Source organism: Triturus cristatus, chromosome 11 (genome assembly GCF_964204655.1).
Source record: "Triturus cristatus chromosome 11, aTriCri1.1, whole genome shotgun sequence".
NCBI lineage: Eukaryota > Metazoa > Chordata > Amphibia > Caudata > Salamandridae > Triturus > Triturus cristatus.
The window spans coordinates 733,661,157-733,805,335 of NC_140594.1; the positions used below are offsets into that span (position 1 = coordinate 733,661,157).

The 144,179-nt window shown below is 43.2% G+C and overlaps 1 protein-coding gene across 1 annotated transcript; it reads right to left on the reverse strand.

Moving 5' to 3' along the window:
- Positions 1-14,340: 14,340 nt before the first annotated feature.
- Positions 14,341-68,429, reverse strand: TM4SF20 (transmembrane 4 L six family member 20). Its single transcript, XM_085634386.1, has 4 exons — positions 67,950-68,429; positions 36,906-36,971; positions 26,046-26,197; positions 14,341-17,873 (listed from the first exon to the last, which is right to left on the reverse strand). The coding sequence occupies exons 1-4, from the start codon at positions 68,130-68,132 to the stop codon at positions 17,564-17,566; spliced, it is 711 nt and encodes a 236-aa protein (XP_085490512.1). The 5' UTR covers positions 68,133-68,429; the 3' UTR covers positions 14,341-17,563.
- Between the last annotated feature and the right edge of the window lie 75,750 nt (positions 68,430-144,179).

Consider the following 144,179-nt stretch of genomic DNA (forward strand, 5'->3'; position numbering starts at 1 on the left):
TTTGGAAGCGTATTTTGCCTCAGAAAACAGATCAACGGAATGTAAGTATATTGGTGTTATAGGCCCCACCAATGAATGTATTTGAGTGAATTGGATGCCGAGGTAGTTGGTCTGTGCCAAAGGGGGAATTTGACGTTCAGCGCTGCAACACTAACCTCAATGGAGTGAAGATATCATACACCAACCACAAACATCCTGGTGAAATATTTTACCTTATGACTTGGTCCTTTAAGTCCCACTCCAACATGAAAGTACACTTCAAGGCCACTTTGAAACTTACAGGTGGTCAGGCAGAAGTCAACAGCAGGGTACAGTCCATTGGGGCACTTCCAAGAAAAGGTCTCTTGTAGCTTGTTGTATTCCAGTATCTTAAGACGGAGGTTCAACTCTGTGACCCTTAGAGTCCACTTCTTTATACTGGGTACAAGAGTAAGCAGGTCTACTTATTACGGGCTTCTTTCAGGTTACAGACAGCAGACCCAGTCCTTTTCTAATTTTGCGCAGGTCCAGGAAGTGTTCTGAGGGGGTACTGGGGATGCCTCATTTATGCCTGTACTAGCTTGTTGATGGGAGTGACACCTGCCGCCCTGCTAGCCAATGGGGTAAAAGTTCCTAGGAGTTACCCTACCCCCTTTTGCTACATTACAGTCTGCCCTACTGCAAACAATTCCACAGTGCCCCTCCTCTGTGGTTACTTCAAACCAGTTCTGGGGCAGTTCTGTCCCCTCTGAGATTGGAACCTGACAGACAGAAGGAACAAAGGAAGGGGTATGTCCTGGCGACATTCGACATCTGCATGTGACAGGGCAAGTACATTAAGTGCCTGGACACTGCTAAAATGGTCATCCAGCCAGAGAAACAGGCACACCTCCCCACAATCAGGCCTTTGTTTGCGACCTGGGAGCAGTTTTTACACCTCATTGAGGGCCTGACCACTTAGAGGGCTGCAGCTACATGCTAATACAAATGAGTCTCCAGACGCTTTAAGCAGGGAAAAGGTAACTTTCTAAAAGTAAAATGTCTGTGATATTTATTAAAAGTCGAACTTCACTTGTGAATTGATCTTTTAATAAATAGTAGAAAGAGTCCAAGAATTAAATTGCTAGGCATTTCCTAGCTGAAGATAGCATTATTAAATGTAATATTGCATTTGAGTGTTTCTCTATGGGACAGCCAGGCATGCTGCAGTGAAAATAGCTTTTAGGTGCTAGTCAGTGTAAGGACATGTTCAACATTAAGTTTCTAGGGGCCTCATGTAGGTAAATAAAATTTACCGATTCTTAAATACCGAACCGTACCGATTCGGTATTTAAGAATCGGTAAGTTATATGTAGGTAATAATTCGGTAATATTTACCGAATCGGTAACATTCGGTATTCAAGAATCGGAATTTACCGAATCGGTAAATACCGAGGTGGTATTTACCGATTCGGTAAATACCGAATCAGTATTTACCGAATCGGGAAAAGAAAATCACATGACTGGATGAAACAACCAATCCTGTGCAACCACACCCCACCCAACCAGGAAGTGGCCACACCCAGGCAGGTGCACATAATTAACAGACTCTGGAGAGGTTTGGAGTGAAGAGGAGAGGCAGGGAGCCAGTGCCTGTTTGTGCAGCTCAAAATCATCATGTCCAGCCAGAGGACACAGAGAGATGGAGGGGAAAGGAGGAGGAAGATGAAATTCAGCCCCAAGGAACTCCAGGTGCTAGTGGAGGAGGTGGTGAAGCAGCACCAGAAGCTGTTTGGGAGGCAGTCCCTGCAAGTGCCGGAGTCTGAGAAGCGCACTATATGGCTGGGTATCCAGGCGCAGGTCAATGCTGTGGGAGTGACCCACAGGGACATTGAGGTACTCAAAAAGCGCTGGTACGACCTGAGGATTGTGACAAAGAGGAAGATGGGGGAAATCCAGAAGGAGGCCAGCCAGACTGGAGGTGGAATCAACAGGGCACCTGCCCTCACCGAACTGGAGGAGCTGGTGGAGGCCACAATAGAGCACGAGAGCGTCGTGGGCCTTGGGGATGCCGACAGCTCTGCCAGAGCCGCCACCCAACAAGGTAAGACGAATGCACAGCAATGTAGCCCCTCCTACCCCTCTCCCGCATCCCCCATTGTGAAATGAGTATCCCACTCCAGTCCATGTGTTAGTGCAGACAGGCAATGCATTATGGGAGATGTAGTCAGGGAACCCCCAACCATGAAGTGAATAGCACAGGACAACAATGCATGGTACACACATTAGCCAAAAGCAGGCAGAGGACAATGTGAGAGTATTACATGAATTTATTGTGATGCTTGCAATGCAGCCCTTCAGGTACACTGAGCTGATGTTGCATTTCTGTCCACAGATGTAACATCGCGCAGGACTGCACATGGTACAGGAGAGAGGGCACACCGGCAAGATAGGTCAGCTCTGGCCAGCACGAGTACTGCACAGCCAGCATCACCACCACCACAGCCTGCATCACCACAACCACAGCCTGCATCACCACCACCACTGGCCGCATCACCACTCATGCATGAGTCACCGCCCACATCACCACTTGCAATTGTGATGCCGAGGAGGCGTGCTGCTGGCAGGTTGGCAGCGTTAGAGACCTCATCGGACGACAGCAGGGGCCCGGAGGCAAACACAATGCCCCAGGATGGGAGCTATGCCACTGTGCCCACCACCTCACAGGGAGCACACACGGGTGCAAGACGGCGCCGCAGGTCGTGGGTTCAGAGTCCACCAGCAGACGGTGATAGCCATGGGGTCTTTGCGGGACTCGAGGGCAACATGCTCAAGCAGCAGCGCCTACAAACAAAGGCAGTCATGTCAGTTCAGCGGCATGTGCGGGGACTGAGAACCACATTCAAAAACATGGACAGGAACATCAGCGCAATGGCGGCGGGGATTACTGACATGGCAGCGGGCCTGCGGGACGTGTCACAGTCCATGCAGCTGTTGTGCCGCAAGTTCGACACAGATAGAGCTGCAAGGCGCCGGGAACGCCAGAGGGGAGACAGGCACACCAGGGCACTCAACCGCCTGGCAACTGCAACTTCACTACTCTGCCGGCGCTCAGTGAACATGCAGGAGGGCCTGACACACTGCAGCAGCGATGTTACTAGGGGGATGGTGCAGGTCACCAGTGCCCTGGAGGTGCTATTGACCAGTCAGGCGGCCACAAGTGGTGCAGGGGATGCTGCAGAAAGCATCGACACCAGCAGCAGGAGCAGCATAACACCCCCGGTCCCAGAAACCCGCAGGAGCAGCAGGCGGCTTGGGGTTGGCAGTAGTGAGGAGGCTCAATCCGTGCCATCACACACTGTAGCGCGTGGACGCAAGCATTAATGCTGCACCGCATAGCCATATACTACTGGGTGACGTAACCCTGGACTTACTCCTTGTACATACGCAATGTTGCCAGAATGGCATATTTTTGGTGTTGTGGCGTAGTGCCGCATTAAAACTACGTCATGACATACAACAATTGGCTGTGTCCCCTTACTTACTCAGAAATAGTTGCATGTGATCTCTGCCCGTCTCTCTCTCCCATCTGTTGCTGTTGGCACTCCAGCAGCGTTGTCCTCTGGCTGACCTGAATCATCCTCATTGTCCTCAAAATCTGTTAGTTCCACCTCTGTACCTCTCTTTGTGGCAAGGTTGTGCAGCATTGCACAAGTGGCAATGATCTTGCAACAGATGATGGGTGTGTACTGGCGTGCGCCTCCGCTTTTGTGGAGGCAGCGGAACCTGCTTTTCAATAGTCCAAACGTGCGCTCCACCACGTTGCGTGTAGATTTGTGTGCCACATTATATCGTCTCTCACTCTGGGTTGATGGGTGTAGGTAGGGAGTGAGGATGAATGACCGCACGGCATATGCACTGTCGCCTAGGTGAGTGAAAGTGAACCATCAGTCACATGTCTCAATACACTATGATTTGCAAGTCTCATGGGGCGTCACTGTTACTTACCTAGCAGGTATCCGTCTCCAAATTCTCCAGAAAGCAGTCGTGTGTAGATCCCACTGTTCTGGAAGATGTAGGAGTTGTGGGTGCTCCCAGGAAACTTCGCTACAATATCAGTGATGATGTTCCCTGCATCGCAGATTACCTGCACATTGATGGAGTGGGTGGACTTTCTGTTCCTGTAGATGTGCTCAGTGGCAGCTGGTGGGCAGATTGGGATGTGTGTGCCATCAATACAGCCAATGACATGGGGGAACTGTGCCATGTGATAAAAGTCAGTTTTAGTTTTCTGCAGTTCAGCCTGTGTGTTTGGGAAGCTGATGTAGTGGTGCATTCTCTGCATCATGGCATCCAGGAACTTCCTGAAGAAACGGGACAGGCAACTCTGGGATACACCGCCCACCGCAGCTATCACCCCCTGGTAACTGCCAGATGCTAGTAGATGTAGGCTGCAGAGCACCTGCACATGTGGTGGTATGGCATGCGCCCTTCTTGTTGGCTGGTCCAGGAGTGGGTGCAGGTCCCTGATCAGGTCCATGATGGTTTGTGGGTGTAGCCTGTACCTTTCATGTATCTCTGCGTCAGTCTGTTGAAAGAGTGTGATGCGCTGTCTGTAGATGCGTTCCTCCTGTCTCCAAATCCCCAGACCTGCTGCTTGTAGACGTAGGCGCCTTGCAATGACATACAGAGCGGCCATGTTGTCCACGCTGTTGCATTTTGGGATTGCTTATATGCACTGTTGAAGCTTACCACCTGCTTTCAATCCGTGTTAATTACCGACTCTTAATTACCGAATTTCATGGATTTCTTAATTACCGAATTTACCTACATGTCTTTTTCAGTTTTACCACTTCATGTTTACCACTTCATATTTACCACTTCATATTTACCACTTCATATTTACCGATTCGGTAAATCTGTATTCGGTAAATAAGAATCGGTATTTACCGCTTCATATTTACCGAAAACTGGTTTTTGGCCTCCTACATCTCACTTGACTAAATACCGGTCGGTAACGGCATATTTACCGAATTTCGGCCGTTACCGACCGGTATTTAGCTACCTACATATGGCCCTATATGTCCTACTTTTAAATACCATGCACCGTGCCTTATTGGCTACAAGACCTTCTTAGGGGTGGCCTATTAATTGCTTAGACTGGTCAAGGGTTTGTTTTGACAGATCAAGTTGTAATTTAAATACGTCTATAGTCCGATTACAATGCTAGGCCTGAAGCCATGTTTACACTGCCACTGTTGTGGATAGCACATTAGCTGATGCAATCCACTAGTGATATTTAACTTACAGGCTTTGGCTGTACCTGATACCATATACTAGAGACTTATGGGTATTTTAAACATGCCAATTAGGGTTATACCAATTCAATCATGCCTACATTGGGAGGACTGGCACTTTACTACTGGTTAGCAGGGGTAAAGTGCACAGAATTCTACAGCCAAAAGAACAGGGATCAGCAAAAAGGTGAAAAATTCAGGGTGACCCTACTAGAAAGGCATATTTCCTACCCTATGTATGAGATTATTATGGTTTGGAGTTGTGAGAATGAGGCACCCCTAATTCATAATGAGGTAAGGGATTTTGGAGTAGCAGTCACCAACATTGTAGCAGGTCGCTTCGTCCCATTGTGAGGGATATACTGCCCCCAACTCTGTGTTTTCCTCTGATAGTCTCTGTGAAGCAGTATGGAGATTAATCGCTCCAAAACCCAGATCCACATAGGGCCATTCCTGTTTGGGGCCTCATCAGCTATGCTCAATCCGCACGAGCCTGGCTGGCCTTCGTACTGCATGAACTAGAGGTGAGGGAAGTGCTGTGGCACTCCCATTAAACCTAAATGTTTTTCTTCAAGCAGCATTTGCTGTGTTATCATAGACAGACTCCACATAACCCCTATGGCCTTAGTTAGGTGACGTTACTGTCCAGCATTTCCCCTCTAAAAATTTCTCCAGCACCACTGTTGACCTTCATTGCCCACCCCAGTCACCCTATCAAGTAGGAGAGTTTACTGCCCACCTTATCGTCTGTATGCCTTTTACTGAACTGACGATTCAGCAGAAGGTGAATTTTCAAATTCTGCAGCTCAAGTGAGGCCAGCTACACTTCGCCAAAGTTTCGTGTGTCACGCTGCTCTGCTTCCCCCTGTTTCAGCAGGGATCCTCACTCAGGGCAGAAATAAACTCTATGCAGTTCTTTATCATTCTTCCAGAGCTACAGCCCTAACTATCGGTTTCCATTATGTCAGTGCAGTCTCTACACTCCTGCTCCTCCCCCCTTGAGGTAGGCTCTGTTCATCCATCGTGGCATCAGCATCTCCTCATACTAGATTCAACATCTCATGTGCAGACATTCAGTCCCCCAAGAGCTAATTTTGCTTGATTTGAGGCCAGTTGTGGCAGAGCAGGACTGTGGTTTCACAGGTGTGTGTCCACCATTTTAGTTTGCTCTATCACACGCTTCCTATGCATGACTTTTTCAGGAAGTTGAAAAAATGAAACATTTTTATAATATTTGCTCACTCCTGGCTTGATGAAACCTTTTTGACGTCTGGCGTGATCTTTGGCACCATCCAATCGCGGACACTATCTTGCAATCAACCGTGTATTAGACCTACTCAATTGTAGGATTGAGGCACCCTGATAAATATCAGCACCAATTCTGAAGGGCGTGAGTATCAGAAGTGCTGCTGGTATTGGGCCAATGATTATCTTTTACTACCGAACAGTAGGTAAAGGATCATTTCCCTTGTTTGCACCAGGACCTATTGCAGCCTTACTCCGCCACTGTTTCTCCTGGTTTACGATTGGATTGTATATGGGCATCCATTTCCTGTGGGGACACTTTCACAAACAGACTCTGCGTCTGTTGAAGCACAACCATTTGGATTCTGTGTGGCCAGTTCTTTATTGCAAACACATTATTTTCCTACGGCCACATAACTCATGTTCTCCTTTAGAGAAATATTGCTTCTGGGTACTGTGACGGGCTTTGAGGTTTTGGAAGGTTTTGTTAGTTCCTGTTTGAAACGACCTGTGAGATGTATCACTTTTTATGCAATGTATTTGTGAAAATGTGCTGTCAGATGTAACATGTGGTTCTGTTGTTCCCCAATCATTTTCTTCGGAGGCTTGTGGTTGTTAATTTGGCGCAATTGCGGGCTGTTACTGCTTACTTTTGGTGGTGCTACTGTCGATTCCCGTTTTGTGCCAGTGACAAGAAAGGGATGTTCGAAAATCATGAGAATAAAATAATTATTCACTACCAAGCTGATACACAGTACGTTAAATCCATTACTTCCTTTAAAATATGTCTGTTTTTTATTGGAAAATAAATGTGTGTTTTCGCCACTTTTAGTTTCACAGCACTGCCCTATTGCAATATGTACATCTTGGAACCATTAATGCGAGTTTCTCTTCATTAGCCATATGAAGATATCTAGAAAGCAGTCATGCCAGGGATATGCATTCCGCCTTAATTCCTTGTCTACAAGGAAACTGCTAGCTGGAAGTCATTGGCATACTACTGGGAGTCAAGCTTTCAATCAATCCATCAAGGGGATTGTAGGTTTACTACTCACCCGTGAGGGTCTCAAGGCGCTGAAGGGGGGATGGGGGTGGGCTAGCAGCTCCAATCAGTCGAAGAGCCAGGTTGTGAGTGTCTTCTTGAAGATGTTCAGGGAGGGGGCATGTGTGATGGCGATCGGGAGCTCGTTCCAGGGCTTGGCTGCAATGTAGGAGAAGCCTCTTCCACCTGTTCTGGCTCTGTGGATGCGAGGGGTTTCGGCAAGGGCGAGGTCGGCAAAGCTTTTGCACCATGACCACCCCTGCCAGTGGTAGCATGTAGCCAAAGAATAAGTCTATATACAGCCAAGTGTAGTGGTACACATAGGGGTTTTCTCACGCATATTTTTAACATAATGTGGGAAATAATTGTGAATTTTTCCGCTTTTTGAAGGAATCGGCGTTCTCCGAATGAATATAAGAAAGGGAATTAGTGTTTTATGCATGATATATTGCAGGAGACATTGGAGAAAACTGTATAGAATATTAGATCTGCTCTAAGGACTTTTGTATAGCAAACTTTGGTTTAGTATGCATAATGCATATATGTGCTCTTGTGACACTTAGCTTAAAAGAACCATTTCTTTAAAAAAAAAAAGTATCTCCCTTTACAGAAAACTACAGTAGTACATGTGGATGCTAGGTAAAAATGACAAGTTGGTGTATGGAGATATAAAATATGTTTACAAAATTAAATAAATAAAGTCTGGCAATTTGGGACAAAAATAATAAAAGAAATCATTAAGAAGATGACAGGCTTTCTTTATGCGTTAGTTTGCTTATTTCTCCAAAATGCATAGTTGATATATATCATGGCCAAATGTCTATTTTTCGGAAATAGACAAGATGATGTTTTAGTTAAAATAGCTGCATTTCTCAAGCATGTTTCAAGCTGGTATTGAGTGCTAATTCATTGCGAGTTCGAAAGTCTTATTGCTGACTTTGGTTCCTTGGTACCAGAGGTCTCTTACTGCTAGGGCTGTTATTTTATGACTCGCATGAAGCCATTTCATCAACAATAGTGGCAAACACTTTTAGATTGATCACTGCTGCTGTTTGAGCCTTGATCATATAAGATTGGTGTAACCTGTTTGCTCCTGTGATCTCTAGGTTATATAGCAGTGACATTGACGTAAAATGCACCTGCTGGCCCTGTATCTTTCATTTTTTTGGGAGAATTAGTCCTTCACACCAAAGCCTCCTACACGAGGTTGGCCTTGTTCGCTCAGTTCAGTTTGGGGAATGTATGTCCCACCACTTTTAAGGATCGCCAGCAACAACTGGAAGTGGTGTTTCTTCCTACGTCATTTTCTCTATATCATGGGCGTCTTTGAAGGGTTAACATGCTGAAGCCAAGCCTTTACGGGTGCATTTGTAAGTCAAATCCACTTAAATAGAAACAACTGTTTTGCGGGGGAGACCATCACCTACTACCAGGCCTACCACCCACAGCAAAGCCCATGGCACGATCACACAATATTTTATTTTTGGTCATCACAATTACCAGTCTTCAGTGGTCTGCAGTGTGGTGTTTGGTGCTTTTACCCACAAGTCTATAGAGACAAACCTGTGGAGGAACAGGGTATGTGCATTATTAAGAAGACGGAAGGCAGTTTAGATACAACAAAACAACACCACAATGCAATACCATGACACAACAAAACCTAACACTAATGCAACGCACTGACACAACAATACGCCAAATAACACACCAACATTAAGTCAACCACACACTAAGGCAATTCACTTAAAGTCCACAGAAATAGTGTAATGTGAGCAGTATTTAAATTGTTGGTGGTGTTGGGCAAAACAATGGCGTCAGAGCTGTATTAATTAGTAAGCACTTTCGGTTTCATTGTAAGGGTCCGGCTGCGGTAACTAGTTGGAGTGCTTGAGGTTTCCCCCATATTTCAACATATGTATTTTTCATTGTTGCAGAAGTATGAGGAAATAACTGCAAAATAAACGAACATTCTATCAACATCTTGATCTTTACGGCTAAAATTTTCGAGTAACATTGGCTCGTATATATTTGGAAACCTCGGATATAATACTAACGATGCATTCAAATGTGTTCAGCACAACAGTAAACGTAGCAGTTTACGTGATACGTCACCTGCGTCAGCTCTGCTCTTATCTTTGCTGTACAAATTATATCCACTGCCCTAAAAAGGAATGAGCACAAATGTGTTTTGCAGCATCTAAAATTAATCTCTGGTATATAAAAAGAGATTCGAACAAACTTCTGTGTTGAAGCATCTAAATGTACCTGTAATATATAGTAAGGAATTTAAAATAGTTTGTTTTACGGCCTCTAAAATGAGAATAAATGCAAGATAACAGCGGTCAGAGAAAAACACAAAGGAGGAAAAGGCAAAATGTAAAAAGTGTCTTAGGCTTACCCTTTTAGCTTTTTAGCTTGAGATTAATGTTTCTTTCAAAGTCTTGAGGTTACGAGTTTCTGTTAATACGTGAAAATTAAATCAAATAGTTCTGCTAATTGCTATTTAATTAAATAGGGCCAGTGTCCTTAATAGATATTAAGTGATTGTTGTACATACCCTTTGGCTCACAATTTGGGTGGGAAGGGAGGAGGATTAGATGGAGGTTGGAGAAGAAATCGTGAATATATTAATCTACCACTATTACATTCTAATGGCCCACAGTGGGAGAATAGATTTAGTCCCCTCCAATCGTTGGATGAAAATGATTGACTGACTAATCCAGAGGCAGGTTTGGTAGGGACGGAAACAAGGACACCCACAAAAATAATTGAACTAACATCAGTGGGAAGGCACACATTGAACCCCAGAGAAATCTGCCCGCAAAGCCAGATTGGGGAAAGGCAAAACCCACCACTAGAGGGGAAAGAGGCACATGAATTGGATACCTATGGTCGAAGGCTGTCTGGGACACAGGGACCATGGGTGGTAATAACATCCTGGAATATTGCAGGCTTAGCGGGGAAAATAAGTAACATAGAGTGGAAGAACCAATTAAGGGACTCCCATATAATAGCCCTACAGGAGACATGGGCAGTTGATCCCGATAACTATCATCTAGAGGGGTTTAAGTCCTTCTTTGTACCAGCTCAGGAGAGCAGGGCTGGCAGAGCAAAGGGAGGCTTAATAATATATGCTGATGTAAATCTGAAGGGGAGATGGACTGTGCCATCTTGGACCTCCGATAACTTGCAAGCAGTAACCTTCCAGGGACAGGGGCTGAGGGTACAATTATTCAATTTTTATAACCCTGCCCCAGGAAGCGGCACTAATGCCGCACTTGAGGAATTAGACCTTAGACTAAAACAAGAATTTGATTTAAGAAAAGGCGGTGAAAATGTATTTGTACTTTTAATGGGGGACCTAAATTGTCATCTTTGCCCACGCTTGACACCGGTAACTACCCACTGGGATCTCTGCCCAATTAAAAAGGGCCCACATCTGGAGCATACAGCTGAGGGTATGCTAATAACAAAAATATTAGGGAGTCACTCACTAGCGCATACTATTGATTTGGTAACTCCTGAACCAGGGGGCACTCTGATACCAACTTTTAAAGGAAGGGGATGTTCGTCTATTATAGACTACATCTTTATATCCACCTTTGCTAAACATCGGATCAGGAAGGTAAACGCTAAATGGAGTGCCTTTAGCGATCATAACCCTTTGGTTATAGAAATACCATATAAGGATCTTCCCGAAATAAATAAGCAGCTGGATACCATTTTAAAACCCACCGATCAAGGAAGGCGTCTAAAATGGACAAAAATCAATGCCCCTGATTTTTATATTGCATTAGTACAAAAGGGGAGAAAGTGGTTTGAGGAGTGTTTAGATCTGCAAATTGAGGGAGTCGATTTAATTGCCGCCTTTAAGGAGCTAACTAAATGTGCTGGGCAACTATTAGTGGCAAAATGCCCTAGAAAACTAGTGACCCACCCAAGATGGTTTGATGTAGAATGTGCGCGAGCACTAAGAAATCTTAAGTCAAGTCTTAAGACAATCCCGAGAAACTCAGTGGAGGTGGCAAAAAATAGGAAAATCTACAGAACTAAGATTAAAGAAAGAAAAACCACCTTAAAAGTGGAATTATGGGCTGACCTAAGAGAGGCTGGTGAAAACAGGGATTTCACCGAATTCTGGAGGATTATAAATAGGCCCTCTCTCTATGATTGCAATACACCGGTCCTTAGTACAAATATCCTTCCACAGCATTGGGTAGCTCACTTTGAGAAGCTTTATAATCATACCGAGGCTTGCAAACAAGAAGGGGAATGGGTTGGTAATAGGAATAAGGCTCAGGACTTTACACTCACCGAGATTGTGCAAGCAATTAACGGTTTGACACCAAATAAAGCTCCTGGACCTGATGGCACTCCCCCAGATTTGTACAGAAGCAATGTTGACTTGTGGGCACCAATTTTAATGAGAGTGCTAAATGCAGCTATCAAAACAGGCCTCCCGAGGTCATGGTCCACTGCCTTAATAGTTCCTATTTTTAAAAAAGGAAATAAGGACAATCCCCAGTGCTATAGACCTATATCATTAATTGATGTTTCGGCTAAAATACTGGGGCGGGTGGTCCTAAATCGCTTAATGGCCTGGACTGAAGAGCAGCACACAATCGTTGACACTCAGTATGGCTTTAGAGCAGGAAAATCGACCAGTGATCAATGCCTAAACTTATATCTCCTGGTCGCTAAATACACTATTGCAAGTAATGGGACCATTTACATGGGATTCATGGACCTAGCAGCTGCTTTTGATAACGTAAATAGAAGTAAGCTTTGGGAAATGATGACCTCCCTGGGGATTGACCAAGGACTGATAAACATCTTGAGAGAGTTACACTGGAACACTACAGCGAGGGTCCGATATAGTATGGAGGGGGGGCAAACTGACTCTTTCCAATGTTCCAGTGGCGTAAGGCAGGGGTGCATTCTTGCCCCCTTCCTATTCTCATTATACATAAATGACCTGGAGTCAACCCTCATAGCTAAGGCAGCCGATTGTCCCAGGGTAGGAAAGCGCCAAATACCAGTCCTCCTTTATGCGGACGACGCGGTTCTCCTTGCCCGGACACCGCGTAGTCTCCAAATACTGATCAATGGATTTGTAGATTTTATGAAAAAATTAGATCTGTCAGTCAATCTGACTAAATCCTTTGCGCTGATCGCAGGCAAAAAGCCGATCAAAAAACCGACATTTAACATTGGGACCCATGCTATGGAAATAGTAACCACCTTCCCGTACTTAGGTCTACTGTTTGACTGCAAAATTCAGTTTGATAAGTTGTTGGAGGAACGCTGCACTAAATTAGCTTCGTCATGTGGTGCAATCATGAATTTTGCACAAAGATTAGGCTACTGGTCCCCTGAGCAAGTAATGACCTTATACAATTCAATTAGTATAGCCAAAGCGGCATATGGAGCAGAGGTCTGGGGCTTCAGGGATGTTAAACAGCTGCAATTGGAAGAAAATAAATTCATCCGTAGAATTCTGAAGATCCCACACGCGATACCAGCAGAAATTGCACACTCTGAACTCGGTATCCCATATATTGCCGATTTGGTTAAAACTAAGCCAGTTTTGGCGTGGCTCAGCATATGGGCTAACCCGGATGCTGAACTAAGCAAGGAAATTATTAATGATTGTTTACAAAGGGACAAAGGAATGTCAATCCCATGGCTGAAATATGTTAAAGCAACCTTAGAATCTGTAGGCCAACACGCACTTTTTAGTACCCCTACTTTAATTACAAGAAATAGTAAAATGCAAATTAAAAGATTGTTGCTGGACAAAATGGAATCCCATAGGGAAACTAAAGCTCTCATATCAAAACGCTCAGTGGTAGCCCACTGTTTAGCTAAAGAGACAGTGGGTATGGAACCCTATCTATTTCTGCTGCATAACCAACAAGAGAGATTTTTAATGTGTCGTTTTAGGCTCAATTTGTTGCATAATATTTTATCTTATCCATCGGGTTTTTCTGCGACTATTGAGCAGAAGGGGGCCTGCGGCTGCGACAATTTGTCTCCGCAGGACACCCTTCATTTTGTATTGTTGTGCCCATTTTATTGTCTCCCTAGACGCATGTTTTTAATTAATATTTTAAAATGTGGGAAATTCCGACATGCGAAGGTAGCTTTGTTGTTCCTTCAAAGAGCAAATGATATGTATACTCTATGCTCAGTAATAAGCTTCTTGAAAGCTGCCGTAAGACTAAGGAACACTAGAGATTAGCTTACTTTTCGTATTGTGATAAAGTGTAACAGTTCAGTTGATGGTCATTTTTTAATGAATTGTATGATTATATGTGTTGTTGTGTTTTTAACATGTACTTTTTATGATGATTTGTTAACCATCGAAATAAAGAATTTGAACTGAACTGAAAGTGATTGTTGTAAATCGCCTTTCTGGTGGAATGGGTGAAACACATGTTTGGTTCTCTGCTGCCCCCGTGAGGACTCAGACATTCAGCGCCTCTCAGTTCTCTGAAGAATTCCCTCTGCAAAATAGAAGACTGATAAACTCCAAGAGTTTGTCACCCACAGAGAAGTTGGGCATTTAGAGACTACTGAAAAGGAGGCACAAGCAAATGGGGCGGCGAATATTTCAAAAGAAGTGAAACAGAGACAAGGGACTCAAAAGGAGCCTTACACATTCAGACATACTGTAACATTTTCGAAATAAACGACGCCCTTTTTCTCATGATCGTGAGGTCTGTTTGGGGCCAGAGTGCATCAATTGCACAAGTGGAAATGTGTGCTGACATTTGCACCAAATATCAAGAGGACTTATTAGTTTCAAGTTTTATTTTAAATTTGATATAGACCTCAGCTGAGGTCAACAAACACATACATAGTTTAAAAAAATTATCATAACTTCCATAGCATCAGCTTTAAACATTTATAATGTTAAAACATTTTATCATCATCTTTTTAAGATAGCATTAAGATAAAACTCATTTGATATTTATACGACTAATAACAGATACATTCATCCGATGGTTTTTTCAGAGGTTAGATAGATCTTATGAAAAAGTGACGTTATATCTGAAGCTGATAGGTCATCATGTCAGCTTTAAATATTTATAATTTTAAAACATTTTCATCATGAACTTTAAAACAACTTATTATATAAACTGTCTTGCTTAGTGGAAACTTGCACCGGGATGCCATCAGGCACTATATTTTCATATTGTATGGATTTGCCATTTTGCTCCATTTCATTTTAAAGATGTTAGTGCTATTTCTATGTCAACAGAAACGTTTTTTTGGGCCTTTGACACAATATACTTACGGGGACCCTGTTATACCCCGATACTGGCCTCTAAGCGAAATGTTTGTTTGGCATAGAGTCCTATAACTTACATTTCCGAATTAAACTGTGCTGCGAACAACTTCTTGCCTTTTTAACTCACCCTCTGCAGCCCTTGTCTGCAAATTAACAGCAGTCCTTAAGAGGCCCCTAGGTGCAAGACCCTGGGGAAAATGTCCTAGCTGCACTTTCCTGTGTGTGTTTTTGTGTATGTATTTATATAACTAATTCCCACTTTTTTGTTAATAGCAATTCCTTGATCTGTATGTAAAACAGCCCAAGTTGAAAAACGTCAATGCAAAATTGAGCTGCCACTTGTCCAACCCAAGTAATACAGCCATTCCCTGGTCTACAAAATCATATTTTTTTAACATTGGAAATATGTTTCCATTTCATTGCATGCAGATATGCACAACTAATGACTTTGTCATTCTATTTTTTTTCTGTGCTGGACTATTACATCTGTTTAAATGTTGTGCATTCATTTTTAGATTAATTATGATAATGCAATCTATACTGTTTGTCTGGAGAAAAAGAGTAGCAAAGTCTGAACTTATGAATGTAGAATTTCAGAAAAACACCCTTTGCCTTGTGAAAAGGCAATGGTCAGGTCGAGGTTTCCATAATAAATACTTTTTTTAGGTTATTTTTGACTTATATGTTGAATCTCTACAAACTTTTCAAAAACACAATCTCATCCGATTTGGGTTTGGCATGGCAAGTTTCGTGCGGATCCATCAAGTGGGAAGGGTAAATAAGCATAAAAAACATCCCATTGAAACTAACATGTGAGACCTTGCTCTCCACTACAAAAAAAATACAGGTAAACAGCATTAAACCAATTTTATTTGTTACTGATTTTTTTATATTACATGATTTATTAGTTGATTTTAGTACTCTAGTAATAAGGGCCCCGTGCTCACTGTGCCATGGATTCAAGCTGGCCTGGCTGATATGGGGTGATGCCCCAAAATGGGTTCCGGGATGCTTGTTTCCGGTCCAGGGCAGACCTGGCTTGGCGGTTCGGGCTGGACTGTTCCCATGTGGCACAGGGTCAAGACTTGTTTGCATATGGCTGGGTCCAAACTGGAGTGGTGTGGTGAGCTAAAGAACGATGAATTAAATCCAGATCCTTGTGACTGGTGTGAATGTTTGCATTGTTCAGCATTCCGTCCATCAATTGTTCCTTTTGGATTTGTCGCCTTAAGTGGGAAGGGTATGCCCAGACGTGGGTCCCATGCTCCCTGCGCCACTGGATTCAATCTGGCCTGGCTGATGAGGGGTGATGCCCCGAAACCAGTCCCAGGATGCTTGTTTCCGGTCCAGGGAGGACCTGGCTTGGCAATTCGGGCTGGAATCTTCCCATGTGGCACAGGGTCAAGACTGATTTGCATATGGCTGATTCTAAACTGGGGTGGCATAGTGAGCAAAAGAAAAATGGATTAAACCCAGATCCTTTTGACTGGGGGTGAATGTTTGCATTGTTCAGCATTCTGTCTATTTATTGTTCCCTTTGCAAGGTTCTAAATTTTGACCACTGCAAAAACAGGAGATTACAAAAGGACAAATGATGTGATAATGATTTAACCCTTGCTGATTTTTTACATATTTAGCCAGGCAAAACCTGCTGAAATGTATTTGGCTAAAATGCCAGTAAAAGAAGCAAAATGTGGATTGTGGCTCAGTAATCATTCACATCTTGAACCTCAATCCAAGGCACTATGAGTAAGTACTAAGCTGTAATCACCTCACCACGTGAATATCTCAACCCTGGGTAAAAGTGAACACCTCCAGAACTCCTGGATCTTAATAATTTATGGAATTTCAGACAACCAGACCCTTATATTACACCAACTTACCTTCTGGAAGCCACAAACTAGATTCTACTTAGTCTCCACCTTTGATTTTGCCCTTACACTTTGTCACTCTAAGATCTTTCTCTTGTTTTATTCATATTTTCTCTGTGTCCACAACGTCTGTTGGAAGATGATTCCATGCATCTAACACCTTTTTAAAGGGAAATCTACTAACGTGACTTCTGGTCATAAACGGTCCTAGTCCTGTGTTGAAGGACCTTGTAATACATGTGAATGATGGCATTGTCAGGGTATCCAGAAGAGTGCTGTGTACAGGGAGAACAAGAGAATATGCACGGGGATATAGGTTATCAGGGGCTTGGGCTGCGAAAAGAGGCAAGAAACGTGGAGAAAGCAAGTGAGTGGAAATACACTTATTAAGTATCTACATTCTAAACCATCATGGAGTCCACAATATTATATGTTTAGATATTGTTATCAAATAACATCTCACTTTGAAAGTAAATGATGTTTTTTCCATGAATTATAAAGTTTCAATCAACTGGATGCCTAAACATGTTTCCACATAATATAAAAGCATACAAAGAGATGCAAAATAAACAACATGGACCTAGAATGGCATACTGGCGTTCATTGAGCATTTGAACCACCATGTCAGTAGAACCCCATAATGACATTTAAGGATTGTAAATAATATACAGGTAGTAGTTACATACGCTATATTTATTTCACAATACTTTTTCCTGAATGGAAGATGAATCAAATCAACATAGATGCACTGTATTTTACATATTACGTTATCACAATTATGTCTCTATTTTACATCTATAGTGGATTCCAGCTCCAAGTGCACTTTAATAGTTTTTGAGTATTTTTTCTCTCTCAATTACACAGAATGGTTTCGTTTTTTCTTGGAGGTTCCGCAGAGAAATCCCAAAAGTCCAGCAAACACTTGACTGATGCTAACTAAGATCTCAACAATGCCAACCACCGAAAGACCAACGTATACCGTGAGATGGAGGATCTTCTGAAGCTCTTCATTGATATCGATGCGGGGTATGTCGAAGGAGGGAATGTCGAACCCGGGGATTTGTATGTTTGCAAGCCTTGTCCCGTTACTGGCTGGTGGTTCCAATGCGGACAAACAAGTTCCATTCATGAACCAGTTCAGGTCGAAATTTAGCATGTGAAAGGAACTGAGAATGAAATTACAATGTTAGCTCAGTGGAGTGACTCATCACAGATCATAAAAACACAATTGGTAATTTTTTCAAATTAAGGAATTACTGAATATTCTTGTTTCAAGTTACTGGAGGTATTGGTCTCACAAAACGTATACCTACTAGGCTTTGTAAATTCTTATTTCAGACCACAGAAATCCTGTGTTTTTTAAACAAAACAGTTTCTAACTGTTCCCACATCCAGGAATTGATATGGTTCATTTGATGTCAAAATGAATGCCTGAAACAGTGTTACTGTTGGGGCATATACTTTGAGGTCTTTAAAGCATGGAGTAGTAACGGTGCCTTGTGACCTAACTTGAACAAAAAACTATATGTACCGTTGGGATTTATGCAATAAGTTCTGGACTTAATGCTAAATATTGTTGGTGTGTTATATATATGTTATTTATGTCACCCTTGTACAGCACTTTGTCACATATCACTACAAGTCACCAATTGTACCACTTAGCCATTGGTTAATTCGCTGTCTGTGTTTTATGTCACAGACAGCCTTTTCGTTGATTTGCATATATACAAATACAAAGTAAAGAAATTCGTTTTTTTTTGTTGCATAAATTAGTTGTTTTTTCTTGGTGTGTTACTTGGGTAAATGACTAAGACATATTTTCCTTTAATGTATCAAATACATGGTGCAAATCAGTTGATCTTCCCGACAGAACTATTGTTTCTCTTTAGCATACTTACTCATGTTCTGAGGGTTACACATTATCTCTAATTGTGACCTAATGGAAGCATGGGATACACTCACTATGGCCTCGTTGAAGTAACAAAACACATCCATAATTGTGTGCTGTGGACCACTGAGAACTCGCGGCCCTGGTGGCACCGCACCTGCTTGTGTGATTGATATCTACAATGCTGTCTGAGCAAGGGAGTCGACCAACCTTTCACCAGGTGCAATTGACTAATAAATTACCCATATAAGCACCTACCTTCGTAGTTTTTAATCTTATCCTTCCCCTGTAACACTTAACACACAACACACAAGAGAGTAGATAATTTAATTCTATTTCACTTCCTCATTCACAACTGTCGTGAACCAGACAGTCTCCCTCCTGGGGGAGGATAACGGAGCACCTGGAGAACTGGACACTCAGGTGCTAAGACCCAATGATGACGAAATCCACCTAACCACACCAGCAGAGAATCAAGATATACAATCATTGTGCTAGTGCGGTTGAGGGTCTCTATCTCAATTTTCTTTGAGACTCTAGAAAAACAACTTACGTGATTCATTCACTTTGATTATCAACACACAAACCTGGGAAGCCGAATGAATCTCTGCTTCTCTCTCCCTCTTGGATTTTTTGTGAACAAGGGAGTAGCCATAAGATTATAATGCCCCCACTTTGAGCCATACCACGAACGCCTTCAGGTGAAAAAATCAAGTAAGCCCTGCCCACTCTTGATGAGGTCGCTTCAGACCGCCTTCCACCCATCTATCTCCCCTCCTTTAAGCCTTTCATGCATCCATCCATCAATCTATACATCTTTTTATGCTTCCATCTAGCCATCCTTTCACCATTCCTTCCATCCACCCTTTCATTAGTGTAGCCCCCCATCCATCCATCTACTCATAATTCATCTATCCACCAATTTACTCTCTTTTTAACAATCCTGCAATCCATCCTTTCACCTTTTTCAGATGTCCATCCACCCATTCCTCCAGCCTTTTATCATTCCAGCCACTTTCTTTCACCCACCCATGCAAATGTTGTTTTATTCTTACACCCATTAGTCCTTTAACCCTTGCATCCACCTTCCTTCTTTTAGACCCTTCTTTCTTGTCACAGCTTCTTCCTCATTTGCATGTCCTTCCTTTCATTCTTCCTTCCAGCCCTCATCTGTTTCTCTCTCTTTTTCTCTTCATGTCTTTGCTGTGACTAACTTGTATCTCTAACCTTGTTATCATTTCTTTGCTGTGTTTAACTTTGCATCCCTGACCTCTGTATTGTTTTCCCTTACTTTGGTTTTTTAAGCACTTTTCTCAGACCGGACAGATTCATAAATAACTATGTATCAACACCCCTTCACCCTTAAGATGAGAAAGTGTGTGTGGGGGGGGGGTTCTCAACGTCACTGTCTCTGAAAACACACCAGGACAGACTTTAGCAGGTCTAGAGAGAGATTTGTTACCTCTCCACCTACTTCTGCTGCTCGCACCCCCTGCTGCATGAAAAAGAGGTCTGGTACTTCCGGGTCTGGAGTTTAATGGACCTGACCATTCGTCGAATTTCACCCCTAGTTTTTGCTCCGGGTGGACTTCCGCCACTTGTAATGAGGGAATTACTATTTTGGTGCATCTACAAATACGAGACCCTAAAAAATGTTCTTTATTAATGAGCAAATTTTTTTGTCTTTTTGAATATCATTTTCACGAATGATCATGTGTATGAACTGATTTTGTGTTTTTATGGGTTGTGCACTGATCTGAAATAAACTTCATATGGTAATGATGATGATGTGATGTGTGTAATATAAAAGAATGTGACTCTTGTTGATAATATATCTATATTGTGTTAGGTGTGTGTGAGAAGCGTTTTTTATATGATAATGTCCAGCATATTTAAGTGGTCCGGTGAAGGCCGCCTGTACAGCCAATCTGAGCAATGTTTGATATGTATGAGTTGTCAGGCGTTTTGTTGTTTGAGTATGAAATGTTTGGGGCAAGCGCTTTGATCAGCCTTGTAAAACGGGACCATATTACATATTTGGGCTCTGGTGGATGGATGCAAGATGTTCTGTCTTATGTGTAGTCTTAGTCTCCCTCACCACCACCATCCAACAGTGCCCCTCATAAAATGTAAATTTGATACTTGTATAGCGCACTACTCACCCGCAAGGGTCTCAAGGCGCTTGTACGAATACCGCTCTGGAACCCATCCTGGCTTTCCCTGTGAGGCGTCCACTCCTGGGCACCCCCAAGGTGGAGGCCAGGCATCCTTAGCGTTGTGGGGGCCGTTGTGGAGATTAAGCAAGCTATTGCCCAGAGTTGCAGAGTGGGACTCCATGATTGGAATAGGCACCGTGGCGAGAATTATCAGGTCCGTGGAATTTTTGAGCCCAAGACCCGCCGAGGCAGGGAATTGAACACTGGTCCCGGGCTAGACCTCTGCATCAGTGTCTGCCACTCTAATCATTGAGCCACACTTCTCCATATCCCCTCTCACATGCATTTCATTTGTTTTAAAGTGCTACTCATACCACTGTAGTCTCAGAGCACTTTATATCACACATATTATATAGACAATGAATGTTATGTGTGCAAATCAGTCTATATGAAGCATCACATAAAACGATGAGGATTGCAAGGTGTAGGAATCACATGTCACTGAAGCATGAACTCTGGATTTATAACGTACCACAGTTGTTGGCTAACTAATGAGAATGTTTTCATTCCTACCCAAACAAACCCCTTTTAGCAACATTAGGAGAATGAGGGGCTGGGGAAAAAACATAACGTGCACCCCTGTACCATGCAGTTGGCATGCAGCTCATTGATGACATTTCATAGGTCACTGGGCTATATTTAAATTGTAACTTATGGACTACAAGTAGCAAAAGTATCTCTTTCTCAAAAGCAGTAACCCACTAAGCTATACACAATAAAATACAATTCTGAGATCTGTAGGAGTCGCAGCAGGCATATTAACCCTCTGCGCTACTTAATGTGAGTCAAGACTGCTTCTAGACAAAACTAGATCGCTCGCCAGTAGGAACTTAAGCACAAGAGATATCTTGACACTTGACATGCTGCCTGAACACTGCTGGACACACAAGGAACTGTGCAGTAGGTACTTTTAAACCCATAAGTTATTTTTAAACACAGCGCCCCAAGCCCAGTGCCAGGTGCAGCTGCACCAGTCGCACTGCAGTAAAACCGTGCCTCTGTAGTCCAAGGGAGCAATGTCAACAAGGCGAATAATGCAAGCTGTATGTTTCACAGATTACTCTCACGCAGCCATGACAACACATTGGGTAAAGGAAGTTAATTGGCTACATAGCCTTTCAGATGTGGGAAGATCGGATGAGACAAGGAGCTGGCACTCTGTCCAGTGACCACTTGTACCAAAAACAGGAACCTGTCTCTGCACAGCTCTAGTTTTTTGATAAACTAGGAGTGTTTGGGCTGGTCAGTGCAGCCCTAGGCTGCAAAGGAGTGTGTGTGGATTCATGATGGTTCCTAAATGGGAAAATGAATGTCAGCAGGAGGGGCCAAACATGGACAGGGCATTTCAATAGAGTATCGAAAGTTAGCAGTGGAGGAATGCAAGCAAATTAGAGGGAGGGGGTAAATGATCACCAGGGCTATATGGAGGCTGCAGGGAAACGTTTAGTGGGGACAACCGATGGCTGGGGGGGGAGACAACGGGTGACTGTGAGTAGGGATCCGAGGTAGGGTTGCAATGGTTATAAACCGGGGTGAGAAGGGGCGATTCCGCTGGTAATCAACAGGAAGGGTCCGGCAGGAGACCCAGATGAGAACGCGTGGGATACGGCTGCTAGGGATCACTGAGAGGGGAGAGTTCACTCCTTCTTGGGCACACACCAAAATGTTTCTAGAAAGGCTGGATTTAAACTCCTGCAATTTTAGGACTGACTCCGTAGAAAATACACAGAATGTTCCCAACCTCAACAACCTTGTTCCCCATATGTGGGCATGCAGAGGCGAAATTTACCAAATGATAAGTACTTGCTCGTCCATCATTGACTAGTGGATAATAATACCCGCCACTATAGAGGGAGTAACAGGAAAAGAGGTAATCATCAAATCTGAGGTGTTTCCTAGGACTTCTTCCCAGGTCATAGAAAAGAAAGACAAGTATAAAGAGGTTAGGGTTGATACTTGCTGATAAAAGAGTCGCCATGGTCTGGAAATATGGAAAAGAGGATCTGAAGTATGGCTGAAACTGAAGTACATTCTGACACATGGGCATGAAGTGGGGTGAAAGAGAGGCTGCAATAACAGAGAGTGGGTTGATGTTTTAGGTGTTCATAGAACAATGCTGCAAGTATTAAAGTTGTGCCGGAGTGAACAGGCAGGTAGCAGAGATGCCAAAACCACCGACACACCCCATCGTACAAATTAACTGCATTTATAATACCATTGTACTGTAGACTAAAGAATGACAATTCATGCTGCATAATGTTGACTGAGGCCTCTAGACAACCACGAGGACAGACATCTAGCTATAGTGAAAGAAATCTAAAGAAACCCAGAAGCCTTTAGTCTACTTCTGGCCCATCACACGATTAGGACATAATCAATCTGTATGACAGGATGACCAACTGTCTACAGGTCTACTAAAGAGCCAACTTCTTATGGTTGTAAAAGATGTATTATTGTGTTCTCATTTCGTGGTTTTATGAGATGTTATTTTGATCTAATTTCATGCAGACTGACAGAGTAAAACATTTGTACATACCAAAGTGAATCAGTTACTGGAACGGACACCCTAAACACGGGCCTTTCAAATGCTGATTCGCAAACCCTAATTGCGATTTGGTAACAAATCGCAATTTGGCATTTGTACATCCCGAAATACGTTTTTGAGGCAGTAAATGGGCTAATTTTTACAAATTCGCCTGTTTGCAACCAGAACAAGGTTTTGCACATCTGGCCCAATGTTCTTTCCAAAAGACGCCCCTGTGCGACTCCTATAATGGCTTATTCAGCATGTTACTTTGCAACGGCTTACATAATTTTTAAGATGCCTGCACGAGACACGAGTGTTAGCAGCATGATATACCATTTTTAATTTATTACTTTGTTATTGCCTTTATGTTTTGAGGTTTAGAGTCAGATGTGATAGCAGGACTCTTTATACCAACACAGGCCACATTCCATGCTTTATCAGTCCCTCTCTCCTGCCAATTCTCTTGTAAATTCATTTTCGGAAAGTCCTTTATGTATCTGACTTTCTCAGATACACAAAGGACTTTCTAAGCTGAATTTCACAGCATAACAGATGTTGTCCAGTTGAAACTGTTCTTGAAGCCATACCGGACAATTCTTTAGAATACATTTACCTGGACTCAATTTCACCACTCTTTCTTTCATAAACTTTGACCAGGAAGAACATCAACCGTTATCGTGTTTAATTTGCAGTACTTGTAGTACTTTGTTATTCCTTCTTTCCTATCTTGTTTCTTTCCTTCTTTCCTTCTTCCTTTTTTTGTTTCGTTCCTTCTTTCTTGCTTTTGTCCTTCATTCTGTTCTTTGTTTCATTTATTCTTTCTTTCCTTTGTTTCATTCTTTCATTCATTCTTTCATTTTTTTCATTCTTAATTCCTTCTGCCTTTCTTTTTACTTTTTTTTTCTCTCTCTCTCTCTTTCTTTCTTTCTTTTTCCTTTCTTTCCTTCCTTCCATTCCCTTCTTTCTTGCTTTCTATTTTTATTTCAGTTTGTCATGTATTTTCCATTTTTACTTTCATTTCTTTTTTTTATTCTTTTTCATTTCCTTCTTTCATGCTTTAATTTTTTATTTCATTGTTTCATAACTACTTTCTTTTCCTTTTATTTTATCATTCCTTCTTCCCTTCTATCTTGTTTTGCTTTTTCTTCCTTTCTTTCATTCCTTCTTTCTTTCATTCCTTTTTTCTTATTTCTTGGTTTCCATTTTTCTTTCATTACTTTCATTACTTTCTTTTTTCCTTTCATTCCTTGTTTCCTTTATTCTTGCTTTCTCTCGCTCATGCCTTCATTCTTTTCCTCTTTCCTTCTTTTCTTTTTTCCCTCTTACTTGCTTTTATTCTTTTTTGCCTTCATTCGTTCTTGCCTTAATTTTTTTTCTAGCTTTCATTCCTTTTTTCTTGCTTTGTTTTCTTTCCTTCTTCCCTCTTTCTCCTTGTCTATTTCCGTATTTCTTTCTTTCCTTCTTTCCTACTCTCTTTCTCTGTTTTTCTTGTTCTTTCTTTTCCTTCCCTTTGTCTTTCTCTTTCTCTCCCTCTTTCTTTTTTATTCATCCTTTCTCTCTTTCTTTCCCTCTTTCTTTCATTATGTCATTGCTTCTCATGTGCTTTCACGCCTGGCCAGAGAGTGATACAATGTGTGGTAGTGTTTCCTGGAAGGGGGTGCACTTTGGATAAACTAGACCGCTACACCTATCCAGGGTATGCTATTTGGATTCTATGTTTTGCACTCCACAATCAGAGCATGACACCCCAGGAGCTCGCTACAATATTAATATATCTTCATAGATTCTTCAAACTAGGTTGTGCGTGGTTATTCTATTTTGACTGAAAACAATTTAGCCACTCATTGCAAGAGTAACAGCTGTTGAAGTTGGCTGCCCCTTTATCTCAGGGTTTACGCTTCGGTGGGTGGAAACAAAATTGGGATGTCAACTTTATATACCAATGAATGAAAATAAGTGACTCAAAGCCCCTTTATGTACCTATATGTGTGCATGAATATTTTTATACATGCGGCTGGTGGGACCCCTAATGGGCAAACATAAAAATACTGAAAAATTACATATTGAGTTTACAAAGATGAGAATGTTGACTAATAGAAATATTTTACGAGATATGAAGTGCCCTTTATTAAAAGCCAATTAAGGAGATCCCCTTTAACTATACTAGTGAAACAGTTTCAATGGTCTGTGCCTTAGATAACCCCGGTCTTAACAAACAAAAAACACAGATGGTTACCTACCTCTGAGGTCCTAGTAGCATGCTGGATCTATCTCAATAATTCATGTTTTGAAAACGGACCCATTTAAGAATTTGGTAGTGAAGTTAAGAAGTTGGTCCAGTACCTCAGAATGAAACATATTGAAAACTGGCAAAACCAGAAAAAATACACTCAAACACTCACTATTTCAATAGAGGTGGGAGGATGCTGCGGCTCTCGTGGTTTCTGAGGCTACCTGTGTTTACATTGGCTCGGTGCACTCAACTGAAATACACCTAAGTGGCTGTGGCACCGACTCCAATGTAGCCTCAAAGCACCTATTCTAAGGGGAGCATAGGTATGTATTGACGTTTTATATCTAAAAAAATTAATCACACTGTGCACATTATATTGGGGGTCACCAAAAATCATTGTAGCAAAATAAGGGACCACTTTATGCATCACAACATCTTGTTCGAGGCACATAAAAAACATCTCTTGGTGCTTACCTTAAGTTTCTTAACGAAAAATCACAGCTAGACACATCCTTATTCCCTTCGTTGCAAATAAGAGGACCCTCTGCTATGGCAAAGACAGATATTAAACAACAGTAAACTGCTCCCAGGATGCCCAGCAGGCTCAGGAAGGAAGACGTCAACATCTGTAAACACAAAACAATAACATATTCCCATTGCACTTTACAAACAACTGTCATTGGGAAATATTGTTGCAATAGCCTTTTCTTAACATTTACAATGCTTTAGCTTCTTAGATGGCTATATAATTTTCATTCAAGGCCATGGCCCATCCGTCTCCAGCACTTGCATATAACAGTTCTAGCATTAACTCATGTTTTTCTCCCTCACCCCATTACTTACTATATGAGTGTATGTTTCCATACACCAACTGTTCCTCATCCTTACAAAGCGTTCTATCTCTACTAAAAAGTTAGAGGAGCTACCCACAATTTACTCCAACCTCCCTTTGTACTTCCTGTTCTTTCCTGTTCCTTGTCGTCACCCAGACTAGGCTGCTGAAGGTTTGCCGTAGCACCTTCGTTTTCTCGGGTGCTAGGGCACACTGCGTTTTGTTTAGGGTAAGTGGACCCATCGTTCGGCTCTTTGTGAGCTTCCCCGAGTATGTTGATGAGGAAGTTGGTTTTGTAGGGGATCCATATGCTCCGACAGGGAAATACATTCAAACAGTGGACCATAAACCAATTCTCTCCTTTCCTTTATCCAACTTGCAACTGCCTACAGAGGAGAAGTAATCCTGCACTAGTTCTGAGTGTTTACAATAGTTTCAAAAGCTTTCCTTTCTAGACTGCCAGTTATTTTTGCCATCCTAAATGTCCTAGAAAGGGATTGGAAGGATCCGGACAGAGTGCCTGTTCCTAGATTATGGGTCGTTGCCACCCATTGGCTAATGGTGAAATGGAGTTGCCGCAATCCTTGATCATAGACCCGTTATTGGCAAATTTGGTAGGAAAACCCTCCCTTCTGCCCAAGGATTTTGTGTTGTTGATTCGGTAGTTAAGAGGGTGGAGGGAGCTCTCAAATGATCTCATACAGGTTTGAGTCTGGTTTTATGAGCTGGAATATACTCAGTTTATGCCTCACAATCCTTGGAGAATGATTTTCAATCCTTAGCTCTATGTAAACTTCCAACTGTCTCTGTTCGAAAACCTGTGGATGGGCCTTGTTTGTCGGATAACATTGCCATGCTAACCACTTTTAGTCCATTAACGGCAAATCAAACTCAGAAACTACTAGGCAAAATAAAATCTGGGTCCCCGATGGATCTCTGCTCTTCCAAAGTCATGCATTTAGTCCCACAAGAAGATGTTTAGTACAGGGTACTTAACCAAAGAATGCAAAAGAGCATCCATCCTTCTTGTCCTTAAGAAAGCCAACTTGGATGGTGGCGATCCCAACAACTATCAGACGATTTTGCGGCTACCTTTGCCTGCGAAAATTAATATACAATTGACATCCTTCATAAATAGGCTTTCCTGTTTTCAGTTTCTATTTTTGGGTAAATTATGGTGTTTTTTTCATTGTTTTCAAGTGATTTCAATATCTTTAAAAAACAGTGGGTATCAGTGGGTACACATTTGTGCGCCATTAAAAACTACAGAAACAGTGTTTTTCTGGTGGTTATGGAACATTTTGCTTTTATTATTGCTTGCTTTCTGCACTGATAGCACATGGTATATAGAAGGTGTAAGTATAGTGTATATGAGGTCCAAATAGATTTTTGCAAATTAAACTTATTGTAGTACACCATACAATATTTCTTCTGTGAGTCTTTGGTCATATGCACTTGCTCTTTCCTTCCCATGTAAACTTCTGTGAAAAGGCCCTCTCTTCATTGGCACTTGAGATGGGCAACGCGAAAACAGCCAGGACACAATTTGTTAACTCCGGCCACTGACATAACTTTCCATGCCAATACTGGTTCACTTGAAGATTGCGATTCTCAGGGCAGGTTCTGCAACAGTTGCGCTGATCTGGGTGCTTATGCCCTCAGAGTTATTGAAGCGGTCAAAAATGAAGCAGCACTTTTGAAACTAAGGAGGAAATTCCCCTGTACGGAAGGGATCTAGGACAGAGTGCCACAATGAGGTTTCATTGACTTCAAATGCCATTGGTAGTGAAGGGACATTTCTATGCATAATTGCAAGCCATTTCTCATACATTGTAAAATAAAAGTTCCTAAATTGCTCTTCACCATTGCTTTGCTTACCAAGTGGCAGGCACTCTAACATGGAACATGTTGCAGTGCCAAAGTCACTAAAGGTGTCACCCAACCTACTCTCAAGGAGATATTTCACATCTACACTAATTATGCTGAACACTTTCCAGACAAGGGTGTTTTCAGACTCTAGTTTTTTTGTTATGTCCACTACAGCAGCTATGTTTTCCTGTAAAAATCTAAGAATGCAGTAGAGTGTACTTTTTTTAAAATCACTATCAATATGTGACCAAAGATCCTCACATTTCTTGCCATTGGCATCATCACCCAGCAAAAATTCAGAAAACGGTTGCCACATGGATAATATAGCATTCATAGCCCCTTGGACTGAGAACCATCAGCTAAGGGACACAGTTGGGATGACTCTATCTTTGATGCCACACAAAGCACGAAAATATAAATATTTACGTTTTAATTCCTGTGCATAAGAAAACAGTGCACCAGAATGGACTAAAAAGTCAATAGCATTCCTAAATAACTCTGAAGATTGTAAAGATGCTTTCAGCATACCATCCAACAAGTGTCAAGGATCTCTTACAGGCAAGCACTTCAGCTCAGGAATTAATTTTGACAGGTCATCATACAACATTTTCATATACGTAGCTGAATCACTGCAAATACAAACAATATCATTCCGATCTTTGTTGAACTTGGAAAGAACCTATTTTGCAGAACATTCCAAGTGACACTGCGCTCCGTGTTTTCCAAAAGTCTGGTGTCATGTTTTAACCACTATCCCAGATGCTTGGTGATAGCGCTCTTTTCACATAAACTTGTCACTATACCGTGCATTGAATGTTTAAATCCTGAGGTGTTTGCAATTCGCCGACTATCAATACTGACTCACTAGAAACTGGGGGCTGATGTATTAAGGGTTTTTACCCATTCTCTGTGGATAAATGTATGACACATATTGGGAAAGATTCTTATGAAAGCAGCCATTTTACCTATCAGTGAAAGAATCAAAGGCAGCCAAAATATCAAATATGATTTTGATGTTTCCTGATTCTCTGCAGTTTATAAAATAATTAAAAAAGACCTAAAACATGATTCTAAACCCTGACAGAAGACCACAAAACTGAAAAAACAAAAGGAAGAAGAAACAATATTTTAGTGGCATCCCTAAACAACAAAACTCAAGCCCAGACTTTCTTACTGCTAGCTTGTATAAGTTACATTGTATTGGCCCCTTCAGGAAGAAAACAAACAACTCTTTCACTCTCTTTTTCCATTCTTTGAATGGTCTTTAGTTTGTGGTTGTGCAGGTGTTTTTTCAGTGTTTATATGTTTTCCCTGGTGAGGGCTATTTCTCTTTCAGTTGGGTTTTATCAGTTATTATGGGTTTAAACCTAAAACTGGACAACCTATTCATAAATGATAATCATCTTCTTGATCCTTACCAGTTTGGCTTTAGAAGTCAACATAGCATGGAACTGGCCTTAATAACAATTAGAAGAAATTAGGCAGACACTCGATGCTCACAGAAATGCCGCTCTGATTTTATTAGACTTCTCGGCGACATTCGATATGGCCAACCAGAATCTACTTATTGACCATCTTCTCTCCGTGTAAACTAGAGCAAGAGCTCTCTCCCTTCTGAAGTATTTTCTTACTGACCGCAAGCAATTCATGGCCTTGGAAGATTTTACATACCACTCTTTTTCATTACCATGTGGAGTGCTGCAAGGCTCTTCGCTAAGCCCGACTCTTATTAGCCTATTTGTTGCTTCATTGGCAATGTGATTAAATCGTTTGGGTTCTCCCTGGTATCTCAAGCCAACAATACCCAGATTGTGGTGTCAGTGACCAGCAGCCCGGAGTACACTGTGGCTAGATTTCAAATTTGCATGACTCAAATCGGGAAATGGAGGGGGGACCATTGCCTGAAATTTAACTCCACAAAAACTGAGGTACTACTATTTGGTAGAAACACCTCCTTCTGGTCCCTAGTTGGTGGCCCCAAGATTTGGAAACTGTTCCCACCCCGGTCGCGAAGGTGAAAAATCTAGTAGTGAAATTTGATAGTAAGCTATCGTTCGAGGGCCACATCAACACCATCACCTCCACCTCCTTTCTACTTAAGATCCTGAGGAAGGTTCTTCCTTTTATACTGTGGGATTTACACAAAATGGTGGTCTCTTTTCTGATCACATCCAAATTGGATTACTATAATGCTCTTTTTACAAACCTACAGAAAAGGTTTTTTTTTAAACTACAGATTTTACAGAATGCAGCAGCCCATCTGCTGCTAGAAATTCCAAGACACAAGTCTGGTTCTCGGACCCTGAGTAAGCTCCACTGGCACCCTGTAAAGAAACTCATAGACTTTAAACCCTTATGAATCACCTTTAAAGACTTGCAGAACTCTAGCCCGAGTATTTGACTCAGCGTTACATTCCATCTTGACCCCTCTGCTCTGACTTAAACCTCAATCTAGTGATTCCAAATTTAAAAGGTCGAAGTGAAGGGGGGTTGTGACTTACACATTCAAGCTGTGGAACTCCTTGCCACTTGATATTAAAGGGAACCTGACCATTTGGCTTTTAGAAAAGCCTTAAAAACCTGGCTGTTTAATCAGAAATACCTTAAGTGAGCTCTCTCTCCATCTGTTTTGCTTTCTTCAAGATTAGCGCCTAGACATCTATTGGTAGTAGAGTACTTTACATATAATCTATTTTCATTTCATTTCATGAATACAAGAAGGGGAGGATTTTTCACAATTTATCATCACGATTTATTTTGGACATCATGTGCGACAATTTCAAGGCTTCAACAATGGGTTCTAACTAGATCTATTCCTGCTAGAAGACTACTTCTTCTGAGAAACTGGAAGGCTGAAGGACTGCCTTGTAAGAATGCCGTTTGCAGGAGCTAAACTCTTTCCTGATTAGTTAGAAGAGGTTTTTTCACAAGTCCTTTAAAAGTCAAAAGCATGCACAACCTTTTTGCTATTTGCAAAGTTCTTCAGATGGCAGCATGAGGAAAAGCGAGCTTTCCCAAAGATGGAGATTAGACTCCTCCCATAACAAAACTTATTTTCAGCCAAAAGGACTATCTGGTGCCTCCTCTAACCAGTCAGGGGTAGGCAGTCTTCCAGACCTAATTTCTGACTATGCCAAGTAGCCCTAGGCACCTTTAAGAAGTAGGCCCCTTCTGTTTCATTGATTTAGGTTGTTTTCAGCGATTACTTTCTAAAGGTCTCTCAAGATTTTTCAGAACCCCATTTAGTTCGGACATCATGGCCAGGGAACAAAGTCCAACAGTATTCTCCTCAAGACAGCATAGCCATCTTAGAGATGAAGGCAACGATAATTCCTGTTCCTGTTCCTTGGGAACGAGGTTGAGGTGCTACTCTAGAGTCTTTCTGTTCAAAATTCCTTGGGCAAATAATGGTCGAAAGTACTGCACACCTTATGTTCGAGTGCCCAGCTTACAAAAACCCAAGAGACAAGTGGTTAAGTCCTGTCTGTAGACAGCTGGGCACATTGAACTATCGTGTAGCCCTTAGAATTCTACAATCAGACACCAGTGCTGTGTTGGTTTGTGGTGTGGCCAAATTCCTTTGGTGGTCGTGGATAATTAGGCTCTAGTCTCTCCGCTCTGACACAACTTTTTAGCTTTTTTACATTTTACTCTTTTTAGACTGTCTTTTTCAATCATAAGCACTGGGATTAATATTGAAATTTAATTCTTTTGTATCTGATTGTAAATATTATATCATATATAAAATGTATTTATTCATTTTTAAGTACTCTTTTCCCATACGATAAACTGTATCTTTTATGTATGTATGTTGATGCTTTTATGATACAAATTTGTATCGAAATAAAGCTTCGATTGATTGATTGAAAATAGATTTAACATTCCTCAACCGGTACAACCCAGATGTTCCTTTCAAGATGAACACTCTTCACTGAGTCAGACCTATCATTTCCAAGGGGAATTTCCTAATGAAGATAGACGTACAGAATGCTTATCTGCATGTGCCCACTGTCCTTGTCCATTAATAGTTCCTTAGATTTGTGACAGCTGACAAGCATTGGCAATTCTGGGTGCTACCCTTTGTGCTCAAGTTCTTATCCTGGGTATTCAACAAAATTCTCGCTCCTGTATTGGGACTTCTGCATTTTTGGGATGTGATATTCACCCTTAGTTGATGACTTTTTTACTCATTCCCTATCTCAGGCTCAGTCGATGGTGGATACAGACCAGAAAATAGAGACCTTACATGGATTAGGGTTCCTCGTCAATTGGCAGAAGTCACATCTCAATTTATGACTGGTCTGGAATACATTGGAGCCAGATTCCAAACAATACAGGAAGCAGTATTTTTGCCAGAGTGTTGGAAGACCAAGCATTTGAGTCTTTTACAGAAGTTTTTGTGCAAGGACAAGGCTCCAATGAGGGAATGGCTTGCTTACCGGTTCATACGGTAATTTCTAGTAAATGTTTTCTTCGTGTTGCCACTCTTCCTCAAGCTTGGCTGTCCTGCTTATAAGGAATCATGGAATAATTTATTTTCCATTTTTTCATTTTTCAGACCGAGACGCTGGATATCATTTCTTTGTCCAGATTCTATTTGGGGCAGTTGGTGACTCACATTTTGCAACATTGGATCCCTTTCGAGTAGAACTATGACCAGATGATTGTCCATTTGTTTGACAGGTGGATGATGGACTCCTCTGTAAACAGGGGAACTAATCCCAACCCAATCATTCTCACTACCAATATCAGTGTCATGGTGTGGGGACTTGGGAGCTGTTTTAGGGGCATAATCTGTTCAGGGTCTCTGCAATGAAGAGGAACGGCACATATTCTCCAATTGAAGGGGACTGATGGCCATTTGGAGGGGTGATCCAGCATTTTTACCAGCTTTTACAGTGGAGGACGGTGACGGTTCACACATACAACATGATTGCCATGTCATATCTGAACTGACAATTCTGTACCGGCTTCCCTTCCCTCAATCTTCTTGCTCAGCAGCTACTCTAGTGGGCAGAACTGATCCTCCTAGATTTCAGTTCCATTTATATCAAGGACTCATTGACTACTCAGGTGGACTCTCTAAGCAGAATATTTCCTCCTTCTTAGGACTTTGTTCTGAGCTCCGATATCTTTTGAAAGATATGTAGGAGATGGAGAATGGGGGTCCCCCTAGTGGACTTGTTTGCATTGGAGAGAAATTCTCACCTCCTTTTGTTCCTCTCCAGGTTTGGGGAGCCTACAGCAATGGACATGGATGCTTTCCCTCCCCATAGCCAGTGGGACTTCTATATGCTTTTCCTCCCATACCTTCAGTTCTGAAGTTACTGGACAAAATTTGGAGAGAGTTGCTCAAAATAGTCTGGGTTCTCCCATTTTGGACCAGGAAACTAATGTTCCCTCTTCTGAGACTTCCTCAGATGAAATCGGAATAGATCCTTCCTGAAGCATATACCCCTCTTCCTACAGACACGATAGCCCTGTTAAGGCTATCGATCTCGAAGTAAAGAGAGAGGGGTTCTTGTGAAGATGTTTGGCTCTCTAAGTTTATTTTTCCTTGCAGGTGTCCAGAAAGACTTCAACCAACAGGTCCTACTCCCATAATTCGGCCTCTGTTGATATTTGGTGTAGGGGTATAGGTTTTTGATTGGGGTTTGGTGGTTGCCACACTAAAGTTACAATGATCCTCAATAAAAGCTTCCAGATCTCCCTGGGAGGACCTATCCTCCACATAACCTTTAATTTCCAGAATATTTAAGGGGTTCATGTTTCTCATCCCTTTCCCTCTTGGGGTCTAACTTCAATTCAGTCTACTATTCAAGAAGACCCATTTGAATCTCTTCAGACTGTTTCTGAGAAGTTTTTAGCATTAAAAGTCTTTTCCCTTATTGCCATTACCAAGGCAAGATATTTGGGTGAATTAAGGGCTGTAGTCTGCAGACATCCTTATTTGAGGGTGTTTGTAGATCGTATTGTTCTCACTTTGGGCCTCAAATTCCTTCCAAAACTCAACTCCCTTTTTCATAGGAATCAGGAGATTATTCTCCCTACATTATCTCAAGAGATTGGGATGACCCTGATTTTTCACTTCACCTTTTGGATGTAGTCAATCAGTCAATCAATCAGGGGTTTGTAAAGCGCGGCTACTCATCGTGATGATCTCAAGGCGCTGTAATGAGAGCAGTCAATATCTAGTTGACGAGGTCAGCCAGGTTTTGGATTTCTGATGTCCTCTTTGTTAATTTTGGACTCGAGGAGAGGCAGAAAGTCTACTTCCTCCACCTTAGTGAGGTCGATAAAATCTGTTATATCCTTGGTATATCAGAAGGATCATGGAAATATCCCTAGAGGGAATCCAAGCTCACTACTAGAGTTATGGCAGCCTCTTGGGGAGAGTGGCCAGTTGTTTATATTGCTGATGTTTGCAGAGCATCCAACTGGTCTTCCCCTCCACATTTATACCTCAATTCAGGCTAATCATAGCTCAGGGTTTTGAGTTGTCTTTTAGAAGAGAAGTTGTTTTGAGTTTGATGTCCTCCTAGACGTTAGTGTTAAATGTTCCCAGTGTGATCATGATTCCTTTCTTTTTTCCATAGAGCAGTTTAGACATTATTTTAAATAAAGCGTTGGTTATTCCTCTGATGTCTCTTTGTCTTATTTTTATTTTGAAGGAACATTTGCTTTGGCAATCCTCATATAGTAAGTAACGGGACAAAGGAGAAGGAAATGCACTAATGCAAAGATTACTTACTGGTAAACTTTATCAAGTTGACATGAGTGCACCACCAAATCCCATTGCGTTGTGTAATCCACGCAAAAGGGACATGAAAGAGGAACAGTAAAAACACCACAAGGATTCCATGCAAATATAGATGTAGTAAAGTTCTTGTAATGCACATAAGCCAATGCCAACACTATCCTCACAGTGTGGAGATGGCTTGGCTGCTACAGCCATCTCAGCCTACAGAAGCCTATTTTGCCACATTGCTTATAGTAAAGTTTCTGAACTGCCAGTGTCTTCAGAGTGCACAGATGACTGCTCTGCAGTATTTATACAGCATTTCTACAGCCCAAATAGTGGAGTTGCAAGTGCTGCCATTCCTTTCACAGTATGCAGACATCAGTGCTGCTACTGTCTTCACAATGTGCAAATGCCATGGGTGCTACAGCCATTTCAGTGTACACAAGCCTAAGCTACCACAGCCCTTATAGTTAAGATGCATGAGCTGCCTTAGGGTGTGATGGTCACAGCCCACAGATGCATGGTGCTGCCTTTCTGATGCAGTGCATCTGCAGTCGCAGTGTGGATAAGCCTTTTTGTTTTTGCTGGGTTATATAGCACAAGCTTAGCACTAAAGGTGTTAGATCACTTTGCAACAGACAACATTCCACATTTATTTAAGCATGGAAATGTTAAGTGACCAGACCAAAACAATATGGGGACAGATCACAAAACAATTTTGACTGCTGCTCTTTAATGTCCTTAGTGGCAAGTTGAGGCAGGGCTTGCTCCAACATTATGAAAACAGCATTAAAGAAGTGGTGACATTTGATAACAACACTAATGCATGTTTTTTGGGGGATATTTAGTTTTGGCGGTCATGTGTTCAGTTTTTTCATCCTATTGTGTTTCTGTGCTTCATTGTCGCAATGCAATTTTGTTGTATTGTTTTGAAGTAGTTGTGTGAATATTTCTGTTTTGACTGTTTGTTTCTATATTGCCTTATGTGATTGTGTATGTTCTTGTTGTTTTTTTTAAGTATGGTAACAAATGCTGCTACATTTCCATTTAAAGGCAGCAACCATTTACCACTGTTTTAGATGGTAGATGAAGAGCTCCAGCTCTTCATCTACTTAAGACGCCAGTCACCCCAGAACTGTGGCCAAGACTGAGGCTAAACGTAGAGCTCACAGTGCTCGCTTTAGATAATATGGCCCAGGGTGTTGAGCCTAAGCCACGGCCCAAGACTTGGTCCCCAGCTCCAGAAGCATCAGGACCAGCCCCTAGCCCACATCTCTCCCTCAATTTCCCTCATGTGAACCTATACCATTACTCGTCTTCTGGGATCTTGAGAATATTCAGCTTTTATGGATGTCAGTCAAGCATATCACGCAAATCACAGGACATACATGAAACTCAACATTTCCTTCCATCTCATTCTTTTTTATGTACGTATTTGTTGTGATGTACCTGATTTCAATTCTGACATACAAAGAGACACAACCTCTCCTCAAAGATACACAACACAAACAAGGAGGATGGGGGTCATTTAACATAAAGCAGAGTAGAAAATATTTCTGATAACCTGGTTAGGAAACATATGTAAGGAATCACATTTTTTAAAATGATTAAGTAAGTTCTTTTATCATACCACTCCGCTGCATTACACGATGCCTGTTTATGGTCCAGGGAAAACCTGGCTTGGCAGTTCGGGCTGGGCTGATAGATTCAACCCAGATTTGTGACTGGGGGTGAGTGTCTGAAAAATGTCAGCGCTCCATTCATCATCTCCTTGTGTTTGCATTACACCATCACCAGAAACACCGTGAGAACTCATGGCAAATAGATGGATTCTCTTATCTTTAACACTGCCCAGCTAAATATGGCTGCACGGTCTCACTGTGGAACTTACCCCACACCTAGAGTTGCAGCTGCCTCTTTTCTTTGCCGCTAGGGTCATTGACACTGCTGGAAGGACCTGTAAGCCACAGGAGAACAAACATCAACATTTATGCCATATATACAACCAGGTTTAGTTTCAAGCGTCTGATGTTTTATAAGACAATAGAATATATATTCAAATTAAACTGTGATCATTTGTTATGATAGCAATTTATTGAGTGGAACTGACTCCAACAGGTTAATGATGAATATTAGATGACTGAAAACTTTAGGTCTAAGCTCATTAATTTCTGAAAGTTTGTTGAGATTTAGTAAAATTCTGATTTTTGATTTTGCATTTGTCAATGCCCAAACCAAGGCCTCTTAAGAAGTCATTATGGCATTTTTCAAACATGGTCATGTATAGATAGGGCATACATTTCATAAGGAACCATGTGTCGTTATGTAACAGTCTGTCTTGGGGAACAATACATGCTGGATCCTAGGTGGTGCAAGGATTTGTGACATCCAATTTAAAAAAATGAAAAGATTTTGCCTCCAGAATTTGCAAAGAAACTATAATTGATGTGTTCAATGTCAACCTGACATTCCCTTCCTGGTGACTTCTTAGATGGTTAACACGTTTCACCTTGTCATAGTAGTATTCAGATCTAAAAGTCCAATTTTATCCAGAACTCATGTTTTTTTGCAGATTTCAAATAGGATACTGATGTAACGAAAGAATAAAATTGGTGTTAGAGTTAAAAGAAATATCAAGAAAGAATTCCGTTTAGTATACAACACATTTATGAAAGAAAGAGTTGAATTGAACAAAAATGTGCATTGATTGAGTGTATTTTTCAGATGAAAAAATGCCTCATGAATTGAAATGAATCCCCTTCCTATGGGGCAGAATGATATACAAACAACAGCTGGACAGATTCAAGCAGTAACTGGCTCTGGTTAAAAGCAATGGATGAAGGAGGGGTGATCCAAATAGGTCAATGGTCAAGGGAGCTGCACCCCAAGCCCATGTTATGTTTATTATAAATGAAGGGTCTTTCAGGCGGCTGTGTTGTCAAGCAAGACCTCAAAATGGGACAATTGGTACATAAATACAGGGAACACAATCCAACCTTAGCTGTACATTTCCAGTACCTGCATGTTGTGACAGCAATTTCATCCTGCGTACTGGACGTGGTGAATTTGCTTTCAAAGTTTTTCCTCCCAAGAGGCACCTACCATGCTGGCAAAAACCACCTCTGGGGAAAATAACTGCCACCATGTTGTCAATGTTTAAATTGTCTGTTCTTCTTCCACCTATGTGGTAGTGGTGCTTCCTCTAACTCAAAGGCAGCTGGAGCGTCTAACCAACACCTTTAAATGAGATTCTTGATGCTATTTGCTATGGCTTTCCTCGATTGTGCAAGTTATGCAAAGCAGTGCTTCAGTTTACTTCTCATTATAAGAGCCCTGTGGCACAGATATAATTGTGCAGTGTTATGTAATCGCCTGCACAGCCATTCATACATATAGGCCCAAGTCTGTCACAAAGGGAATCTTAGTCAGAAAATAAGGACATAAAATACCTCTGCAGTATTCATCTTTTCCTTTCTCGCATATCCTTCACTCATTTCCACGAGCAAAGGGATCTCAACAAAAATTCAGCACTTGAATGATCTAATCCAGGTAAATTGTACTGAAAAGGGGCAAAGAACTTAACTACCAAAATAATTTTCATTGTTCTATCTAGTCTGTTTTCTAAAATTAGTCATTGTGCCCTGGTAGTCTCTTTTCTACGTTTGTAGATTTAAAAAAAATATATAGTCATGTCCATTGTAGCTGCCAATTTGTAATCTGACACCTAAGTATGTAACTTCCTGCCCAGTGTTTAATTATCTTATTGCGCCTACGCCTTTATCACCTCGTGAACTGTGTCTCGGAGATCATCCTATGTATCTCATTGAATAGGTGCTTTGCTTCCCACAGTCCTCCTCAGCAGAGGGGGCAACCTCTGGTGCCTAATAAGTGCTGCATTACTAATGGGATCCACCTTCTCAGGGGATGCATGAGAACCATAAATTGTATTGGTGGAACTCTTATTTATAAATAAATAAATAAAATAGAAGCACAGCACGCTTTGCCCTCTCCAACACAGTGGCAGCTGGCATCAATTCTGCAACCATGCTTGCCACACTCTTGCCTCTTCAGAGGACCTGGGCTTCATGATTAAAACAGACGGATGAAGAAAATGAGAACTTCTTCCCTCGCATAGTAACTTTTCTAGTGGAATGACTACACTGGTGAAGGGGAGAAACCCTGTATGTCATGACTGACATTTGCAGTAATCTAATGACTGATTAACCTGGGAGGATCAAAATCTGAATGATACTTACCAAACCAATGTCTAAGGGTGGGGGGCTGGCCTTTTGCACCCTTCTCTGTGCATGTTTAGTAAGCTCTTGTGGGATTAGTAAAAGCCATTACTAGCCATAATTAAGAAATGGATTTATGTATTGGCAAAGAGGATGTGGAGACAGAGTTATCTCTAATCCAATATAGGGTTCCACCTGCCAAATTTAATCGTGGATGGACCATAAGTTTGGCCATGTTGCCCAAACTTCTCTGATGACCCTGGGGACTAAGGGAGAAATGGCGTCATGTCTGCCCACCTTATTTAGATGGGCGGACATGCAGTCATGTTTTACTATTCCTTGCCGCCAGGTAGAACCTGGTGGCAAAGAACAGTAAAATCTCTATAATGTCCTCCCCGCCATGGGAGCAGACTCCCATTGCAAGGGAAGCATAATCTTTTTTGTTTTAAAAAAGAAAGTCCCACTGTGACGGCGGTACCTGCCAATGCCTTTACACATGACCGCCTGCTTGGCAGTCATTTATAGATTTGTCAGGCAGTCTGTCAGCATGGGGATGGAGTAACCAACTCTCCCCATGGGGGAACGGTGGGCTGTTCGCTGTTAAATGCATCAGGTCCTAAATAGCAAGTCTTCACTAAACATTTCCAGACTGAAAGTAGTAAAGGCCCCAGGCCTTTTGATTGGTTGGCTGTTGAAATGTCAGAAATGAAATAGTCTCTGCTACTGTTTACTGTGATAATTGGAGGTGTTGTGGACATGAAGTAAAAGAGATATTTATTGGGGGGGGCAGCAGAAAGGCATGCTGTCCCCCTAGAATTAGAGAGGAGGTGTCTAAGGGATAACTTCTGTCATGAAAATATATGTTGTCCTCCAATTGATTGTGTGTGCCTTTCCAGATCAACAGGATGTTGTCAATGAATCTTATGTATGTCAAAGATTATCTGTCCATGCTTCCTTCTCATACACAGATTGCTGCTCAAATTTAGCAATAAAGATATTTGCATACAGAGGTGCTCCAGAAAAATCCATGGAGGGTCCCGTCATTTGTAGAAAAAAATTATTATTCCAGGAAAAGTAGCAATGGATTAAACTAAAATGCAACAGTTCAAGCAAAAATATCTTGTTGAATTGAACCCCTTAATTTCTGAGTAACATCCATTCAACTGCTTCCAGACCCTTTTCATGAGGAATGGATGTTTACGACGTTAATTGTGTACAACCAAACATTTTAATGAGCTATGTTCTCCAGTTTCATGAGCCGATTCAGACAATCTGTAGTATCACAGAATAGATTTCCATGATTGTACCGAAGGTTGAAGAAAATTGTCCAGATATTGTTCAATGGTTTGTGCAGTGAGCCGCATCCCGAAACTATGGGTCTGAATGGTAGATTTATTGCATTTTTGTGAATTTTGGGCAACTTATACAAATGTGGCCTCTTAGGGTGATCTGTAAGTAAGGAGTTGCGAGTATTCTCTGTAATACATCCTAGCTCCAAAGCCTTGTCCAAGAGGATAACCATTGTCTTCACAAATGCTATTGTAGGGTCATTTTCCAAAGGAATATATGTATCTTGATCCATCAGTGTGGATACCTTATGATCATAATAAGCTTTGTCCATGACAACCAGAGCCCCTCCTTTATCTGCTGATTGAAACATGATGTCCTGATTCCTGTTGGCCTTGTTTACCACCATCTGTTCATCTTGTGTACCGTTTCTTTGGCATGCAGAGTGAAACTGTAGTCGTTGTAAATCCTTTTTTTACTAGAACTTCAAATGCATTCAGAATATAGTGTGAATTCAGAGCCATTAATGAGCTTTTGGGTTTGAATTCCTGATATTCTAGTTCATTGTAAAAAGCTTATCCGGGAGGTGAATTGTGAAAAAGAAACATAGACGTAATTTCTGCATACATTTAAATAGTGATATTTCATCCTTCAAAGAAGTTGTGTGGTAAATAGGGATGTATGAAGTTCTTTTGTTTAGCACTGACCTCTCAAATTTAGATAGCCATACAGAAGAAATAGTGATTACTAAGTCTTCGTCTGACTCCTCAGTGTTCTTCCCTTCTCGCTTGTTGTTTTCTTGTCCTCAGCGAGTCTTGTGTGTTTGCTCTGCTTGAAAATGTCTAAGTCTGGATAACGGTTTGACGCATGGCTTGCCGCTAAAAAGTCACAGTAGAGTTTGAGGCTTCCATGGTAGAAGTGGCTGATTTTTCTGCTCTTGTTGCCAACTGAGAGACCGGTATACAAAAAGGTGCTATGTCATTGTCCATGGCCAAACCTTCTTCTGAGGAAGCCACATTAGGTTTTCTGAAAACCCGGCGTTGTGTGTATGTGTCTGCCCATGTGTAAACTTCATCCAACTTTGTTTACAGGTATTACTTTTGAGTGCAGGATAATCTCTAATTATTAAACTCTACTAACTCAGCCGGATAAGTTACCGCATGCCAAGTTTCAGGAAGATATATGCAAGGTAAAAAGGTATGTGCGTGAAAAAAGAACTGTTTTCCCATTGGACATTTTGCTCATGGGTACAACTGGAGTGGAATGGATTTACACCAAACTTGACATGAAAGTAGAATTCTACTCAGAAAGTGGGCTTTTGGTGGTTCAGGGTGAATCCTTTTACTAGTGTATGAGATATAAGCATTTACAAAAGTTGCAGAACACTTTTGAATATCTCTGTTGTTTTAACATGTCAGTCATGATTCACAAATCCTGTCAATCACATTTTGAATTTTTTACATGATTTGATTTATTAGATAAGTGTACAATGTTTTTTCTACTATCCTAAAATTTGAGTATTGTGCTGTGAAAAAAACGTCCACAGTCACTGGTGTGCCACCCTCAAAGGTCAGTGGTCAGGAAAACCAAGACGTGTGGTAAATACAAAGCACTCCAGAGAAAAAAGCTTTGATAACGATGTGACTGGTACATCAGAGTCAAACTGTGAGGTTATTTGTGGCCATTTCAGATGCTGAATTCAACCTCCATTGTGTGCCTGACTTGTGAGTCACTTTTGATTTCTGAGTATCACGCTGTGTAAAAAACAATAAAAGCAAAACCAAACTCCGATGAGTGTCTGGCTTTCCTTGGATGGCAGGATGTAGCCTGCACCCAACACAGGCTGTGCAGTGCTCTCTGTAGATTGGGTGCAGGTCCTGTGCCTAATCTTCTAAGCACCACCAATGACCATGCGGAGTGCAGGTTGGGCATCTGCAGCAGGGTTGTAGAAGACCCAGAAGCAGGCCAGACTCTGTCCTCCACCCGACTATGCACAGCGGGGCTTGGGTGCCAGCAGTGACTTGGAGAATAGCCTGGCCAGAGCTTAGACCCAGCACCAACCCCCGCTGAGCATGCCTGAAGGCCATCATAAATAGACAGTAAAATTCACTGAAAAAAAACACAGTTAAAATCTTAGTTAAGGTTCTGCCTCATATGCCTAAATCCACTGAAATCCCCTAGGCATGGGTATGAAAGCACACAACAATTTACATCGTCCACTATGCTCAAAACACCAATTTTCCAACTGCACTTATGCCGACAAACCTTTATCAGGAGTACAACTTGTCAGCTGGCATGAGAATTTACCCACCATGTTGAACAGGGAGTAGTTCATACTGAATACTTTGGTCATCTATGTAAGGACTTCCCTTTTAGAGCATAATGTAATTTAAAAATACAATCCACTGATGAAGTATGAGTAAATTAATATATGGGATGTCAGAAGTTTGAAAATGAATGGAGTCAATGAAGTGGGTTAACATGTTAAGTATATCAATATTACTTAAAAGAGGCCTTACCCATGTGTAACAATTACCACCCCTAACCATTCCCCTCCTTCTAGTGACCTGTGGATAGAATGTGGTACAGACCTTTTTGTTCGTGACAGTACCAAAGTGATAGATGGACATATTAAATGCAGTCTTAAATATGGTAATTACTCTATGTGCATTCCAATGCTCCTCCATTATTGGTAGCTTGTATGCGCCATTACAGGCATATGCCCCTACCTTTGGGAGAGCCATTGAAACCAGTCTATTGCCACTATAGTGTTCACTCTATCTATTTCACTAACGGATCCTTTCCAGCACCAAAAGCCTATGTCAACAATCAAGAAGTCAGCCTATAGAAACCTTAACTATAACATCCTTGCAATCCAAATATTTTCTATGGTGTTAGCCACAAGCCCACTTGCTCCTTGTGTGTTACATCATTAAACACGTTTGATGATACGATGAGCAGGCTCATTAAATCTCTCCTGAAATTGCCATCACCTCTGCTGTAACTGTAATACAGTGATAGAATATTGCACATAATATATGGCCTGATGTTGCCCACACGTTTTCTTCATGCCTCGATAATACTACCTGCACCACTGCAGTGATATTTACCCTTAGTAGAGTTTTCTCTCTAGCTGTTTTAGAATTTTGGGAATTTATCCATAATTTCGTTTTGGGCCACTCTTTCTCAAGGCTAATCCACTGAGGAATGATTAATGCTATGCACAAGGGACACTTTAAAGAGCAGTATGTTGCTGCCCATGTATAAAGTACTTTAAGTATTATGGGTATTTAGGGTGAGACAACTTGTAGCCCCTATTCCTTTCTAATTGTATAGCTAGGAAATAACCATCTTGACTATGCCATGCAGATCCGAGACATAACACAGAAAAATATCAGCATCACTACTCCTTAATTTATCTCAGACAATTTCCATTTCAATGGCTACTGAATTTGCCCAGACAAAGCTTTATGGGACACACACAATAGGTAAGGTTTGGGGTGTCAGCAAATATTTATTATTTGCACATCACCAAGTAAAGTGTTTTGGTTTGTTTTAATCATATTAAAACCTTTGTTTCCATTACACTTCAGAACTCCCAAAAATTGTGCTTCATATATGCTTTCCTAACTTCTGATAAAGTTTGAAATATTTGTAGAGTTCATCTAATCGTATTTACATTTTGATGTGTGTTAGGAAAAAATAGACATTCTACATCCTTTTCTTTCTCCCTTCCCTTAAATCAGTAAGATGGTCACATAGTTCACATAGTTCATTGTACAAAATCCTTTTACTTTGTAGTCAGAGAAAGAAAGGTAAACACCATTGTCCATGAGAAAAGAATAAGCAGCAATTGTGTCAGAACACACAGCCTGACATTTGCACTCTGCCTTTGGACAATAGCGAATGTGAGACGATAACATCTAAGTTTAAATGCATCTTTATTACTCTTTTATCTTCTTTACTCCATCATAGTTATAGCACCCCTACTTCCAGCGCCTATGCAACCCTACTGTAGACAGGGGCCCTCCTTTTGCAAATAAGTACTAATCCTGCTCTTTGTGGGAAAAGTCCAATCTGACCAGCCAAGAGAAGCTCCACTAGAAGGAAGCATAAGCTTCCTTCTAGTGGGGCTTCATTATTGTTAAGCCTTGTCAATGATTTATCGTTTATAACTGTGGCACCGTAAGCACAAAATGCTTGTCTTTGCATACCTTTGGCCACTTAGAGAGTTTTGTCAAACATCAGAGGAATGTTTGCAAATAATCTATACCACTGGTAATTGGTCTGGGATAGCATTGCAACCCATTAGCTCCTTCATAGGAAGCCCATGACATTTTCCGGTACAATGGTACACCTCTCTAGTATACTTAACGTAAAATAAGTTTATATTTATGGAGCCAGGATAGGTACATTAAAAGATGCCTCCCTGTTACCTCAAACTCACTCCACACCTTCTCTCTTATGAACTAACTTTCGCAAAATGAGAAATTCACTTCTTCGGTATTCTCCGAAATACCTTAAAAATATGAGCTACATAAAATCTGGAAGCACAAATTGTCCCTCGCACTCAAACAGATCCAGAGAACAGAGTTTAAGGCTATCCCAAATAGTATCCAGGTAACCTAAGTACAAGTACCTTGTGTCAGCTTGATTTACAGTTAGATTTGTCATAAGGTGATTGTTAGACTTGGCATCTTTGGTGTGGTTCCCCTTATTTGTTTTGCCTCTTCTTCCTGTATTTTGGATACTGTGCTGGATGTCATTTTTGCTGCCTTGGATGCTTTGGGCACTCTGCAGCTGCTGATCAGTGTCAAAGTGCAAGTGCTCCCTGTATAAATTACTATTATGATTGGTTATCCATGATTGGCATGTTTGATTTACTGGTAAGCCCCTAGTAAAGTGCACTGCGTGTGCCAGGGCCTGTAAATCAAATGCTACTTGTGGGCCTGCAGCACTGATTGTACCACCCACCCGAATAGCCCTGTAAATGTAACTCAGACCTGCCACTGCAGTGTCTGCGCGCAGTTATGAACTGCCATTTCGACCTGGCAAGTGCACCCACTTTCCAGATCCTCACTTTCCCTTTTCTTACATGTAAGACACCCCTCAGGTAGGCCCAAGGTACCCCTGTGGGCAGGGTGCAGTGTATGTGAAAGGTAGGACATGTACAGGTGTGTGTGACATGTCCTGATAGTGAAATACAGCTATTTGTTTACTACAAGCTTTATTTTTGAAATAACTGTTTTAAGTGCTATTTTACTACAGATATGCTGGATTTTTGTCGTTTTGGTCTTGTTGAGTTTAGATAAAGATACTTTATTTTTCTAAACTGGTGTGGTGTCCATTTGTGGTGTTATCACTGTGTTACTGTGTGTTTTGAGTACAAATACTTTACACATTGCCTTTGGGATAAGCATATCGGCTCGTGCCACGCTACCAAGGGGGTGAGCAGGGGTTATCGGAAGTGTGTATATCCCTTACCCTGACTAGAAGCAATGGCTCTGCCAATTAGAGACCTCCAGTTCTAACAGTGATGAGACCTACCGGATTAGGCTGGACAGACCCAATTGTTTAAGAAATGTCCCGGCATCCCAACACTATTTGCTGCAAGAAAGATGTCACCGTTTTTGAGAGAGGGTCGGGTGAGCATGCACATTAATTACAGTGGGGGTAGGCTCATGTTTCCACCAACTCTGTCTTCACACAGGAAAAAAGTTAAGTTGTTAGAAGAGTTACCTGCTGTGCTGCCTCGTGTCACTCATGCAGCACAGCCGGATTTAATGAAGGGTGAGTCAGTGTCCCATTACGCAAGGCCAGGATCACTAGCAGCCCGCTCCTGGTTACATCACACACAGGGGAATGAGTGTTTCAAATTATATATGTATCTATAACTATCTTAAGTATTTTTGGTGTAGTCCTTCAGTGACCATGATACGGCTGGCCAAAACAAAGTCCTATTTCTATGGTTTCATTTTGAAAACCTGGTCACCGTAGCTTAGCAACTAATTGTTACAACCTTCATTAGTGCTGAAATGCATTCCTCTGAGGGGCCGCTAAACTCCCTTGCGGAGAGAATGATAGACTCCACTCATACTCTTCTGCAGGAAGTCATGACCTATGTGTCCTCAAGGCACATGCTGCCTACCTTTCCCTGGTGACCAGTATCTTTCCAGGAGCATGCATGCTGTTATGCACCAAGCAGGAGAGAGAGAGACCTGTAATCATCCACTCCTCGGAGAAGACGAGAAGCTTTTCGACATATGTTGTTTTCTTCTCCAAACGGCCTGTTTATCAGCTGTTGATATGATGATTTGGTTTCCACCTGCAGCATGTCACTTGTACACTGTAATCTTCATCATCCTTAAAAAACATTTTAAAACACAAAATCTGACCTTAATTTGCTCCTCAGATGATTCACATACTATTGAGTCATCTCCTGATGATCATCATTGGGGAATACATTATAGCACTATGTTATGCCTAGCAATGCTTGTTTAGGTGAGCTGAATATTCTCTGTGGTTGTCATGAGAATATTATGTCAATGAATTCTACTCTGTGACAGTTGGGACCTCTGATGCACTGGAAGTGAGGAGCGGTGGCTCGTTGAACCTACAATAAAGCTTGCATCTTTCTAACAAGTCTTTGGTCAACCCATTGAATCCAATAGGGTTATAACATAATTTTTGGCGATGAGTGGGCGAGCCATCGCAACGGTGAAGCAAAGGAGAAGTGCGTCACGGAATACGCGAAAAAGAGCGTATTGAGAAAGAAAAGACGACTTGCTGCAGTGCTGCTGTGTCACACGTGGAAATGGGAAATCATCCTTAATGTGCAGCCGAAGGATGATGTGAAAAGACGTTTTGGCTGGGTCGCAAAATCGAAGAAACTACCGCCCCTGTCCTGAGGGTTTGGAAAGAGATTTCACGCTCAGGGGGATGTCTATGCGGCAAAAGAAGACAACCTAGGTGTTAACACGAGTTCGTGCTGATGAAAGCTAAGAAGGAGTAAGGAGTACCTGCTCACGAAGAGTTGGCGCCGATCGGGCAGTCAAGGTGGTGTTACAGCATCAGAAGTTGTTTCCCCGGCGAGCGCAGTGGTGGAATGATGACGCATTAGAACAGTGCGTACCGTATTGGTGGAAGCTTGGTGGGGCAGCAGCCTATCACGTCTGCAGACGTCTCCGCAGCAACGCGGCTATTAGTGGCGTCAGCACGTCGGCTCCCGAGTGAGGAAGTGAAATCTTCTGTGTGGCTTCAATCCCGGAAGAGAATTCCTTTACAACGCCGTCACAAACAGATCACGGTTGTGGAAGTTTTTCCTGTCAAATGTGTTGCGTGTCGAGCTGTCTACTAGCAAAGACTCTGGTACTTTTGTTCTTTTTATTTTTATTGTCTTCCTGTTCGAGGGTACTCTAACTTTTATAGCGTGTTGATCCATCGAGGGAACTCTAATTTTTACAGCGAGTTGATCCATCGATAAGACTCCGGTGATGGCTTAACATTTGACCTGTACGAGGGGTCTTTGCCTCTGTTGTGGCCATAGTGACTTTGCGACATGCAATCTGGAAAATTGGTTGTGATGATGCCATCATATATATATTTTTTGGGGGTTTTTGAAAGGTGAAGTGACATGTTATGTTTAATATTTTGTTAGTGTTGGTCACTATATTTACAGGGAATTGTGTGGGGGTGGTGTTGGTGGTTCATCAATCTGGTCATAAATAGCATTGGGTAGCAAGGAAAATTTGTGGACCTCATTATGCAAGCTGTAAATCCGCCTCCTCCATTCCTAGAAAGTCCTGGCACACCAAAAATACAGTGGAGGCAATGGTTTGACGCTTTTGAGACATATATTGGAGCGATTGGAGCTTCATGTTATAGAGCGGAAAGGAAGAAGTTTCTACTCTTAAATTCACTAGATTTTGAGGGAAGAGAAGTTTACAAACATCTTCCTGTGTTAGTATTAGCTGAGGGCGAGGTTATTGATGAATATCAAGAAGCAGTGAAGAAATTAGTTATTAAGTTTGATGTTCAGCCCAGTTTGGTTGTGTTAAGACACAAATTCTTCAAAAGAGCACAGTTGCAAGGAGAAAACGTTGACACGTATCTAAGTGCATTGAGAAAATTGTGTGCGGAGTGTGATTTTGGTGAATACAGAGACCAGTTGGTTAGAGATCAATTTATTGCGCATTGTGTAGATAGACAAATACAACAACAATTACTCACTATGGGGAACCCTAGTCTGGAGGAAATAATAAAAGTGGCGAAGAGTGTGGAGTTGGCACAGAATTCTATCAAGGAGTTAAATATTGTTTCTGGTCCAAAAGATTCTGTAAATGTTGTAGCAACTACGAGTGCTGTGGGAAATTCGGTTAGAAAAGTTAAAAATCAAGAGAAGGGATTTTTCAAGAAAACAAATATGTGTTACCGATATGGGTATTCTCCGCATGGCAAGGACAACAGATATTGTCCTGGGAGAAATGCAAAGTGTCATAAGTGTGGCAGATTGGGGCACTTGGCTAAGGTGTGTCAGTCAAATTTTCTAAAAAATGAGAAAGTGAATAGTGTAGTCAAAGATGAGTGTCTGAGTGAGAATGATATAGTGCAAGAGTTTCAAGATATGATTGTGACGGTTACTGATGAGAGTATTGTTTCTGGGGATCCGGCAGATTGTGTTGATCCATATGAGGACATAAAAGTTGGTGAAGTGACTTTGAAGTTATTGGTGGATTCAGGGGCACGTATCACTATGATTACATATGATCTGTTTAGAAAATCTTGGGGTGAGAGACCGCTGTTTCCACCAGATAGAGCACCTGTATCCTATGAAGGACGCAAGATAGATTTGGAGGAATTCATTGAGGATGTGCTGGAGTTTAAGGGTCGTAGAATCCAGGGTAAAATTTATGTGGCTGTGCGTGGTTTAAACATCCTTGGGTGGTTTCACCAAGGCCTGTTTGGTATGGTTTTGAAACGAGGAATGAGTGAACAGGTGTTGGTTGTGCAGGATTTTGTGGGATCTGACGGTTTGGAATGTGAATTTCCGGGTGTATTCTCTGATTCTCTTGGAAAAATTAAAGGCTTCAAACATAAAATTAAGATTAAGAATGATGCTATTCCAGTCAAGCACAAGGTGAGGTCAGTACCATTCAGTCTTAGAGCTGATCTTAAGGCAGAGTTGGACAGATTGGAAAAATCTGGTATTATAGAGCCAGTAGAATCTATCTTATGGCTTAGTCCGTTGGTGGTCGCACGTAAACGCAACGGTGAGATTCGTTTATGTGTAGATTTGAGGAGTCTCAACAAGGAAATTTGGGTGGATGCACATCCCCTACCTAAAATTGGAGATTTATTAGAGGAACTGAGAGGGGCTGAATGGTTCTCGAAAATTGACCTAGCGTCGGCATACCATCAGGTGTTGTTGGATGTGGACTCTCGGCATTACACGGCGTTTAATTCCCCCTTTGGGTCATTTCAATTTTGTAGAATGCCTTTTGGGCTAGCTTCTGCAGCGTCTGTTTTCCAAAGGGTTATGCAGTCTGTGTTGCAGGATGTGAAAGGAGTGGTAACTTTTCAAGATGATTTGCTGATATTCAGCAAGCATTTGGATGAACACGACAAGGTCCTTAGATCTGTCCTAAGCATTTTTGAAGAAAAAGGGATTGTTGTTAAAAAGAGCAAATGTGAATTCTGGAAGAAGGAGATAGAGTTTTTAGGACACTTGGTCTCTGGTGTGGGCGTGAGTCCGAGTCCTGGGTTGGTTAAAGCAGTTGTGGAGTGTCCTTGTCCCAAGAACAAGGATGAGTTGCGCTCGTTCTTGTGATTATGTGAATTTTATTCACGCTTTATTCCGGGGTATGCTAGTAAAATGAAAGCGTTATCCACTATGTTGAGATCGAATGTCACGTTTGTGTGGGATGATCTATGTCAATAAACTTTTGAGTTAGTCAAGGCTGAAATGACGAATGCGAAGTCTTTGAGGGCATATGATCCAATGGTACCTTGTATCATTACTGTGGATGCCAGCAACTATGGTTTGGGGGCGGTTCTTGCGCAAGTTGTGGGTAAAGATGAGGTCACTATCAGCTATGCTTCCAGGCTACTAAGGGATGCTGAGGTCAATTATTCCGTGATAGAGAAGGAACTGTTAGCATGCTTTTGGGCATGTGAGAAGTTTAGGACGTATATATGGGGCTGGAAATTCCAGATTCACACTGACCATAAACCGTTGGTCTATATTTTGGGGGGTGAGCGGGTAAAATATGCTACTCCTAGGATTGCGCGGCTGACCACAACGTTGTTACAGTATAACTTTGTCACAAAACATATACCTGGAAAACAATATGTCAGGGCCGACATGCTGTCTAGACTACCGTTGGGTGATGATGACCCTTTAGATTTGGATGAGGACAAAGAGGATTGTTTTATTGCGGTGGTTGATGCAGTGGATAACAAGGCTTGCAGTGAGATGGAATGGAGTGTGGCGGTGAAAGATGATCGGTGTCTGGACATGGTGAAAGAGTTCATTGTAAAGGGATGGCCACGAGAAAAATGTGTGAGCCAGGAAATTCAACCCTTTTAGAAAATCTCTGAGGAGCTGTCTATTGAAGATCGTGTGATTATGAGGGATGGTAGGTGTGTACCTCCTTCTAGCATTCGTTCCAAGCTTATTGATTGTGCGCATGACGGCCATCTGGGGGCAACCATGACAAAAAGGCGCCTTAGGTTACATTATTGGTGGCCTTCTATGGATAAGGACATTGAAGAAAGTGTTAAGCTGTGTGGTGTGTGTAGTGGTGCGGAGAAGAAGCTGAGGGTTGTTACTCCTCCACTTCAACCTATTGCTTATCCCATGAAACCGTGGTTGAAAGTGGGAATTGATCTTGTTGGTCCCTTCAATTTTCTTCCTTATAATCTTCGTTTTGCTTTTGTTTTAATGGATTTCCATAGTAAGTGGCCGGAGGTAAAGTTTTGTGCTTCACCCACGTCTAACAATGCTATCTTGTTCCTCAAAGAAATATTCATGAGGGAAGGTTTTCCGGAAGCCATTGTGTCTGACAATGGTGTGCAATTTGTAAGTCAGGACATGGAAGATTTTTTGAAGGAGGCGGGTGTGAAACATTTGAAGAGTTCAGTCGGACATCCCCAAACCAATGAGTTGGTGGAAAGAATGAACAGGGTTGTGGTGGATTGTATCAAATGGGCAAAACAAAATTGTCTTGATATTGAAGGTGCGGTTAGATCTATGTTGTGGTTCTATCGCACAACACCTCACTCTCTTACAAAAATTGCACCATTTGTATCTTTAAAAGGGAGAATTCCTACCTCTGTGTTGTATCTTGCTTGGTTGTTGAGGACTGTGGCTAACAAGGTTTCGTGTAACATTGATAATGATGCTTTGGAGTTACGAGTGAAGGACGCTCAGAGGAAGATGGCTGACAGATATAATGTAAAAAAATCTGTCAAATTTGTTGGGCTTAGTCCTGGGGATCTGGTTCGGATTAAAAATACACGGTATGTCAGTAAAGGCGGTAAGAACTTTGGTGAACCTGTTTGTGTGGAAAAAGTGTGTGGAGGGGCAGTTATGGTCAAAGGTGGTCACTGGTGGAACTTGAACAAGATTGTCAAGGTTCAATCCTCAAGCGATACATCTCTTTCTGCGAACGTTAGTTCTAGAAAGTCGGAGGATGCTGATTCTGCTGATTTATCTACGGTGCCACGGAGTGATCGTTGTGAAAGCAATGTGTCTTGTTTTGGGTCAAGAAAGTCCACACGAGTTAAACAACTGCCGTGGAAACTGCGGTGATGGGAGCAATACGATTTGCAATTGTTAACTGTTTTTTTTCTGTACAGGTTTGCTGTAGTTTCTTGAACTTTCGTAATGTTTGTTTCTTATTTTTTTTAGCGTTACTTTGTTTTTTTGTTTTGTTCGTGTTTTATTAATATGCTTAGGAAACTATGTATTGTTTCTTGTTTATTTCAAAAAGAGATATTATATGTTTTATTATTATGCTTAGGAAACTATGTATTGTTTCCTGTTTATTTCAAAAAGAGATATTATGTTATGCCTAGCAATGCTTGTTTAAGTGAGCTGAATATTCTCTGTGGTTGTCATGAGAATCTGATGTCAATGAATTCTACTCTGTGACAGTTGGGACCTCTGATGCACTGGAAGTGAGGAGCGGTGGCTCGTTTAACCTTGCATCTTTCTAACAAGTCTTTGGTCAACCCATTGAATCCAATAGAGTTATAACACATTAGCACTGCCTTCCAAGAAACTTCATGGACCTGGATCCATGTTTTCCTTAAACAAAGATCACAACAAGGATTCACTGAGCTGTGGCTTTACATCCAATGTTACAGCAATGCTGCCTAGAAATATCTTACATTCAGATTAAAAAAGACTTTTTTAACTGAATGCACAGTAGTGGTGACACGATAAATAACAAGTAGTTGAGGCAAAGATATTTAGTTGAGAAGAATGTGCTTATACTAACACTGGTCAATGTAGACCTCGATTTCAAAATGGATGGTGTTGCCTGATGCCATCTATTCTGCATGTAATCATCTTTTTACCTCTGTTTCACCTTGTGCACAGACGATTTATTTACAAGCAACTTTGTAAACACCATTTTGAGATGTAATGTCACTTTTGCATGTACACAATGATGTTTCTTTACTTTAAGTTCTGCAGCATAATGTTCTGCTGAGATTGATTTTTCCCACGGCCTCACCTGTTGGGACTATGGTGTGAATCTTCATGAGAACTTGTCAATTTATATTAAGTAATACCATTTGTCTTAGCAATTTAGGGATATGAAGGGCATGAGGCCCATTCTGATGTCTTTGCTTTTCCTATTTTCTGGCAGAAATGGTACTTCAGTGTGCCTTTGCCTGATTTTTTTAAACCAAAATTTCAGTAGCGTAAATTTTTGGTTTAAAGATTGCTCCCTTAGATTGAACTCTAGTCCAATTTAGGCTTGACTGACGGGATTTGGTAGCTTAAAAATAATGCAATAAAATCTGCATCTTATTTAGCCAATTGCCAAATTTGAGTGTAAAGGCAATCAGACCATATGCTAGAGATGCCAAACATTTCACATGTAGTACATTTTGTAGCGGTTGCTCTGTTGAACCTTTTAAGTGAAATGCCACTTTGGCTAATGCAATTCTTAGGACTACCTATCTCTTTTTTAGCAGTTGCATGTAGCCTTTGTGAAATCCAATGGATTCAGATTCTACCCCTAGATATTTAATGAGTATGCGTCTAAAATCTGTTTCTCCCCTATTCACCACTTACTAGTAACTTACTATTTTCTTTGTGAATGTTAGAACTTTTGTTTGATCATAGTTGATTTTAAGACTGTTACACTGATAATAGTTGTATATAGAAATTGGCTTCTTGCTCGAAGATGAAGTACACGGCACACCTCTTGATGATTTTAAAGTTGTTTATTCAGTTCGAGACAGTCACGAACTGAATAAACAACTTTAAAATCATCAAGAGGTGTGCCGTGTACTTCATCTTCGAGCAAGATTTCATACGAGACCCTGTCCTGGTCTCGACGCGGGCACCAGCTGGCTAAGGAGCTCCCACTGTCAAATGGACATTTTGCTCAGTGATAGAAATTGGCTTCTACAACTAGGAGGGCTATGAATCTATGATTTTAGGGGCTGCATTAATTGCCTTTCTTGTCAATTGGACAGATGTAGAAGCCTTGCCAAGAGGATGGAATTAATTTAGAGTAGTAGCAGCCATAAGGTTCTAGCCAAAGCTCAAAGTTATTTTTAAAGATTTAGGCCGGTAACACATTTGGGCCCAGAGCGGCATCAGTGCGGCCTTTGTGTATGATTTTTGCAAGTTCCTATTGCTAGGCCATACCAGAGCAATTGGGGCACTGCTAGCAACTGAGGGGTTTGTGAATTTCATGGACTTTAAGTCATAAGTTTTTAATTGGCAGCTCGGTGTTGGCTGAAGAGGTTGCAGGGCGGAGATGATTTTAATTTTTGATGTTTTTTCATTTGATGTATTTAGCTCTTCCATAAATTCTTCCCACTCAGAAGAACTGATGTGGCCCTCAATGGGCTGATATGTCCCAGGACCCAACACAAAAATTTGGCAGTATTGGTTCCTGTACAAGTTTAATGCAAAAATATCCACGCTTTTTGTTTTCTATACGTTTTTCTTCCTACATACGTTTTTTGTAGCCTTCACGTTCGTTGATTATTTCCAGTTTTCTACATCCTACATCATTGGGAAACTCTTTTACCTGATGGATGACATTATATACTGTTCTTGAAATGTCCCCAGCTATTCTAGGGTTTCCATTGAATAATTGATGTTATCAGAAAATGCGATAGAGGATCCTCAATTTTGGCTTTCATCGTCTAAGTGAATTTTTCGGAAACTCATGCAGACCATTATATGCACCGTGTTTTATTGTCGTTGATATAATTTGCCACCGCTTTAGCTTCAGATACTGTGTACAGCTCTCCAATCAATGCTCAATCTTAAAGTCAATAAATTGGTTCAGCAGGTGCATCGACGCCAGTGTATATTCAATAACTGACTTCCGCTTAGTTGAAATGTGTTTATAGGCCATGGTTTTCTCTGACATCAAGCACCCATTGAATGCAAGAAATATTCCATAGGAAGCCTTCTTCTTTTCTTTGATCGTTCTCATCATTTGAGTGGCACAAATTACGGTTGAAATCACCTGTTAGTATAAGTTTGGAATTGGAATCTGTAATGAGCAGATCACTTACGTAGGTAATAAGAGTGCCTATCGTGGTTAATTTGTTTGCCTTGGATTTTTTTTTATAAATTCTTGGCTTTTAGATACCTCCTTACCAAAGTTGCCAGACCCCCGACGGTCGTCCCTTCTCGTACATTCTCCCCTTCCTCCCCCCACAAACAATTTTAAAAACTACATATGCGGCCAATTCCATTGGGACTAAGTGCCATTTCTCCTGAAAACATAGGAGATCAAAATGTGTTAGAAACAATAATACATTCTCTTGCGAAAGAACATGTTTTCAACCCGCAATATTCCAGGAGCAAATTTGGACTAAATTAGTTGAACGAGCCAGGAGTTGTTCAAGATGCTTCACTGAACCTTGGTTAGGAGCAAAGATTTCTAAATCTATTATTATTTGAAATCGAGTTCAAGCATTGAAGGGATTCTGAAAGCCAGGACCAGTCCTTAGAAGTATACACTTTGTTCTTTATTTGGCAAAGTCTGACAGCTCTAGTGGTGATCTTTACTAATATTCCATTATTACGGAAACTCCATGGTTCTCTTTCTCCAATGCGACTAGTTCAAAGCGTATGACTATAGCACAATTGTATTAAATGTACGATTTCCTTGTATAACACTTTATAAAAGAAACCCCTTCTTAGGGGTAGAGTGCTCATTCTTTCCACTTCCCTTTAGGAGGCAGCACCACACTGTTCTGACCTCTGATTTATGATTTATTTACTAGGACTTAACTGTACCTCGTTCTGTTTAATTACTTCTTGCATTTTATTCTGAGCTACATTCTATATCTTGATTTATATGATGAATTGACTGATATTTAACTATTCAATTTGTCTTCTGTGAGGATGTTAACCTGAAAGAAGCCCTTGTGTTTTTTTATCCTATCTGCCACGTTTTCATTGTAAAGCTTAAAGGGTTTTACAGCTTGCATTATAATTGATTTGACTAGATCTAGTTGAGGAGGAGAGTGACACTGATTCTGGTCCATCAGAACTTTGATGTAATTTAATGACGAAAAGCGACGTCAAAGTATCTGACTTAATCTTGTTGTTAAAGCACCATTGCTCATTATATAAAGTTTCAGCGAATATTCAGAAAAATGTTTATCTTTTGCCAGAAGATGTATGGGGGAGGCTCCACATGGGCATTAGGTCCTGCTTCTAATTTAAAGGATGGTTTTCCATTCACCCGTGAGCTTACTTTGTGCACACTGAGTTTGCTAACATTATTGTAAGTGAAAGGCTCAGTATAAAGACATCCACACACACACCCCTGGAGGATATCTAAGGCAAGGAACTAGAGGCTATGTTGCCTCAAAGGTGAGATGGCCACAAAATACAATGTTTTAAACACAACAAAGCCACCAAGACTGTATTTTGTTTATTATATATCCCTTATGATTCTACCCAAAACAATCTACTACCGGACATACCCAAAAATGTGACAGGATGCTCTGACACACCACCAGGTGTCATGCATCATCATAGGACACCCCATGATCTCCAAAAACCTGGTTTGATGGAGAGCGGGCCTACACCTGAAATCAGGGATGCACTTCTACCTAAAATCCGACCCGTGATCTAAATAAACTAAAAACCAATGTGATATCCCAAATAGACCTTCATATTTACAAGAAATATCACTTGGTGTTACAAACCTAACGTGAAGACAATGGGAATTAGTACCCCATCACTATATGTACCGCCAACATGTTTCTGCCTGATGGATTTGTTTTTTAGTTGTAGCACAGCGCTGGGATTTACCATCAGTAAGATCTATATTTTGAATACGACACGGATGGTTTGTCGATTCTTGACATATTACCTGGCTTCTAGATGTGATTTTATTTTATTTAACTTGCACACACCTTTCCTTTGGGTTTCACCAACTCCTGATGTTCGGCTAAGACGTACGCGTTACTCATTTAGGAGTGGCACTTGACAATCATTTAGGAATCACTGAGGTATTGTTTTGTTTGTATACACGCAGTCGGTGACACACATGGGAGTGGCACGCTGAATTTTACATTGGATGCAAAAACAGATTTCTTAACTTTGTTACGATGTAGTTGTTGCATATCTTGATATACATTTAATTTTTGTTCCGGTAGGAGGCAACCGAAGACAATGTTTGTGAATGCTACTGAACGCTAACAATTTCCCCTGATGAAGGGTTTCTATACCTGAAATGCATTGGGTTTTGTCGTGATATTGTACTCAAACTTGTTGGGCAATACGTGGCTTTATGTTTCAAATTGTACCATCAGATTTAATGGAGATTACTTTTTGTCATGTTTAATTTGTTCCTCATGTAATTTTAAAAAAATCTTGAAAATATTAAGTCAATAAGAAACATTTATGAAAAATGAATTGGTTGCAAATGTGTAATTTTTTGATTGAAAGTATCAGCGTCCCCACCACCCCTCCCCCCCCAGCGCCTTGAGACCCTCACGGGTATGTAGTGCGCTTTATAAATGCTATGATTGATTGATTGATTGATTGAAATCAGTTGGAAACTACCATAATATTTTGACTGAAAGCTTCGGACCACTAGCAATGCTCTGTGAACAGGTTCGGAGATTCTCCGTGTCCTTGAATAAAGGAAGTATTTTGCCTATCTGAATTTCAGTTGTCTTGGGTGTCACATTGCACATCCTTATATGATTAGGCTTATAGGGATTTAAATGGGACTATGTAATCTTAAGGCTTCATCAAAGCAATGCATAAGAATAAAACCTGCAGGGTGGACGGTGAGAACATTATGGCTTGTTGGCTGTTCATATTGTGTATATGAATTGGAGGTGAACATGCCACTGAATACTAGAGTTAGATGCAAGACTATTGAGCCCAAAACAAGTTGAGTCTTCTGTGCTCCCACCTCAGCTTTAAAGACCCTGACCAGCCCCTCCACTTGTATAAAAGATGAGATGCCGGCCAGCAGTGCAGCGCAAAAGTCTTACTGAATTTTTTGTTGCACCCTGCATAGTTTTATTAGGCTGATTGGGAATAGGATGAGGAGTGCTGGGACTATGATGTACTCTATTGCCAATTCAAGATCAGCCTATCAAACTCCACCTCAGCAGATAAACAAAAATGTAAAAAGTCTGATCAGCCTATCCAAACTGCTGTGTGCAGCACAACTCTGAAAATCAAATTTGACTCTGTAAAGATCTTGAACTCTGCAGGGGGGACCTTTATTTTTTTAACAACCTATAAGCATCCCTTGATGCTGGCCTCCTGGGTAAGTAGGTGAAGCCAGTGATAGCAAAATCAAACAAACTTTGGTAAAGCCTATAGATCTCGCCTTTTAATCCTATCGGTTTTGTTGATGCTCTTTGATGCAGCTGTGCTTGTCAATGCTGCACAGCATCGGTGTTAGAAATTGGGTCTCTAGTTAGCAAAGGTATGCACCCTGTCCAAGTAGGGACCACAATCCTAGTCAGGGTGGTTCAGTGACCAAATATCGAGGGACACAATATCGAATGCACAAAATATCGACACCAAAATATAGAAGGACAGAATATCGACTCCCTATCCACAAACAAGTAAGTACTAAAATATCGATTCCAACATATAGAATGTTAAAATATAGTAAGGCAAAATATCGAATTTTTTTAATGTATTAAAAATAATATAAAATTAATTAAATATTAAAAACAATTAAATAAAACATACATAATACAATATAAAAAAGCCTAAAATGTAAACATAATTAAAAAAATGTAAAAAAAAGTAGAGATTTTGTTGGATAGTGAGAGCGTAAAAATTACTATTCCTACTCCAGTAATTGCAACAGTAGGGAAAACGTTGGATAGCCTAGGGGTAAAAATTACTATTCCCACTCCAAAGAGTGCAACAGTAGGGAAAGCGTTTGATAGCGGGAAGGTAAAAATTACTATTCCCACTCCAGTGAGTGCAACAGTAGGGAAAGCGTTGGATAGCGGTAGGGTAAAAGTTACTATTCCCACTCCAGAGAGTGCAACAGTAGGGAAAGCATTGGATAGCGGGAAGGTAAAAGTTACTATTCTCACTCCAGTGAGTGCAACAGTAGGGAAAGTGAGGGATAGCGGGAGGGTAAAAATTACTATTCCCACTCCAGTGACTGTAACAGTAGGGAAAGAGTTGGATAGCGGGAGGATACAAAATACTATTCACACTCCTCAGAGTGCAACAGCAGGGAAAATATTGGATAGCGTAGGGGTAAAAATTACTATTCCCACTCCAAAGAGTGCAACAGTAGGGAAAGCGTTGGATAGCGGGAGGGTAAAAATTACTATTCCCTCTCCAGAGAGTGCAACAGTAGGGAAAGCGTTGGATAGTGTAGGTGGAAAAATTACTATTCCCACTCCAAAGAGTGTAACAGTAGGGAAAGCGTTGGATAGCGGGAGGGTAAAAATTACTATTCCCACTCCAGTGAGTGCAACAGTAGGAAAAGCGTTGGATAGCGGGAGGGTAAAAATTATTATTCCCACTCCAGTGAGTGCAACAGTCGGAAAAGCGTTGGATAGCGGGAGGGTAAAAATTACTATTCCCACTCCAGTGACTGCAACAGTAGGGAAAGAGTTGGATAGCGGGAGAGTAAAAAATACTATTCCCACTCCTGAGAGTGCAACAGTAGGGAAAAAGTTGGATAGCGTAGGGGTAAAAATTACTATTCCCACTCCAACGAGTGCAATAGTAGGAAAAGCATTGGATAGCGGGAGGGTAAAAATTACTATTCCCACTCCAGAGAGTGCAACAGTAGGGAAAGTGTTGGGTAGTGTAGGCGGAAAAATTACTATTCCCACTCCAAAGACTGTAACAGTAGGGAAAGCGTTGGATAGCGGGAGGGTAAAAATTACTATTCCCACTCCACACAGTGCAACAGTAGGGAAAGATAGCTGGAAGTTAAAAATTACTATTCTCACTCCAGTGAGTGCAACAGTAGGGAAAGTGTTGGATAGCAGAAGGGTAAAAATTACTATTCCCACTCCAGTGACTGCAACAGTAGGGAAAGAGTTGGATAGAGGGAGGGTAAAAAAAACTATTCCCACTCCTGAGAGTGCAACAGTAGGGATAGTAATGCTTTAATTTTAAAATAAGATTACATTAATTATCAATACCAATAAAAAGTTAATTAAAATTAATTACAATTATTAAAAATTAATTACCATTGGTAAAAAATTAATTACCAATTAATAAAAATTAATTACAATTAATAATTAATTATCAATTAATTATCAATACACATAAATTTTAAAAAAAATATTTACTTTATTACAATTAATTTACTTCCCACCCAATTCCCCTATAAACCCACAACCCACTCACAATACTAAAAAATACAATTAACATTATTATAAATTAATCAATTGATAAAAATTATTTAGTAATTAATAAAAATTCATTAGCAATTCATACAAATTAATTACCCATTAACACTAATTAATTACCAATTAATAATTAATTATCAATTACTTATCAATACACATAAATTAAATCATTAATATTTACTTTATTACAATTAAATTACTTCCCACCCAATTCCCCTATAAACCCACAACCCACTCCCAATAATAAAAAATACAATTAACATTATAATCAATTAATCAATTAATAAAAATTATTTAGCAATTAATAAAAATTAATTAGCAATTCATACAAATGAATTACCCGTTAAGACAAATGAATTACCAATTAATAATTAATTATCAATTAATTATCAATACACATAAATAAAAAAGAAATGTTTACTTTATTACAATTAAATTACTTCCCACCCAATTCCCCTATAAACCCACAACCCGCTGCTAATAATCAAAATTTAAATTAACATAATTATCAATTAATCAATTAATATAAATTAATTATCAATTAATAAAAATTAATGACCAATTAATAATTAATTGTCAATCAATTAATTTTCAAAACCTATGAATATAATTAATATTTAATTTACCTTCAATAAATTACTTCCCACCCTATTCCCCTATAAACCCACAACCCGCTACGGAATTAAATTACGCAAAAATTAAATTACATAACATTCATTAGTTTAAAAAAATTAAACATACATTACAAAAATAATACATAATTTTAACACATATACTACCATACAGAACACTAAAAAAAATTCGATATTATGGGATTCTATATTTTTAAAGTCGATATTATGGAATTCTATATTTTTACATTCTATATTATGGAAATAGATATTTCGTACCCCAATTTCGATATTCTGACCTATCTATATTTTGATTTTCGATATTCTGTCCATTCTATATTTTGGAGTCGATATTCTGTCCATTCTATATTTTGGAATCGATATTTAGGTCATTCACCAGTCAGGGTATGTCACAACACAACCAAAAATTATTCTGTGCTGTCTCTCTGGTAGCTTGGCAAAGAGAAGGCAGGTTTAACTTAGAGGGCAACATGTAAGGTATTTGTGCACTAACTCACACAGTAAAACAGTGAAAAACACCACAAAAAGACTCCCCATCAGTGTAGAAAAATTGAGAATATTTGTCAGAGTAAAATAAGACCAAAACGGCAAAATGCAGTGTATAGAAGTTAATACACTGCATTTTGAAGAAATTAATGCTGCTAAAGCGCTTAGAAGCAAGTAGCACTAAAAAGGTTATTTTAGGTCTCGCTGAACCAGGGAAAAATTCGGGCCGACCGCGATGGAACGCCTGCCAGCTACAGGATCCACCCAGGCTCCAGTGAACAAAGTACCTTTCCTGGTCGCATGCAGTGAGATGCATCGCTCTTTCCACACAGTGAAGGCGATGCGTCAGATCCAAAGACGGGTGCTGGAGTTGAGAGGCATCAAGCGATGTGCCAGTTCCTGCCATGCAGTCGAAGGGGTGAGTCAATCTCACCAAGCTCCAGCGGCGGTAATACGCTGTCCGATGCATCGATTTCTGAAGATTCTGAAGCGATGCGCCGGTTTTACCCTTGCAACTTGGTTGATGCACCTGTTCTGCTAAAGGCAGACAGGAGATGCACCAAAATCCATGTTGCAAGTATCTGGGTCACTTCCAGTGAATGAGGCACAGGAGTAGGGGTAAAGACTTGGATTCCCCTAATTCTCAAGCAACAGGAGGCAGGCCAACAAGCTCTTGGAGATCACTTTGAAGAAGATAGAGTACAGGTCTCCTTCAGCAGAGTCAGAGAGCGACAGGCAGCAGGGCAACAAGCAGAAAAGCAGGCCTTCAAGATCAGAAGTTCAGTTGAGTCCATTGAGCTGCACAGCAGTTCTTCTGACAGAGTCTAGTTGTAGGTGCAGAAGTGTCTGATTTGTGTGGGCCAGGGACCCAGTACTTATACCCAAAAGTACCTTTGAAGTAGAGGTGACATCAAAGGCTGGCCTCTGAAGTGCATAAAATCCCTTTCAGCTCAGTCCTGTCTGCCAGGCTAATCCTGGGGGGTAAATCAGTGCTTTGTGTGGGGACAGGACCCTACCTATTGAAGTGTAAATGTCAGCCCCTCCCATTTCTCCATGCCTAGGAAGACCCATCAGAATGCAAATGAATGCAGATGACTGCTCGAAATGCAGGTGAGCCTCAACTTCCTATGTTTGTAGCTTAACCAACCCAGATGTGTATTGGAGACATACTGTAAGGCACAAAAGAGCCAAGAGCAGAGAAGTGGCCACTTTCTAAAACTTCTATTTCTAAAACAGTAATGTTAAATCCAGCTTCACCAGTAAAGACGATTTATCAAGACCATTCCAAACATATGTAACATGACAAAGCTACTTCTCTGTGATCAGGAATTACAGCTGAAAAGTGTATAAAGGAATTCCCAGTGCGAGCCTATGAGAGGAGTAGGCTTCACAGTAGTGAACAATTAAATAGGTTGTTTGTCACTACCAGGACATGTAAAACATAAAAGTACATGTGCTACCTTTTACTCACATAGCACCCTGCCCTTTGGGTTACCAAGGGCCTTCCTTAGGGGTGACTTATTTGTAATAAAAGGGGAGCTTAAGGCTTGACAAGTCATTTTAAATGGCAAGTTTAAGTGGCAGTAAACTGCGCACACAGACTGTTTTGAAAGGCTACGTGTGTGGGTGGCACAATCAGTGCTGCAGTCCCAATGGTAGCATTTAATTTACAGGCCATGGGGATATGGTATACCACTTGATAAGGAACTTACAGGTAAATCAAATATACCAAACAGGTGTAGGTCAATCATAGCATGTTTAAGGGAGAGAGTACATGCACTTTAGCACTGGTTAGCAGTGGTAAAGTGCACAGAGTCCTAACTCCAGCAAAAACTAGTAAAGAAAAATAAAGGGAGGTAGCAAGCAGATGAAGAAAGACCACCCTAAGGCTGTCAAGTCTAACAATTGACAAAGATATTATGACACGTCTGCTGTTGCTGAATGTGTCATTCTGTAGGGCTATGGAGTCGTCAGCATGCATTCGTGCGCCTGCAGATTGACACTTGCGCAAATTTCCTTTATTTCACTAATGATCAAAGATGGCGAACACAACTTAGATCACCACTTAGATTAGTACCACAAGACAGCACATGACGGAGAGAGTAGCTTGGGGCGGGGTGAGAAGCATACGAGAGAAAGAGCAGTACATAAGGAATAAAGCAATATGGGGTGTGGGGGAAAAGCACGTTTGAGGACGTGTGGAGGGGTGGCAGGTGTTTGAGGAGGGTAGAATTATGTGAGGTAGGGAGCTAAAAAACATATGCACTTTCATCAAGTTCAGATAGGAAAAGAAAATGTAGTTCCCTAAAAGCGAGCAGTGGAAGGCTACATGCCATGCAATCAAAAAAGGGTAAAGAGGAAATGCTTTAGAGGAGAGGCAACCAGAAGAAGGGGAAGGCAGCCATCAAATAAAAAGCAAGAAAATGAGAGTGACAATAAAGCCAACCAGTGGTAAGCAATGGACAGCCTCTAAGACCATAGTACAATTTCGGTAAGTTCAAAAAGCTCCTTTGCAACCAGACAGCTTGCGCTCTCTTGGAGGCGAGACCTAAAAATCGAAGGCCCTGCCCTTACTTAACTTAGTATTTTCCTTTCTAAAAAGGCTAATTGTGTCAGCTTGATTTATCCTAATGCATGTGTTTGTATAACAGGGTGTACTAATTTAGCTCCTGAAAGAAGTGGAAAGCATCCTCCTTTGGTGTTAAGCAGGAGAGAAACGGCAATGCCCATGCAGTAGCTGAATTATACAATGTACAATGAGGAAACTCACTTTACTTCACTTTGCCTCATTTCAATTTAGAGTTAAATCTGAAACCAACTTGAAGAATTTCATTCCAAATTGTGTGTGTTATGAAAAAAAAGTCACTTACATCAGGTTTAATAGAAAATCATCTTGCTCTGTATTCAACACAATAGTGCCCATTTGTACAGACCATATGACAAACTGACATCTCTTGGTTTGGTCATAGCAATGTTGTCAGGAGAACCTAGTGGGTGAGGAAAATTTCATACAAGCAGTGGCTAGGTAGATCGACTCGCACCTCTCAAATTTCTCTAAGTCATATGTTTGGGGCTCACCCTAAAAAGCATCGGCCGCTTGAGGATACTTCTGCCTAGCAGACAAATATAAAAATACAAGTATAGTGGTGCACTCAAGATAAAGAGTCCAGTCGTCGAGTCTGAGGTTTTTGTGTCTTCTTTATTTCACTTCCTTAAGAAAAAAACACTTTTATTTTCTCTCTGTTATCATTTGAAATGATACAGCCTCAGCCAAGACGTTTTGTTCGAAAATTAACTTCTGCAGGGTGCATTTATTTCAAGAGACAAAATAATTTGTAAACATGTCCAAAGGAAAAGCATCAATTCTGTGAGGTTGCAATTTACATTTCCTTTCTTTTTCCACGATTGACTCACGAGTTGTCAGTTGTGTATTAATATAGGTTAATTATTGTGATTTCGTTTTTGTACGTTCTCGATTTTCAACTTCATTTTTGTACCTAATTGAAGCCCACTAAAGCCTCAGCTTTGTTGTACAGTTACATGCATTTTACATGAGTTTCTATTTTTGTTATTATGTGTTGTAGACTGCACATATTAGCTAAAACTTTCAACTAAGTGTAGCCTCTTTCTGAACTTGGAATAGTGAAGTGAGGATTTCAGAAAGTACTAAAGTCAGCTCTTGATGATGGTACCTGTATCTTCTCTCCCAGGTTTTCCGGTATTCTTCCCACAAGAAGAGCCTGACGCCTGCTCATCAGTGCCTGTTGTTATCTCTTGATCACGTGCTCCCGCTTCTATTCACTTGCATTGAAAAAACGGGTGTAAATCTAGTACTGAATTGTATCGATTTTAGCGTTACATGCTCCAACTGGTTGAGGGTAAAGCTCTACAAGGTTGATTTGGCAAGTGACTTGCTTATTTTTTAATGCTTGCAGGCTATGTTTGCATTAAACACATATTAGACTTCTATGCGCTATCCTGTGTGTTTGCTTTTTTTTTTTTTTTACAGTAGTGTTGGCTGCAGCGCACAGAGACCACACATTGCAGCAAACAGATGGAATTGTTTTTAGGGGACTTCTATGTAGAACCAAATTACTGAAAGATGCTGCAATGCCGTATGAATTACGGATTGGGCACTACACAGGTGGCAACGATTATCAATGTCACTCCTACCTGTTTCAGTCACCTGTGAGTGTTGATCATGCCCTCTCATGATCTAAGAAATCCAAGTATCCACCTGAGATACTGCCATCGCTGTGCTGGCTCCATCAATCTTCCAGACCTAACATGTGACACACCACATCAGACAGAGATAGTGCTTGGGGCTCCCATCTAGGTGTGCCAGGAAGTGAATCCTGAGAAATTCAAAAAGACTGAGGATGTGATTTTGACTCTGGTCAGCTGGCAGCTAAGCCCCTTGTATTGTATTGTAATATAATTGCATTTGTATAGCGCTTACTGCCCCTGACAAGGAGTCAAATCGCTTTTTCGGCGAGTAGCACACTACTCTGCGACCCATAGCGGATTAGTGTTGAATTAGTATAGTGGAGAAGTGTGGCTCAATGGTTAGAGTGGCAGACCCTGATGCAGAGGTCTGGCCCGGGACCAGGGTTCAATTCCCCGCCTCGGCTGGTCTTGGGCTCAAAAATTCCACGGACCTGACAATTCTCGCCTCGGTGCCTATTCCAATCATGGAGTCCCACTCTGGGCAATAGCTTGCTTAATCTCCACAACGGCCCCCACAACGCTAAGGATGCCTGGCCTCCACCTTGGGGGTGCCCAGGAGTGGACACCTCACAGGGAAAGCCAGGATGGGTTCCACAGCGGTATTCGTACAAGCGCCTTGAGACCCTTGCGGGTGAGTAGTGCGCTATACAAGTATCAATTTACAATTTTTTTTTTACAATTTATAGTGAAACATGCGAGTAAATTTTAAGTGGTGGATAGGTTAGTCCGTTATTTGGATTCGGAAGGATAGCAGAAGGATAGAAGAGGAAAAAAGGTTTGTATTTATATAGCACTTGTTACCCCTGATGGGGTGTTGAAGCATGCTACTCCGGAGGCCCATAAAGGATTAGTGGTGAATTAGTATGGTGAAAATATGAAAGTAATTTGAGTGGCGGATATTAGTCAGTTATTTGGAGTGAGAAGGATAGCGGAGGGATAGAAGGGGACAGAACCCACAACTTTACCTGCACCGTGAAAGACAGCCATCATATTTAAAGATCCCTTTTGCTGTTACAGGATTTTTTTTCTAAAAGTGCCCCATCCAACAGGGTAGAAGTGGTTCAGGGGAAGATGCAATGCCAGAATCAGCATTATTTTTGTATTTTAGAAACAAAACTCTGAAGCAGGGATTTGTTTCTAAAAGGCAAAATGAACTGAAAGCTAATGGGAATGCCAAATGTCTGCAAAATATATATAATTTTATTGAGATAAAAAACCTATACATAATATATTCAAATTTAATATTTATCAAATACGACAACATGTAGTACACAGAACCACAAATGAAAGGGAATTTTTTTTTTACCGACCGTTTGCGAAAGCAAAATGGCTTGGTACATCGGGACCGTAAGTACTTAATATTTGTATGTCGAACATTTATGCAAATTATATGTTTTATGCATTTTACACTTGCTTATTGTGTGTGAAAATTTGTACCATGGCGCGACTAATAGCATTGCACTAAAACAGCATTTTCGGTGTGAGCTGATGACATTGTAAATACAGAGCTGCGAATTTATTTTCAGTTTGGCCAGTGAAGGACTGTAGAATTTCACACAGCATTGCACTTCCCAGTTCTTCGTATATCAGGACCCTTAATGTGTCCATCTGTAACGGAACTGGTGCTCGTGTAAAGCCTCTGATATCCGAGGTCTCCGGTCTAGCTCGCGCCATATAAAACAAAGCTGCATGCAATTCTATGGCATTTCCATGTGCCAAATTAAAATAAATGTGCAGCGCATGGTGATTGTCATTATCTGTGTTTGCACTATAAATTCCATTTCAGCATTTAAGAAAAAAACTATGTTCTCTTGTGCAACACATAAGTAGAAATTAGATGACTTCCCTTTCATTCAAAGTATTTTTTGTGCATTGATTGCAACTGAGCTAGTTTAAAATGGCTGCATATGACCAGTATTACTTCTAACTGATTCAGGTTTTACCTTAAAAAGTCATTACGTTCAGTCCACCCATCTTGCATAGTTTGCTACTCACCAGTAACCCCCCTCCCAGAATCCCTGGGAGGAACCACTCGTAGCAGGACGTGGGGTAGTGAAGCAGGCGTCCATCTTCGCTGTAGTCAATAATAATGGGTGTCAGGTTGAAGCAGATGGCTAGAATTGATAAAACCAGGAGTGTGAACCCGTTGCAGGATGTCCATCCCTCGTAGCAGGTCATCGTGGAACCGGCCCGTAAGGATGCAGGAAAAGTGTGTTCTGTGGTACAAGCTCTCCGAATGACACATCGAGAGACTTTATTCTTTATTTTCAGCCACCTGGTTAAAGTGTAGCGGGCTAGGGAAAGTATTCCCTGATAGGTAACCAAATAATGGCTCCCAGTCCAGGGTCCAGCCAGTGCGAAATATTTACGTTTAATAAAATGGCAATTAAGGGTTGGGCCAGGGGAAGAGTGGGGAAAACAAACAGCTAAGCTGCCTGTCTGTCGTTCCTTTTCTCATTTTATGACGTGCTTATCTCTTCCTTGGAGACTGTTCAATTTCCATTAACCCTGTCATGTTCAAAGTAAAAGCAAGCACCCCTGTTGCGCCATGTCAATCTGTACCGGTAATAAACTGTTCATTGAGTGATGGAGTACTGTTATGACGCACACTTCTTGGATTAGTCACCCTCCCATGCTATGCAATCAACAAAGATTGGCATATGCTATTTGTTGATTTTTAAGTCTGGCCGAAAAGAGCTTTAGTAGTTTGTATTGACAGATCTTTTGTAATAATAAAACATGCATAATACATAGAGAGGGGCTTTGGAATCATATTCTGGTTCTGCCCACAGTTAGCAGGCATAGAGAGAGCTGTGGGTCAACCCACTCCTGTCACTGGCAGGAGCATTTTAAGGATTTTGGGGGCCCTGGGCCAAATGTATTTTGGGGGCCCCTGTTCCGAACAGCTTTGAATTCATGATCCAGTTTCAGCTCTTTCATGCCCTCTTGGGCAGGACACTGGCAGTGCACAGGCACCCTCCTCCAAATTCTAATTGAGTTGGACATCTGATATTTTGGAATAGCGACCTGTATTTTCAATACTGTAACACAGCAGCAGCTCACTAATATCACTGCAAATAATGTCTGTGACATATAAATATGTGAGTTTCTGTTTTGGTCTAAAAGATTTTTTTTATGGATGTTGCATGCAACATAAACACAACATATCTGTGCAAAATGTCTGTGATAGACTCACACATCTCCCTCATTATTTTTTTTAAAAAAAACAATCTGTTTAAAATAATGAAGGCCATCAGGGGAAGACTCTCTGCAGAACAGAGCTGGCTCTATCAGGGGGCCCCTTGAAAGGCTGGGGCACTGGGTTGAAGCCCACTTTGCCCATGCCTTGAAACGTCTCTGATTCACTGTCAGTTTCATTCAGAATATGGGTCAGCCACTTGGACTGCCATTTGCTGTTTTTAATGGCAGAACCTTGAGTGACAGCATCTTGCTTGTTGCTTCAGTGTGCAGGTGAGCACCAAAAGCAAAGATCCCCTCCCACAATTTGCACATGTTCTTCACTGCCCTTAGCTGATGGTGCTATGTGTCCTACCCTGTCCCCCACAATTCGGTACCTTCTCTCCTTCCCGTGTTCTTCATTGGTGTTTCACTAAGACTGTTGTCTGGACAGTGCCCTGACATTTTCATGTCTCTCCTACATTTGGTGGCAGGATTCCTTCAGGATTGTTCCACACCCTCCTCAAATGTGCCTTTGATATGTACCCTGTCCCCTCCTTCCCCCTTCACTTCCACAAAGGGTGAAGCTGTTACGTAGTGCTTGTATTTTCTAACGAACAGCCTGCATGGAGTCCCTCTTCCTGTTTATTTCTCCCTTCACCACTGGTCTCCTTAGCTAGTTTTTTAGGTCTCACACAGCAGACAGCTTTTGCCAATTTGCAGCAAAAAACCTCTTGTGGACCATACCAAAAATCCACAGTGGACACAGAGCCAACCCATTGCTTACCATTTGTTTGCTTTAGTCTTATTCGCATTTGCTTTCTTATTTGATGACTTGACTTCCTGTCAGAGCTCACCTTCAGCTTCTCGCTGATTACTGTTGTCTTGCACAGGAACAGAAGTCGCTAGCTTCCCAACTCCACCTACCAACCACTCGGCCCCAAGATATACTTTGGCACAAACTGATTAGTGAGGGGGAAGGGGGAAAGTGGATAAAATAATAAACAATAAGAAGAGACTGGTTCTGGACCTTCTGGTTTCCTATCTGGAATTCTTCTTCTGCTTTCGGTCTGCTACTGAAGACTCCCAAAGGTAACTAAACACACAACAATTTATTATTTCTCCCTCTCTACTCTATCGTATCCTTTTACTTTTCTTTTCTCTTGTGTTCGCTACCTACCCAGAATCCTGAGCTCTGTGTTGCTCTTCCTGTCAGACTCTGACTTCTTCTTTACTTGTTATTGCTGTTGCTACTTATCTGTAAAACATGTATCTATTAGTCAATTCAATTCAAAAACTTTATTCGATCATAAATTAATGATCATAAAAGTACATACATACATAGATATAAAAACATGAGGTTTCAGCAAATTTTAAATTAAATTAATCACATGTCATAAAACGGTGCTTTTCCTCATACATATCGATTTTAAAATATATACAGCAGTAAAATAGCAAATGTCCTGTGAGTTAAGCCCAAATAAAAGCCCCATGGCTGAAACAATATTAAATACTTTATATTTTTTAAAAAGTGGTTTCAGGTATATTTTTCGAAGATGGAGATAAAGAGGGCATAGCAGTAAAAAATGCTCCGTACTTTGTTTAGTAGTCCCATCACACGGACAGGGGGCAGTAGTATATATCTTCATTTCAGGATATGCAACAAGCAAATGAACAGTCCCCATCCGAAGTCTTGTTAACACAAATTGGTGGGAACGAATATTAACCATATTGAGGTATCCTGGGGGCCCCATTTCTTCCTTGTTATATTTGTCATAAAAAACATGTGTGGAGAACTGGACAGTAGCTGCGATACGCTTCATCCTGCTAACCCTCAGAAATTCATGTTTAATCTCAGTCTTCGTGATGTCTAAAACACAGGAAGGGTTATCACAAACCCTAAAATTAAAAAGGTCATCTAACGTTCGAATGATATAGTTAAGCCACGGGATACGGGAACATTTATCCAGGTTTAGACAATCAGAGATTATCTTTCTAGTAAAACCAGTCTGTTCCTTCGACCAGATAGATCTCCATACTAACAGGGGTCTTAATCTAATCAGGTCTGATAGATGTTCTAAGCCAGACTCTTGATGGATCAACTTTGTTGAAGAAGAAGATGGCAGACAAAGAAGTTTTTTAATAAATTTGTTCTCCTCTACCTGGAGCATGTTATTGTTACAGTGGCCCCACACTCCTGATCCGTATAGAGCCAGAGCAACACATTTATGTCGGTATAGGTATAACATGTCGAATATCCGTCTTGAGCCTAGCTTGGATGCAAACCTAAATAGGCCAAAAGAGCACTTAGCCATCTTGGCTCTAACATTTGTCATTTCAGAGGTCCACATCCCCCCACTATTAAAAGTGATACCCAAATAACAAAATTTATCCACCACTGTTATGGTTTGATCTATAACTGTGAAGGGCCTTAAGTTCTTAATTTTCTTCCCACAGGGCATTATAAAAGTTTTTGAATTATTAATTTTTAATTTCCTCCCCTTGATAAAATCTGCAAATTTATTCATTAGTTTTTGCAGCCCTAAAGGGGTTTGAGAGAGCAGAACCGCGTCATCCGCGTAGAGCAGAATTGGGATGGGCAAGCCGCCTGCAGTCGGTACATCTGCACTTATGGAGCGAAGTTCCGTCTCAATCGCATTAATAAAAAGGGAGAAAAGAAGAGGTGCAAGAACACATCCCTGCCTGATACCTGATCCTATTTTAACACTAGGGGTACACTCCCCCGATTGCCCATATCGTATTTTTGCTGTCAGATTCCTGTACAATTGGGCCAGGAAATAAATAATATCTTGAGGTGCCCCCATATCCAACAAGGTTGACCACAGAAGACCATGGTCAACCAAGTCGAAGGCACTGGATAAATCGGCAAAACAAAGAAACAACGAGCCTTGTTTGGCTCGTGTATATTTACATATAATGAGATCTAGATTAATGCACTGTTCTATAGTGCCCAACCCCTTGCGAAATCCATACTGTGAATCCGCAAGGATCCCGTTGTCTTCTACCCATTCTTCCAGACGACTTAATAATACTCTACTCATTATTTTTAGGGAAGCAGTAAGAAGGGAGATCGGGCGATAATTTTTTGCCTCGCCCCTATCCCCTTTTTTATATACCGGAATAATGATTGATTCCCCCCAGGTACGTGGAGCCGCAATCGTCGCAGCTGCATTGAAAACCTTTGTTAACAATGGGCTCCAAATGGAGATCTCAGCTTTATAAAGGTCAACGGGTACCCCATCCGGGCCCGGTGCCTTTCCCCCCTTGCTAGCCCGAATGGCTGCATCTACCTCTAAGATTGTAATATTAAGAGGTATGGGGGTTAATGCCATACTTTCATTATCCCCCCCTTCAGCTAATCCTTCGGGGTTGAAAATACTAGTGAAGTGAGACACCCATTGTTCCTCAGATACCTGGGCTGACATTACCGGGACATCTTCGTTTTGAAGGAAGGGGCTATTTACCGTGGACCAAAAAAGCTTGGTATCCTTAAGGTCCACTGCTTTAGTCAGGTTGTTCCAAGCCTCTTCCCTTAATTCCTGTTTCCTATCCCTCAGATGAATTGTATATTCCCTTCTGAGGGTATTAACTGCTTCCTTATCTCTCGGTTTTCCCTTGAGAGCAGCTTTAAGTCTTTGTAAAGATTTGGTACATTCTCTGTTAAACCATCCCCCATTACTCCTAGGGCCCTTTTTTATTCTTCCAGTTAAAATTTCAGCAACATTTTTATTAATAGTGTCGAAACTAACTAGAATGTCAACATTATTCTTTCCAGGTTCAAGACAGCATTCCACCTCTTCTATACAGGCTGACACGATAGTACAAAGTAGATGTTCCTCGTTTTGCCTACCCCATTTAATTCTAGGGCCATTGGGTCTGTGTGGGACTATATCTGTCACTACACCATGTACCATCATTTCTTTGACCCCCCACAAAGAAAGAAACATTGTTAAACAATTATGATCACTAAGTGACGGATCTACTATTACAGGTAAGGAACACTTGGCTACAATACTGGTAGAGACAATGAGGTAATCGATAATCGTGGCACAGTTCCTACCAATAAAGGTTGGTACCGAATTACCCTCACTGTCACCCCTAGGTGTCATAATACATAAATCCATTTTTAACAAAAACGAATTAAGAGAATCCCCATAAACCGAGTGCATAAAGTGGGTCTGTTCATCCCCCCCATCATCCTCATACCCACACACCCTATCGCCAGCAAGTGGACACATGTAGATGTTAAGATCACCACCCCACAAAATGTCAAAGTGCACGTCATTACACCCATATAGGCTTTCCACCTCAGCTTCAAGTTCATCAACCGTGTCAGTATTTAAGTGGTTAAAGGCATTGTTGTAGTGATTTATAACTAAAACATTTCGCCCATTCCTATTTTGTAACCACAGCAACTGAGAGTGTTGACCGACTATCCGGTGTATTTTTACTCGAACCGGTAGACTCACAGAAAGCAGTATTACCATTCCTCCTTTGGCTCTCCCCATGTTGGATGGTTGGGCATGGCAATTATAGGCAACATACCCATCAAGATAGACATCTTCGGCCGCCCAAGTCTCCTGGAGACACAGAATATCAAACTGGGTTATAAATTCTAACCATCCAAGACGTTCTACCTTGTTATTCCATCCCGCTATATTCCAGCTCGCCATCTTATAACCCCGTTCCATTAAACTATCAGCCTCGGTGGATAAAGGGGGCAAGATGTGAACATGGGTTAAATCCCCTGGCACGTGATCTACAATTGGTAAGATTTGACTACTGCTTCCGTTAGCCGGGGAAAGAGCCTTGAGGTTGCAGTCAAACTGGGCAAAATTACTTGTGCAACCCCCAGTACTACATATAACGTTGTATCCAATGGGTGTATCAATATCTATTAGACCTTTTTCCCCCGTTCGTCTGCCCATATCTCCCCCGCTATCCCCACCAAAATCCCTCTCCCCCTTCCCTATGACTCGATGGCATCAATCGCAATCTTCCAGTCCACTAAACACCTCAAACCTGTTGGTGGTATCTAGGGGTGTAAAAGGTTTGAGCTGTTCCATTCTCCTATGTATTAGAGGGTTATATCTTGGGCCTATAATATTCCACCCATACAGATCTACTGCTGGTGGAGGTTGCCTCTCACTAAACATAGGTCCATTATTGTAGATGGGTGGGCAATATGGGTTTGGTTGCAATTGCCTCGATAAAAATGGGGGGGGAGCTCGCTGTGAATGATGATTTGGTGGAAACACCACTGAGCGAGGGTAAAAATAGGTTAGAGGGCGGGGGGTAATAGGTTTGCTATCGTGGTCTGTCGGCCAATTAAGTATAAAGTGGACGGCATTCCGATCTCTAAAATTAATGACCACTATATCTCCCTCAATATCCTTGGGTCTTCCTCCCAACCAGGGAAGGCGGCGGACATGAATAATTTCTCCATTTATATTATTTGTAATAGGTCTATGTAGACTTAGCCAGTGTGATATTTTATTTCTCAACTGGGTAAAGCTCTCCCGTTTATCTTTCTCCAGCTCCGGCACCCCAGTAAGAACTACCACTAGGGGTACTGCTTCTGGCGGAAGTTCTGGAAGAGGACCCTTGTTAAGTTTATCTCGGGCCAGTTGCTCGTTACCTCTCTCTCTATTTATATTCCCTACGGCTTGGCCAGAGTTATTCCGCTGTCCGTTGGACATTTCAGCCTGTTCTGATATAGATTTACTATTAGGTCCAACAGGGATATTCCCTGATACACTTCCACTCATACAAGTTGAGGGTTGAGGCTGAGTAATAATCTGTTCAGGGGTAGTTAATGTTATTGTAGCGGATGTCCCTGATGAAGAAGGTACCGTTGGGGCTTGTATAGGGAGAATAAACGGTACTTTGTTGGGTACGAGCTTTTTCTCCAGTTCTTGTTCTATATTCCCAAGTCTGTCTTCTAGTTTATCAAGTCTTTCTATGATAGCCAGGGAATAGGTCCTCATTATGGACTCTATGCTCCCAATCAGGACCCTGTCTGGAGATGCCTGTATCTTTCCCATCGCAGGGGGGCTATCGATAATAGGAATAACAGGGTCGGTAAACGTAGTTACACATGTATGCGTTGGAGAAATTCCTTTCCTTCCTTCGTCTAGTACTTTAACCAATCCTCCTTTGGTACTAACACCCTTTTTCGTACCAAAGTCTGCATGATTAAATTTCCTCTTGGAAAGGTTACTTTTACGCCGTTTAGCCGGAGGGGGGCCATGAATTTTAACTTGCGTAACTTTTTTGACCCTACTGTTGACTACTTTTATATGTGTAGGAATTGGGGTAATTTGCGCTTTAGTTATCACAGCTGGATTTATGATACCGGGAGTAGTAACTGTGTCTACCTGATTGCTATTTGTGCCCAAGAGTTCAGGTTCCCTCGTAGATGTACCTTCTCTAAATATTAGAGGGATACTATCCTGTGAGGTAGTGCAAATATCGCCCTTGGAGCTCATTAGCACCGGTGACAGCGGCAATGGTCTGTTCTTTAAGCTTTCAATCGACCGCCGTCGTTCAGTTCGTAGTTCTTCAAGGGTAGGGGTAATAGAAGGATCGAGTAGGGATTTCTTAAAATACCTGTCTAATGTTCCGTCTACCAAGCCCACCGACTTCACATGGCCAGGTAACTCCAATGTTGGGATTTCAATGGACATGATGTACGTACGATGAGCCCCACAAACAAACACTTACACGATTAGTCTATGTTGAACGATGGTCGGGCAGAGGTTCTTGCCCAGTCCAGTCTCCTCGTGTCTATGAGGGTCTTAGAGGGTCCGCCCTTAGTCCGGGCTTTGTCCCGGGCGATGTCCCGCACACGCGTCCCGCTAACGCGTGAAGTCCTCCGGTCTTAAATTAGTCGGGAATAGAGGGGGCGGGGTCACGGGAAGAGGCTGCAGGTGTGCTCAATACAACCCGCACAGCCTGCTGGACCTCGCAGTCCCGTCCTCCTCCCCCACACTCCCTCTGGCGATTCACTAGGACCACAGGGGCTCCCCGCTTCCAGGTTCAACAAAATCAATGCCCGGCAGGGCTCCGCACAGCTTCTGGCAAGGGCTTGGTTCAGGCAAGTACTCCTTCGGCGAGTGGCACCCGCGTAGCGGGGGCCGCGAGCTGTTTTCTCCGGTCAGCAAGGGGCGGGGTCACGGGAAGAGGCTGCAGGTGTGCTCAATACAACCCGCACAGCCTGCTGGACCTCGCAGTCCCGTCCTCCTCCCCCACACTCCCTCTGGCGATTCACTAGGACCACAGGGGCTCCCCGCTTCCAGGTTCAACAAAATCAATGCCCGGCAGGGCTCCGCACAGCTTCTGGCAAGGGCTTGGTTCAGGCAAGTACTCCTTCGGCGAGTGGCACCCGCGTAGCGGGGGCCGCGAGCTGTTTTCTCCGGTCAGCAAGGGGCGGGGTCACGGGAAGAGGCTGCAGGTGTGCTCAATACAACCCGCACAGCCTGCTGGACCTCGCAGTCCCGTCCTCCTCCCCCACACTCCCTCTGGCGATTCACTAGGACCACAGGGGCTCCCCGCTTCCAGGTTCAACAAAATCAATGCCCGGCAGGGCTCCGCACAGCTTCTGGCAAGGGCTTGGTTCAGGCAAGTACTCCTTCGGCGAGTGGCACCCCTATCTATTAGTCAAACCTTTTCAACCTTTTATGTGTTATGCTTCTACTCTTTCTCTTTTTAAAAACCTACCAGTAGTTTTAATTTAGTGGTAGCTTTCTCTTTCCTCTCGTAGTTTTTTCTTTATTCTGCTTTTTCTTTTATATTCTAAGCTGTCGTCTTTTTGATAATCTCTTCCTGTGTTTTCTCTTCTCAGGTTATCACTGTGTTGGGTTAACTCAGGTGAGTCTATCTCGTTTCTTCTCTAGTTTACTTTTCTTAGTCTGTTTGTTGTCTTTTCATCTCTCTAGGCCTTTTCACAATATTCATAAAAGTTCTCCTTTTCTCTTACAGGACTCTGCACGCTTATTGCTGCTCACGACAGTAAGTCTTTAATTATGTTTAGCGGTTCTTCATCACTAACTCGTTTTCTGAAGAGACGAGGTGACTCCGTACTCGACTCCCGTAAGTATTCAATTACATTTTAATTCACGTTTATTTGGACCGTAGATCCATAAACCAAACACACAATATATAAATTACATCTTAAAAAATTCATTTCTTTTAAAATATTAAAATACATCTTAAAAACTCATTTAAACACCTTTATAACCTAAATTGCACGTGATCTATTTGTTACAGCTCGATAAAAGTATTCAGAAGTACTTTCACTTTTTGCATAAACTTCCCCATAGCAACGGCAATATCTAAATTAGTCATTTCGGTTAGCAGTGTGACAGCCTGTGCCCTTGTTTTGATCTCATATGACTTAAATAATGGTTTTAAAAACATACATCGTAATTCTAAAAGCCTGTGGCAATCTAATAATATATGTAACAAATCGCACTGTGTGTTCAAGGTGCAAGTACATTTTCCCATCTTGTCGACCATGGCGCTTTTTACCATATAGTTTGTATAACATGGGTTTACCCCAATTCTTACCCTAAGGACTTCCCTCCGCAATCCACAATCTGGTAGCCTATCAATATAAGGGAAGCATTGATTATCCTCCCAAGCACTATTCATGAAATGTACTGATGGTTTGTTCCCAAGATACTTTCGATCCTCTACAATAGATATTTCCTTCCCCAACGATTTCAGAATCTTTTTATCAATATTTACCACAGAATCGTTAGGGTCCAGGGTAACCTCCATCCTACGGTATAACTTCTTCATGGTTGCCCTGATCTCTTTTGCCCATCTTAACTCACTTTTCTCTACTTCATTTTTACACCATTGGGATACTTTTATATTTCCATCAGCCCCTAATCGTTGCCAAAAACGAAACAAGGCCATACCAGCTAGCATACCCCATGAGGTCAGTCCTAGCTCCAATCGTACGGCCTGAACCATGGATGATTGAGGCAGCATAATTACATTTTTTAAATTTTTGCCTTCCTCAAGGTCCCAGGACATCTTCCCACTCAAATATATCAATTCAGCACCATACAAAAATTGTGGAGGTACCATAGCGGAGTAAGCTTTTAGCACCGGGCCGTCCGACATTTCACCATAGGCTTTGTTAAATATTTTCAGGCCACTGATTGTTGTTGAGGATCTCAATCTTAATGCGTCTAGATGGGTATGCCACTTCATGGTCTTCTCAAACCATATCCCCAAATATCTGTATTCAGAAACTGATTCCACTTTCTCGGTCCCCATCCACCAAGTAAAACCGGATTTCTTTCGACCAAAAGTCAAAGTTTTGGTCTTATCCATATTAATCACCAGTTTTTTCTTCAAGCAATACGCGTTAAAAGAATTCAGTTTCCTTTGCAAGCCCACTTCGGTCTGGTCCATAATTACCAGATCGTCAGCATAGAGTAAGCAGGCAATATGCTTCCCATCTAGTTTCGGGCTAGCCACAATTGGTTCCCCTAGAGTCAAAGGTAGATCTGCCAGGAATAAGGAGAACAACAGGGGGGCCAATACACATCCCTGCCGTAGCCCATTTCCAATCTCTATTTTCCTGGATAAACTGCCGTCTATATCTAAAATTATCTGGGCCCAATTTTTGGTATGCAGGGTTTGTATCAGGCGTAACAATTCATTTGGGATCCCATAACTAGTTAGATCCTCCCATAGCAGCTTCCGATCCACCAAGTCGAAAGCTGCCCGGAAATCTACAAAACAACAAAATAAATTTCCCCGTGTTTCCATTGACTTCCGCGCTATTGCCCATAGCGCAAAACAATGATCAATTGTCGAATGGCCAGCTTTAAACCCCCCCTGTTCCGGCGGGATTATCTGTTTTTCCTCTGCCCAGTCTTTTAATACATTCAATAGTGCTTTTGCGAAGACCTTTTCCCCTATGTCAAGGAGATTAATCAATCTGTAATTTTTTCGGTAAATTATAATCGCCCTTTTTATGTATGGGTCTTATAATAGCACCCTTCCAACTTTCTGGGATAATTCCTGTTTCCAGGATTATTTGGAACAGATTTTTAAAAAGGTCAGCCCACCATTCCGGTCTTGTTTTTATTATTATAGCCGGTAGGTTATCTGGGCCTGCCGCACCAGTGAGCTTCAGACTGGCTATAATACTTTTTATATTTTCTGAGGAAAAATATTCTTTTATATCCTCTGACAACGGCGTCCAGTCAATAACTCTTAGATCTTCTTGCATCGGCCATTGCCCATAAATTTCTCCTAGGTAACCCAACTCCCGTAAGTAGTCCTTCTCGGATTCAAGTGTCTTCCTTTCTTCTTCGGTAAGTATCGGATTCTTGTCTACGAATGGTTCACCAAGGGTTGCTCTCAAGAAAAACTTCTACTCTAAAAGAATTCACTTCAAACTGGGAACACTCGCGGAACCTGACTTCTCTGAAGAAATGTCTTAGTGAAGTGCGCAATACTTCAGGCGTGCACGCGTCACACAGTCTCTCTGAACTTCCTAACAACTAGACCGCAGACCCCAGCGCCTTAGCGGCCATCTTGGAATTGTGGGCATGCCACCAACTCGACCATTGAAGCTTATTCCACACCGAAGCACCTCTTGAACTTAATCCCTTGCGCTTCGTTTTGGAACTCACGTTAGGGATCCTGACACTTCCTCTTCTTGTGTTAGTCCCTCCCCTGCACCATAGCCTTCTTACCATCGTTTTGATTGGCTAACTTGTATCCTTCTACTGCTCACTTTTGGGGAATTAATACTTCCACTTTTTAAGCACGTCACGAGAACCGATGTGTGTTTCAAGCTCTCTTTCAGGTGTGCTCCTCCCTCTTCCAGATACCATCCCCACCTGTGCTCCATGTTGCTCTCTATCATGTGTTTTTCTCCCTATTTTTAATGCTTCTCCCCTGCCAAATCCTCCTGCTCTACATGTTGCTCTCTCCCTCATGTATTGGTATTCTCCTCCTTCTTTATCGCTCCTTACAGTTTTAGTTTTATTTCATCTCTCTCTACCTATTCTCTGTTGCAAATGGTGCTCGCCCACTCTTAACAGACTTAAAAAATAAAATATATATTTTTTATTTTTTTATTTCTTAAAGGTCCCAGCAGCTTCCATTTGCTACTGGGCTGAGCTGCCTGCAGACAAGCATTTGAACAGAATTGAACATTTATTTTTTATTTGTGAAATCAAGTGGCATCCACAATCTTGATTCAGTAAACAAAATATAAAGAAACTGGTGCCCACATCATTCAGTAGGAGTGCAGAGGCGTGGTGACACATGAGATGCCATTAGGGTCATGACGCCTATGCCTGTGTGTGCATTGTATCATGATCCATTTTCTCATTTTTCTGCCTGTGCGGCAGAGCATTGGCAATAGCCAATGGGGTCCTAAAGGCGAGACCTATTGACTTTGCCAATGCTTTTTTTTACTTTCTTAGCAATCATGCGGCTGTTTGCTCTCTTCAGCTTCTATTATTTGTTTATTTTTTCACTACTACGCGGCTATTGCAGAGAAATAGTGTGCTGTAGACAACAGCTGACGCTGTCTCTCTCCTGTGTCTCCCAAGCAACTTGAGCTTTATAGGTCTTGCTTACCCGGCAGTGTGAAAAGACTTGCTGTCAGCTTATGGTGGACTTCGAGACTGTCTGTTGCTTACCATTGGTTGGCTTTGTTGTCACTCTCAATGGCTTACTTTATATTTGCTAGCTTATGTGGGCTTTCCGTACACTATTTGTGCATGTCTCTCCCATGGAACATAGCTTCATTTCTTGTGACCTTCCACTGCTTACTTTTCATACACTGCTTATTTCTTTTTGGCTAAGAATTAAACGAGAATCAATTTGTTTGGTGCCTCTGCGCACTTCTCTGATTCTGAAAGAAAAAAGTACAACCAGTATTTGTTTCTCAATTATTTACCTGCTGATAAGGAGATGCTGTTGTTACACTGCAAATTATATTACCACATGACTCAAATTTGGCACCTTGCATGAAACCTGTGTAAATGCACCAATATATATTTTTTTAAACAAAAGTGCTGGGAGTAGGAGGTAATCTAATTAGTATTCACTTTGAGTACTGTCCAGGGTACTTGCTATTCCTAGGGTGTCCCAGGCGTGAGAACGTCCTAATGCCACTTCCTGTGTTGTCACTTTATCAAAGGTAATGTGAGCCACTTCAAGTGATGCCACTTGGTCAAAGGTCATGTGATGTCAACCAAAGGGCAAGTAAGGAGTCGTGGGGAGTCAAACACTACGTACAAAACAGTACAACAAAGTTAGTTTTTGAAACACAAAGTTGTATTTGAAGAAATGATCAAATAGTTCTCAGATACACAGCATGTGGATCATATAGGTACATAGAATGTGGAATTATATCAATAAAAAAGCATTAAAGCTGTCACAAAGTAAATGATATATACATCAGTTGTCAAATTACACAAACACTGAAGTTGCCTACTTTAGGGCATGAAAATCTTTAAAGAAGTTATAATGACTTGGAAAATCTACTTTCAAAAACGAATCCACATTCATTCAACATGTAGTTGTAGCAAGGACCAAGCTTCATGGCAGTCAAATTTCTCGTCCTATTCTATGCAGCAAGATCCTATCCTCTTAAAACCTATATATATATATTACCTACTGGCGGTCGCCAGTAGGTAGTTATAGTTAGGACCTATTATCCACAGGAAATCCGCAACATTCTATTTGGAATAACATTGTCGCCGGTTGACGAATCTTCGCAAAAGTTTCAAAACTGGTGGGGTGCTCCGGTCTGCTCCTATCCTGAAAGTCTTGCGGTGATTCGTCAAGCTGGGGGCGAAAAAAAGGGGGTCCCAAAACGTGTTTTCCCCATGCAATTTTCCATAGGAACCTTTAATCGCATCTACAGCCCGAACTGCTGAACGGAATTACACCAAATTTGGCAAAGAGGTAGCCCTTGGTTCACACTCGTGCCTTTTGGTTAAATGGTGTAAATCCGTTCAGTAGTTGCTGAGAAAATCAAAAGTAAAATCACATATACATCTATGGCCTCGGAGGATCCGCCCACCATATGCGCACCCAGCACGCACCCTCCCGATCACGAGCTGCATGCTAATTGGCTGTCAACTGGCTGTCAACACTCCAAACCAGAAAGTGTTGGCAGCCATTTTGTGCCTCGGTAGAAGCGAGGCTCAAGAAATCAGTGGATCAAGTGTGCAAAACGTATAAAGGGGGCAGGGTAGAAATACCCTGACCCTCTAGACTTGCTTAGGGGCTCCCACAAGGACCCCCAGGCCCCCACCCCAATTTTTTGTTTGTTGAAAAAATGGCAAAATGTGCGCAGGGTGCGTGGATCCTGCCGTAAAAAAAGAAATAAAACGTAGCGCGGGCTCCCGCGCTTCTTTAATAATTAGCCCATGGGGGGCCAAATCACAGGGGCAAAAATATAAAATTTGATGGGGGCCCAGAGGGGCCCCCAAGCTCTGGGGACCACCACCCCCGGGGCTACAAAATAAATGGGTGGGGGGCTCAAAGGCTCCCCAAGCCCGGGGACCACCCCCCCGGGGCTTTTTATATTGTGGGAGGGGGGTCGCGTGGCCCCCCTCCTGGAGCCATCAATGGCCCACCCCCCAGGGCCGGCTCCTGCAGTGTCTCAGGGTGCCCACCCCCGGGACACTGCTGTTTGCCCTGTCATGGCAAACTTGGTTTGGATTTTGAAAGAGAGAGCAGGGAAATCTGCTCTCTCTTTCAAAATGCGAACCATATTGCTTTTCCACATGAGGAGCTGCATGGTAGCAGCTCCCCGTGTAGAAAAGCAATGCCGGCTTCCGAAGATGCGGGGAGCTGGCTGGGATCGTGGGGGCATTGGGGCTCCCCCCACGGTCCCCAACGTTGTATATAGGCCCCGGGGGTTGGGGTCCCCGGGGAGAATAGAAATTAGTGAAAGGTGTTAATTTTATTTTTACGGGCAAATTAGGAGTCGCGCACCCAGTACGGCGCTCAGCGCATCTCCCTGGTGTGCACAAGCTGGGTGCGCAAATCCTAACGCGTCGAACACGTATATGACGTCACGCGCAAGCACACGAGCGTCGCGTAAAGTAATACGTATGTGTCGCGCATGCGCCTGGAGTCACATACCGGTCGCATAGCAAACTTGCACAAAAATACACACCCATCGCACATCCTACGCGGATCCTACACAACAATCCTTAAATGGCAGCTAGGTTCCACGCAGCGATCGAGAAAGGTGCTCTTTGGGTGCACGAGTCCCTACAAAAAATTGAACAAAAAACCAATAAAGAAAATAATATAAATATATTTAAAAAATATATAAAACAAAAAAAAACAGTTTCACTATTTAATTTCCCCCCCCATTTATATTAAAAATATATAATGTAATTTAAAAAATAAAATATGTAAAAATAATTAGTTAAAAAAAATGTAGAAAATTAGTATAAAAAAATAAATATAACTATTATTACATTTAAAAATTGTCATTTAAGAAATCTTTGAAATTCACAGAAAACATAGGTTTCAGACTTGTTATAGTTAGCAATTAGCATTTAAAAAACCTTAGAAAATCACTGAAAAAACAATAGGTTTCATGGTTATTATAGTTAGCTGGACATTTCACTCATACAAAACCATTGAAATTCCTCCGTTATAGTTAGTTCTATTAACTATAACTCGCACGCCCACAATCCACTGCTGATGATGTCACATATTACTTCATTCATGACATGGTCAGTGACATCACTGATGACATCTCAAATGACATCCTCCAGTAGATGTAATATGTGACGTCATCAGCAGTGGATTGCGGGCGCGCGAGTTATATTTAATATAACTAACTATAACGGAGGAATTTCAATGGTTTTGTATAAGTGAAATGTCCAGCTAACTAAAACAGCCCTGAAACCTATGGTTTTTTCAGTGAATATATATATATTCACTGAAAAAACCATAGGTTTCAGGCATGTTATAGTTAGGAATTAGCATTTAAAAAACTTAGAAATTCACTGAAAAAACCATAGGTTTCAGGGGCGTTATACTCAGCTGGACTTTTCACTCGTACAAAACCATTGAAATTCCCCCGTTATAGTTAGTTCAGCTAACTATAACTCGCGCGCCCGCAATGCACTGCTGATGACGTCACATATTACATCACTCATGACATGGTCAGTGACATCACTCATGACATCACTGATGACATCTCAAATGACATCACTAATAACATCACTGATGACATCATCCAGTGAATGTGTGTTTTTCTGAAAATTATATATGTTTTATATATGTATATCTCAAGGTCGATGGAAGAATAAATGGGTATATAAGTGTCTAAATGGATGATTTGTTTTTGAAAAATTGATTGTATAACTGACTGATTAAGTGCATCTTAGTGAATACATGGTTTAGTGAGTAATGTTTAAATATGTAAATATCTGTATCAGTCTCTCACTTAGGGCCATATGTAGGTAGCCCAATACCGGTCGGTAACGGGCGATTTTCGGTAAATTTACCGTTACCGACCGGTATTTAGGCTTTTGAGATGTAGGGGGATCATTTCGGTATTCGGTAATTTACCGATTCGGTAAAATTACCGAATCGGTAATTTTACCGATTCGGTAAATACCGAATACAGAAATGAGATGTAGGGGGAGTGTGTGGTGGGTGTGGGGATTCGTTATTTACCACCAACTGAAAGTTGGTGGTAAATGACGAATGTCTCTGTTAATGCATTATTTGGCCCTTAGATGTGTGCAATGTGGCAGACACACATGCCCTCAGGGCATGTATGTGTGCCACATGTGCACACATGCAGGAATCAGGGGTGCAACAGGGTGTCAATGTGACACCCTGCCACCCTTGATTGAGCTCCCCCCCATTACCGATTCGGTATTTACCGATTCGGTAATGGTAACTGACTTCCCATTGATTCCTATGGGCCTCCTGGCCCATAGGAATCAATGAGATACAGGTTACCATTACCGAATCGGTAAATACCGATTCTAAAATACCGACACTTACCGAATCGGTAGTTTTTTACCTACATTACATTTACCGATTCATAAATACCGAATCGGTAAAATTCGGTATTTAAGAATCGGTAAATGTAATTTACCTACATAAGGCCCCTAGTGTATAAGTGGCTGCATGGGTTGGTGAGTAGCTACATGAGTGTCTATATAGGTTATTAGTTGGTTTTTTGAGTATCAGTATGAGTGTCTGAGTGTCTGTATGGTTCGGTGGGGGGTATTACGTAGTGCATAGGTGCATGAATGAGTGACTCACTGTTTGTATGTGTTGAAGACAGCATGTGTGCAGGACTGTATGGGTGGATGAGTGTGTGCATGGGTGTGTTAGTGAGTGAATGACTGTCTCAATAGTGTCTTTATGAGTAACTACATATGTTTTAAACTAGTCTATGTGACTATTGGTGTATATAAGTGACTATATGTGAGAGTGAGAGATTGAAAGAGTTCCTGTATGAATAAGTATGTGTTTCTATAAGTGATTGTTTAAAAGACTAAGTATGTGTAAGTTTCTGTCGAAGTAAGTGTGGTGGTGTGTGTATAACTGTATATGCAAGTAAATGGATGTTTGGTTCTTTATAACCATAAGTGACTATGTGTGTGAGTAACTCTATGGATGAGTGGCGTTGTGTAACAGGATGTATAGGTATATGAGTACATATAATGAGCGAGTACATGTATGAGTGACTGCATAGGACTGTTGGTGAATGAGTGGATGTGTATGTGGATCTTAGAATTACTGAATAGGTTGTTGTAACTGGTATTGGTATGTCCATTGTTTTGAAAATTTTAGTTTCTATTTTTGAATGTGTGTATCAAAGGTTATATTAGGGGGAGAGGAGGTCTGCCACTCTATCACAAGGATGATGTCATCAGTGATGTAATTTGAGATGTCATCAGTGATGTCACTGACCATGTCATGAGTGATGGAATATGTGACGTCATCAGCAGTGCATTGCAGGCGTGCGAGTTATAGTTAGCTGAACTAACTATAACAGGGGAATTTCAATGGTTTTGTATGAGTGAAAAGTCCAGCTGACTATAACGCCCCTGAAACCTATGGTTTTTTCAGTGAATTTCTAAGGTTTTTTAAATGCTAATTCCTAACTATAACGTGCCTGAAACCTATGGTTTTTTCAGTGAATTTCAAAGGTTTTTTAAATGCTAATTTCTAACTATGCCTACAGAGATAGGACATGTGAAGAAAGAAGAAAAAACACACAGAAAGAAAAAAAAGAAATACAGAAAGAAGCAACAGAAGTTCTCAAAGATGAAGAAAAGTGCAGGAAGAAGGATAACGTGCAGAAAGAACAAACAGTAGAGCAGAAAGAAGCCTTGTTGCAAAATCATCCTGTACCCTCAACGTTTTCAGACGGATACTGGTGGTAACTGAGTCTGACTCACCAGTCCTAGAGCCAGTGCTATGTTAAAAGACACTCAGAATACGGTGAAAACACCTACATACACTAGGGAACACTATGCGTTGGGGTCCCCCAGTGATTAGCATGACCTCCTCTGTAAGCCCCTAGTATATAATAGGGCAGGGGATTAAAACTACCTCTTAAAACGCGCCACAGGGCGTGTTTGCACACGTCACCTTAGGCCCCGTCCACTCCCTTCCCCACTGTACAAACACACCCTGTGGCCGTTTTAAGTTGGGAGATTAAGTCCTCTTGAAACCTGACGGTCCCTAGGGTCCAACTAGACCACTAGGTACCTCCAGTAAGCGCCACAGAGCTGCGTTGCAGAGAGATGTAAAAAGGGGCACGGCCTAGACCACCTCTCTGCAATGCAGCGCAGTGGCGCTTACTGGAAGCACCTGGTGGGCTAGTTGGCCCCCTTGGTCCCTCAGGATTGAAGGGGAATTATTTCCCCAACTTAAAACGCGCCACAGGGCTTGTTTGCACACGTTAACTCAGGCCCCGTCCCCTCCGATCACCACTGTGTAAACATGCCCTGTGGCCGTTTTTAGTTGGGAGATTAAGTTCATTTGAATCCCGAGGGTCCCTAGGGTCCAACTAGCCCACTAGGTACCTCCAGTAAGCGCCACAGAGCGGCGTTGCAGAGAGGTGTAAAAAGTGGTACGGCCTGGACCACCTCTCTGCAATGCAGCTCAGTGGCGCTTACTGGAAGCACCTGGTGGGCTAGTTAGCCCCCAGGGGCCCTCAGTATTGAAGGGGAATTATTTCCCCAACTTAAAACGTGCCTTAGGGCGTGTTTGCACACGTCACCTCAGGCCCCGTCCCCTCCATTCCTCACTGTGTAAACACACCCTTTGGCCATTTTTTAAGTTGGGAGATTAAGTCCCCTTGAGTCCTGAGGGTCCCTAGGGGCAAAATAGCCCACTAGGTACGTCCAGTAAGCGCCATTGTAGAGAGGTGTAAAAAGGGGCACGGCCTGCACCACCTCTCTGCAACGCAGAGCAGTGGCGCTTACTGGAAGCACCTGGTGGGCTAGTTGGCCCCCAGGGTCCCTCAGGATTGAAAGGGAATTATTTCCCCAACTTAAAACGCACCACAGGGCGTGTTTGCACACGTCACCTCAGGCCCCATCCCCTCCCTTTACCACTGTGTAAATGCGCCCTGTGGCCGTTCTAAGTTGAGAGATTAAGTCCCCTTGAATCCTAAGGGTCCCAGGGTCAAACTAGCCCACTAGGTACCTCCAGTAAGCACCACAGAGCTGCGTTGCATAGAGGTTCAAAAAGGGGCGTGGCCTCAGAACACCTGTCTGCAACGCAGCTCCCTGGTGCATACTGGAGATATCTGTTGGGCTAGTTGGCTCTCAGGGACCCTCAGTATGGAAGGGGAAGTAATTCCCCAACTTACAACTGGCCAGGGGGCACGTTTGCAGAGTGCTGCAAGAGGGGGCGTGGCCTCCGGTGCAATGCCGCTCTTTTCTTTATTTAATTTTTTTAAGAAGGAGGGCTGTGTGGCCCCCCTTCTTTTTCTAATTTATTGGCCCTGGGGACCCCATACCCCAGGGCCTGCACTCTAATTATTTTTGTTGAAAAAAATTAATTTGGCCCTCCCAAGGCCTTAATTGGCCCCGGGGACGCCAACCCCCGGGTCATGGCATTTTTCTTTTTTTTAATTCTTTAGGAGGGAGGCTGTGATACCCCCCTCCTCAGGCCACTTATGTCCCCGGGAACCCAATCCCCTGGGGCCGGCCTTTGCTTTTTATTATTTAAAAAAATATATATATTTATAAAAACACCTAGGACATGCTGGACAAACCATATGTACCTATCACCATGACGATTTGCGTGATATTCATTAAAAGGCGACTATGCATACAATGAATCCACGTGGAATGTATTTACGTCGCTAGTGAAGCTCTGACGTGTCTGACGCCCTACCGTGCCTAATCCCGGCGCCCCGCCGGTGGGTACTCTCCAAGTAGACACCCTTGTTGTTTATTTATACAAACATGGATAGCTATTGACAGGCACATTTAATACACACGCACACCAAGCCATTCAAAGGGGTTTCGACAAAAATTTGACCAAACTATGCAAGAAACCCTCCTCACGGTTAATAAAACACACATCCACCACCGGATGTGTAATACTTTTTATTTTACTCTCTGGAAAGGAGACAAACCTCACTTGAGAGTCACAGCGTGCTCCTGGCTGAGCCCAATGCTGTGTTACACCCACCAGTGCCCGCCGAGTACCACACACCTCTGTGTTGTATTCCACCAGCTAGTGCGTATGCTATGACACTCTCTAGCCCATTTGCACTGTAACACCACCCCGTGAATATGTGATGCCACTCTTGCCTTCGCACAGGTTATATTGCCCCATCTAACGTGCCGTCCTCGATGCCTATGTTATAACGCACAGCGCTATGCCATACATATTACAATCTGGGATCCTTATCTTTGTCACAGTGCATATGCAAAGTTACACTCCCCAGCACATATTTTATATTACAACTTTATAGACTAGTTACGTTACACAACACTGCCCTGTGCATATTACACTCCAAGGCGCATATCGCATAGCACGCGCTAGTGCCTGTGCTATCTCGCGTTCTCCAATGAATCTGTCATTCTGCACAATGTATTGCATATTATCACGCCCCGGTTCATCTTATATCACACTTTTTGGTGCATAGTTTATACCATATACTAGATCTAGTTTTCATTTTCAATCATGCTCTCAGGACTATGTTCTATATAACACTGCGTCCACCTTCCCTTTTCACGGGCATTACATTTTGCGATGGGGGGTGGAGGGTCAGGGGGTGTTTCTGCCAAGTGAGCCCAGAGTCACAGTCACAAACGTCCTCTTCTTCCTGAATAAAAGTGAGATTATGCTGCATACTTGTCCATTTTTTAAGTAGTTCGCACATACACACATTTTAAAAACAATAAAGTTCCTAATACCCACCTTCTCTGAACAGTTAGCTTGCTGCCCCATCCACCTCCTCCCTATCCTCTGTTGTCTGAATCCATGGACTAGCCTCCTCCCTCCTGCCATGCATGGTCTGATGTGCTGCCACTGCCCTCCATTTAGCATGATGTACCATTCCACTCCTCCTGCCCTCCATTGCCCAATTCTATGGCTCATCATTGACCTCCTGCTTAGCCTCTGTGCTTAGCTTGCTGCCCCTATTCTCCTCCCCCCTGCCCTCCGATGTCTTTGTGCATACCCCTGCTCCATCCTTTTTGCCCACCATGTTCCATGGACCTGCCACTCCTATCTACTCTGAGTGTTCTGTTGAGCTGCTACTCCCCTCCCACCTGCCTAGCATTGTCAGATGACTGTAACCTGTCCCTGCCACCTCCACCCTGCCTGTCCACATGCCATGCCCCTATCCCCTTCCTCCTGTCCTCCATGGTCCATTTTACTGCCACACCCTTCTGTCCTCCCTGGTCTGTTGTGCTGCAACTGCTCCTCCTGCCTGCCCCGCGTGGTCTGTTGTGAGGCCCCTTCCCCTGAACTCTCTTGTCTGTGCCCAGGTCCTGACCCTCCCTTCTATCCTCCATGGTCCTTTGTGCATGCCCCTGCACCCTCCTTCTTGCCCATCATAGCCATTGTGCTGCCACTAACCCTCCCGCTTGCCATGCATTGATTCCTGTGCTGCCATGGCCGCTCCCACCTTCCCTGTGTGGTCAGCAGGCTGCCCCTGACCCCCTCCCACCTTCCCTCCATGGTCTGTGTGTATGCCATCATACTCTCATTGTGGCTCTCCATGGTGTGTCTTGTTTCTAGTGCCCATTCTGCCTGACCTCCATGGTCATCTTGCTGCTCCTGCCCTGCCCCTTGCCCCCAGCCCTCTGTTTCCATGTGCAGACCCCTATTCCCTCCCTCCTGCCTTGTCTGTTCCATTGTAATGCCCCTGATCCGTCTCTCCTGCCCTTTATGGTCTGTTATGCTGCAGCTTTCTCTCCTGTCTGTCCATTATGGTCAGCTAGCTACCATTGTCTCTTTCGCCTCTGTTCTCTGTTGTCCATGTGCATGGTCCTGTCCCCTCCCTATTGCTTTCTGTGGATTGTTGTGCTGCACTCCCGTCCTGCATGCCCTGTGTGGTTTATTGTGCTGCTGCAAACCCTGATGCCTGCCCTGTAAGGTCAGTTTGGTGCACCTCTCCATGTCCCTCCTGTCCTCTATTATCCAAGTCCATATCCCTACCCCAATTCCTCCTGCCTACCATAATCCAATGTACCATACTTGCGAACATTTTGAACTTGGTAAGAGGGAGATTTTGAAAAAAAACTGGGGTATTGATTTTCCCCTTTGAGTTACATTGAAAAAGAGGAGATTGTAGACAGGAGACAGATCAAATAAAGCCCATTTGAGCTTAAAAACATTGGACGTTTCCTGGCTGAAACGGCTCTGTTGGCATGTAAGGTTGTACTACCACTGCCTCTGACTTCTGCCCACAATGGTCTATTATATTGCCACAGCCTCTCTTGGCAGTCCTGTATTGTTGGTTTGTTGCCCCTGACCCCCTTTCCACTGCCCTCCATAGTCTGTTGTGCTCCCACTGCCCTTCCTGCCTGCCCAGTGTGGTCAAATTGTTGTCTCTGCACTCTCCTACCTGCCTTCAATTTTCAGAGTCCGTGCCCCTGGCCTCTGCCTCTCAACAGTATCCTAATGAACAATTAGATTGCTAACATTCTATATTTATTACAAAAGTGTGGAACGCCTGACGTCATCTTGATGTAATCAAAACTGTAATACCTAGAGCATTTCCTTTAGAAATTACATATATGAGAGGGTCTTATTTCCATCAAAATTATGGTTAGTGCTCTAAAAAACTAAAATGAGGACATATTTTCTGAGTTTTCAAATAGCGAAAAAGAACTTTTAAATTATTTATAATCTTTATGTTTTTTTTATCCAGTTGACCACTTGATTAAATGTTGCACCTAGGGGAGAGGATGTGGTGTTACTTCCAGAGCTGCAAACTTTGCAACTGGGGAACCAGGTTGGAGTTTCTGCTTCAGCTCACCATTCTGTGATTCTGGTCAAATCACTTAATCTCCCCATGTCTACAACCAAAATGAATGTGATCTTGTGTGATGTAACCAATGCTCATGTAAAGCACTCCAATACCTGACAAGTCTGCACTATATAAAACTGCAAGTACACAAAAAATAAGTGTTTTTCACACTTCTGTCATTGGGCTACATGTGGGCTACATGTGGGTCATATCTGTGCTGCATTTGGGCTCTTTTGTCTCTGGTGGCCATCTTGGGAGATTTATTTGTTATGAAGTTTCCTAATTTCCTCATTTACTGCAGTCTCCTCAGTAGGAAATGCTTTCAGTTTTTTACTTTGATTCCATCAAGAAGGTATTCAGATATGTCACACATTTGCCATAAATTCTGAATGTTAGCACTCTAGTTGCTCATTAGATCACTGTAGTAAAGCTACTGCTCACCACGGAAGTCTGCTGCTGGTATTAAAAGTGCATGTTTCAGTCTGCATATCAGAATTTTTTAATGAAATAGAAGAGGATTTGAGATGTCACTCAAAATGTGCCCTAATGTTTCTTTCTGCAGCACTAATCACAATTTCTATGTCAAAATGAACCCCCTCATTGTGTTCCTTTTTAAATTAAATGTTTTAAGAGTTACCACTTTATTCCAATCAAGATGGCTTCAGATGTGCAATACGTTTGTCATAAGTAGGACTGTTAGCGCTCTAGTTGTTCTTTAGAACACTCTGGGAAGCTGCAGTAGAACACAAAGGAATCAACTGACAGTCTCTGCCCTTGTTGGATGTACATGTTATACTGAGAATGTCAGACTTCATTCTCACATGACTGAGAAAGATAATGTGAATTTACAGAAAATATGCTCTCAGTTTAGCTTATAGATCACCTTCCAAACCTCTGTGGGAAAAGCATGAGAAAATAGTTTTCTCTCAAACATGATTCATGATATCACAGCAGAAGGCTTTTTCACATGGTAAAATCACCTTAGAACACACCACAATTCCTAAAATGAGTATGGTACCATCAACAAATGATTTATAATGTAACTAAAGTCTTAAAACCTTCGATTAACTGCAATGCTTTTTAATGAGGTGCTATCATGTATATTGGTCCCAAGATGGCTGCCAACACTTCTTGGATGAAGTACTGACAGCCAATCAGATCTCACGATGAGATGTGTGGTTAGGCTCCGCCCAGATATATCTATCTTTTTAACTCTAATTTTCTCAGGAACTACTGAACGGATTTACACCATTTAAGCAAAAGGCACGAGTCTGAACTGAGGACTACCTCTTTGCCAAATTTGGTGTAATTCCGTTTAGCAGTTCGGGCTGTAGCTGCGTCAACAGGTCCTATGGGAAAATGCATGGGGAAAATGTGTTTTGGGACCCCCTTTTTTCTCGGGCCCCGCTTGGCGAATCACCATGAAATTTTCAGGATAGGAGCGGACCGGAGCTGGCCAAAAGTTTGGAAAATTTCGCGAAGATTTGTCAATTGGTGCCAACGTTATTCCAAATAGAATGTTGCAGATTTCCTATGGAAAATAGGTCCTAACTATAACTACCTACTGGCGACTGCCAGTAGGTAATATATATATATATATATATATTACCTACTGGCGGTCGCCAGTAGGTAGTTATAGTTAGGACCCCTTTTCCATAGGAAATCCGCAACATTCTATTTTGAATAACTTTGGCGCCGGTCGACGAATCCTCGCGAATTTTTCAAAATAGGTGGGGCGCTATGCTCCGCTCCTACCCTGAAAGTCTCGGGGGGATTCGTCAAGCGGGGGCTGAGATAAAAGGGGGGTCCCAAAACGCGTTTTTCCCATGCATTTTTCCATAGGACCTTTAGACAGGGCTACAGCCCGAACGGCTGAACAGATTTACTTGAAATTTGTCAGAGAGGTAGTCCTCAGGTCAAGGAAGTGCCTTTTGTAGGTTTGGTGTAAATCTGTTCGGTAGATTCTGAGAAAATAGCCTTTAAATCAATATATACATCTGAGCCAGCTTACGGTGCGCTTACGGTACGCTTACCGTACGCGTACGGTGGCGTGCGCGAGCGCGATTCTGATTGGCTCTTCGATCTTAGTAAACATTCGAATCGGCAGAAACCCGGAAGCGGCGGCCGCCATTTTCTCTCTCGCACTGAGAGTTACATTGTAAAATAAAGTCAAAAATCATATAAAGGGGCTGTAAAGACAACTCCCACACACATAGCCATGTTGAGGGAGTCCCCAAAGACCCCCCAAGGGCAAAAATGCAATTTTTATTTTTTCGCTAATTTCGCCGATTACGCTTACCGTACGCGTACGGTAAAAAAATGGAAATAAAAAAAACACTATCCACACTCACCCCACCCCCTGTGCTTTTGGTGGCCGAAGGCCACCAAATGTACAGGGCTTTTTGGAGGTGACAAAAACTAAATATTGTAAACAAAAATAATAAAAGAAAAAATTATCCACACTCTCTCCACCCCGTGTGCAAATGGTGCCCGAAGGGCACCATTTGTGCATGGCTTATAAAAATTACGAATAATTAAAATATTACCGTGCACGGAACGAACTGCGTTAAGTGGGCGCGCACGCCACGAATGGCGTAAAGTAACTTAGCATTTAAAAAAACGTACAAATTCACTGAAAAAACCATAGGTTTCACACACGTTATAGTTAGGAATTAGCATTTAAAAAACCTTGCAAATTCAATGAAAAAACCATAGGTTTCACACATGTTATAGTTAGCGGAAATTTTACTGATAAAAAACCAGTGAAATTGCCCCGTTATAGTTAGTGCTGGCAACTATAACTCACGCGACCGCAATCTTCTGCTGATGACATATGTGTCTTTATGAAAAAAAAATATTTGTAATATATGTACAGCTAAAAATGTATGGAAGAAGACATGGGCAAATAAGTGTCTAAATACAGTATTAGCATCAGCAGAAGATTGCGGTCGCGTGAGTTATAGTTGCCAGCACTAACTATAACGGGGCAATTTCACTGGTTTTTTTATCAGTAAAATTTCCGCTAACTATAACATGTGTGAAACCTATGGTTTTTTCATTGAATATATATATATATATGCAACCAGTCCTGCTGTCAAGATTCAAAACAGGCGTAGACTCCGTGAGGATTAAGCATGAAGGAATTTTATTTTCGTTTAAGAGACCAAGACGCGTTTCGACGGCAAGCCGCCTTTGTCAATATCTCAGGTAATACCAATGGCTACCATTAAGTACTGTGTGTCATAAAAAATCGTCATGGCAACGGTATACAATTGACATGGAAAACAACAACTTGTGTAGTTTCAGCCCAGAATAGAAAGACAGACTAATTCGTTTGACATATAGGTTCCCTACTGCTGAAAAAAATTCGTTACAATTAAATTCATGATTAACAAAAATTTAAGTTTAAACAGTGTAAATTCTGCAGAAACCGGAACATAAGCCAAATTAGAACATTGATTATTTAAATTATTTGAATTGTAGAGCCCCAGTGGGCCTTCTAGAACCTCCCTAAAAAAGTCTTTAAATTAATTTGTTAGACAGAAAGTGGCCTGTTAGCTACATAATTCTGAAACAACCGGACTGAAGGGAGGAAAAAGGCTCAACTGAATTCATATGGGTTCACAAAAAACATAACGTCTGTCATCCTGGGCTGGTGATAATAACTATACAGACAACAGTTCAAAGCAAACTAAAAGTACAATAAGGTAAACCTGGGAAAAAAAAGGAGTTAGGGTACGGTAAGAGACAGGCAGAAATAGATTCATAAATGTACGGATAAAGCCTAATCCGTATTTAATCCAATGGGTATTTTGGTGTTAAACAGAATTATGTACTTGGATTGTATACATATACCTATACCACAATACTTGACTTAACACAGACTTTGCTGTACTGTTTTGTGTGTAATTCCTGACTCCCCACGACTCTTTGCCCATAGGTTAGCATATGTGTCAGAATGATAACTGACATAGTGGGGGAGTGCGCAGCGCCTTGAACTTGGATTATCTGCTGTGCTTTAGAGTCCTGTATGTCACTTTTTGTGAAGTTGCTAGAGTCAAAGTTCGGTTGAGTGATTTGGTTTAATTGAACCTATTGTCAGGTCTAATGAAAAGTGCTGGTATTACGTTTTATCTACTTAGAGCAGAGTTTCAAAATGTGACCTGACTTTTTACCTGCATGCATCATTTACATCTGAGGGTGCATAATGAAATGTTGGAAAGAAATAGGAAGAGAAAGAACACAATACCTTCAGCTGCAGCAGCAGACTGGCATGAGGAAGAGAAGCAGGTGGGTGCCATCACATCACTACACATTTTTGCTACATGGTCTGCCTTCTACTCTTATCTTTCTGATCCCAGAGCAGTAACCAGCTAAGTGTATTACAATCATAAGAAATATTATAAATGAGCACTCGGAGCTGCTGGAAGCTGCGAGTTTACAGAAACCCATAAACTGTGCGCCTAGCTCCCGAGCTCTTCATCCATCATTATGCTAAGGCAAAGCACTGCGTTCCATACCATAACCGCAGCTCAGAGTTCATCACACACAACTTGGAAACTCTTCTGATATAAGTTCAAAAAGTAAGGCAGCACCATATCTGCAAAACATCCTATGTGGCGTAGCATTCTGCCCACGTATCCATGCACTTCAGTGCCCACATAGGAGTAGTAAGTGCTATATGAATATTACAATGCAATATAATTGTGCATTCTAGTGATAACATGTAGAAATGCATTGAGTCGTATCAATTATTCATAAACACCAGCCCTCCAGTCTTATTATGTAGAGCCCTTAGTGCATGCTCTCTTTTACAGCTACATACTACGTCTTTGAAACTGATCGCACTAAAATTTTTATGCAAAATATTATTCTCTGATAGGCTACAGTTAAGCACAATTCTATTAACTGGCCTAAAACTCAAGATAGGACTTACAGCTCTACTATCTAAACAGCTGTAAGAAATTGTATAAACACGTTATTTCAACAGTATTGCTATTCATATGTTGTTCCTATTTACCAAAGCACGCACTGGTGGGCCTGTGCACTTCTTCCATTAGCTCTCTAGCACGCTGAGTGACGTAATGCTTTCCTGATAACAAGCGCACATTCATTTAAAGAAATGTTCTCAACATATTTGCATGCTAGGATTCACCCCCAATGTTCTAATCAAAGTATACCTGATGGTTAGTTTCAAAGACTTTATTCGGATAATAAAATCCATAAAAGCACAAAATACAACTAACATTGCAGATATACACTATGCAAATATTCACAAATTAAATACAACAGTTCATTCACGCTTTAGGACATAGTTAAACGGGCACGAACCGTGGTTTTTAAAAAGGAACCCACACGGAAAACAAGTTCAGAATCATCCAGGGTTAATATCATTGAAAGTGCAAGATCCAGGCTAATCGGTTTTAATTTTTTAAAATACGGAGTTAAAAACCATTTAGTATATTTAATATAGATTTTACAAAAAAATAAGAAATGTTAAATTGTTTGGTCGCTCCGGCAATCACATGGGCACGGCTCGACGGTTTGATCGTTATAGATCCATAGCGGGAAACTCAGAGCATATTTGATAGTGCCAGCCCTAAGGCGAAATAAAAGGCCTCGCTCCCAGTGGCTCATTGGGAGAGTTAGGTAGATGGGCATAGGATAAGTTAAAAAATTACGGGCTAGGTATCTAGTAACACTGGATTTCGCGGACTCTCTCACAGCCCTTTCATCACTAAACAGTGTATAGAGAGCTTGTTTAAGTGCAGACTTGGGTGGGAGCTGAATGGTGATAGGATCAGAAAAAACAGTTTGGAAGTTCACACTACCAAGAACGCTCTGCACCCCGGACAGCCAAGGGATGGACATGCCTCTATCACAACATAAACAATCCTCTATAATGTCCCTAGTCAGTTTAGCAGCAGGGTTTTTCCAAATGGCCAGCCAAAAAAGAGCAGGGCGAGCACGAATAAAATCCTCAATGAAATGCAACCCCAATTCTTTATGGCAAATGTAATGGGGAGAGGAGATAGGGGCACAAAGGAGCTTCCTGCAAAATCTATTTTCCTCTGCAAGGATGTGCGGACATCTGCCTGTTCCCCAAACCTCAGCTCCATAAGTTGCAACCGGAACGCATTGGGCCTTATATATTTTTAAAGTGGCAGCCAATGCGCCCGTCCTTTTAGGGCGGGGGAGGCTTAGGATGGAATTAATGGCCTTTGAGAACCTACAACTGGAGTGGGCGATATGCCCACTCCAGGAGTTGTTCGCAGCAAAGACCACTGCCAAGTAAGGGAAGCTGCTGGTAGACCCCAGTCTCTCTGTCCCCACAACGATGCTTCCAATGTGTCGTTTCTTGGGGCCGCAGGACATGACAAAAGATTTCTTAAAATTGGTCTTTAGGTCCAAGGAGTCCATATGGTCGACGAAACCCTTCACTAGAATACGTAACGCGTTGGGTGTGTGACCCATGAGGACCGCATCATCTGCATATAGCAGAGCGGGGAGGTAATTGCCCTTTATTTTGGAAACATCACAGGTTAGAAAAGCCAGGGACTTGTGTAGCCCATTAATATAGATAATAAATAAAAGAGGGGCTAAAACACTGCCCTGTCTAACCCCTCAATGCACTCTTACCACATCAGTCACCTCACCCCTTGACTAATCCTAATACGGGCCTTCAGATCTCTATGCAAGTAGGCCAAAAAATGAACCAGAGATTCATCCAGGCCATATTGCAATAGGGCCCTCCAAAGCATCGACCTATTAACGAGGTCGAAAGCGGTGGATAGGTCCATGAAGGCGAGGTAAGTTGGAGATTTGCGAGCTACGGTATATTTGCCCAAAACAAGGTTGAGGTTAAGACATTGCTCTACCGTACCAACCTTGTTTCGAAAACCCAGCTGGCAACTCTCTAGGATGTGGTTATCCTCGGCCCAGGTCAAGATTTTATTATATAACACTCTACTTAATATTTTTAGGGTATTGTCAATGAGGGAGATAGGCCTATAACAGGATGGTTGGGACCGGTCTTCCTTCTTAAAAATTGACACTATTGTGCTCGATGACCAAGTTGGTGGTGGAGAGGTGAGTGTTAGATTGTTAAAACCGTTCAACAAGAGGGGGCCCCACAAATCAGGATAAGATTTAATAATGTCAATAGGGAGGCCATCCGGGCCTGGGGCCTTATTCCCCGCACACTGAGTGATTGCTTCTTCCACCTCCAATAATGATATTTCTACCCGCGGGGGGGTGGTTAAATACAGGAATAGCTGTTACTGAGTGCGGGGCGGCGTAAATCTTGGAGAAATGGTCCACCCAGGCTGCACCAGAAATGGTGCAGTCCATAGGGGTCAGAAGCTGGCCTGAGCAACGCAAGTCTTTGACCGCGGCCCAAAAGATGTCCCCCCTTCCGCGGTCAGCAGTTCGTGCTAACACCTCCCAACGCTCTTCTAGGATCTCCTCCTTCCTTCTCATAATAGCCAATTTGTAACGAATCCTAGCATTTTTCCCATCGATCGGGTTCCTCGGGCAGGAAGATAAAACACGCCGCAAGTCGCGGTTGGCTAGAGAACACTCATGATCAAACCATCTCGGGCCATCCGAGACTATGCGCCGCGGGGTCATGAGTTGGGCTCGACAAGCTGAGCATATTTTAGCAAAATCCTCAACTGCCTCGGGATTCGGATTAAGGTCAGACAAGCATGAGAGGAAAAGGGGTAAATTATCTCTAACCAGTGTCTGAAAAGTCCCCTTAATATTAATGCCTCTCCATTTTAGTCTAAGATTGTTTGAACATATGGAGAGGTTCCTTGCTCCGCATTCCTTATTATATACCGGGCGGTGGATTGATTTTAGGCAAAGCTTAATGGGGTTATGATCCCCTTGGGACATGGGAATTACTATGGCCTCACTAATATGGTCGGCCAACCCAGGAGAAATAAAAATATAATCAATAATTGAAAAACAATCTCTGCCTCTGAATGTGGGTACTAGGGGAACCGTTAACAGACAATTGGCCATTATGTCCATTACATTCTCCAAATTGTGTGAATTCAAAAGGAGATCAATTCCACACCCCTTTGACACCCAGAACCAGAGCTACTTTCCTCCGTAGAACGACAAGCCGCGTTAAGTTTTGCATTAAAGTCTCCTCCCAACACAAGCCCGCTAGTATCATCAAAGTCGTGCCTAGATTCCAAAGTAGTGATCAAGTTAAAAAGATTTATGAAATTTATGTTTGGCGATGAACTAAAATCATTATTATAAAAGTTAACCAAGAAAAGACTTATTTTCTGGGTAAATAATATAGCCTGGAAATTCTGATTATGCGTTGGTATAACCCTGGTAATACCTCCAGCGGTGATGTTGACACATATAGATAAACCTCCAGAGGGACTACCCATTCTAGATTTGGTTGCCAGAGTGTTAGAGCAATGGAACCCGTTAGCGTGCAGTTCCATAGTAGCCCATGTCTCCTGTAACATAATTATGTCATGATTTGGAATTAAGCTGAGCCACCCAGGGTCGCATAATCTCTGCTGGAGGCCTGCTACGTTCCAGCTTAAAACGTTTAAGGTGCCCGCTTTTGACACAACTCTCCCTGGGTGACTGTCTAGGCTATTTTGAGTAGCAAGTACTGGTAATGGAGAAAGAGCAGGGGTAGCCTCAGTCTGTAACAGAGTAAAGGGTTCAACACTCACTCTTGATTGTCAGTCGGGAACATCTAAATCTGACAAGGCTGAAAAACGATTAACCAGAGGGAGGATCTTGGACATAGGCGCATATGCATTGATAGTAGGTTTGTAAAAATAACCAAGGGTGAACATACATATATTCGACTGTAGGCCCGGCAATAACTCACAGGTTTGCATTAGGGACCGGACGGTGTGTGGACTACAAAAATTGATAACAATACAATCGCCTGTAATATTCTTAGCAGATTCACCCACCCATCCCACTCTTCGCACCATTAGGATTTCGTGCAGTCTGGCCGGGTCGAACCCTTTATATTTCCTCAGCCAATCCACACATTTGTTTAGAAGATCCACCCATGACTCCTTCCTGGAACCTGACAAACAGGGAACTCCTGCCAAAACTATCACATAAGGATAGGAGGCAGGAGGAAGATTCAGAACCTCAGATTTAGGAAAAGTCTTTGGCGGCATTGGGTCTGTGGTGGATTGTCTTACTTCAGGGTCCGATGTTCGGGAGGGGACAATCGCAGAGTGCTGTTACTGTGAGCTACTAGATGGACGCTGGGTCCTATTATTAGCATCAGCCGTCCTGAGACCTAGGTTTGCAAAATCCCCCTGCGTGTGAGTTGTAATTAGGGGGTTACGGTTATCAACCGGGAGATCAGAAACTGGCACCCGGGTTAACAATTGCTCCATACGTGCAAGTCTTTCCTGTAAAAAAGAAAAGTGTTTATCAAATAAAGCCTTAGAATGGCTAACTATTGCTCTCAAGCCCGACTCCAGGGCAACCATAAAGTCATCTTTACTTGAAGGGCAGGTTATGTCATCAGTTTGAGTGCCAACGGACGCGGTAGTAGGAGCGACTGACATTTGTGGAGGACCAACACTAAGAGCTCCAGAACAATTGTTACATTTGGATGTAAGGTTGGGTCCCCTTTTACGTTTAGCTGGTGGTTCCTTAGATTTGGGCTCTATAGAAATTTTAGCATTGCGGGACCGAGTCCGAGCTTTTTGTCTGCTTAGAATGGTAACAGAGGGGGAATCCGGGATTACTAATAAGGAGGATTGAGGAATAGGTGCCTCAAGCATAGGAGAAAGGGTAGGTGATACAGAGAGCCGAGGATGTAACATGTCTCCCTGGGTTAGAGCTTCCAATGAAGAGCGTCTTTGAGCCGTTAGTAAGTCTAGGGACAATCGCCGCTCAGTTAGCTCGATCTCATGCGTGAGTAGACTCTCTGCCCTAATCATGAATGCATCCAGTGTCCCCACCGTTCCCTTACGTCGATTCATGCTTATGCAGTGCTAAACACACCCTAAAGCAACAAACAACAGTAATTTACTATGGCAGCCGCCCGTGTGCATATAACAGTCACCTGTGGGTATGAGTTGTGTTGAACTGCAAGACCATAGGGGGTGGCCCAGCCCGGCCTTCTCCATCCTCGGACAGCCACAGACGGCCCGCCCTTTACCCGGGCTTAGCCCGGCGCCGCCCGCGCGCGTCCCGCGATGCGGGCTTAGCACCTCGATTATGTATACACGGTGGTTGAGGGAAGTGTCCGCAGCTGGTGCTTGAGCCCCGCGGTCTTCTGGGGCCTGTAGTTTGTCCTCTCCTCTATCGCTGAACCAGGTGACAGCGAAGAACCGCAGGCGAAGCGTCTCCCGCGAAGCGGGAGGCGCGAGGCGTAGAAATAGTTCCCGGTGACTGAGGGAAGTGTCCGCAGCTGGTGCTTGAGCCCCGCGGTCTTCTGGGGCCTGTAGTTTGTCCTCTCCTCTATCGCTGAACCAGGTGACAGCCAAGAACCGCAGGCGAAGCGTCTCCCGCGAAGCGGGAGGCGCGAGGCGTAGAAATAGTTCCCGGTGACTGAGGGAAGTGTCCGCAGCTGGTGCTTGAGCCCCGCGGTCTTCTGGGGCCTGTAGTTTGTCCTCTCCTCTACCGCTGAACCAGGTGACAGCCAAGAACCGCAGGCGAAGCGTCTCCCGCGAAGCGGGAGGCGCGAGGCGTAGAAATAGTTCACGGGGACCTCTATCGCTGGACCTCTATCGCTGAACCAGGTGACAGCCAAGAACCGCAGGCGAAGCGTCTTCCGTCTACCTGATGGTTATTATTTTTTTTATGTCAAATTATTATTGAAAGCATATAAGGACAATGTTTAGTTTGCATGTTCTCATTTTTCTCTTGTTTTTATTTTTGAAGCACTTGCCTTGCAATAAAGAATTTGAACACATTAACCATTCTGTGAGCTTGCCAAGTAGAAATGTGTCAGCATAAATAAATTATCAAGAAACATAACATTATATACTACAACTGTCATTTATTTTCACTGATAAGGTCATTCAGCGCATGTTTTTATTGTACCTGAGTAAAAATGACACAAGTGTAAAGGAATACATAACACCAATGAAGCAAATGTGATGGATATATGCCAGTTGAAAAACTGGTGCTTCCTCAGGCACTCAGACAGTTGCTGCATTTATCTAACAATTTGTCTGCGTATAAAAGGTAATTTTGCACCACCTAGCTGCATTTATTGCAGTGTTTGTGCAAAAAGTTTAGTGTTTATAATTAATCTGTATTTCCATCTGTTTTATATGTATATATTTAGTAGTCTAATACACTCCTTCACGGGCAAAGAGCAGAGGCCACACAGGGGAAATTCGAAGAAGCTCTTTATTGCATGTAGTGGCGAATGCATTTCGGTGTATGTTTGCCTTCCTCAGCGCCCAAGAAATCAAAAGGCTTCCCTTCGCATTCTGTAAGTCCTGCCTTCCTTTTGTTTGTTCAGGTGTGCTCCGCCCCCACGAGTAACAGCTCACTTGTTTCCAGTCCTCGGATCTCTTGTGGACTGCACAACCCAGAATGCAGTGTAGTGCTTCCAGGTAGGTGATGGATGGGGGTAATTCTGCCAAGTGGTTGCACAGAATGCAAGACATTGTGCGAAGTTAAACCCATTTTTTCCTGTTTGTGTTAATGTGCAAACAAAGCGCCTCCTCGAGTCCCCAAACGCTCCAGCTTCAGTGTTCAGGAATCCATTTGGCGGGGACAGACTGGCAATGCGAGCCGCCCTGTGTGAGGTGGAATACCTCACAACCGCCCTTTTCTCCTCCCAAGCATAGAAGCGAGTCCAGACCATCCGATTCCTCGGAAAACCCAAAACTGTCAAAAACAGAGCCAGTAAAGTCCGGGCCTCTTGTGGAGCGGGACCCTCTGTATCACGTCTCTGGCTGACATGAAATTTAAATCCAATACACTCCTTCACGGGCAAAGAGCAGAGGCCACACAGGGGAAATTCGAAGAAGCTCTTTATTGCATGTAGTGGCGAATGCATTTCGGCGTATGTTTGCCTTCCTCAGCGCCCAAGAAATCAAAAGGCTTCCCTTCGCATTCTGTAAGTCCTGCCTTCCTTTTGTTTGTTCAGGTGTGCTCCGCCCCCACGAGTAACAGCTCACCTGTTTCCAGTCCTCGGATCTCTTGTGGACTGCACAACCCAGAATGCAGTGTAGTGCTTCCAGGTAGGTGATGGATGGGGGTAATTCTGCCAAGTGGTTGCGCAGAATGCAAGACATTGTGCGAAGTTAAACCCATTTTTTCCTGTTTGTGTTAATGTGCAAACAAAGCGCCTCCTCGAGTCCCCAAACGCTCCAGCTTCAGTGTTCAGGAATCCATTTGGCGGGGACAGACTGGCAATGCGAGCCGCCCTGTGTGAGGTGGAATACCTCACAACCGCCCTTTTCTCCTCCCAAGCATAGAAGCGAGTCCAGACCATCCGATTCCTCGGAAAACCCAAAACTGTCAAAAACAGAGCCAGTAAAGTCCGGGCCTCTTGTGGAGCGGGACCCTCTGTATCACGTCTCTGGCTGACATGAAATTTAAATCCAATACACTCCTTCACGGGCAAAGAGCAGAGGCCACACAGGGGAAATTCGAAGAAGCTCTTTATTGCATGTAGTGGCGAATGCATTTCGGCGTATGTTTGCCTTCCTCAGCGCCCAAGAAATCAAAAGGCTTCCCTTCGCATTCTGTAAGTCCTGCCTTCCTTTTGTTTGTTCAGGTGTACTCCGCCCCCACGAGTAACAGCTCACCTGTTTCCAGTCCTCGGATCTCTTGGGGACTGCACAACCCAGAATGCAGTGTAGTGCTTCCAGGTAGGTGATGGATGGGGGTAATTCTGCCAAGTGGTTGCGCAGAATGCAAGACATTGTGCGAAGTTAATATTTAGTAGTCTAATCGCTAGCAAAAATATTTCTTGACGTCCTGATACTCACTTTCCTGTTTTTCGACAAATTTAGTGATTAGAATGAATACCTTTTTAGATCTCGCCTGAGCCAGTGCATGTGCTGCTCTGCGAGACATTTAGTAAGTGGGCCTTTAAAAGTCCTACCACAGCTTTTTGGCTGGCATAGAGCATGCGGTTACGCGTACAATGACGAGCAGACGCGCCATCTGGCTTTCCTCTCTCGTCATGGTGCGCGCACAGCGCACACCACTCGTCAGCCTGCTTTCATTTTTGCCCCGCTCCGCCCCTCCCCCACCACAGAGCGCGTTACCCGCGATCACTTTCGCTTTCACGGCCGCACGGCAGCGTTACTTTCACGGCCGTGAATGCTTGTTGTAAGATTTGTTTTAAGCTTTCTGCCCACCACTTTTAGTTGTTTTTTCAGTGTCCTGTGCACCTGCCTGTGCATGTTTGTGTCTCACTGTAACATGTGTTGGTTTATTCTTCGAATTAGTGCTGTGGTGTTCTCTGTCAGGGTGGGCTCTGAGCACCAGTGTGTTTCTTGTTTCAGTGACTGTGTCTCTCATTTCCAGCGGCCGCGTTACCCTTGATCACTTTCGCTTTCACGGCCGCGCGGCCGCGTTAAAGTGTGAGTGTATTGTCTGTCCCAGCGTAGTGTGGTCACTATTGACTGATGCAGAGTAAGTGGCTCTCCTTCGGTGCTTGGATAGTTCCTGCCTCTCTATAGGTCTATTCTTGTTTCAGTTGAACCGTCAGCCAGTCCTTTGTCAGTCTATGCCCTGACTTGGTGTCCCTACAGTGAAGCCTTGTCTTGCTTCGAGTGACTTCCTGGTCCCCAGTCCGTCTTTCTGCTCGGCTCTGAGACATGTACAATATTAATTACACACTGTTGCCCGTATAGAACCCAATGTATATCATACCTGATGTACCTCAGCATGCCTCACTCAGCAAAGGCCTTTTATACAACTTTTTTCAAACCTGTACGCTGGTACCTTATGACATGTTAATTCGTATCAGTTTATTCTATGAATATCTATGCAAACCATTGTAGTTATTTTTGTGTAATGTCCCCATCATCCTAAACACAAAAATATTTACAGCGGAAACACATGACATATTGTTGTTGGTGCCTATTCTTTTCTGCAAGGTTGTTGTGTGACTAGGGAGAGAGTATTTGCCGCTTCAGCTTCTTGTATTAAGCATCATTGTGGTTTGAGTCTGGAATGCATCTGCAGCAAACATTTTACTATTTGATATGAAATTAGAGTTTGTAAAATGGCAGATGGGGAAAGAAACAAGATAGATGGTATCAATGAAACGGTGTGAAATGGTTGTTCCTCCGCCAGTGATACTCTTAATGATGCACAAACTTCTGTACGTCTTGAAGACATGATGCAGAAATGGTTAACAACATAAAAATTAGTTTCTTCCAGTTTACTGGCAAGTTTCAAGAAGGCAATTATGTGAATCTTGAAGCACTCGGCTCTTGAACCTAAGTACATTTTTTAACCATATCTATTCAGAATTTTAGGGGCTGACTGCGAACTTGGTTCTAGGTCTTCTCTGCACCTAAAATAGTATATGAGTCTGTTATACAATTTCGTGTATGCTTGTAGCAATTTTTTTCGATTTTGGAATTGGAAACATAGTAGAAACAATTGGCTATACAAAAAAGGCGTTTAGTCAAAATACAAAAACATTCAAAACAAAGAGAAAATGCTTGGTATAAAAAAAATACACATAAATGTATATCTGCTCAGGTTAGTATCATCTTACTAACATAGCAATAAAAAACGTAATTTGAAACTTCGAATTAATTTAACTTAGTAAAGTTGGGCCTGCTTTCAGTATGCTATGTTATGTTGTGTTGCTATGTTGTGGTATGGTCATATCTAAATTCGTGATAAAAACATAGTTCAGGGGCCCAAAGTTGCCAGAAATGTTGAATGCTGAGATTGAATGGCAAATACAACAAGCATTGGCATAGTCAATAGGTCTTGCCTTTGGGACTTTATATGTGTTTAGCCATGCAACAGTTGATGTTGTTGCACCAAGGATATTGTGCTGCATAACTAAATACTTATAAGGTCCCAAAAGCGACACCTATTGGCTATGCCAATGCTTGTTTATCTCTTTGCATTGGTTGAGCGGGTTAACCCAACCCAAAATACTTTTCCAGATGCTCTGTTGTTCCCTAAACTCACTAAAAAGACAACCTGGATATCCTTGGCACCCTGCTTCACTCCTCTTTCCTCCAAATGACTTACCAATTAAAGAAATATAGAGTCGTGGGATGGAGGCTCTATACACAGCTTTAACAACCTATGCATTCCGGCCCTGTCATACCTTTCTAGCTAGCCCCTGTTTCCTCCTGTCACCTTGACATTCGTTGCATGAATGTAATGGACCGGGGTTGCAAAACTGTACTACCCTGTACGAAGAAGGGCGCTCATTGCCCATTCAACCATAGACTCTACTATTAATTGGGATGGAGGCAGCAGATCAGTAGTCCAGTAAAACAGGCTTTTTGTCTCCTCCCCTGTGTGGAGGAGGCTCACTTGCCCTCCTGGATTGAAGATCAATCAAGTCCCTATAAGCTGGATACCTTGGCTTCATCATCTGTGGATTGTATGTGGAGGTCCTAAGTGTTTGTGTATGTGTATGCAGACGATGTTTGCAAAAGATGGTGTCTCCCCTTTGGGAAGCCTTGATATGTCAGCATGTAAATGTTCCTTCCCAGGCTCACCTCCTTGCAACCTGCTCTTCTTGGTGAATTGGGGGAGACCGCTGTCACATTGTTTGCTTGGAGTGTGTATTCCCTTGCCCTGCTAAAGAACACCCATTTACATTTTGCCACATTATTGCTAGTCTTCTAGGAAATGGCAACTGTTGCAGGGATCTGTTTCATGTACAGTCCATAAACCACCAGCACCTGTCCATTTTGGTTTGATCTGTGACACCTGGCTTCAGTCTGAGAACTGGATAATGGTAGAAGATGCACTTTTTGAGAATTTGATGGCAATTGGAACTTTTAAATTAATTAGACCTCTGGTTGGCTCAAGTTTCCTACCTTGGTTACCAGAGAAGGGTAAATAATTGAACTACTAGTTTGTAGATCATCTCGTCAGATAGAAGGCCTGTAAATCAGTAGAGGAAATTAAGCCCCACCAAGACTGTGATCACGGTTGAGCTGCTACCCTCCCTCCAGACTGGGCACAAGCATATGAATCCTGCATGAAGACTTCCTGCTGTGCTTTAAGGACAGACAGAGACCTTACTTGCCTACCCAATCGGCTGGGCTCTATCTGCCAGGAGGAACCAACCAAATAAGTGTATGACTTCAGAAGTCACATCTCACTGGACCATCTGTCGTGCATAAGAGTCATAACATCGCTGCAGCCCACTTCACAAAGAAAGAAAAAAGTAAGAACTGCAACTTCTAGGCCATGGAGCTACACCGTCACTTGCCTTTGAGCAGCTGAGCTTGCTCAGACCCACCCTATCCTGTAACTGTAGGCTGCCTGTATTACCAAGCCATAGAGTAAGAAGGTCCCTGAGGCAGTTCTTATGTCATTTGAATCATCTTTCTCAATTATCGTATCTGGAGATATCCATTTTTTAACTCTCAATATAGGCGCTAATCTCAAAACCAATTCCAAGGGGGAATTTTGTAGATCTGATCATTGAAAACAATGTTCTTCAACGTTATTTCTCAATTTCCACAGCTTCCTTCTAAATACAGTCAAAAAGCCTATCGGTAATAGTCCGCTTGACCCAGATATTTCCACCATATTCACTCGCATGTTCTAATTTGTTGCCTTTGACTTGGAAAACTTTCGAAGACACTGATGCGGCCTCTCTTCAGTCAAAATTCAAACAATATTCTTGTGCTTGTTGTGCTAGTGATCCCCAGAGTGCGTATGATTAGAATCGGCATCCATTAATTTTCATTTTGGGCCCCTACCTACTTGAACAAGATCTGCTTCTACATGGTCATTTCTTGAGTGTTGAGCTCATATGAGCAAAATAAAGGAGAAAAACGAATTCAATAGTGCTGTGCAATTTTGCATGGGAACTCAGCTAGCAGCAAGGGACTAATCCGAAGATTGATGTTAGAAAATAGGATACCTCAAAAAGATTGCACAATCGCTTGATATGAGCACTACTGCTCATTGTACTAGTTATGGTACGCATGCAAGACCTTCACATACAAACAGCAGAATGTTTTAACTAAATGGTTATAGGAATGCTTGCAACCAGCGATCTCTTGGGTCACATTCCAGTCCATCTATTTTCACCCACCCACTTCAATAAGAGAACAGCCATGTGAAGACAGCATTGCTCCTGCACCGATAGGAACACGCCAGCCTGAAAGACCAGGCTCCCTCTCAATCACAACATTAACAAACCACTGATTGGCCTATGCAGGTTTTATCACTGAGGTATAGCTTGAGTCCTGTGGCACAGCGAGCTCGGAACCACTGGAGCAGGACCACAGTTACAATTAACTGAGTGGCAAAGTGGGTCTAAAACGATGGACTGCAATGTGACCAAAGTGATTGCCAGTGGGTGAAGCTTCTGAAAGCATTCCACTCGTCACCCTTGTGTTTTCTTCAGTGCGATGCCGTCACTGAGACACTTATACCCAGATGAGATTCTCCTTCTTGATGTGCCAGAACCAGTCTGGAATTCCTTGTGTTCCCATTCATAGTAGGCCCACCTTAAAAGCCCTGCTGAACTGTTCTTATTGGGGCAGGACCAAGGCTCACAATAACACTTCTACATCTGAGGTGGCACACCGGGCGAAAAATGATGGACTGAAACAGAGCAACTGCTTGTGGTTGAGACTTTTGGAAGCATTTCCATCCCCTGTGAATACATTTTAGGTCCATGGATATGTGGCTCATGGTACTTCGGGTGATTCCTTGGGCAACACAAGAGCTTGAGGAGTGGAATAACTGCTGTCTTCGACAACAAATGGAGCACTTGAGGGCATATTCTTTCCCAGCCTTGTGCAAGACCAACAAATATATCCACTTACCCAAGCCCTAGTTTTAGCAACTCTCAACAGAGCACTACCTCTCAAGGCACAACATCAATATGTTGTATCAAAGAGTTTCAGCAGCAATATATATGCCCACTTCTGCCAGGGTATTCTATATATGATACATTGTTGCAAGGGTAGCTAGCACCAATGCAACCATGCTTCATACATTGAGAAATGAGTTTGTCAAAATGATTACAGTCAGGGCCAGACAGACCATTTATTCCACTGGGCATATCCCCGGTGGGCTGTAGCCCTTGAAGGTCAGTTTTGAAAGTCTAGGACCATTCCTGGTGGCACTGTCACTTTCCCCAGGTTCGAGCATTTTTGCCAGGTTTTGGTTCTGCAATCCAGCGGTGGGTTCAGTGAAAAACAGATGAACTACTGGCTGGGAAAATTAAATGCAAAATAATATTTAGTTTTTCTTCTGCAAAATGTTATGCTTCATTTATTCAGGAAAAAGAACACTCCTTGTGTTTTAACCGAGGGACATACCAGTCATTACCAAAATCCGACAACATTGCAGTTTTTGAGTGGAAATTCAAGCTCTACAACAGTTTCAGTCAGCAATATTCTTTACAAGAATAACAAGATTAGATGGGACAGAAAAGGTGCTGACAGTTACATTAGGCCGCCTGGACCTTTGCTATTCTTTCAAGAGGCTGCAAGGTTTATTTGCTTTTATTGCTGAGATTGTCTGGGGAAATCACCTTCTTCAAGCTACTCAGCTAATCTCAGGGATGTTAACTTCTAAAAACACAAAACTGATGCAAACTGAAAGTTCTTCCTTTAGGGGCAAGCAGGGTTCCAGCCTCCTGAGCCCATTGGGAACGGGTGCGACAAGGGAAAGTATAGTCCTCCAGTGGGATTTGTTCAGGATTTTCCATTTTACTTTTGGGGGAATCTATGATGTGGGTGTCACTTGCATTTTTTTTGTTTGATCTGTTTTATTACATTTTAAAAATATTATACAGGTGTCACATATATCTGGTATTGCATGCGTTTACAGTACGGGTACATAGCACATACATACATGCTCATCTTCTTGTCAGTTGTAATTGAACAAATATATCGGCCTTAGTCCACTGATCGTCAGTGAAGGATAGGGTATATCACTTGAAATGCTGCTGTAGCATGCATGCCAAATGTCCACCCATGCAAACTGCTATTGTGCGTAAGCGTACCCTAGTGTGCCTGTGTCTGTGTGACGTCATTGAGAGCCACAGATCCCTTTATCAGAGAACTTATGAACTTAAAAAACAATGAGGAAGGAAGATGAGCCTAATCAGCGACGAGGATGTATATCCGTTTCTTTCGCGATGCCCTGACATCCTAGTTGGTGCCCATGCGTGTGACCCTTGGATCCATGTTTCGCCCCTTTACGCCTGTGTATGTTGGTTTTTCGTATCTTGGTTGTCGATGAGGTTCTCTGCAGTTATTGACTTGGTACGTCTTGTCTTATGTTGTTGTCAGCAGCACTCCCCGGAGCGATGGCAACTTGGAGTGTCACTCGTATTGTATTCTATTGGGACAACATCGGGTATTTGCATAATCCCAAGGCCTCGTTCCTGTGTAATGCTGACCCCTCCACTTTAGCCCAGTTCAATATTGAATGAGACCATGCTCGTAATGTTGGGGGGTCCAATGATTTCCAACGCTTGATAATAAGACGTTTGGCCACGATCAGGCCTATGGTCTAGAAATTGGCTTGTGGTTCTATGTGCCTTGTCCCTTGTAAAGAGGACCAGTATGCAGGCCTCCCATTCGTGTGGGAGTGCTCTATCAGTGGAAGAATGGACGTGTTGTATAACCTCTTTCCAGTATAGATGGAGAGCAGGGCATGTCCATATCATGTGTACAGAATCAGCGTCAGGAAGCTTTCAGCGCGGGCAACATGCATCTTGCCTATGAAAGTATCTATTGATTTTATCAGGAGACAGATATGCCCTGTGTAATATGTAAAACTGAATAAAACGAAATCTGGCATTACAAGGGACTACCGTAGGGCTCCGCAGCATCATTTTTCATTCTTTGAGTGTGCATGGGCGATTCAGATCCGCCTCCCATCTCCCTCTCAGGGGGCTTCGTTCTATTACAGAGTGCTTGCAGAATCCCTCTGCGAACCATTTGGTGAGGTGCCTCCCTGTTCCCAGCACATGCATGTACTGCAGCAGGAGATGTGTGTGTGGTTCCTGTGGGATGTCTCCGCAGTGGCGGCACAGCATGCCCACCCAGGAGGAATGGCTAAGGAACAGACCTGGGGGCACTCTTTCTTCCCCCACCAATAAGTTGTATGGTAGAAGCGCTCCGTCACTAAATAAATCCCCTAATTTGTGTATGCCTGCCCCATGCCATGCTGCTAACTCATGCGTCCCAGGTCTGCTAGTCCCTCTTCGCATGCCTAGTATTGGAATGGCGGTTGCGTGTGGCTTGGTTTGTCTTGTGATAAACAGGCTACGACTGAAGCATCTGTAAGCTACCTGTATCAACAGGTGGAGGGGCCTGGGCTGCCGGTAACACGGATGATAATTGTGAAGTATCTTGTCCAGAGCGTATGGGGGGCCTGCTTCGCACTGTGTCAGACAGGTGTAATACCGACATCCATCTAGCTACCCACTGTAATTGGGATGCTTAGTAGTACTGCTCCATGTTTGGAACAGCTAGGCCTCCCTGGGAAGAGGCAGATATAATGTTACAAGCGCGACTCTGCAGGGCGTATTGCTCCAAATCAGATCTTGGAGTGTGCGCTCAAATGTACGGAAGAAGGTGGCGGCAAATAAAGTGGTAGATTAGTAAAATGATACAGCAGGCATGGGAGCACTATCATTTTAATAAGTGCCACTCTCCCTGCTACTGAAATATTGAGGTTTTCCGGAACATCATTTGTGACTTCAGTGCTGTGACTGCTCTAGTGAGGTTCCCACCCATCAGGTCCTGATCTGTATGGTAAATCCGGATCCGAAGGTAACGGAACATGTGTGGTTGCCACATCACTGGGGAGTGACCTATGATGAGGTGAGGATCTGCCACGCTCGGATTGAAGGGGAACAGACATGACTTTCCCCAGTTGACCCTTAGCCCAGACAATGTTGCAAACAGGTGGAACAACCCTGCAGACTAGGTACTTCGTATATAACAAACCAAACCCGAAATGGTAATAATTCATGTCTCCCTTGATTGCACCATGAGTCATCACAGCCTGACTTGATTCAAGTAAACATCCCTTGCAGGGGTCAGCATCCTCGCTCACTCTGGCAAGTGGGGGCAAGATCCTGAGTCTGGGAGATTCTCGTAAGGCAGCCCCAATACTTTGTTACTTGGGAATTTAATCGTTTCAAACCCTGAGAAGTCTCTGCAACATGGACATCTAACAGATTGAGAAAGATGTCTGTAAAAGAATTTAGGTTATTGGTTGAGGGGGTGGAAGCCTTTCTCAGGCAACAGTCCTTGTCAAGGCGAACCACAAAAGTCGCTAAATTAACCTGTGCTTAGCCCTCTGGTTGCTTGGCACAAAACAGCTAGGCTTAACTTAGAAGCAATGTGTAAATTATCTATGCAGCAAACAAACAGTAACACATTAATAACACAACACAAGAAAAATCCCAAATCAATTAAAAAAATACAATACATTTTAATAAATAAAGTGATGTCAGAAGAACCAAGATCCAATTAGTAGCCCAGGAGATATTCAATTTAAATATTTTCTGTGAAAATAGGTTCAAAAAGCATTCAGTCACTCGGGTTCTCTTAGATTATCCTAGGATGAAGGTAAGCAGGTCCAATTCTCCTTCTGAGACAGGAAGGTCTTCAAGCCGCAGGACATTCCTCTGGCAAAGGGTGAAGTTCTTCTTCTGAAATGTCTACAGGCCCAGGAGTGTTCTGATGATTGGCTCTGGAGATACAATAGTTATACCTGGTGCCAGCCTTTGCGTGAGGGGATTCCCTAAACTACCCCCCAAATCTGGTTTTGGAAAGTTCTTCCCCTTCCCCTGTCCAGTCTCCAAACTGTCCTGGGTCACAAAAGACAGGGCAGACCTTGTGTCAAATTCCTGTGTGTGGCTAGGAGGCAAAGCCCTTTGAAGTGTAAGTGAGTCAAGGCACAGTTCCTGCCATGCTGGCCCACCCTATACACAGCTAAGCCCGCTTTGTGTCTCTGTCTGGAAGAAGTACACAAACGCAAGAGCAAAGCCATTCATAGTCATGTGCCCCAGGACACTGGCAGAATGCACAAATGTTTAGGACAAGAGAATGCCAACTGTCTAAAAGTGGCATTTTCACAATTGTGACCTAAAATCCGATTTTACCATTAAAGAGGATTTTAAATGACAATTAATTTGAGTGTGAACACCATATCTCTATCTCTCTCAATTCAAAGTTACCACTGATTAAATGCAATAAGATAGCCCAGTGTTAGTTAATGGGACAGATGGCCAGTGAAAAATAACTTTAGGAGTTTTTCAATGCTTCATGTAAAACTTAAACACACATGTCCTACCTTTTAAGTACAATGCACTCTCCCCCATGATCATTTAGGGCCTACTTTAGGGGTGACTTATTAATAATATTAAAAAGCAAGATTAGGCCTGGCAAAAGGTTTATTTTGGAGCTCACAAAAAAGGGAATGACTTTCGTAGCCCCTTGCTACTTAGGGCAGAACAATACACAGGGGGAGGGAAGGAAAGAGAGGGGAAATAAATAAATCTTACTGGACAACACAAAAGGTTGTTATGATTGCCCTCACCCATTGATAGTGGCATGCTTTATCATAGGGCCTCTACAACACCCTGGAGCAGACCAACACTCAGGGTGGAGCGCATATTTTTTTTAAAAAAGATTCTTATTGAGGGATCACTATTGCAGAAAGAAAAATAATTAAAACTGTCTAGGTGGGTACCCTTGCATCTTTATTTTGGGTCCCCCTGGGCAGGATTTAAAATAATCGGGCATATTAAAATAGCTATGTCTCTTTACCCTGTCTGCTTGTATCAACATGTTTCAGCCAATTCCAACTGCCCTACTGGGTCAATGGCCTACCTCAGTATACAGATCCCTTTATATTGGAGTCCCTCCTAGTCAGTAACTAAATGGTAGGGATGAAATTTATGGCAATATGTGCCTTGGTAGACACACTCAGAGGCGTACCTGAGTTTCAATATTGATTCTCCAAACCTGAGGACAGAGTGGGGACATATATTTGTATGCACATGCACTTGTAAATCATCCATATAGTCTAAAGCAACAGTAGTAACAGGGAAGTAAGTACAAACCTTGTGATAGAGAAAATATCTCTCTCTTTATGTTTCTGTTGAGGTCTGTAGATATAAATAGTATCAAACAAGGTGTTTCTTGTTGAGATGTGCCTTCAGTTGCTTTCTGATGTGGAGGAGTGAAGGTGCTAGTTAGATAAGCATCGGGAGGGTGTACCATATTTCGTAGAAGATAAACATAATTCATAATTTCTCCTTCTGTCCATTCCTTGTTGCTACCTTTACCAATGTCACAGCTATGTTAGGGTTTCTGTCTGCTAGAGATTTTGATTTTGTCTGTCAGCTTGGGTGCATATTAAAGATGATCAGGGGCAGCTCCTGGCAGCTCTTCCGCTAAGGGGGAGGAGCGTTGCCCGACTAAGTACAAAAAGAAAAAGAAAATTATAATAAGACAATGTTAAAAACGTTACGTTATTATCATTTTCCTCTTGGAACCAGCCAGGTTGGGGTAGGACTGGGTTTGCCTGGGAGAGGGAGGAGGAGTAGTTCCTGCTGCACTTAAGTGCACATAATGGTTTGGTCAAACCCTCATGCACACTTTGCATGTTCTCCAACATGCCCAGCCTCCCAGTGCCTGCCTGAGAGCCAAACCACAGTGCTCAGACCAGTCCCAATGCTGCCTTAGCAGCGCTGTGATTGGTCTGGGGATTCTGGGAGGCTGAGTGCATCCTGTTCCTGCCTGCATCGGAGAAGGAGAGGCAGCTGCTGGTGATCGGCGACGATAAGGTAAGTCTTATTTTTCTAAACCCCATCTCCCCTCCTCCACCCCCCCACCACCGTTCCCAACCAGCCCGCACTGAAGAAGATTGCCTTGTTTCTAACACTGAAGATGTTGAAAGTGATTCAACTGGGAAGTGTGAGTCTGTGGAAATCCTAGATTTTATCTGGTCCTACTTGAGGACTTTGATGAATCACACAGCTGCAAAGCGGAAATTGTTCAATGGTGTGAGATAAAAAGGATGCTGGTGAGCATAGTGTTGCTGCCATCTAAGTAGAACAGAGCAAGTGGTTGGACAGCAGCTCTGAATCAATCCTCCTTATATACAACTTGGCTCTTCAAAGAAGGGAGTCATGGCTGGTTTCGTGGTACCTGGGTTTCATTAGTAATGGGGATATAGAAGCTCAGGAGACTGTTAATACAGAATATAACAGGATTGCAGCTGGGCATTATTTAGGGGTTGAGTTCAACCTGACAAAGCAGATTATATTAGTTGTGTGCAATTCCTTTCCCTCTGTGGGAAAATGAGAAGCGCTGAATGTGACTCGCTTAAGCAGCTTTTATGGAGTATTAATCAGAACAAGGAATAGGATCTACACAAATTTTACTTAGATTCGGTCTATGAGCTTGCAGCCAAGAATTTTCTGCAACTGTCCCTTCCTCTGAAACAGTTAGCAGGATTCCTTTCGAAGCAGGCAAGGTTGTTATCGGCCCATGATGAATAGAGCTTGTGGTGCTTCAAAAAACCACTTCCTCACTCTAGTCATTAGGCTGTGGCCCTAACCAATTTAGCGACCTGATCCACTGCCTGTGCGCACTCAGCGTGACATTGTTGTGGGAACTGATGCCATTCCCACCACAACCTCAATAAGTGATGATTCACAACTACGATTGAGGTCTTATACAGAATATAGTTGATGCCTCACCCCCTGGATGCTTCGGGCGCCTAACACAGTTGATGAGGGTCGCCCCCTCCCACACCCTGTCCTGAGGAAGATCCGCATGGTTGAGGTTTAAATTACCCCTCTTTGCCGTCAAGTCTGATCGAAATGTCGACAACATCCCCCCATGTGTACCTGGACCACAATTTCCTGTCACTCCCATTCCAACCAAGAAAAATCTTCTGTTTTTTTATGTGAATTGCCAAACTTTATCTTGTGATTGGCCAGGCTACAACAAACTGTTTATTCAGTATCAGTTCTATGTACAGTCTTTAAAACTCTATATCCCCCTATACTTTGAATTTTTTGACACCCTTGAGCACTCCTTTACACGTTCCCCTTGGAACAACCTTTCTTCCTTTCACGACCCTCTCCACTTTTCTGAACCATGTTGTGTCTTTTATCAATTGAATAAATAATAATTGTTTTGTAAATTGGTTGTTGCACATCTTCCATATTTTTGCAAATCCAAATGGTTGAATACAAACTGTGAGCTGACATTTGCTAGCTCCGAAATGTTTAAACTGATTATTTTGTTAAATAAAATATGTTCCTCTTGAATTATTGGTCAAGGACCATTGTTCTCTGTATCAATCAATACCCAGGTCCAAGGACTTAATTGGGTTACCCCACTGTTTATAATGGGGCTGGGGGGGCTGTTTCCTCCTCTGGGAGGCAGCATGGTTGCAGATCACAGCTGGTTCAGCCTTTGAACCTCACCACCTTGATGTGCCACTTCACTAGCCAGCCTCTCAGGAAGGGAAGGGTGATCACCTTCCCGTCCAGCAGTGGCGGCTTCTCTGCTAAGGCGAAGGAGCGTCGCCTCACTGCCAGGAGCAACAAAGAAAGGAAAAAATAAAATGACAATAACGGAATGTTATTATCATTTTATTTTTTCTTCCTGCTGCTGCAGTGCATGAAGGGGTGAGGCGGAGCTGCAGGGGAGGAGTGGTAGAACACTCCTGTGCACAATGACCGTTTGTGGCCGCCTAAAACAGTCATGCACATTCCCCTGCTCTCCATGCAGGCTGCATTACAGCCTACATGGAGAACATGCCCGCCCCTACAGCCCCTGGCTGAGCTCTGTGTCACGGCGCTCAGACCAATCACAACACTGCATTGCAGCATTGTAAATGGCTTAGGGGTGGAAACCTGGATGCCTGCTTCCTATTCCGACCTGGAGTTAGGCACAGGTGAGCAGGATAGAGGACGTGGGATCCAGTGGCGGCAAGGTAAGTTTTATTTATTTATTTATTTTTTACATCACCTTTCCCGCGCCTGTCCCCCCCACCCATGAGCCATTGTTTCAGACTCCTGGGACAGTTTACACGTCCTGCCAGGGCGGCAGCAAGTGCAGGCTGGCAGTCAGAGCTCAGGAAAGGCTGGGGCAACCAGCTGGAAAACCTCCATTGTAACTACCTGTGTGCATGCCACATCATCCTTGACACAAGATTTGTGTCAGGAGTGATGAGGCACGTTGTTTGATACCAAACACAACATGTTCAGGTAGTACCCTAATAGAGTTGGCAACATCGGGTGAGGTATGCCATAGGTTACTGGAATGACCTTTGAGCCTGAGTTATTAATTTGGGACAAGTTGATTTCTGTTGGTCAGGTTGGAGGCAGACAATTTTAGGATAGTGCTGCTGAACCTCATTTGTTATGAAAGGGATTCATGCTCAAGAGGTACATGTGGGTGAGGTCACAGGGTTTCATGACAATGGAGAAGGAAGGCATCCTAGAAAACCTGTATAGTTGGTGTTTCTTTGTGAGCTAGCGGCTTGAAACTAACTGAATCATTCATTCATAATCTTTATTTGATTTCACAGATAAATTCATGAAAATGAAATCATTAAAAATAACATACGGTTTTTCATTACCACACTCATTCTTATTTTAAAACCCCCATCAAAAAGCGTGCATGAAAAAAGCAAATAAATGGAGAGTTTAACAGCTGTAAAAACAGTAAGGCAGGCCTAATTTGAGTAAAATTCAATGGTTTTAAAATCGGGCTTAAAAACCTATGTCTTCAATTATTGTATTTTGGACAAAGCATGACAACATGTAATGTATCATTGATCTATGTGTTTTCACAGTTAAATGACTGGAATCTTGTAGAAGGTCATTATTAGGTAGGGACTTCCCAACTTCAAGCTCCAACAGTGTGTTTAGCTATTGAGTTCTTGCCTGCTTGGAAGTTTTGGGGAGGGTGGGAGTTTGGCGTCCAAGGATTCGTCGCCCTCCTCTAGCAACCATGAGCGGAATTGAGAAGGCTTGGTGTGGCAGTGCTATGATGAGCCTGGGTGCCTGGATGTATTTAATATTCTGCTCCAATCCAAAATGGCACCTCTCTCCTATTGGTCTTCCAGCTCCTCCCAACCCTTAAGGAGGCAGAATAATTCCTGCTTATTCATACACTTCCCATCTTACACGTCCCTACATAAACAGTCTTGGCTTTATAGTGGGTGTGTTGCAATGATCTTGCAAGGCTAGTCTGGAGTGGCTATTCTGTACTCTATTACTTCTGCCTACTACCAGCAAGAACGACGCAGTGCATTGTCCACTTAAATACACTATGTGGTGGAACAGGAATAATTATGTTTATTGCTGTTCTTGGTGTTCATGCTTAAGTGGTATTGTACTTACTGTCCTCTGGCCTATCACTGTGATGTTTGCAAAGGGTTTCCGCTGTTGGCTATTTCTGCTCTTTGTTGTTCATGGTACATTTTTAATTTACATTTGATTTGGCCCGCCAATGCCAATGTGGTTAGGCATTTCTGCACAACAGAAGGCATTTCTTGAGGGAGCATGATCCTTTGCTGGTGCACCTGTGCATATCAGGGCATGAAAGGCAGCACATGAGCAAGGTCAGTATGCCCATTAATCTGAGTGCCAGCATTTCTGTGTGATGTGATAGGACTTTCTTGAAAAGGGCGTCAGTCAAATGAGATTGGACTTAAATCTCGGGTATGAGCTAAACAAACGTCATTTCTGTGAGGGACTCTTTTGTGGATGGCTCACATCTCCAGCCAGTAGGCTTGTTATCGAGACTATGATTCTCATGCTCTGGGCACTTCCTATGTTTTGAAGAAGCAGAGTTTGTGTTGAAGTGCTATGGGTCTTCATGTATGAACGGTACTGTCTGTTATTTATGAATTGTTGTACTTTTGGTTTATGTATTTGCAATCATTGAGGGAGTCACTATACTCAGAGAATTTTCGCGTCATGATCCTTAGCATCATACAATATGACAGTTTTGTATTTAAGATTGCACAATATTTAGGCTCTTGCTGGATGAGGTGCTCAGGGATCCCATGGGAGAGTTGGAGGTGGCCATGTTGATCAATTGTAAACTGTACTGCAAAGCCAATTTTTCTTGCTGCTAGATCTCTAACCTGTGGTATGATATGATGCCATCTGAGGGGGCGGCCATGTTGAAGTTAAAAAAATGGCCACTTTCCCTATTTCATCCTTTATATTGACTTATCTTAAGCAAAAAGGAAAATTTGTGAATGCCATAAACGTTACTTATCTATGAGTCCGGGGGTGCAATGCCTCTGGACTCCTCTGGGATTACCTTTGTTTTGTTAACCTGGAGCAGCTGGTGAAACTATACAGGACTTTGGCAGCTCTATGGAAACTACTGATTGTGCCTAGCAAAGAGGCAGACAATGGCCCTAATTCAGAGGTAAATATACCTTTCTATGTGAACTAACAGCTTGCTTTATACAAAGTCTTTAGATAAAAATAGAAAGAACATTGGAACGTATCCCAAAGCTGTTTAGAATGCAGAAAGATGTCCGCAAAACACCACAGAAATGCACGATAGGAATAGCATCAAGGACCTACGTTCTTCAACCTTCAACGCAACACATAAGTCCATAAAGAGAGCACTCCTATGGCAAGCATCAATAATGAACTACAAATAGATCTTTTGGAATCCATTGCACAGTGACTAGTCAAACTAAGCATTAGGGTTGATACTATCGAAGAGAAAATCCTAGCCACCCATCATTGACATGTAGACGCTACTCCCTGAGGTCCTCGGCGAGATAGTAACTATAGTCAAGGGAAAAAATGGCAACCCAGAATTCCCCAACCCTGAATCCTACATTACACAAGCACTGATAATTGTAGAAAAGGCACCCCTTACCCAAGCACCGAAAACCACAGATGTGGCACCCCTTTCCTCATCTACTAATTAATTGCTCAGCTCATTTACTACACATGATCTCGTGATTCAACCCGATCGGGCTGCATTACAAGTCACGCCACTGGAAGCAAGTCCCCGCCCTGAAAACTCATCAGAAGCAGTGTTCACCAACGAGGTGCCCACCGGAGATGGGAAATTCTTGGTCCCTCTGTCCAGGAGGGCCAAGAAAAAGCTGAGGATACAACACAAAAAAGCCAAAGCTAAAAGAGTGGGGCATTAGATACCCCCACTGATCAGACCCCTTCCTATCAGCCATACAAAGAGAATCACCTCCCAAGTATCGCTATATCCAATCTTCACCTCCAAAAAGTCCCAGAACAAAATCTCTCAACAGGGGGGCAACGCCAAAGGAACAAATTTTTCCCCATCTATCATGAAAGCACTCGTTCAACAGGCCCTGGAAGAGACATGCCCCGACCCTGGGCACATGAAGCACAAACAGCCATCCAGACTGAAGGTGGACACGTGCACTCAGTCTTCTCCAAAACACTGGGGGAACGTATACCTAGTCTGGCATGTGTGGACCCCCAACAACTCTAGTACATCACCAGCCCAGCCCCATCGGCAACCAAACATCTACCAAAAGCCTGCCAATAGCCCAACAGGCTTTTCGTTATCAGGACAACCATTGCCTAGTTCTCTCAATCCACAGCAAGCAACCAGGGAGGACCTAATAATTCAATCTCCCTGAATAGTGTGGTACTGTAGATTTCGGAACCGTGTTGGAGGCATGGTCCCACCATGTCGATTTTGGTATCAGCGAACCGCAAATGACTAATGCGGTATGTATGGGTGTTTTTGTCATGTTTCACCGATGAATTCACCGTGTATGCGATACTACATATCGAACCCTCGGGTTCCATTTTAGAACGGTAGCCATTTTGTGGTTGCCCTCACATAGGCTGCGCACTAAGGCCATGCCTAGGCCTAAAGGACACGTACACCTTCTGTGACTTCTTTGTGACCTGTGCAAACTGACTCCACTGCCCGAGGTCAGTCCCGTCCGGCCGGTTCCTTTTACAGCAGCCAAATGGGATTAGCATCAGGGCTTGACACACCATAAAGTCGTTCTTCCCACACGAACTCTGACTAATCTCTTTCACACCTGACTCTGTTTCCTACTTTATGGCTTGCTTTACGAGGAGGAGGTGCCCGTTTTATTGGGGTCCTCTGAAATCGGATGAAGGTTCTGAGCCTCGCTGGGTAAATAATTGTGGGCTGACCGAGCTGAAATGTGGGATTGTCATCATGATTTTGCTGTTCCTTTGAAGCGAAAATATGTGAATGACCACTTGTAAAATAGGGGCGGTGTTGCCCAGAGCGTAATATTTTGTATATAAGAAAAGACTGGTTTTTGGTTGAGAGCAGTCTCCTGAGAACATACATCGTGTTGTACTTCTCGGATACCTGTGATTGGTCTGCAGCCAATAAATACGATCTTTGACTTCACCTAGAAGACTCTGTGTTTCTGTGGTCTGAGACAGGAAGAACTCGAAGTCTTCGGGTGTGTCCCCTGGCACCGCTGGGTTGGTTCTGAAAAACCCAGTACTTCAATAGCAGCCGATAGCACGTATAAAGTAGTGCTATCCCCCAGTTATTTTGCCAAAGGGCCCTTTGACACTCTTAATAGGAGCAATATTTTGCGCCTATTCAAACATATACCATCTTTGGCCCACATCCAATCCGGGAGCATTCGAGTGGGTAAGATTTCAGAACTTCAGAGTGGACACACAAAGCGTATCTACCCTGGTGGGGTTCCGCCAACAGCACTTTCAAACACCAGTTCACAAGGAAGCATCACAGTTCAGAGAATGGGGTATAGACATCCAACCCTCATGCCTAGAGAAATATCTGCATGCCCTCTATTCCCTGTTGCTGGGGAAAGAGGCTCAATCCATCCTGAGCAGTACGAACAGGACCAACACTGGTGGAAATAGTCACCAAACTCTGCCAAAGATCGCTAAGGACCTCTAAATAACATGCAACCAGCAATCTACGAGTCACGCACTTCAGTCCACTAAAGGGGGAACAACGGCGATTCGGAAGCTCTCTCGGGTGTCATCCCTAACAGCTGCCCTGGACAGGCAAAACCCAGCACTAATAATAAGGCAGACTGCTCCCATAAATTAACCATTATTTCATGGAACATTGCAGGCATCAAGCAACTTGTTGAGGAGAAAGCCACTCTGGATTACCTTCAGGAGACATAAGCCATAGCAACAACAATGCTGGCTGGATACTACAAGTTCAACAACCCTGCCACGAAAAACAACATGTTTGGCTGGCCATCTGGCAGCCTTTCCATTTTCATTAAACATGCTTGAAAAATAGTGGCCACAGCAATTCCCATTAAGTCTAATTCACTTCAAGCCCTGCTCATCAAAGTCATAAAGCTAAACTCACTACCCCTGCGCCTGCTGCTAATCAACTGGTACATCAATACAGCACCGCTCCTGAAGAAAAAGGCCTTGGACCTTTTAGCAAACACCATAGATGATCTGCTGAACAAATACAAGTCACACCAGGCAATCATAGTAGGGGATTTCAACATCAGGGACCTAGGCAAAAAAAACAATAGCCCAGAGATGCCAGTAATGGCTACACTTATACACGTGCTCCTGGATAATCATCACATCTCCTCGCTCCAAAGCATCGAGGAAGCCAGTTCTCCCTCATGGAGCCCCAGACCCACCTTCAGGAACATCTCCGCAATTGAACATATGTTTGTCAGCGAAGGGCAGGCACCCACTCCCTTCGCTATTGAAATTGACGATAGGGACGAAAGTAATCATAGACCCCTACGGGCAACACTGCAGCTAGCTTTCATAAACTCACTACCTATACTTTCGCTGGGCTACCCACAGGGGAAGAGAGACATAAAGTCTTACACAGAATTGAATGTTTGACTAAGCTAGGTGATAAACCTGTCGCTGGGGTTGAAGTAAGGAAGTCTGCCTTCAATCCATCTAGTTCTATAACTGCAGCTGACCACTGGGAGTGCCTTGTGGCAGATCTCCAGAAGGCATTGGGCAATGGCCAACGAAAAAGCCTGCATCAGCTACCATCCACTCAGAGCCCCGTTACTCAAACAAAATTATTGCCTGCAAATGGGCCCTCAATAGGGCTCTTGCTGCCAGGAGAAGAGGCTCTAAATAAGAAAATGACCAATATATCACCCTGCTCAGTGTAGCCCACAAGAAGCATGTATGGCAGCAACAAAGGAAACTCAAGTAAGAAGCGTGGCTCAAATGTATTATCCTATTAAAAGATAAAAACCATTCCCGCCTATGGAGCTACATAAATTGCCTTAACTATCCAGGGCCCACCAAAAAGAACAGAGTGTCAGAAAGGGATTGGCTAAGTCATGTGAACTGGCTATACACAACCAGCCAAGTTAACAGAACAGTCCCTGTGACATGTTACCTAACCCCAGACTCCAGAGACCAACACGGGAAATTAACCACAGAAAGCACAGTTCTCACCACAATTAAGGAAATGAGGAATGACCGGGCACCAGGGCCCAACGGGATTCTGGCAGCTGTGTTCAAAACAGAGCAAGAATTATGGCAATCAATACTAACCCCACTGTATAACTTTGCGTTTGCAACGATAATAATACCTGCTTTCCGGAGGGGCTCTATTCATTTCCCTATTCATAAAAAGGGAGATCGCTTCAACCCAGCAAACTTTAGGGTCATTGCTCTTTTAGACTTAGGCCTATGCACACATCCTGTTAAAAGAGATGGAATTATGGGTGACAGACCAGGGCATCCTCCCGCTATATCAATCAGGCTTTCGATCAAACTGCTTCATAATGGACAATGTCCTGGCCCTGGCGTACCTCTCCACACTGGCTGTTAGGGGGAAACAACCACCCTATTCTGTTGCTTTGTGGACTATAGTACTGTCTTCGACAAAATGGATCAGGCAGGCTTTGGGGGAAGCTATCCACTTGGGGGAAGCTAACCACAACGCCTCAGGGAGATCTCAACATTAAACCAAGGAACATGGGTCAGGTTAAAAACAAGCCACACCACTGCCACAGCAAGAGTGCCCACTTACAACGGCTCAAACAGGGCTGGGTGCTGACCCCCCCTCCTTTCAATCCCTATTCTGCAGAAATGGGAGAAGCACTGGAAGGAGCCAGTCTCATTACACCATCATTATGCCCAGCAAACTGCATATTCCAATCTTGCAGTACGCAGACGATACCGTGATCACACCACACCAGGGTAGGCTTACAGAGGGCCCTCAACGCACTCTACCGCTAAAACCAAGAGAACAATCTGCTGGTGAACCAGAATAGAACAAAAATCATAGTATTCGCCAAATACCCACACAAAAAATACTCTCACTGGCAGCTGGGTATCTTCAAATATTGCCAACCTCAGCATACAACTACCCTGGCGTATGGCTATCGGAAAGGGTCAACTCAGCAGTTCATCTAAATATCTCAAAATCAAGGGCTCCACAGTTATCCATCTACTAAAGCGCCTCAGTAACCATCTACAAAGCCCAACAGCTGAGCCCATGCTGACAGTATAAAAAGCAAAATTGATCCCAGCCCTTAATTACGGCCACATGGGGAGTGACTCTTGACCCTGCTCCAGGCAGGTCGCTCCCCACGCCTCACAGCTCCACCTATCTGTGCCCGTGTCCCTGCTCCTGGCTCTCGCTGCTGCTGCGAGATCGAGGCCCTCCTCCACCCGCAGGCCCCCACCTGCGCCTCATCCCTGGTGGCCTAGTGGCACCGTAAGTATCTGTATACTCGCTCTGTAATTGTACTGGATCTCCTGTATTTCTTACTTCTGCATTGTATTTTTAAACTGTATCTCTATTGTTGTGGTAATTGTACTTGCTTGTAATTGCGCTGTAGTCTGTTTTCCACTGCCCCTGCCCTTTGTTCTCTGTCCGTTCTCCTTTCAGCCCCTCTCCTCTCCCGCCGCTGTGTCCCCTGTGGCCCTGCCCCCCTCGCTGGTTCAATCGCTCCCACCTCCCAGCTGCTCCTCCCTCCCACCTCCCCATTTTATGGCAGCTGCTGTGCGGCAGCGCCGCTGGTGCACCGAAGGCAAGCCCGTCTGCGCCCGGTCCGCACCCAGCGCCAGGCCCCCGCAAACGCCACGACGCCGACACCGCTACGACGCCAGCACCCTCCTCGCACGCAACACCGTACGATCACACACCTGCTTCCTGGCCACCCCAAAGCGCACCCAAGGACCCTACTCCTGCCGGAGCTGCAGCCCCACCAGCCTCCGAGCCACCAAACTGCCCACCGAGAAAGGACGCTACCATCTCAGATGCATTCTTCTCAACACCCGCTCCACCTGCAAACACGCCATCGAACTCTGGGACTTACTCGACTCCACCTCCCCAGACGTCGCCTTCCGGACGGAGACCTCCTCGGCACCCGACATCGCCATAGCCATCCCTGACGGCTACAAGATCAACCGTTTGGATCGCACCAATGGAACAGGAGGAGGAATCACCATCGTCCACAGGAACACCCTCAGAGTCACGACCAGCACCAACAACAAGCTCATCACTGTCAAACACGTGCACTTCCAGATCCACACCGACCCCAACACCACCCTCAGAGGAACCCTCTTCTACAGACCAACCGGCCGCAGTTCAGCTACTCCGTCGCTGATTTCGTCAGCACGCACGCCCTTGCTTCCACAGACTACATCCTCCTCGGAGACCTAAACTTCCACCTCAAGAACACCAACGACAGCAACTCCACCACCCTGCTCAACAACCTTGCCAACCTCAGACTCAAACAGCTTGTCAAGACTCCCACCCACTCCACCGGACACACGCTCAACCCCATCTTCTCAGCCAGCAACCACGTCACCTTCAACCACACCACAGAACTCCACTGGACTGACCACCGCTGCATCCACTTCACCTTCAAGAAGCCTACCACGCACCACAGCACACAACAGGCCCCCCACCGCAGCTGGAGCAAATTCACCGAAGACCAGCTAGTCACCTCCCTCACCCGCAACCCACTGAAGAACACTACCGACACCGACTCCGCCGCCCTCAACATCAGGCAATGGATCAATGACTGTGCCAACACCCTCGCCCCGATCAAGAAACCCTCGAACAGACGCACCGACAGAAAAGCCATCTGGTTCACCGCCGACCTCCAGGCATCCAAGCAGGCCTGCCGCAGACTCGAGAAGATGTGGCACCGCAATCAGACACCGGACAGCAACACAGCCTACAAGAGCGCAATCTGCAGACACCACCATCTCATCCAAACCGCCAAAAAGGACCTCCTTCAAAGAGTGCATTGACAACAACGCACACAACAGCAAAGAGCTCTTCAACATCGTGAAGGAACTCTCCAACCCCAGCTCCAACTCCAACGACATCCCACCATCACAAGACCTTTGCGACTCCCTAGCAACCTTCTTCCACCACAAGATCGCAGATATCCACAACAGCTTCAGCAACCAGGCCCCCCGACAGACACAGACTCCTCAGACTCCCCACCCCCCAGCCACATCGACTCCCTGCTTTCCTGGACCCATGTCAATGACGAAGACACCATCAAAATCATGAACATCCACTCCGGCTCACCATCTGACCCCTGCCCGCACCACATCTTAAACAAAGCTAGCTCCACCATCGCACCCCATCTCCGCAAGATCATCAACAGCTCCTTTGAGACCGCCACCTTCCCGGAGAGCTGGAAGCACGCCAAGATCAACGCCCTACTCAAGAAACCTAAAGCAGACCCTAAGGACCTCAAGAATATCCAGCCCATCTCCCTCCTCCCGTTCTCGGCGAAAGTCATCGAGAAGATCTTCAACAGGCAACTGACCTCCTTCCTCGAACAGAACAACATCCTGAACCCGTCCCAATCCAGATTCTGAAGCAACCACAGCACCGAAACAGCCCTCATTGCCGCCACCGACGACATCAGGGCCATGATGGACAACGGAGAAACAGCGGCCCTCATCCTCCTGGACCTCTCGGCTGCCTTCGACACTGTCTGCCACCACACCCTCCGCTCACGCCTCCACAATGCAGGGATCCGTGACAAAGCACTGGACTGGACCACCTCCTTCCTCACAGGCAGAACCCAGAGTATCCGCCTCGCCCCATTCCGCTCTAAAGACACCAAGATCATCAGCGGCGTACCCCAAGGATCGTCCCTCAGCGCGACACTCTTCAACATCTACATGGCACCGCTCGCCAACATCGCCAGATCGCACGACCTCAACATGGTCTCATACGCCGACGACACCCAGCTGATCCTCTCCCTCACCAAGGCCCCCACCACCGCCAAATCCAACCTCCACGAAGGACTGAAGGCCATCGCCGAATGGATGACGAACAGCCGCCTGAAACTGAATTCGGACAAGACGGAGGTCCTCATCATTGGGTCCACCCTCTCCGCCTGGGACGACTCATGGTGGCCAGCCGCACTGGGAGCTGTACCGACGCTCACCAACCACGCACGCAACCTGGGAGTCATTCTGGACTCTGCATTGTCAATGACCCAACAAGTGAACGCCGTCCCCTTCTGCTTCAACATCCTCCGCATACTCCGCAAGATCTACCGTTGGATCCCCACCGGTACCAGAAGGATGGTCACCCAGGCCCTTGTCAGCAGCAGACTGGACTATGGCAACACCCTCTAAGCAGGAACCTCAGCCAAACTCCAGAAACTACTACATCGCATACAGAACAACTCTGCACGCCTCATCCTCGACATCCCCCGTGACAGCCACACCACAGCCCACCTGAAAGACCTGCACTGGCTCCCCGTCAACAAGAGGATCACCTTCAAGCTCCTCACCCATGCTCACAAGGGTCTCCACAACACCGTACCAGCGTACCTCAACGAACGACTCGCCTTCTACACCCCGAACCGCCAGCTTCGCTCCGCTGACCTTGCCCTCGCCACCATCCCCTGCATCATTCGGACGACTGCCAGAGGCAGATCATTCTCTCACCTCGCGGCAAAAACCTGGAACACCCTCCCCATCCGCCTACAACAGACCCAGGACCTGCTGGCCTTCAGGAGACTCCCCAGGACCTGGCTGTTCGAGCAGTAGCAGCACCCCCGCCCCCACCCCCCTAGCAACTTGAGACCCTCACAGGTAAGTAGTGCGCTCTACAAATGGATTGCTTGATTGATTGATTGATTGATTCCCAAGTGTCCTTAACAACTTTTTAACAAACTCCCAAATCAAGGCCTACAAGACCTCTCTACTCACTCCTCGGCAAGCCAGAAGATCTAGATTGCGGCTGGAACTGAGCTTTGGGAGGCCAGACCTTGCAGGTCATGGGACCCATTAAAGTATTATCTTAGGGTACTGCGGGCTCCTGAGGCTTCGCTCAAGTACCACCTGAGAGCAATTTTCAAAGAAGCAGGATCCCCCTGACAATCACAGCTGGCAGTGGCAATAAGCACCCTGAAGATCAGGACGGAAAGGCTGCACTCGCAAGACATCCCACCATCAGTCTGGAAAAAAACAGTGAATAGGCAAATGCGTCTAACTACTTTTGAACACGATACATGGGAGTCTTCAGCTTAATCCATTGACAGAGGCACTGGGCAAATCATACAGACCGGGGAAAGCATGACCATATTTACAACTTTCACTCTCTGCCCAGGCCGGCAAGAAAATTCTCTATATGAGGCTAATCGCCCTGCCCATTGCCAACTTCAACCCCGCTTGGGCCAATCATGAGGAAGCAATCCCCTGCAGGCTATGCAAATATCACAAGGAATCTTGGCTTCACCTATTATGCTGCTGCCCCAAACTGGCCAAAGAACGACATCACTTGCTCCTTCCTTTGTTCCGCCTGAAAGGTGTCAATCGCTGCAGAGAGGCATCCGATCTGTGCTTCAGTGAAAACACCCCCCAGACTTTGGCCAAATTGGGGAAATTCACCAACATTATTCGCCACTCACTTACTAAAGCAGCAACCATGAACGCCCACAACGCACAGGCCATGCATCTCGCAAACAGGCCATAGGAGCAGTCTCCATCCGGCACTGATAAGCTTATGGGTCATGTAAAGAGCACCAAAGGGTCATGTGGGCCAAGACTTGAGAAATCTTGAGTCTAAACCATCACTCACCTAATGGAACTCTTAAACTGAGAGCAAGGAATCTTTACCAGCCAAAACCCAACCATCCCACAAAGATCAGAAGGTTGCATGCGTACCCCAGATAGGAGGAGAACTTATTAGCAAGCAACAGGCACTCAGCTCTCACCATGCCCCTGAGACCAGCTGCGTGCAGCCCTTGCACATGCAGAAGGAGTACTAAGAAGCTCGCTGCAGACACAGCCTCCAGCAGTCGGGCCGAAACAGCAGGAGCAGGAGCACCCAGTACTCTAAACTTTTATTCCTAAAAACTCTTGAACATTGTAGTCTTAAAGTTAATTAAAACCACATTCGACCTGTTTTTTAACCATGATTTAATATTAGCGGAATTAATTAATCTGCACTCTTTAAAAAAAAAAAAAAAGATTTTATGTCTATTTTATGCTATGGTCTATATTTGTCATGATTTTAATTCATCAAACATGAATACACATTCCACCTACAAACGACAAGTTAATAGTAAGATCACGACTGTGTAGACTACGCAGTCATAGTAGAAAACTCAGCACATAAAAAGATAGGCTGTGTCTATCCTTTTATGTGCAGAGTTCTCAGCTTCGACCACAGAATCATCGGAGTCATAAGCTTACTATTAATTTGTAGTTTGTGAATACAAAATAAAAATGTAAATTTACACAAAAGAGTAAGTTTACCTTTGCGAATCAGGCCCAATAAATCTGGACACCCTGTTTATTTTGGTCAGCTCGTTGGCTTAAAGAATTTCCTTTGTTGACTATATATTATTTATCCAGTAACGCACCTGTAACTTTAGTATACATTGAAACAGTGTTTATGTAAACTGCTTAGATGGATTTGTAACTGTTCACATGTAAAATGCTCGAATAGCCATTGGGTTACGAGTGTGTCTTATAAAACTGTACCTAAATAAATTGCTTCTGAATTCTTAATTTGTTTCCTTATCTTGTCTATGTTCTTCTTGAAGAATGTGTTGATTGAATTACATTAGCTCTGCTTTTCTTGGTGGCTGTGGGTGTGGCACAACAATATAACATTTTTAATCCTGAGCTGCAACAGTAGCGAATCCAGATTATAATCTACGACTATATTATCAAAGTAATTCTATGTAGATATTATTCTGGATGCAGTTCTGGGTGCTAATTGTCTGATCTAGAGGGAGGGGTGTGGGCCAATCATGTGACTGAAACTCCATACTAATGTCAAGCTGTTATTTGCTGGCTAATTCCTGGCTGTCAGATCAGAAGCTGTGGTGCAAGGGGCCGGCTCATTGACTGGCATGGTGACTGGGGGCAGGCAAGTCATCTGACTTGCCTGTGCTCTGATGTTCAGGACTGGTGCTCAATGCTTGACCTGTTCTTGCCTTTTAGATTGGTTGCTGTAGCAGGACAGTGATTCTGGCTTCTAGATTGGTTTATTTTGGTGGGGAGGGACATTCCAATGACAAGTCCTCTCAAGTGCAGGATTTGTGTATTCGGCTTGACTGGTTTCTTGAGTTTTAAACTCTTTCAAAGGGTAGCCATTTTGGATAAAGGTTTTAAAAGGTTGCAGTCCTCTCATATTTATGCAATGTTTTTGACAGTCACGTTTTTGATTCACCCTTTTTGTTCTGCACCGCTATTGACTCCTAACCCTTCGTAGGCTTGTCAAAATTGAGTATGGCTCTCAAAATACCAATCTCTCTATTCTCTAGGAACGATTCTGTGACACTGCACCTTCCAGCTCTAATTCTCTAGCTCTGGAGAAACCAATTGGCTTATCGGAAAAAAAGACACTCAAGGTCAAACCTTCTATTGGATCTGCTGGACTCCCACTGTCCAGTCCGAACGAGTGATGGCTCTTTTAATCTACCACCATTGCAACATCAATCAATCATCAAGGCTTGTGTAGCGTGGCTTGTCAGCCCGGGATGTCTCCAGGCGCTGTGGGGTTTGAGCAATCCTCGGCCAGAGAGAGGTGGGGGTTGAAGAGCCAGGTCTTCAGCTGCTTCCTGATTTCTCTCAGGGAGGGGGACATGGATATGTTGAGGAGGAGGTTGTTCCAGGACTTCGCGGCGAGGAAGGAGAAGGAGCGCTCCCGCTTCGGCTCCGATGGATGAGTGGGACCTGGGCTAAGGCAAGGGAGGAGGAGTGGAGCTCTTTGGTTGGGCAGTGGGAAGTCATGTGGTTGTTGATGTAGGTGGGTCTGGTTTCGCGAAGGACTTTTTAGGTGTGAGTGAGGAGCTTGAAGAGGCATCTTTTTTGAACGGGGATCCAGTGGAGGGCCCTGAGGTGAAGGGGATGATGGATCTGCTGGGAAGGTCGAGAATGAGTCTTGCTGCAAAATTCAGATGGTTTGGAGGTGGTTGAGTTGTTTGGTGGTTGTGGCATAGAGAGTGTTGCCTTAGTTGAGCCAGCTGGCAATTAGGGCCTGGGTTACTGTCTTTGTGGTTGAGACGGGGATCAGCGGAAAATCTTACGGAGCATGCAGAGGGTGTGAGAGCAGGCATCAGAGACGGAGTTGATCTGTTGTTTCACGGTGAGATAGGCGTCCAGGATGGGTGCTGGGCCGAGTGCGGCAGGCCACCAGGTGTCGTCCTAGGGGGAGGGCTTGTTTCTGAAGATGATAATCGCTGTCTTGCCTGAGTTGAGATTAAGACAGTTGTTTTTTATCCAAGAGGCGATGCTTGTCATGGTGGTTTGGAAGTTGAGTCTTGTGGTGTCTGGGTTTCCTGGGAGGTATAGGACAAGCTGGGTATCGTTGGAGTAGGAGACGATGTGGAGTCCTTGGCTGGGGGCTATGTTGGCCAGAGGAGTCGTGTAGGTGTTGAAGTGGGTGGGGCTGAGGAAGGAGCCCTGGGGGATGTCACAGATTATGATTTTGAGTGCAGAGGTGAAGGGTGGAAGGTGGATACTTTGAGTTCATCCAGACAGGAAGAAGGTGCTCCAGTTGACAGCCTTGCCTTGAATGCTAATGTGTTGGAGTCCGCCGATGAGGGTGTAGTGGGAGACCGTGTCGTAGGCTGCCGAGGGGGCTAGGAGGATGAGGGCGGCCGAGCTGCCCTGGTCGAGAAGGCTTCTGATGTCAGTGGTGGCTGCGATCAGGGCAGTCTTGGTGCTGTGGTTTGGTTGAAATCCCGACTGGAAAGGGTCAAGCAGGTTGTTCTCCTCGAGAAAATTAGTGAGCTGGCAGTTGACCTCTTCAAGACTTTGGTGGGGAAAGGGAGGAGCGAGATAGGTCGGTAATTCTAGAGTTTGTTTTAGGTAGACTGAGGATTTCTTGAGGAGGGGTGTGACCTCGGCGTACTTCCAGGCATTGGGTACAGTGGCTGTGTTGATAGAGGAGTCCAGCGAGGGTGTATCCTATGGCTTCACTTCCTAGGTTGTAGATGTGGTGTGGGCAGGGGTCCGAGGCGGATCCGGAGTGGATGGAGTTCATGATGGAGAATGTGTCTTCCGATGATAGTTGTTTCCATTCAGTGATTAGGTGGAGGGTGTTGTTGCTAGAGCCACAGGGATGGGAGAGATTGTTGGGCTGTGGTTTGAAATTGCAGTAGATGTCAGCGATCTTGCAGTGAAAAAAGTCTGCTAGTGTGCTGCAAAGTGCTTGGGATGGGCAGATGATATTCTTGCAGTGGGGGGACAGGCGAACAGGCGAAATCCCGAACAATGTTGAAGAGCTCTTTGGTGGGGTTGGTGCTAGCTTCTTGGCAGGTGGTGAGGGCTTCTTTCTTGGTTTCCTTGAGCCGATGATGGTAACTGTTTAGGGAGGTCTTGAAGGTGTTGAGATTTGGGGGGGGGGGGGGTCTTGCCACAATGCCACTGTCTTCCCAGCTTCTTGCAGTGGCGTTTGAGGGTCATTAGTTTGGGGGTGAACCATCTGGCTTGCTTGGTGGGTTTTTCACTGGCAGTGTTCTTCCGTGGGGCAATGTTGTCAGTGGTAGAGGGGACCCAGTTGGAGATGTTCAGGATTTTGAGTTCAAGAGAGTCCGCTGGGGGCGGTCAGGTTTCGTTCAGGGTGGGGGTCCAGATAGGTTTGTTGACTTTGCTCCAGTTACTTCAAATCGGTGTGATGAACCGGCGCAGGCCGGTTGGTCAGGTGCGGGGGGGGGGGGGGGGGGGGGTGATGCGAGGCTGGGCTAAGCCGGCCAAGAGCCAAAGTAAAAGAGAAAGGAAAGACAAATAAGAGGGGCAGCTGGGCTCGAACCAGTGCTTGTCCTCAAAGGCGGTAGGAGTCGTGCCTCTCAGCTACTGGGGTCAGGATGAGTGGCGACCTTACCAGAGGTCTAAAACTCCAAACCAGATGGATGCAGAATAATACTGCTGAATACTGACTCTATTCCTAATGGCACCACAAGAACAGAACAAGGTGATTCGTTTGTCCAGAGAATAAAACTAGCAGAAAATAAAGGCACGAGAACGCAGGCTGCTCTGTAAGGCAATTCAAGATCATGATTTGTAGAAATCCGGGCGCTGCTGATGAGCTCAAGCGCAGAGTAAAAAGAGAACTGTGGAGCCCCAGTAGAATGAAGGAACTAATGACAAAACAGGAGACACAAAAATGGCGTGAGGTGCAAATGAAAAAGAAAAGCATGTGCCAAATTTCTTGAATGCTAATAGTGTTAAGGACAAAGGGGCATATTTACAAGAAATGACGCATCTCTGCGCCAAGGCAGCAATGCGTCTAAATGTCTTGCGCCGGTATGAAAGCCATGGATGCACCGTATTTACAATAAAAGGCTCCATGTCTGTAGAGTACTATACCATATGTTAGACCTAGCACCATTGGCGTGGGTCTCCCTTCCGTTTTTGCTGTTGCCTCATGTGTTTTTGCTGGTGTTAGATGCTTTGGGCACTGCGCCACTGCTGTCCAGTGCCACAGTCCAAGTGCTCCCTACTATAAATGAATGTATTGATTAGTGATTCCATGATTGACTGATTTGGTTTACTTGTCAGACCCTAGTATAGTGCACTGAGTGTGCCCAGGGCTTGTAAATCCAAATGCTGCTGGTTGGCTTGCAGCACTGGTTGTGCCACCCACAGAAGCAGCCTTGTAAAATGTGTCTAAGGTCTGCCATTTCAGAGCCTGCGTGCAGTCTGGTACTGTCATGCTGACTGGGCAAGTGCACCCACTTGCCAGCCCCTAAACCTTCCCTTTTCTTCATATCAGACACCCCTATGGTAGGCCCAAGGGCAGGGTGCATTGTAAGTATAAGGTAGGACATGCCCTGATGTGTGTGGCATGTCCTAATAGTGAATTACAGCCATTTTCGCTTTTCACTATTGCAAGGCTCCCTGTTCTCCATAGGCCAGAATGGGCAGTTAGATTATTACATGTTTATAATCTTAACTGACTCAGAGAACATGGTAGAAATTCGAGTTTAGTATGCCTGAACTCAGAATGATAAAATACATCTTTTAGTGAAGGTGGTTTTAACATTCTGTGTTTGAAAATAGCACTTTTAGAAAGTAGGTATTTTCTTGCCTAACCTTTTAAGCCTGCCTCTGCTAGGTTGTGTATTCCTTTGTCTGGTTTCTGTGAGTGACAGGGCTGGGGGATTCCAAGAGATAGGATGATACAGACCAGTGGTGAATAGAGAGATCTGCATCTAGATGGGAGGGAAGGGTTACACCTGAACCTTGAATAGGGCTGTGCCTGCCTTCCACAATGCTGACTCCACCGCCTGGGGAGCGGCTGATGTCTCTGCCCTACACAGTGAATGAAGAGAAGGAATCCTGTCAACAAAGTGCTCCAGGGCTGTGCTTGCCTTCCACAATGCTGGCTCCACCTCCTGTGGGGCGTCTGATGTTTCTGCCCTCCACTGTGAAAGGAAAGGAGAAGTCTGGTAAACAGAGTACTCAGGAACTGGCTTGGACTGGGCAAAGGCCCCTCTCCCCTCAGAGAACAAAGGATTTTGGGGTATAAGTAGTGGGACCCTGATCCCAAGAATTTAGATCAATTTTGGAACAAGAAGAAACCTTTACTGAGGAGCGGAACCTGAAGAAACTGAGGAGAGACTATCCCTAAGCTGAAGTGCTGTTTGGGGGATTGGCCTGCAGTGGTTTGCCTGACTGCCAAAGGAAGGAGAAAATACTTTGTGTGCTTATTTCAACTTGTAAGGATCTCCAAGGGCTTGGAACAGAGCTTGCCTCCTGCTGAAGTCTCAGGGACAACAGACTTCAACCCCCAGCTCCCCAGAGTTCTTTGGAAGTGCCTGCTGCTGTTTTGGGCCTTCTGAGGGACTGTGTGTCGCAAGGAGCTGGAAGTGCGACTCAACGAAGCCGAAGCGTGTCGCCGTCGCTGCTGCTACCGTCGCACTTCTGAACAAGGGTGTCGCCGCTGGAGTTGTCGCACTGCACCGCATCGATAGAAGCGTCTCGCAACGAAGAGGAAGCGTGTCGCTGCTGCCTGCCGTCGCACTTCTGAACAAGGATGTCGCTGCTGGAGTTGTCGCACTGCACCGCATCGAGAGAAGGGTCCTACAACGAGGAAGAAGCATGTCACAGTCGCTGTTGCTGCGGTCGCACTTCTGAACAAGGGTGTCGCAGCAGTAGTTGTCGCATTATGCGGAAGCTTCACGCAAACTGGGAGCAGAGTGTCGCAGCTGAAGCTGTTGCCGTCGCACTTCTGAACAAGGGTGTCGCCGCTGCAGTCCACGCATCGAACTGAGAACTTCTCGCATCCCCGGAGAAGCGGGCCGCATCTGGAAGATCTTCACGTCTTTATTTCTTTGCACCGGAACTTTGCCACATTTCCATCACTGCGACATTGCTTGTCATGGAAGCGCAACGCATCGTAAGGTACATTGACGCAAAGTGTTGCATCTTAAGAACTATACTGAACTAAGCTAAAAACTACCATCTTAAAGTAATAGTATTGTGTATTTTTGTCGTTTATGGTCTTGTGGTAAATCTATATAAAGAATACTTATTTTTAATATACAACTGTGTGGTGTCCATCTGTAGAGTTGTCACTGGGTTACTGTATGTGGTCACAAATGCTTTACACACTGCCTCTGAGATAAGCCTGTCTGCTCGTGCCAAGCTACCAAGGGGGTGAGCAGGGGTTATTTTAGGAGTGTACCCCCTTAACCTGACTAGAGGCAAGGGTCCCTATTTGTCACAAGTACCTACCTGTGCCAAATAGAGACCCCCAAATTTAACACCATATATCTGTAATTTAAATGTTACCGGTATGGCAGCAGCACTTATTATGCCAACCACTTAAGTAGCACCCTAAAACATGTCCCTGGCTTGCCATTGCAGCCTGAATGCATTTTTTAACTTCCATATTGACTTGGCATTTAAACACCTTTCCAACGTTAAATTCCCCTTGTATTACACAGAAGTCACTCCAAAGGTAGGCCCTAGGTAGCCCATAGAGCAGCGTGCTTTGTAATTAAAAGGTTGCACAAAGAAGTTTTTATATTAAATTAATTTGCATTAGATCAAAGTTAACACGTAGACACAGGAATTGTATTAACTACATTATTCACGTTTAGGTTGATTGTATCTAAGATTGGTCTATTTAAAATTGCTAAGGTTAGCTGCTATCTTTCTTTGTGACACATGAACATTTTATTTCTAGGCGAAGCTGAAGTCCTAATTAACAAATTATAATGTTCTTTGCTTTCTTTTCCATGCGAACTGTTCTTTTTCCACGGTAATATTGATAGAATGTTACAATTGGTAGTATTCTAATAGAAAAATCCTAGAGAGTGAAGGCTGGTTCATGGAGCTAATCTTGCTATAAATAATGTAAACTTGATGGACACAGAGAGAAATCTGTCTTGTGGAATGACCTGAGAAGCTAACAAATGAAATATTGTATCATGTTACTTTAGCCTGATTGGATAGTTTCGTGAGAATTGTGTGTAGGTGTAGCAAATGTTAAAATTGTGTGATTTAATCAGGTCCAGAATCGATTGCAGTTCAGAATGCTCACAGATACAGACTTGGAGCGAGGTGGGAGCTCTAAGAGTAATTTTTGTCTGGGAGAACTGTCTTCCATCTATTTTTTCTTTTGAGGAAACTACCTGCTAGTTCGCCCTCTTTCTTTATGACTTTGATTTCATTTGAACTACACATTGTTTGATGCACTGATATTTAAACACTCAGTAAGAGTCTAAGTTTTGCCTTCTGTACACATTTAGGCTTTAATAAACATTTATGATTTGGAAATGTTATCATTCTCTGCCTTTATTGTGGAGCATATTGTGCTCATGTTTCGTATAAAAGCGGTGGAAGCGCCCTGATTTTCAGGTAAAATACGGGGCGTTTATCTTCCCGGAAATGGAGACACAAAATGCATTTATACTTTTTTCTTTCATATATAAAAATGGTGGACACGTCTTTACACCCTTTAAAAATATTTCTTGAGTGCTTCCTGGTTAAGTAATTGTTACTCACATGTGAACATTGAGGGTACAAAGTCTCCCTTTAGGGCAGGATTACATTGCCTTTCACAATCGACTTCAGATTCTTTTCTTATTTCCTGCTTGCTAGCTACTCAACTTCAGTGTTACTGATTAATTCCAGAAAGGTCACAAAATGAATAGGTGCTGGCAAAGCAAGGTGTTTTGAGGTTGTGTGGTGTATGCACACAGAGACACCCAACCTACATGTACACACTGAAACAGAACACATATACATAAACCTATGAAGCAATAGGAACACACCAAAAAGGCACAGATAAATGCATCCATGCACAGAGACCACCTGACATTCAGTCGCAAATCTACAAACAACACAAGACATATAGGTGGGAATGCATTCAGACCAAATGTAGAAGCATTCTCTCTCTCTCTCTCTCTCTCTCTCTCTCTCTCTCTCTCTCTCTCTCTCTCTTTCACACACACAAAAAACACACATACCCTCAGGTATAGGAGGGCACTGTGATTCTAGGTGAATCGAGCTCCCTCTCTGAGGTGCTCTGAACATGTATTTTTAACCTTTTGCGCTGGCCTTATGGGTATGAAACCATCTGCAGCCAGGGCCGGCTTTAACACTGGTGGCGCCTTGTGCGACAATGTTTGTTGACACCCCCCTCCAATGACCACCTATGCCACAGATTCCCTCACTACATAAAGGATACCATGCAAGCAATCAATATGCTGGAAAACCAACCCTTTGATGAAGACAACGAAATACTAGTGACGTTGGATATCGTGAGTCTGTACTCAAACATCCCACAAGAAGACGGTATTAAAGCTCTAGAAGTCTTCCTAGACAAGCATTGGCATAGCCAATAGGTCTCGCCTTTGGGACCTTATGTGTTTAACCATGCAACAGTTCATGGTGTTGCACCAAGGATATTGTGCTGCATAACTAAATACTTATAAGGTCCCAAAAGACAGGCAGGAACAAAGATAGAGTTGCCTTGAGTTTGATGACGGGGGTTGTTGCAGGTAGAGGAGGGGAGGAGAAACAGCCAGCAGAGAATGGAGGTACGTGAGAGGTAGGTACATGTAGAGGAAGGTATGAGGTAGGAGACATTTATAGTGAGGGAGAGACAGTGGGGACCAAGATTGGTTGTTTCCCATGAGACAAAGGCAAATAAGAAGTAAGACAGAAGAGATTAATGCATTCAGAAAAGCAATATGGGCAGTAAAGGTTACGTGCGGGGGTGACTAACTAACTACACAGAAAGGGGTGGCATGAAGGAAGAGGCGCAGGCAGACAGGCAGGGAGAGAGCCATAGCAACATAGTGTGAGAGAAAGCCTGGCAAGTAGGGGAGGGAGGGACAGATGTGGAGATGGGCTATGGCAGTCACAGAAATGGCAGGGACAGATTGGAGGAGAAGCGTGAGGGATGCCCTCAAGTTGGGGTGGGGTTGGAGTCAGATAGAGTGAGGGAGTGAGCCAGCAGAGACAAGGAGAAAGTGAAGGGCATGCTCATGGGAGGCAGACAGTGAACACTGACAGGCACAGATGCGATAGGCAGGAATGGAGAAACGTGCACAAATAGAGTGAGAGGGAGGGAGGGCTTGAAGAGAGGCATGTAGTTTTACAAGGTCAAAGAGAGACAGGCTAAAGTTAAAGAGAGGCACCGGCGCATGCTGATAGCAATGGGTTTGCAGACTGAGTGCGAACTGGCAAAAACAGACATGAACAGAGGGAAAGAGATACAGGCAGATTGAATGGAAGTGAATGGGGAGAGTTTTGACAGGGAGATTGCACAGAAGAGGGACACTGGTGAACAGGACATGGCAGAGAGGAGCAGTAGACATGCAGGGAGAAAGGCAAAACAAGCAGAAAGAAAAAAATATATATATATGTAGAGAGGCAGTTGCTGACTGGAGGGAGACTTAGAAAAAGACGGACATAGAAGAGAGAAAGGGATAATTGGGAAGAGAGCGGGACAATGGAGGAGATATAGGTTTTCCACTGATGGGCAGAAGACGTCGAGATGTGAGTGTGAGAGAAAGAGAGGAGAGAAAATGTGTAGAGAGGATACATACAAGTAAGGAAAGATGGTAGAGAGAGCAGGGTTAAAAGAGAAAGAGCAGATGGCAGAGACAAGGAGCGTTGAAAGAGATGGGGAGGACCGGCATGTGGGGAGTGAGAAAGAGAGGTGGATACTGAGCAAGATAGAGAGTGGATAGGTAGCTGGAGAGGAGTGGAGGAACAGAGCCAGGAACTGGAGAGGTGATCTGGAGGCGGAGAGCGCAAGAGGCTGGAAGGAAAGGGAGAGATGCAGTCAGAGGCCCTGTGTCCACAGTGAGCAGTCTGCTGGGGGTTGTGTCCAGAAAGTGTCGCGTGGAGGGGGCGGGGCTTGATTAGGTCGCAAGTGATGCGCGACGAGGACACGGAGCAAGTGCAGTACAGCGAGTGCCAGTTTGCCAGAGAAAATAAAAAATACAAATACTGAGTTAATAATTTTTAGATAGGTATTGCAGTGCACATCCTTGTAATAGTCTCTTTGACTGCCTTTAAATTATGCTTAAAAGCAGTGTGCATCCGCGTAATATTACTTGTCTGTAAGCTGTTGTGTCAAACGAACAGGGCTCAGATGAGCAGCTCACACGGGACAGCTCGGGTGAGACTGGATACAGAGCACAGACTTCAGAAGGACAACATTCAAAGTTGCATCAAAGGCTACTTAAATAACAAGCAGCAGCTGTTTTCAAGCACACTCATGCTTTGTGGCACCATCCACCTTGTGGGAGCGAACAACAGCCAATTAGCATGCGCGCCGCTCCTTGCTCCCGCAAGGTGGATGCCGCCACAAGCACGAGTGTATGCTTGAAAATGAGCAGAGCGGCGGCTAAAGGCCCTCCTATGCGTAGGCGAGACCTAAAAACACCAGTAATTCTGCACTATTGCAACTTTTTCTCTGAGGGAAAGGAATTACCACTGAAATTTGTGTTTTTGCTTTATGTTGCTTTGCTATCTACTGATATATTCCATCATGTTTTACTTGGCGAAATGTATCCATTGAAATCTCACCACGTGCATTCATAGCATTTGAGGTAATGCAAATTCACACTAACTCCAGTTTTCAGGCTAATAGTTACCACAACCAAGACAGCAATGAGTGCCACAAGCTTCATCTCAACAAAGCCCATATCACTCTAGTATTGCACGAGACAACTTGAAGGAGCATCAAAGCCTGAGGCTCTCAAACACTTAAGCTTTACAGCCCACTTTAATAACAAAACGAGGGCTCATCTGTCCAAGGCAGTGGGCCCATGGTTTGTGTTCCTGTATGCACAACTAAAAAAAATTTACATTGAGGCTTCTCTCTTTTGAAGAGACGCACAGCCAGGCTATTAATGGGAAGATTGGTGCACAAACGAGTGCAGCTTCCTCATGGTAGCCAGGAGCATCAAACAAAAATTCAAATTTTCATATGGGAACACCACCAGTGATGTTTACTGCCAAGCTCGCCAATCATGAGAACCCCACCCGAGCCGCTGTTGAACGAAAACCCTGCATTTGAAAGTAGAGTTCATAGGACAATCTCAGAACACAGACATGTGTTCTTGGCTCCCAGTGCCAGAAACTCTTTTGGAACTCCTAGAAACCAGTAAACAAGGCCCAACCCTTGTCCACGATTATCCATCACCTACAGAACTTCCACAAAAGACAAATATGAAAGCACTTGTCAAACAACCTTCCTTGCCTTAGGTTGGTAATGCTCTGTGATTAGACAAGTCAGCACTGTCTTTAGACAGAGTCTAATGGTCACAAGAAAACGCTGGAGTCTACAGTGCAGGTGTGAGATTCGAGAGCCATGGGGCACATCTACATTTGGGTATGGTAAAATTCTTCTCCCCTAAAATCTCCACAAAGAAAACGGAGAAACGATTTTTATTTATGCAAAATGCATAAGGTCACTAGATTGCCTGAAAACTGAAAGCAAGGGTATAGCAATAATATTAAATAAAGAGATAATCGCACGACTTGGAGGAGAAAATGTCTCAAAGTTGTGGCTCACATTGTTTTCGCTGTTCCACAAGATATTTTCTACTCAACCCAGTATCCAGAGAGAAAAATTATGGAAAGAGCATAACTGTAAATTCTGCTATTCCCGTATTCCAGAGAAGAGTTCATATTTAAGCCACAAAAGGCAAGTAACTCTTTATTTTCCCCATATTTCAGATCAACAATGCACTACCTATGGAGAGTTTCAAGGCACAGTTTTACTGTATTACGTGGGTGGATTTTGGCTTAAGGGAAACACTGCAACTCGTTAACATGCCTAGATATTGTCCACAATTTAGCATATGCAAAAAGCATAACTACTTCATGCGTATGACGCTGTAATTTAACTTCACCAAAGGCCACGAGCAGTGTGTGCAATGGATGAAAACGCCCACAAAATGCTGGCGAGACCCCATCTTACAGTTTGTGAAAGGCAGCTCAAGCCTGCATTGCTACGACGGCCAAGGCTAGCTTGAAGCATTTACAACATGTTGGTACACTGTCCGTGCTCGAGTATGTGTGAGGGCGACGTCAGATCTAGTGGGAACATGTTGTATGAGTAATGGTTGGTGTTAATAAAGCGATCCCTTCCACAACAGCAGGAATAAAACAAACGTAAAGCAGTCAGTTCACACACCCACAGGTGGGCACCCATGAACGCAAATGAACAGTAGCCTGGAAATCACGGGCACATAAATCGCCTATAAACCCACTTTGAATGATTAGGAAAAAAAGACTAATGAAACAAGAGCTAACGCTGAAGCCGGACGAAAGTGAAAGTGATCGCGATGCACTTAATGAGGCTGAAAGTGATCGCGATGCACTTAATGAGGCCAGCAGAGTGACGAGATCTGTGGTGGGGGAGGGGGAGGGAATTGAAGCGTGGAGAGAGGCACGCAAAGCGCGCGCCCGCGCACATGCACTCAGCCTCTAGGCCGGCCATGGCAGCATCTGGTAGCACTTTTTTTTACCCCTTTACAATAAGTCGAGCAAGCAGCTTGCGCTGCTCTAGGCTCGACCTAAAAAACGACCTAGACCACACATTGTACCCACCTCTTCGATATTACAGCTAGCAGAGATATGTCTAAAACATAACTTTTTTACATTCAATGACATCCAATACCTACAAACCATGGGTACAGCTATGGGTTGTCCCTTCGCGCCGGAAATGGCCATGTTTATGGCATTATTCGAAGAGAAGTGGATCTACAATAACAACCCCCACGATGGACACATTAAAATTTGGCGTCGATATATAGACGATGTGTTCATGCTTTGGAGAGGGAACGAAGAACAACTTGGTACATTTGTAACATGGCTAAATGACAGAAATCAAAACATCCAATTTACTATGAATTTTAACAAAATAGAGATGAATTTTCTCGACATCCTGGTGAAACATGAAGATGGTCATCTATACACCACACTATTCACAAAGAAAACTGATAGAAACACTTTTTTAGATTTTTCAAGTTTCCATCAGCGCAATCTACGTGAAAATTTACCATTCAGCCAATTTCTAAGGATAAGACGTAATTGCTCAAAACAGGAAGACTACTTTAAAAACGCGACAGAACTCCTTGAAAAACTGAAAATACAAAACTATCCAAAAAAGGTCCTGAAGAAAGCAATGAAAAGAGCTTGGTATACTCCTCGTGAGTCTCTCCTCACTCCAAAAGACAAGAAGGAAGACATACCACTGGTCTGTGTAACAACATTCTCAGGATGTACCAATGAAATACAGAAAATCATCCGAAAAAATTGGAATACAGTCAAGGATTTGTCACCATTCAAACAAATACCCATATTTGCTCTGAAAAAAAACACGAGTATAAAAGAAAAGTTAGTACGCGCAAACACAACCATGTCAAAACCAGAAACCACTTTACGAACTATGTGGTCACTGCCACCAATA

What these genes read in the sequence shown, in the direction of transcription:
- TM4SF20 (XM_085634386.1), bottom strand. Translation starts at nt 68,132, where the DNA reads ATGACCTGCTACGAGGGATGGACATCCTGCAACGGGTTCACACTCCTG. An exon ending in TTCTGGGAGGGGGGTTACTG is followed by an intron (nt 36,972 to 67,949) that starts GTGAGTAGCAAA and finishes TGTGGCTTACAG; the next exon opens with GTCCTTCCAGCAGTGTCAAT. An exon ending in GCTGCAACTCTAGGTGTGGG is followed by an intron (nt 26,198 to 36,905) that starts GTAAGTTCCACA and finishes TTGTGTTTACAG; the next exon opens with ATGTTGACGTCTTCCTTCCT.